The 136,242-nt window shown below is 37.7% G+C and overlaps 2 protein-coding genes across 2 annotated transcripts; one reads left to right on the forward strand and one right to left on the reverse strand.

Annotated features, from left to right (window-relative positions):
* Window positions 1-54,924: 54,924 nt before the first annotated feature.
* LOC140246668 (2-hydroxyacyl-CoA lyase 2-like) lies at window positions 54,925-87,304 on the reverse strand. The gene is made up of 13 exons (XM_072326007.1): window positions 87,188-87,304; window positions 80,574-80,732; window positions 77,135-77,305; window positions 73,578-73,716; window positions 71,521-71,635; window positions 69,251-69,351; window positions 60,099-60,208; window positions 59,391-59,514; window positions 58,213-58,307; window positions 56,466-56,620; window positions 55,943-56,080; window positions 55,340-55,613; window positions 54,925-55,146 (listed from the first exon to the last, which is right to left on the reverse strand). Exons 1-13 carry the CDS (start codon window positions 87,302-87,304, stop codon window positions 54,961-54,963), a joined length of 1,884 nt encoding a protein of 627 aa, XP_072182108.1. The 3' UTR covers window positions 54,925-54,960.
* A 41,704-nt stretch (window positions 87,305-129,008) lies between these two features.
* On the forward strand, window positions 129,009-132,032 carry LOC140226244 (uncharacterized). The gene has a single exon (XM_072306728.1). The coding sequence runs from the start codon at window positions 129,186-129,188 to the stop codon at window positions 132,030-132,032; it is 2,847 nt and encodes a 948-aa protein (XP_072162829.1). The 5' UTR covers window positions 129,009-129,185.
* The last annotated feature ends 4,210 nt before the right edge of the window (window positions 132,033-136,242 follow it).

The following is a 136,242-nucleotide window of genomic DNA, read 5'->3' on the forward strand; positions in this document are numbered from 1 at the left end:
GAAATACTCAAATAATGTCTATGGCATTTATTTCTTTAGTGTACATGCATTTCTTCTTAAGCTTTCATTTTAGTTGTGAATAAGCATTCGTGCAGACCAAGTCTCGTAAACTATAAAGCAAGGCATGGACAATATGATGACTGGAATGTCTATGCTGTGTTTAAATGTGATTGTTGTCAAAGTGTGGAGGCTGAAGGGATAAACTGCAAACGGGGCTGTCAGAGTAGTAATGCAAAATATTCCCTACTCTTTCCCCGGAGTAAAATTTCCGATATCAGGACTTACGAACTTTTCCGCCTAGGTTGGCCAAGTTGGCCTTCTTCAAGATATTAGCCAAGGTTCTTGGTTGGTCTACGGTATTGCTCTGCCTCCGTTGCCATGCCAACAGCACCTTCAGCTGTGCCTCTGTGATGTCATTTGGGCAATCGACTCGCTTTTTCATTATTTCGGTAAACCGCAGTCCCAGAAGTAGCCCGACGGGAATGAATTTGTCTGGCGGTATAGCGGCTGCGATATCCATGAGCTCCTGTTCAGTGAGCATGCGAGCCGTGGGTGACTTTGCAATTAAGTGTGATGACCGACCGGATGTTTCTAAGTTGGGTGCACATGCAAGAAAAAAAAAAATATTATCAATTCCTTGAATTGCACTCACGCGTGAATACTTTCCTTAATGTAGTAATACTTTTGTCGAATACGAAGAAATGGTATTCATTTATTTATTTATTTATTTATTCATGTTTTCTTTAAAAAAAAAAGGTAGGCACATTCAGTTTGCTAAGTGCTTTACAATGGCTCCCTGTATATACACAAAATAAAACAACAAATACATTTGAAGTAACATGATTCACACAATTACAGATCAATGACATAAACAAACAAAAGAAATACACTTAACTACACTTCTGTAACAATTACTGTACACATCAAAAGTAGGGCCTTAACATCAAAAGTAGAACCTTAACATTAAAAGTATAGGGCCTGATTAGACTGTTAAGAAATGGTATTTAAGAAAGACATTTGTATGGGACTTTTTGTGATCTCCCGAGCGTCCCCCCCCCCCCACCCAAATCTCTCTCTCTCTCTCTCTCTCTCTCTCCCTTCCTCTATCTGTTTCCTTCTCCTTTTTTCTTTCTCTCCCTCTTTTTTTTTCTTACACCAGGTTGTATCTCTATTTTCTCCGTGAAATTTGCCTCTACCCTCCTATACGTGGCTAATGACGTTTTTATTTTTGTTTTGATATGACATCAATATAATTATTGGATTACAATATGATTACGAAAGTAATCATATTGTAATCCTGTCACCTAAAGGCATTTGACATTCAGGTCTACTTGTGTCAGCATGCAACAGGATTACAATAGAACAATAGACCGAAGCAGGGAGGTGCCACCTCCGTGATCGTAGCAACATAAACGTATCAGGGTTAATTACCCTTGGATAAAATGAAGGATTAGGATTAGGGTTACGGTCAAAGGAAGGGTTTGGGGTAATTTTCCAGGGGTAGTTGCCCCAGAAACCCCCAAAAGATAAGTTTCGAATTACCACGAAGTGAACAGTGCTCCTGTGGTAAGCCGCAGATGTGTAGGATCGTCGAGAGGCGCGTGTTTCGGCTTCGACTGCTCCTCAAGTCGCCCGCTGGTTGGTCGTCAAACCACGCACGTAACATCCGGAACGTGGCTTCAGTGAAGAAGGCGTGATCTATGCGAAACGACTCGAGTTTTGACGACTGGAACCCAAGTCTCAAGCCAATGGCGTAATAGAGATCTGGCGGTATCGCCTCGCTTATATTCCATAAATCTACCTCCGGTGTAACACATGTATCTACAATAATCAGAACAGATATGCTTGTTTGTTTCAAGGTGAGATATATATATATATAATTATATACATAATATATATATAATTATATAATGATAATATACATATATATATATATATATATATATATATATATATATATATATATTCGCTATTTTCAAATGTCACATTTCTGTATTTAAAGTTTTATCCGATAGACTTTAGAAGGACAAATCTTCCCTCTTCACTTTTAAGACAGAAGGAGAAAAAAAAAATAGCTTGTAATAGATCAACTTCGAGGTTAGGGAGCAATCAGGTGTGGATGAGATCAGCAGTAACGCTTAATTTAACACACCACAGTACTTTGAAAACCACAAGTTGTGAATTTCAAAGAACCGGTTATTCCTGGACACATGGAATTCTATTTTTTTTTTCATTTAAGTTTGCTTAACAGACCTCTGGTTTTTAATCAAAACGCAAAATTCATATAATATATGTGCTCCAGCATATAGCATGGCAACAAGCGATATGCAACTAGTGTCACCACATTCTTTGGAATATCATGTGTATCATTATTTTTTCCTTGCATTTTATGTTGAAATGCCAAAATTCTAATAATTTTATGTTGAAATGCCAAAATTCTAATAATGATTAGACATGTTAGAAATAAAAATACGTGTGGGTATTATACCAATATTTCTCGACTCTTACACTCTCTATGTTAATATCAGTGTTGGTTATACCAGAACGCGGACGTACGGTACGGCAATCCCCAGATGGTTAGTTACTTAGTTTATATGCTTCTGTTGGATTCAGGTTCGGGCTAATCTGACATTTAATTGGCCCTGGTATGGTGGGAATAAATTACGTAAGAACAAAGCTTATTAAAAAAAAAGTTGTTCTTCCTCTGTGACAGACGGAAATGGACAGACAATAACGACAACGACAGTCTTTAGGAAACAAAACTGGGTAGACGATAAATGAGAAAAAATGTGGGAATGCTGCAGTAATATGCATATTAAAACGCCAGCATTTTGCATAACCACTAAGACATTGATGTATAATCCAACCTTAACATTCACCATTGACTTATAAAAATGATTAATTCATTATACATTCGTTGATATCATATCCGTTTGTTAGAGAGTATGGCAAATCAATTACAATTACGACTGATGTTTGTACGGTTAAGTAGGGCCTATAGTTTTATAGAATTTATAGAATTTGAATATATTTCTTGAATTTTCACAAAGAACCATGCATGGGAAAGATAGAAAGATAATATTTGATGATGTCAGTCAAAAAAAAAACCCCATAAAATGAAAGAGCTACAATATAGACCTTCCACGTTAAACTGAATTAAAACGTACTTCTCCAGTAACGAGAATTTGAGATGACGCTTTTGTCCAACTCAATGTCCTCCACCTCATCTGCAGTATTGGAGAAGATTGAATTTCGGGGACTAGGTGTAACGTCGACCATGGTGAGATCAGAATTGTCATTTTGGTCCAATGAACTAGAGAAAGATGGTCATTTACAAATAATACGTAAGACTCAATTCTTCTTTTCTTTCTTTTTTTTTTTTTGGTCATGCAATTCTTCAAATTGTTTGTCTAACTGAAAACTATTAGACTGGTGTTAGGAAATGTATTTCATATTGTCATGTTCCTTATCTTTATCTTTCACTACTTTTTCAATAAGTAGGCCTACTTCTCTGGACTGAGTTTTTTTTTCAAGCATTATTTCATTAATATGCAAAGCATCTATAGGCCTACATAAAGATTGTTTTCATCCAAATAATACATCTTTAATCTGGAAAATAATCCTCTTAAGAGGAATGTCTGTTCTGCATTTCTCTCAGAAGCTTTGCGAGCAATATCACCATTACGGAACAAACTCCCCTCACAATTCTAGCTTAAATAATTCACAATTTTGTTAAAAACATTTTTTTTTTTTTGCTAACATTGCTGACTTTGTTGGTGAAAATTACTCTAAACATTTATCTAAAATATATATATATATTTGCATATTCTACCATAGAGACTCAAATTATGGTATTGTACGATTCTAGAAACCGAATATCATCACTACCATCATTTACTAGTTTTGTCATCTTTCGATGATAAATTAGCCATTTCATCTTCACCAATAAAATTGAGAATCACTATTGAAATCATTGTAGACAAGTGTTAAGCTAAGATCAGAGTAGAAGGCAACGTTATGTTCGCTATGTTTAGCTTCAAATGATGACCAAAATCATTCTGCATTTTCAAAAAAACAACAACAAAACAAATGCATTTTCTTTTGCTTCTATACTTCAGTAGTTCCCAAGAGTCATCAGGATTTGTCGGTCTACGCATTTTCTCAGTCTCGTTCTCATAGAACACGTGCAGGTGTTCACCAACTTGCACCACTATGCTCCCTGCAGTAGTCAACGCACTTCGAATCGGGGAATCTTCGGCTGAGTTTGACGTCACTTGTGCGCTGCAAATTTCGTCATGGTTCTCGTCGAAAACTGTCAATAGGGTGACCAGAATCAGTAAGGAATAAAAGTAAAATGGAAATAGTGTATAAAGCCTACACCTTTTGGATGCAACCTGGGAATAGAATTCAAGTCAATTTAAATAATTCAAATCAGTTTATTCACCATCACTTCAGAAATTGGCCTACAATGAATAGACACAACGCAATTACATACACATTGTAGTCCTATACAAAGTAAACTTAGCACAGTAAAATTGGCACAAAGCAAAAAGAGTGTTGTACTTGATAGTGAGAACCCCATGGCCAAGAGGGCTTGTGCCGAAAGGGTGGGTTGGGTGGTGGCGCGTCGCGTTAATGGGAACCACAGAACTCTTACACATAGAAGAAGGGTCTAGGACTTGTCCCCCGGAGGACAACTCCCCCGGAGACTACTCCCACCTGACAAATCCCCCGGAGGACGTCTCCCCCGGAGGACTACTCCCCCGGAGGATGTCTCCCCCGGAGGACGACTCCCCCGGAGGACGACTTCCCCGGGGGACAACTGCCCCAGGGGACAACTCCCCCGGAGGACAACTCCCCCGGGGGACAACTCCCCCGGAGGACAACTCCCCCGGGGGACCACTCCCCCGGAGGACCACTCCCCCGGGGGACAACTCCCCCGGAGGACAACTCCCCCGGGGGACAACTCCCCCGGAGAACAACTCCCCCGGAGGACAACTCCCCCGGAGGACAACTGCCCCGGGGACGTCTCCTGGGGGACAATCCCATACTGAACAGAGATTTTGTGTGTGTGTGTGTGTGTCCTAGAAATTAGAATTAAATTCATCTGTGTAAAAACAGTATTCTTTTTTAATAAAATTTAAATTAAAGTTGGCGTTACCTAAGACACGTTCATCTTTATAACAAAGTTTTTGAAATCTCAGCAAGTTTTTACCATTGTACACGCTACATGTAATGTCGAAAAAAGTAGAAACGCAGGTCCATTTATCACTGAAAATTGGTCAAGAGATAAACACATTGACGGATACACGCTTTTGAGGGGAGAGTTCATTCCTTAGCATGTACCTGTTATTCTTCATTATTTTATAATATTTTAAGAAGTCCATTCTTTGATGATTTTCTTTTTCTCTTTGCAATTCATGATTATGATAAGGAATATGTTAAATGAAAGAAAGATATCATTCAGAGAGGTGAAGGCTCAAGATTTTGAGTTTCTTCAGTTTGTCTCCCTCTACAAAGGAATATGTTGTTAGAAATACCCTTTTAATGGGGTTATGATTTTTATCTTAGATTCTTATGATAGTTACTATCCTGTATGTCACTGTCAGTAATTTCATTGTGCAATTTTCGTTTGTTATGTTGACTGTGAATTTATCTGAACATCATTACAATTCTTAATGTCGGAGAAATAATTGACAGAAAAAATATGAATATTCTGTTCCTGAAAAGACTTGAACGTGTAAAAAGGTAATATCTTCCAACCGGCATTAGGCACTATAATGCAGAAACAGAATTAGCACTGGTTGCACAGTTACCATGCATCCTGAAAGCACCAGCCACATACCGGTATCTGCATGACACACGTATAACATAACCCTTGCTGTACTATTGTTGGTAGAAAACACCAGATTGATAGCTAGAACTTGTTATTAAGAGTATGGTAGTCAATACTACTTGAAAAAATACAGAAAAAATTGCGAAAAATGGCAGTTGGGGTAGGGGTAAAAGGCAAGGAAATTTTATGCCTAAATATGGGCAAAAGGTTAGTATCATGTGGAAGATTAGGTTTTACACTAAAATTATCATTATAATCCATTTGCTTGACCCCCCAAACATGGGGTTAGACACCAAAACCATCACAATTGACCAGAAATGTCTTTTTAAAGCCGAAACGGCGACCAGCTTTTCGGCCGGGGCACCCTGGATTTCGCAATTTTCGTTCTTTTTTTTTTTTTCAAAAATGGTGTCAGTAGGCACAAAGTCATCAAACTAAGGTGTGATGAGCATGTTCTGAAAATGTCATCCTCTTTAGCCCATCTCTAAGAGATATCAAGGGATGACGACTGTAATATTTAGCCTGTTATTTAGAGAGTTCCTTAGTTGTTTCTTTAATCAGTCAGAATAAGCACACGATCTTGGCAGTAATTTGTTGTATTACAATCATGACGAGTTTGAACAATGCAAATGCTTTAGCGATATCGATTGCATCGGATGCCCAAGGGAAGAAACGGACACTGGTCAAAAAGTATATGTGCACATTTTGTTACTACGCAGGTGATAGATTGATATGTTTTTATTCTTCTAGGTCTTGGGTGCAAGTAAGGAAGTTTGCTGAGGTAGTACATCTACCTCCGGGGTTTCTCGAGAGGGGTAACTATAGAGCATAGCAACAGCATCATCTCTGTGGGGATTGGTTGGTGCTGCATAGCTAGGCACTAGTCTCTGCGTTCAAACTGTACTAATTTCAAACATTTGGCATCTCCCTTTTTTTTTAAAGAAAAGTAAAGTTTCTCTTTTTCACACAGATTTTTTCATTTATCAACTACCACTGAAACTTAATTAATAAGCCATTGTCTTTTTAGGATTATCATGGCAATTATTTGATACGTTGTTCACACAATATACTTGTCCTATTTGAGTAATAATGGAAATACGTCTTGTATGGGCGTGTTTGACTTGCCATATCTTATATCTTACATTCAACTTTACTACATGTGTAATCATAGCAACACATCTTATAAACACAAACATTACTGATACTTGTAAAGTGAATAACACTTCACTTCAATATTGAGATATCACGGCTTTGTATGACACATTACAACGCACTCTTATAACGACATAAGTTCAATCTCGCTCTTCACACTTGGAGGAATACTTGTGATTGTTTTGTAAACTGTACTTTTGTTCACTTCTAGAAATGTGTTATTTTTGTCTTTGAAGAAACGTTAATCATTGTTTCTCTTATAATAATCGACAAAGCTGTTACTTTTGATAAGTTAGATGAAACACTTTTATTGCACTCAAAATGTAACCAACTCTACTCTCCAGATGAATAGTTCAACATCTAAACATTATCACAATCCCGTGATCATTGTCATTTCATTTCCCGTCAAATTCCGGTATCTATCCTATAAAATAGATAAGTTTTACACTGGTCCATATTTTTGACCTGATCTTGTGATACGATATTATGTTGAGTCATCTAGTTTTGTTGCATTAAGGATTGTTTTCCGCTGTACCTCTTCTGATGTCAATTCTGTTTTGACAGGAGCATTTTTCCTTCACATTCCACTATGCAACTTCTTGGAAACTTTGTCTTTGAAACAACAACGCTTTTCGCTTCGATCAAAGTAATTTTACTGCACTTTTGTTTCTTGGTCAGCTTTGTTTGCACATTCTTTATTACTTTTGGTTTCAGCAGCTGACTAGCTGTTGGCAGGGTGGTCCTTGTCCTCCTCTGCATCAACAATTGTGCAGGACTAGCATCTAGCCCATCGATCGGTGTGTTCCGATAGTCAAGAAATGCCAAATCTGGATCTGTTCCATCTCTCATTGCCTTTTTCATTAGACATTGCGATTTGTACTGTCTTTTCAACTTTCCCATTGCTATGTAGAAAGTGATGAAGACGTGACATGCTTGAATTGGTACTGACAAGCAAACTCTTTGAACTGGTCACTTGTAAACTGTGTACCATTATCTGATACCACAATCTCCGGTATACCATTACGTGCAAAAGTGTTGTTTGCATACTAACTTCAATTACTCTTACGCTAGACATTTTTTGTTTTGTTTTCCATGTTCAAACGTTATCAAATAAAACTGTGTGAAACAAAATTCCATTTCCAATTAATTGAAACTCGAATCATCCCATCTTTGTGGTTGAGAGATTTGTGTTGGTCGTGCGGGTGTGCTTTCCCAGGGCTGTTGGAAGATAATACCTTTTTACACGTTCAAGTCTTTTCAGGCACAGAATATTCATATTTTTTTCTGTCAATTATTTCTCCGACATTAAGAATTGTAATGATGTTGTTCAGATAAATTCACAGTCAACATAACAAACGAAAATTGCACAATTAAGTATTACTGACAGTGACATATAGGATAATAACTATCATAAGAATCTAAGATGAAAATCATAACCCCATTAGAAGGGTATTTCTAACAATATATTCCTTTGTAGAGGGAGACAAACTGAAGAAACTCAAAAATTTGAGCCTTCACCCCTCTGAATAATATCTTTCTTTCATTTAACATATTCCTTATCATAATCATGAATTGCAAAAAGAAAAGGAAAATCATCAAAGAATGGACTTCTTAAAATATTATAAAATAATGAAGAATAACAGGTACATGCTAAGGAATGAACTCTCCCCTCAAAAGCGTGTTTCCGTCAATGTGTTTATCTCTTGACCAACTTTCAGTGATAAAATGGACCTGCGTTTCTACTTTTTTCGACATTACATGTAGCGTGTACAAAAGTAAAAACTTTGTGCTGAGATTTCAAAAACATTGTTATAAAGATGGACGTGTCTTAGGTAACGTTAACTTTAATTTAAATTCTGTATATAAAGAATTCTGTTTTTACACAGATGAATTCAATTTTAATTTCTAGGACACGAATAAGAAACATCTCTGTTCAGTTATGGGATTGTCCCCCAGGAGACGTCCCCGGGGCAGTTGTCAGGTGGGAGTGGTCCTCCGGGAGAGTGGTCCTCCGGGGGAGTGGTCCCTCGGGGGAGTTGTCCCCCGGGGGACTGAGTTGTCCTCCGGGGGAGTTGTCCCCCGGGGGAGACGTCCTCCGGGGGAGTTGTCCTCCGGGGGAGACGTCCTCCGAGGGAGTGGTCCTCCGGGGGAGCTGTCAGGTGGGAGTAGTCCCCGGGGGACTAGTCCTCCGGGGGAGTTGTCCTGATACGTTATTATTATTATTATTATTATTATTATTATTATTATCATCATCATCATCATCATTTAAATAAACATGACGATTGCTTAACAAGTTTTAACAAAAAAGTAATTGATAAGAGCTCAATTTGACACCTACAAATAGGCTTTATGAATATTTCTGGTATTTTCCCTTTCTTTGCTAGTAAGTGTTAAAAAAAGCAGCTTTCACTAATGAGAGAACTCTGCTCTAGAGTGTGACCAAGTAATAAACTGCACAGCTGCATAAAGTATACCATCTACTGGGGTTTCTCTTTTATTATAGGAATGGGGGTGACTTGTTGGAGAGACTGAAATTTGAAATAGTCGCGGGCGCATTACCAAAAGAGAGGTTTATCACCCCTGAAATGTCATAATCATGGCACTAAACGTAAAACATTTAATCTACATCTTATTTTGAATAACAACCCTAAATCCAGCACATCTTAAATGTCTTTACCCTAGATTTAATATTACTGGGCAAAGATTTAGTAGGGAAAGACTAAGATCGTCATTATTGATGATTTCTTTTTTTTTTTCTTGTTATCTATTATAGACTCGGGCATATATATGTAAACCTGGACTCCATTATTTTAGCTGTTCATGTTTACACTATTATTTATCAGTTTTGTTATTGTTATAACATCATAACATCACAAATAATGTTGTTGCTTTCATTACTGATGAAAAGCCACGATCATAAGGTATGTTTATTCCATTTCCCCATTTCACTATTAGCATGTAATTTTTTTGCAATCTCATTAAATGCGTACATAATTATCATATCACGGAGGTTGTCTTACCGGGGTCATCCCACTAGACCGACACCCACGAGTCATACAGCCCACGAGTTCGACATTGAAAACAGGTCCATGAGTCATACAGCTCACGAGTCATACAGTCCATGAGTTCGACACTAGGCAAATAAAGCCCATGAGTTCGACACTAGGTAAAAACAGCCCACGAGTTCGACAGATACAACACGGCGCGTAATGTGTCGGTCTCGTGGGCCTTGTTGGCTTAGTGTCGAACTCATGGGCTGTATGACTTGTGAGCTGTATAACTCATGGGCTGTATAACTTGTGGGCTGTATGAATCGTGGGTGTCGGTCTCGTGACGTGCACCCGTCTCACCTCCCCAGTCGTCAGACCTACGTTATTTCCAGCGGCAAACAGCGAAACATAATCTATCTTACAATGCACCGCTCGGGTGAGACATTCCCGCAGATCGGCAAGCACTGCGCATGCGCACTGAGTGTTATGTAATCTCATGAAAAGGGCGGTTGGTTTAAAGTCTTTCACCAGGGATGGTTAAAACGCGGAGCATGGAGCTCCAAGGTTCAAACCTCAACCTAGGATGACGGTCCCTGTAGTTCTATCAATATGTCCTTTGATCATGAATACGCATACAGTACCGATGCCTTATATTTGTTTTAGAGATGATGTTGTTTCGAAATTGACAATAAATGTTCCTGTGTTTCTTTACATGTTTTGCGCTGTCTCTCTTTTTTTAAAACTCTCTCTCTCTCTCTCTCTCTCTCTCTCTCATTTGGTTTTGATTTGACATCGTACTGGAAGAAAGAAGCAGAAATAAAACCAAATGAAACAAAACAAAATCTAATGACACTATCCCAGTATTTGCTCCTGCTTGTTTAACTTCCTGATGGCATAATGCCCTTCTTGAACTCAATTTTCATGTAGATATCTTGAGAAGGATTATTTTTATGTATTACATGTTAAATGAAAATGAAATTTTACTGCAGGTCCTACGTGTATTACCTTTTAGCACAAGAGCGTTCTGATTCTCGTTGCAGGTCACATAATACATTCCATTCGATCCCTTGACATATGATATCAATTTTCCAGGCTTTTTGTTTTGCACAGTCGACAGTCCGTAATACGTGCAAGATGAGACAGACAGTCGTTCTTGTGATTGCACCATCAGCGACCTTGAGGATAGTGTCCCAAAGTTCTTGACCTCTAAGGAAACGTAAAAGGTGCCAGCTGATTTTCCGGTCCGTTCATTGAGGACGTGTACAGTTTTCCCATCTCGCACGAACATTTTCCCAGCCTCTACAGCAATCATGGACGACATGTTCCCCTCCTGAAATCGGATATTTCGCACGAGTCTCCCAGACAAGTCGTACACTACAAGTTTGCGAAACATAGACGAGGGTACCTCCGATACAATACAAACTAGGGAGTTATCCGTAAGTAAAGCGCAGTCATGGATGAACATGCTGCCGGGCTGGAGGAACGTCACTGTTTCCTCGGTGAGCAAGTCCAACTTGTGATAGCAGTAACTCCCCCTCTCACCGCACTGGACTAGAACCGTATCGCCACTTAGCCCAGAGAGAAGGGTCCCCTCCACCCGCAGCACTTTGTGTTGCCAGTTAGGAACCCCCATTATCGGCTTTGACCGAAACCCGTATATAGGGCAGGACATCTGTAGAAAAATGTAAACGAAACTTTAGAGTTCACAGGGTTATTTTTTACACCTCAAAAAGACAAACTGTTACAGTATATCAATGATCATCGCAACTGAGTTTTGTGTGTTTCTTATTTTAGCAAACACGATGTAGTAGAAATGAATTAAAATTAAAGCAAATGAAATTATAATCACCAAGTTAATTTTGAAATTTCGACAATTGCAATGTCTGCAGTAAAATAAATGAATACAATTGCATATTTTTCAGTTTAAGTTGAGAAAGTCTAAAAATGTCTGTTGACACTATTGCCAACACAGCAGGAGCGGAATTAAAGGTCACTGTCTATGAAAATCTGAGATTTTCCAACTTGGACAACCAAAGATTCCCACCTCCCTGCATGATACAACAGGAATTACAAATGTAGGTCATTGTCATGTCTCTTCATACGCCTTCATACGCCTAGCAGCCTTCATACGCCAACAGATAGAAGTGTACAATATCATAAGCATTATAAGCAATACATGCACGTACACTGCAAAAAGTCCGGTGTAAAATATGAAACACCGAGCTGGTGTTAAATTTCCGGTGCTCATTCATGGTGTTAGATTAACACTCCCGGGTGTCATTTCAAAATTAAAAATTGTTTTTTGAATAGTTTCTAAGTTACTGCACTTCTTGTTAATTTTGAACTTCAACAAGACGATAAAGAATTTTCCGATAAAGTACTTGATTTTTGAAAAAAATGTGTAAACACATTTACACCACAGTAACGTCAGTTGGTGTGGTCCCCTATTGAAGCTGGACGGGTGTTATACCATTGAAATTAACACCACAAATATCAAATCAACACCATAGGGTGTCATTATCGAATTAACTCTAGCGCAGTGTCAAAAAAATCACCAGCCACAGTGTCAAATTAACAACACAAAGTGCCAGGTGAACACTTTTTAACACCGTCACAATACATTTCCTACACCTGTGGGTGTGGTCCTCTATTGAAGTTTGATCGGTGTTAGATTTAACACCCATGTTGTTAAATCTAACACCGATGTTTTTACAGTGTATCTTACTTTGTAGTGTGCTGCATATTATAGAACCTTTGTTTACTATAAACGTAATCTAAACATAAAGTTTTATGGATTTCCATTTCTACTTGTCAAATTCATAAATATATATATATATATGTATATATATATATATATATATATATATATATAGATAGATATATATATACATTTTTTTTTTTTTGGGGGGGGGGGCAAAATCAATAGTGCAATATGGCCGGTTACTTTAAGTAAAATATCATGCCCACTGTTGAAGCTGTCTGTGAGAGGTTGTGCATATATACTCTCGAAACGCCCGTAAAATTTTCATGTGTCTAGTTATCATTATATTTCGAGGCCAATTTCTGAATTCTTGTCACTCAAACCTAAAATGGTGTCATTCAAATGCCTTATATAAAAGGCACTCCAACTTCTAGGAGCGGTATTTAAAGTTTGCGAGACACGAGAATGCGATCGCGCTGTGCCACTTTTCCAGCATTTAAATTCGATTCGGAGGTTTCTATTTAACATTTCGAACAATCAAACTATAGCACGTCAGTATTCTTGTCTTATCAATAATCACGTTCTTTTTTTTTTATGTACAGGCATAAGTTTTGCACACATAATCGTCATAATTGCATAACCTATTTTCGGGGTTTTTTTTTTTCATACTCTGAAATTTGCCGTCTTGAAAATCAATCAAAACTCTTCATGCTTCTTTATATTTTAAAGCAATTTTGAAATTGCTCAGCGTAACATTTTCTCCATCTATAACGAAAACATTTCTCAAAATATTCTTATATCTAACTTAAGAATATTAAGTAGAAACACGAGGAAACTTTTTTTTATATAGTAACTATTGTTTCTGTTCATACATTTCGACAAAGACTTATTTCACGATGACTGCCTTATTATTCAATTTCTTTAAAATATCTCATCAAAAGCAGTCATCATAAACGGCGTTATTTGGCACGATAAAAAAAAACCAAACAAACAACGATTTATCTTGATTTAGAACAACATTCCAATCCACAGACCATAACTCAGCTTTAAACAAAACTATATCTAAATGTTTATAATCATTTTTATTCCTAAACTGTTCACTTACTGATTGATCAAAAAATTACAGCGTTTTAAATACATGTGAAAAGTATCGGTTTCACATTGTAGGTCACAATATTTGGAAACAAAAATATTAACGATGAAAGTAAAAAGAAAAGTGATCATTCCGTCTTGTCGGTTTTGTAACAAACGGGAGCAAAGAATGAGTGGACTCTAAAGGTCTCAAAATTCATGAACTGAATTGTTGTCCCAGTACAAAAGATTGACGTCAAAATTTCCAAAATATTGAATTTCTTTTTTATTGAAGTTCTGCACATTATAAAACAAGACAGTGCGTAAGGAATGAGGAGGTTTGTAGTCCGCTCCTATTATTATATTTTTGCTCATTAGGAACAATAATTTCGACGAATGTAGCTTCTAAAGAATGTATGATCATATCTAAATAGATTGTACATTTATATTGATATTGATATTTTGAGAGAAATAAAAGGCAAACTCATCTCCTTTCATTTTATTTTTATTATTTGAAGTAAAATCAAACTCGGCTATGAATCGTATTATCATAAAAAAGCGAAACGTGAGTATTGCTAAGGTATGTTTCGGTTAAACTAATTACTGGGCAATGAAATTTGCATTTCTCCAGAAATGGTGACAATACATCATTCATTCTTTTCTTTTTTTGCCACAATATTTTTTTTTGTTTTTGTTTTTGATTTTTCGGGGGGGGGGGGTTGGGTAGTGGCACAAAAGTCACAACATAAATCGTCAAAGATATGCAGACCTTCAGAGTACAAGTCAACCATGACACGCTAGCAGAATACAGTGCGTAAATAAATCAAATTGGACAAATCATGTATTCAGTCTGCATGATGACGAATTGGAAAATGTACACATCGTACACTATTTCAAGGCATATTTCGTTTATAAAATGAATGTAAATTGTCATTATATGTAACGATATATCATAACATAGGCTAACAATCTGGAATATGCGCAATAGCAATAAGTGTCAGATATAGTAAACTTGCCGTGCTAAACACTATGGCAAAGAGTGCACTACCTACCAGAGCTGTGCACGCAGATGCTGAACATGCATAAATCAGTTTCGAAGATAAATGGTCTATACCATATACCGTGTCGCAGTAGCTTTATAGTTCCACGATGTAAACCATATGTAACATTATGGCCCCGGTAGAGAGTTCATCCACCTATCAAATCGTTACCTTTACCAGGCAATTTTATATATATATATATATAGTATCACAGAAACAAAATAAGTGTTACGTTGAGTTGATGGAGACTCGTAACCAAACTGTCGGAACATAGCGCTCCAAAATTCTGGCAGCTATCAAAAGGGAAAATCCCCTGATTTTCCGATGCTGCGGTTTTTAATCCCTTTTTTTTTTTTTTTACGCCCATGGGTGTTTGTTATGCAATCTTTGTTGAAATTGCGTGTATTGTTGCCCAGGAAACTATGAGTAATAAAACGTCGCGCATGCAAATACAAACACCATTATCGGGGCTTTGTGATTATGTTATGTTTTATTTTGATACAACATGCCATAAAATGTCTTGTTAGAGATGTCGCGGAAACATAAAGTTTGGTTAGATCGGGCACGAAGAGTTTATCTGGAGTCGACTTTACTTTAATATCATTCTTCTGCATGAAATAGTGTCACTGACTGTTTGTGGTTACCGTGAAGCATGCTTCTCTTCAATGAATGTTTACGCAATGGACCCATTGGATCAAACAGAACTGCTTTAAACAAAACAAGCTTTTACTTGCAGTTTGCAATTGTACTTTATCTATAGAATAACGGCAATTCCCGATCATTGCAGATGTCGTTGATTACTTTAGCGATGAAAATAAATGATTCAAAATGTCCTTTAATTCAAAGATAACTTAATTTCTATACAGCTTATAACAGAGATTTGTGTCTAATAATCTATGAGGTATGTTATAATCACGCGGGCGATTGACTTTTATGTCTTATTGTCGGGGATTGGATATAATTTGAAATGTGATAAAATTGAAGTAAAATTTTGATATGTATTGTAATCACCTCATACTGCACCAAGTTGATACAGACCAACACATGCTAACACATGAGATATGCCACTTCCTGATTTGATCATGCAGACATTTTGTACTTAAAGGTCCTATTTACATTTGGGAAAAGTGATTTAAAAAATTTAAATGTATCACTTTTGATGCATATGCGTAGGTCAGTTGAACCACAAAACATCCTGCTGTATAAATTTTTGTAATAAAGCCTAAGATATATTGAGATATCACTATTTTTTCTCTTTAAGCCTTAACTGTAGACGGTTTAGTCCCGAATCACTTTTATCATAACTATTGTTCACATTTTGTATATTCAACAATACTTCACAAATTTTTACATTGGTTGTTTCTTACACTATTAAAGTCACGTTTTAAAGCTATTTTGAAGCACTAACGCTGGGTTTTTGTTTCATCTGCAAATATTAAATTATGCCTTTAAGCATGGCTCGACACTAACTTTTTTGTTTGGTGGCCCGATGGGGCCACCAAAATCATAAATTTCAAATTTTTGGTGGCCTGAGAGAAAAATTTGGTGTCCCGGAAAAAAAAAACCAAACAATAAAAACATTAACAGTCCTTTTTTTTAATGAGTCAAAAAATAAGATTCTTGATAGTAAGAATTAGAAGTTGGACATATCTACTCATAAAACTTGCAACATTCACTCTCAGGCATTCATTCAGTCCTTTTCATCCATCCTTTGAACAAATTTAACTGCTAATTTTCGGCGCAAAAAGTTACGAATTTATTGACATACTTTTCAAAAAATTTTGGTGGCCCGAGGCGGGCCACCAAATTTGCCCTTTTTTGAAATTTGGTGGCCCGATTTTCATTCTTGGTGGCCCCGGGCCACCGGGCCACCGTTAGTGTCGAGCCCTGCTTTAAGATTCAGTTAAGGACACGTTTCACGTCGAAATAATGCTGACTTGAATGAAAATACCCTCGAGGATTTAAACGTATGCATAATACATTTCAAAATATTCATATTCCTCCGTCATACATACGCAAATGGAGACGCAATACACTGACACTGGACATAGAAATAAACAGTGAACAACAACCAGATGTAAAGCATAATTGAGTGCGAGTGTGTGCTTGTAAACAAAGGATAGGACGGTATTTTTGCCAAGAAAAAAAAATCCACTTATATAGAGGAGATGTACAAAATAGAACGCTCTCCAGGCTTTATTTTTGGTGTTTGGTATAATTAAGGAAATTCAAATCAGAAAAGCAGCTGTTTTGTAGTCAGTATATAAGTCGATATTAATGTGGGTCGAACATTGTTGAAGGATTTTCTGCGCCTTTTTTGGATCACACTTTGATTAGAGAGGTTGAGTGTCTTTGACACTGACGTATATGACATTTACATATATTTCTTTTCTCCTGTGAGTGTGTATGAGAAGAATCTTTTAGACCATCGAAAATTCATGTTCTTTTCTTCTTTTGTTCTGTTGTATACTATATCCGTAATCTTTACCTTTGATATTTTTCTCACAAGACTTTTGTTGGAACTCAGGAATACCACGTTGCACCAAACGCCACTTACACGTGGTATTACACTGGTCCACAAACTCCCTTTAAAAAAAAAAAAGAAAAAAAAAAGATAAGACAGCACGCAGTAGTTGGAAAATTATATGTTACCGTAATAAACTCGGAATATAATGATTTTTTTTTTTTAATGAGCAAACCAGCGACTGTTAAAAACTTGCACGTCATTGATGAAATGTGCTGCAATCTTTTTGCTGATTTGGCACGTTATGTAATGTCAATAGTAAAAGACTATTAGTAATTCTATGACTGAATATGGCGTGTGCAAACATATCCGCGGGCACAAAGCCAGCGGAAGCAGTCAAATTGAACTTTGGACTTGTTTGCAGTAAGCCAGTAAAATAGTGATTAGTTGATTTGATTTTTATTCTTGATTTATGGATGTTATTGAAGTTCATAGTTGTTGTTGTTGTTGTTGTTGTCGTTTCTTTTACATATTAGCAATATCTTCATTGATCATTCACTTCAATAATACAGTATGCCCCCCCCTCAAAAAAAAAAAAGATCACAATCGAACTTTCTGCAACAATAACTAGTGAGCTAGTGAATCAATCAAAATACAATTTCAAGGTATACAACTATAACTTATTGCCTACACATTACACAACACCCCATCCAATATGCTTCAGTGGTCAAAGAGAAATGAAGATCTGTGTAGAGCATGTCAAGTATCCTTCCCTCCAAGTTGTGTCCATTGCATCCACATAGTACTTGGGTACCTAAGGGGGGGGGGTCACCGTGCATCCCCCCCAGGACTCCTCGAAACTTACATTTTCAGGATCCTCATGACATACTAAAACATAATCAAGATGTTAACAGGAACGAAAAGTGGCTGTTCTAGGTGAAATTTAATGTATTCTACTGTTTTTCATAATTTCTTATGTATTTCTTTGTTTTTCAACTTTTTCAACTTTTGTTTTTTCTTTGTTTTTCTATTGGAAATTGTCACTGACCACTTTTCTACCATAATTAGCACAAAACTAATCAATGAAAGTGATTAATTGTAAAAATAATCAATTTTTCATGACTTTCATGACAGAGCACTGTTTTCCATAGGAAATGTGCACAAAAGCACAAAATTGTGCCCGTTTTGGGACGACATTCCGTTACAAAAATGGGCGTGACTTCGCAAAAGTATACGCGGATGTTGCAAATTTGGTCTCAAAAGTTGTGCGAGACTTGACCAAACAAAGTCAAGAAGCCTCGCGACAGATTTATAGCGCGAAACTTCGAGGGGGGGGGGGCGGATCCCCCCACCCCCCGTCCTTATGTATGTATGTAATATATAATATGTGCTTACATGTAGGGCCTACATAGTAGGGTACCTAAGGGGAGGAGGGGGTCACCATGCACCCCCCAGGACTCCTCAAAACTTACTTGACTTTGTTTTGTTCAAGTCTCACGCAACTTTTGAGACCATATTTGCAACTTCCCCGCATACTTTTGTGAAGTCACGCCCATTTTTGTAACGGAATGTCGTCCCAAAACGGGCACAATTTTGTGCTTTTGTGTACATTTCCTATGGAAAACAGTGCTCTGCCATGAAAGTCATGAAAAATTGATTATTTTTACAATTAATCACTTTCATTGATTAGTTTTGTGCTAATTATGGTAGAAAAGTGGTCAGTGACAATTTCCAATAGAAAAACAAAGAAAAAACAAAAGTTGAAAAAGTTGAAAAACAAAGAAATACATAAGAAATTATGAAAAACAATAGAATACATTAAATTTCACCTAGAACAGCCACTTTTCGCTCCTGTTAACATCTTGATTATGTTTTAGTATGTCATGAGGATCCTGAAAATGTAAGTTTCGAGGAGTCCTGGGGGGGATGCACGGTGACCCCCTCTTAGGTACCCGACTATAGTGCACCTTAGTGCACATTTCCAAGACCGTTCAAGAGCTGTTGGAACAACAACAACTAGGAACTAGACTCGGAATTTGTCAACACTGACAAATTAGGTGATCCGATCTATTGGGAAATCAATGATTTGAGTCCTGATCCCAATAGGCATGACCATACAGGTTTCATCTGTGTTGAGGGGACATTGGCCATGTGATGTTTGGAGTCTCATTTAGAAAAGGGAGTCAGACCTGCCATATTTGGTACCGAAATTCGTAGGCACTAACGAAGATACATAATGAAGTATATTTGACCTTTGACCCCATTTTGCACACCAAAGATGGCATCTGAGCAAAAAGTAGTTATTTTGTAAATTATTCTTGTAACATGGTCTTTGCGTGTGCAAAATATGGGAAAGATCGATAGGACAAGTATTCACCAAGATACAGGATGAAACATTTATGACCTTTGACCCTAATTTACATACCCAAGATGGTGTCCGATCAAGTAGTTGTTATATTATGAAATAATGTACGTGACATGAACTAAACATGTGCAAAATATGGGGTGATAGAGGCTGTTTTTCTTGAGTTATTACAAAGAAAGTTGCAAAACGAAAGAAATATCTCAATACATCGAAGATAAGCTTTAATTTCAACCAATTTTTTTAGCATTATCCCGACATCGTATGAAAAAACAAAAGGCACATTCACGATAGCGCAAAGTCTCAGCTACAACATATGAAAATCTGGGAGAAATTCACTGAAGGGTAACTGAGCTAGTGCTCGATAAAGACAATCATGTCAACTTTCACATCTAGAAAAATTCCCTCCCATAGACATAACACGTCATAACGAAGGTACAGAAAAAAGTACATATGACCTTTGACCCCACTTTGCACAGACAAGATGGCATCTGAGCAAAAAGTAGTTATTTTGTGAAATGATTCTTGTAACATGGTCTTTACGTGTGCAAAATATGGGAAAGATAGGACATGTATTTACTAAGATACAGGATGAAATATATATGACCTTTGACCCTAATTTACATACCCAAGATGTCGTCCGATCAAGTTGTTGTTATATTATGAAATAATGTACGTAACATGAACTAAACATGTGCAAAATATGGGGGTGATAGGGGCTGTCTTTCTTGAGTTATTGCAAAGAAAGTTGCAGAAAGAAAGAAATATCTCAATACATCGAAGATAAGCTTTAATTTCAACCAATTTTTTTTACGTGATGCCGACGTCGTGTGAAAAAACAAAGGGCACACTTACGATAGCCCAAAGTCTCAGCTACAACATATTAAAATTTAGGAGAAATTCACCGAAGCATAAGTGAGCTAGTGCTCGAGAAAGATAGTCATGTCAAATTTCATTTCCAGAAAAACTGCACTCCCATAGAGATAACACGTAAACTGGTTAAATTTGACAAGATTACTTTCAATCCATTTTTACAAGGTGATGCCGTCATCCAATCAAAATGCTGTTATTATGTTAATGAAAGAACATTCAATAAGCTACAACATACTGAAATTTGTGTGAAAATCAGCTAAGGATAAGTGAAATACGCTCGAGTGAACTTGAATTTTGATGACGTCATTTTGAAAATTTACTTTTTTTACTTTATTAAGAAATTTGATATCTTTTAATCATTTTTTCAGCATTGCCAACCCATGAAATGACATGTACAACTCATCAGCTTTCAGAATATGTAAAGAAAATGGGGGGTCACCGTCCATCCTGACGAGTAAAATCGGATTTAAAATTGGCGGTTTTTTTGCATAGTTGCACTGTATATCGCCATTGACGCGCGCGCGGAATTTCAACTTTGACGGGCCCGTATGACGTCATATTGAGTCGGATTGACTTGAAACTTGGTAGAAATATTCCTTGACTTTTCAGGTATCCGATCAAAGTGAAAAAACGGGAAATTTCTATTGCATATGAGCTGTGCGTGCGTATATGCGCGCGCGCGTACGCGTCCGTCCAATTTTTTCAATTTTTCAAAAAATGCTCCAAATGGTCTGAAACGTGTGCAAAAAAAATTTGAGCTCGATTGGAGCATACAAATATTTCAACGCGCGCTTTTTAATGATAAATATGAATTTTGATAATATGAGTAGAATGCGCTTGACGTGAAATATATGTGACGTAAATTTCATTGAAAAATTCCATTCCAATAATGAGATATGAATGAAAATGTGTTTTCATATAATGACGTCATAGTGACGTCACGGTCGACTGATCACTATGATTTTACTTGCGCTGTCGTCTTTGGGACATGATACATATATGGTATAATTTTGAAATTGATAGGAAGAACACTTTCTGAGCTAACCGATACACAACTTTTGCGGAGAAAGAAGAAGAAAAAGAAGAAGAAGAAGGACAAAGAATCAGTACAGATACAGAAGGTGATCCGAGAGGATACTCGGATCACCTAAAAAACGGATCGATGACATGCTTTAAAACGATCCACAATTATCTGTGACCACTTAACCAAGTTGAATGGGGTCGCTGGAAAATGTTGGTAAAACGTTATAGTTACATACCCTAAAATAAAATTCTTATTTGTTTCATAATTTTGAAAGTTATCGTGGGGGGGGGGGGGGGAGCGGGAGAGAGGACACACTGAACAATATACTTTGAATTAGGGTTTCACTATATGAAGTAATGTAAACATATAGATGTAGAACTGAAGAAATCTTATTCAAATTCATGAAATTCTTCCGTCGAGATGTTTTCATTGCAACTGATTGACAAATTGCCCAACATCGACGTATATCGACGTATATAAGCACTGAATTAATCAGTGATTTAGTAGTAGCCATGATAAAAAATCATGGGCGTACATACTCGAGCAGGATTCGAACCTACGACCTCCTGATCACCGGACAGGCGTCATTTCCACTAGACCATCGAGCTTTCGCCCGACAGCAAGTGTTGGTTCTAATCCTTACAGCATGCAGCGGATGCAGCCTAATTATTCAAATTCATGAAATTCTTCCCTCGAGATGTTTTCATGGGAACTGATTGACAAATTGTCCTACATCGATGTAAACAAGCACTGAATTGATCAGTGTTTTAATTTTAGAACCAACACTTGCTGTCGGGCGAAAGCTAGGTGGTCTAGTGGAAATGATGCCTGTCCGGTGATCAAGAGGTCGTAGATTCGAATCCTGCCCGAGTATGTACGCCCATGATTTTTTATTTATTTTTTTTTTTTTACTACTTAAACACTGATCAAATCAGTCCGGTCTACTGATCACCGGACAGGCATCATTTGCACTAGACCACCGAACTTTCGCCCGATAGCGAGTGTTGGTTTACCACGCTTCAGTATGAAATGGAGCCGAGATCCCGTTTGCTTTAAATTAATCCTTATAGCATGCAGCGGGCACCACGTAACGCCAAACGCAATGTCACTTGCACGTGGTATTACACTGGTCCAGAAACCAAGACTCCAACACCAGCAATAACAATGACAACAGCAACAAAAACTCTTTAATATTAAAGAATTTATGTCATATATACAGAACGATGTCACCGTAATGAAACTGGCATACACTCTAGATGTTATGTTATCGTATTTTATTTCATCACGAGCACACGAGCGACTATAAAAAATCGCACACCATAAAGGTGATATGCTGCCATATTTTTATTTTTTTTTTTGGAACCATATATCCCCGGCTATTCATATTTCATGTCATTTTTTTTTCATGTTATTGTCGAATATAGGACACTCTTTCATTGATATTCATACCAATTATTCTAACGTATACTCATAATACAGTTAACAATTTTATATAATGACAAAGAGGAACAAAAGATTTAAGAAAACGTGAAGTCCGTGTTTTCAATGACCTGTAACATTTTCCTGATCACATTAAAGTCTATCATCGATAAAGAGAGTGATCAAAGTCGGACGATCGTCACCCCTAATGGTACGACCTGTACGTTATTGTGTAACTCTTCCGAACGACCGAAGTTTGAGCATGCAATTGCGCAATGCCACACTGCAGTGCTATCCATAAACGTGTGACAGTGCTGCCACTGAGACACGTGTGCGTTTGTGTGTGTGTGTGTGTGTGTGTGTGTGTACGCAACATAAACAAACATTGTGACCGCGAGCTGCTGTGATTGGAGGAGAGAGGCCAGAAGACGCGTGGCTGTTTTGGCCTCTCTTCATGCGCATGCGCACTGAGAGTGTGCGTCCATTCGGCACTTACCGGAAGCTCTCGTGGCTCGGTCAGCTACTTTTGGTCTGGTGATTTAGACTCCAGCGTGTGTTCGCTGACCCATTGAGCCAGCGCTTTTCTCATTCGGTGTCACAACATTTAATACAGAATGGGGGGAGGCAGCGTGTTGCGTTCGTCTCCGTGCCGCAAAAACCACTCGCCACGATTGTAAGGCTTTAACATTTCCTTAAATTGCCGTATACAGGTTGGTTAGGCCTATGGGTATTAGTGACTATTAAGCTGAAAGATATTCTGTGTTTTCGTGCCTTGATAATTAACCTTTTATTGGTGTTGTGTATACACATTTTGCTGCTTGGATATCACATGAAGAAAAACAAAACAGAAATAAAAAAGGGTATGAGAGTGAAACAGAATGTATATAGGGTATGGAATACACTGCATGCGTGAGATTCTGAAAGTAAGATTTATATTTGAAAAAAAAAAAGTTCCTTATCCCTAGCGTTCCTTGTGACTATAGATTAAAGGGTGTAGTATGTTGTGACTTTCATCATTGGTTCCTAAGTTGCCATAGTAATATTTTCTATCAAACAAAAGACGGCCAGCGGCCATGTTGGCTCTAGTTTTTACTGCAAAGAAAATCGTTGATGCTAGTGTGTCTGTTTGTGTTCGTTTCGTTTTGCATTTGCATTTGCCTTTCCAGCAATTAAAAAAGAATATCTTATGAAAGGCATGTGTTTAATGTCTGGTTAGATTATTCATGAAGACGTCATCGGGATATGTATCTGTTAATGATTATCATTCAACTGCAAGATAGCTATGAAATATATATATATATATATCATAAATATATATATATCATAAATATATATATATATATATATATATATATATATATATATATATATATATATATATATATATATGAACCCTGGGTGTTTCATCAACAAGGCACGAACAGCAAGAGTTCAACCAGAACAGGACAAGGAGGAATACAAGTCCACGGTTGTCCTCCCATATGTGGAGTCAATTGCTCCCGTTCTTAGACGCCGGCTGGCGAAACACAATATCCGAGTCGTCTACAAAGCCGACGCCACTATCAGAAATCACCTGGTTCGAGCCAAAGACCCGGTACCTCCCCTCAGGAAAGACGGAGTGATCTACCGTATACCCTGCAGAGACTGTGGGATGAGCTACATCGGAGAAACCGGCAGACCGGTAGGGGAAAGGTTATCTGAACACCGCCGAGACGTCACTAACTGCAAAACAGAGGCATCTGCAGTAGCAGAACATGCATGGAATGCCCAACATCAACCAGACTGGGAAGGCGTGAAGTGCATGGACACAGCACGACACTGGTACACTCGTAGAGTGAAAGAAGCCATCCATATACGACTCAGTAAGGACAACCTAAACAGGGACGTCGGCATAGAGTTACCCGAGTCATGGATGCGTTGCATTCGCATGCACCACCACACTATGCACAAACCAAAGCCGCCGAATCGTGAAGGCAGTCAACGGACGCAGGATGACACACTACCCGACCCGCCCCGGGGGACGACGTGCTGCCAACTAGGTCCGCATAGACGCTGTAAACAGCGGCCACAGGATGGCGCACTGCCCGCCCCGCTGGGGGAGGCAACGTGCTGCCAACTAGGTCCGCATGAACGCAGCAAACAGCGGACACGGTGTGGCGCACTGCCCGACCCGGCTCCGGCGGCCGCGTGCCCACTACCACGTCCGCATACACGCTATAACTTGCGTGCACGCACCAACGTGTCTTATTGTACCTGACGAAGCTCAGCAGTAGCGAGCGAAACGTCGTACACCTTTCTACGATCTTCTTCGCGAGACAAGTGAATAATTGTTTCCCTATCGTCATTATATATATATATATATATATATATATATATATATATATATATATATATATATAATAAATATATATTGTATACATAATATATTTAAAGTATCATATGAAGAGTTTGTTTGCAAAAACCGATAAGTCCATATTTGTCAAATGGAGATATTTGCAATTAAAGGTCAAGAAAAATAAAGAGAAAAATAAGAAAATTTTTGCTTCTTTTGACCATAACTTCAAAAATATACCTTTATAAGTATTGACCAATATATCATTTAAAAGGTATTATTTTGTACTTTATGACAGAGACCGTACTTCAAAATCTTCAAAAATGGACTTATCGGTTTTTGCAAACAAACTCTTCATATATATAATATATGTAAACAATGTATACTTGCAGCGAATATTGCATGTTATATATTATCGATGGTATGCATACACGAACGTAATACTTGCTCATATGAAGACTGACGCTCTGAAATTATTAAATGTGTTGGGTGCATGAGATGGACAATAAACAGAGCTAGCCTATATGTTATAGAGGTCTGACAGTGAAGCTTTTGCTTACAGCTTAAAGCTGGACTCATTTGTGATTCATAAATCTAGTCTCTACAGTTGTGTCTAAACAAGAGTTAACAAACTAAAACATTACTCGCTTAAATTATTATTTGTTCACTGTGCAGGATAGGATATTATGATCTCTGTGTGTAATGATTATAGTTCATTGATATATATTTGTTCTGTAAACACCTCCTGTACCCTGTGCCAACTGATAAGCTGAAACAGTATTCTACAAATGTTCAGACTCTGATTTATCAAAATGTGTTCATTCCCCATTATCCTTTCTAACCATTATTTTATTAATAATTTGAAACACGCACACACACATACACGCACACAGGGCATACACGCACACAGGGCGCACACATACAATCAAAGATTCACACAGCTCAACAGCATACACCAAACTTTACCATTTATGATGCATTATTAGATTAAAATTTTTCCTTTTTAATCAAACTAAAGAATGAATAAATATAAAAAAAGAATGCAAATTGCCACTTTACAGTTAAAGTCAATTTTACCTAAATGATTCGCCCTCGCACAAGTCCAATGGCACTGTATTTTACAAAGAGTCTACAATAATTGTTTAACAGCAATTTTACTACATGCTGCTGAGTATTATAATCATGTCTACGCAATATATTCACAAGCACATGAGAAACTGTCAGAAAAAAAGTTGGAATACACATATTGAGGGCATTTTAAAAAAAAAAGATGCAACTGAAAACTGTATAATATTTTTAGAGGGTGAATAAGTATTACTTTCCTATCTTACACAAAATTCATTAATGTTGGTTATATTTTCCTAATTTTGGAATATTGTGAATCAAATTTCATAATGAAATTGTCTATAAACTTCTTATACGATGTGAATTAGAATCTTTAGAAACTGGACAAAAGAAAAAAATAATTTGCGTTTGCTAGATTTTAATCAAATAATTGAGAATGTAAGGATTGGTTCCCTAAAATAAAAAGAACATTTGAGTTGTTAATAAAAGAATGTGAACATTTTTACACGATAACTTTGCAAAACTGATCGATTCAAGTGTAATACCATTATTCATATCAAAATTTACTCGATTCCCAGTCATTTTTGTGACTTTTTTTTAAAACTACAGAAATTGCATTAATATTGTTTTAATCATCTTTTCAGTTCGATCTACGTTCCTTATGTTTCCACTGATAATCATTGTTTGTATTTACTTTTTATATATATATTCTCACTCATATTGCAAAGCGCAGTAAGTTTAATATTAACACTGATTACTTTTTTGCTAACCAACTTTCAGATTGCCAGCATGATAATTTCAGTCCTTGGAATGGACATCGTACATTGTTCTTTTTCATGGGAAATAAACCATCACTTGACTTTACTTGAGAATATGTATTTTCAATCTAAGATTTTACCAACGCTTGACAATGAAACCCTGTCTGCCTTGTGGTCAATAAATTCATTCACTTTCTTCTTTTCTTCTCAAAACGGATGTCCTTTGCGCTTGCGTAGTGAAGGCAGTATTAATTCCAAATACAGTGAAAGGTGCCCCTTTCCTCTCTTTTACGCCTAATCTTTTCAAAGAAACTGTGTTGTTTGTACACTAATCCTGACGTCGCATGGACTCTCCATACATTACGTTGGTACTCCTCGACCTATGTACCTCCATTAGGGAGTTTTCGCAAGCACGACGCGGCCGGGGGGCGATTTTTTTTTCCGTAACCCTAACGCGTCGAAATTGCCAATTGTGGCACTTGAGCAAAGACTATCAGTGTACTAGTTGGTTGCGATACTTGTGTTGCTTTCTTGTATACAGTACCATGGTCGTCTGCTAACCACAGAATCAGATTAGAATGTGAGAATGGCACGCCGCCTTGTGAACTGTCATAACAACGGCTTTGTGTGTGTGCGTGTGTGTGTGTGTGTGTGTGCGTGTGTGTGTGTGTGTGTGTGTGTGTTTCCACTTCGCCATCGGCATCGCGTTCTGCTTTGCCGTCTGCTTACACTACTGGTATTCCTGTGGTTTTGTTCGCCGTCTGCTGACACTTTTTTTGTCTCGCAAGACTTGCGTTGTTAATGATAATAATAAATATCATTTATAAAGCGCTTATTACAATGTTTCTAAGCGCTGAGCGTCTCGATGAAAACATTAGAAAAGAGAAATTCAGTCATGGAGTACAAATTGTTGTTAAGATGCAAACTCGAAGTTTTCATCAATATCTTGCAAAAGTAAATTGGAAATCTAAGCTTGGAATGAATTATGATATAGGCCTATATAGGCGTACAACTGCAGCAATTGCTATTGTTAACATTGATCATGTTTATTAAGCCACGCAGAATCAGATTCGAAGTGGGCATTAGGTCTAATTGGGTAACATGAATACACTACTTGGTTAATTTGGGTTTATACTTCTCCAACCTCACGATGATTGTGCTTTAAAAAAAAATGATTCAGAAAGGCGTAGTAGGCTCCTTTTTAGTTCAGGTTCATGTAGATCAAGATATATATGATTAAATTCTCATGCACTAACATCCAAGATGAAGATGGGGAGGGAAGAGAAGCTGGGGGAGAGTAATCATCGATTTCGATATCTCTATATTAATATATTAATTCAATCAGCTTTATAAAGGCATTTTGAAACAGGATTTATAAAGCAAACAGCAACTCATTTTCATTCTAATATCACGTACGGTTTGAATTGATCTATCAATATAGATGATAGGTCTATATTTTTTTTTATGTTCACTCTATCATTGCCAACCCAATAGATCTCCTCATCAAGTGCCTCGTTACCTCTACCAAAACGACCATCAGTGAAGGAAACCCAAACCCAAATGTGGATTGAGTGACAGCAGCAACATTAGTAAAACACATCAGTGACAGTTAAAGGAAAATCGCACAATTGTAAAAGATGCAAAAGTTATGCATTTTTAACGTTTTGATGTTGGTACAACTGGATAAGGGGATACTATAAAAACCGCTTTCAGAAAGTAGGGGGAATGATTACTGCCTTTAACATAACTTATGTCAGTATCAATTAAGTTGATGGAATGTGTAATTTTCATGAAAAATGATTTCTTTGTCGAATTCTCTTCATGTTTTCTTTACATTGTTGTCCACACATGACGTCATGGACTCTAGTAGTCTCCTTATCCAGTGATTACAACACCAAAACTATAAAAATGAATAATTTTTGCATCGATTGTCGGATTTTCCTCAAACTTTCACTAATGTTGCTGCGTTCACTCAATCCATATTGCTCTTTTGGGTTTTGGTTTCCTTTAATATCAAGCAATCATCACTACCGTTATTGCTTCAATTAGATTATAAAACTGAGGGATCGATCACAGAAAAGAGTTCTGTGGGATCGACCATAAACACCATTACTATCATTTCACAACTGGATATCATCTTATCATCATCATCATCACCATAATTGCTACTCGTATTACCATCGTATACAAATTACCACAAGCAATCTTCCTCCACCATATTGCACTTATCAATACTTTTTTTTTTTCATGTCACCATACAATCCATCAACAACTTCACGAAATCTCTTAGATATTTTCAGCTTCATCATTTTCATCAGTCTAAATAAGCATCGCGATTATCAATATATTCCTACTCGATCCCTCCCTTCAATGCCCACATGGCCTAGCATCCTTATTGTAAGTCGATTCAATGAAATGATGAAGATAAATGATTGAATATTAAAACACTGATTTGTTTGTTTGTTTGTTTATAAGAACACTAGCCGCATTCACACGTGTTAGCTGGTTACCGAGCGCGCTCCAAAACTCGAGTTCTTGTTATACTCGTAATTTTTTATGAAACTTCATGATCGATATATTAGATATAGATACAATCACCTGGCATAAACTGGTATCAGATTTCCAGGTGGGTTCATGAGTTTATGAGTAATACACATTTGTGGAAGCGATTTGAAACGATCGTTATATAATGTGTTGTTATTTGGCACAAATTAATTTCATTTATTCTAATGGTGAAGGATAACCAAAAGAAAATTAATCTACCCGATATTAGCCAAATTTAAGGTCTTTTCATTAAGTTGGAACATCAAGCATCTGTGCAGAGTCACAGATGCTACTTACGCATTTTTATAATATGCATTTATAGGAAACTGATATACGTTTAAACGATGTTAGCCATCATAATGGTGTCCTATATAGCTCCATACCAAGCCTGGACAAAAGTACGGAATCTATCAGCAATGTTGCAATGTGTGTGTGTGTGTGTTTTTTTTTTTTTTCTTTCTTTTCTTTGCACCGAAAACTCGACGGCGGGCGCCTGAAAACCTTCCATGCACTTTGTGTATGTGTCTTTGTGTGTATGTGCGAGTGCGTGCAATGTGTGTTGTGTGTTTGTGTGTTTATGTGTTTGTGTGGGTGTGGTAGGTGTGCAGTATATCGTTACTTGCAAAGTTTCGTGTATGCTAACGTAAAAATCGTAATCAAGAGTTATTCTGAAAGAAAATGAAAGCGAGGTCACAGCTGGTCGTTGTTCACGTCTGAAAAAGTAAACATTCTGGTTATAATCATAAAAGTGTCAGAAATTGTGCACTCTATTGTTAAAAAAATGTTTGTTATTCAAACTTCAGCGTGTTTTATGAACACATATTTATATATTTCAAGATTGAGCTGCTGTGACCTAGTTTAGCAACCATGTCATAAAGCAGTACAAATTTTTCCCCTTAAACGTGATACAACAATGCTAGCAACTATATATGAATAGGTGGTAGACGTAGATATAAGGCTTAGGACATTTGCAGGAGTAGGGTAGGTTAGATTTTTATCATGATTTGTACCTTGAGGTGCTCACAAGCGCTTTATTAGATCTTAAACTGAAATACTGATAAACCAACTGGCCACGACTTCAAAATGACGTCAAAATCACGTCCATTTCCCTTGTTCTTGAAGAAAAGGCGTCTTTCAGATGTATTCCTTGTTTTCTTTTCCAATATACGTTAAAAAGTCATGAATTGACGTGTAAACGACGTGCTCATGACGTTCTGACGTACATCTTGTCTTTAGAATTATTTATACGTCATTGAGAAGACTTTTATATAACCACCAATGACGTCTTTTGGACAACTTCCATTTGAGCAAAAATACGACATATTGACGTCAGTTTGAAACGTTAATATGACGTCCAGTATCTTTGTTTATTTTCGTCTAAAAGATTTTTTTGACGTCAGTCTCGTCTTTAAATTAGTAATTTACACGTCTTTATGACGTCTTTGTATAACAACCCAGACGTCAGAAAGACGTCACAAATATGTCGTCTTTTAGACGTCATCCATTTGAGCAGAAATACGACTTTCTGGCGTCAGTTTAAGACGCCTAAATGATGTCTGCTTTCTTGGCTTATAAACGTTAAACAAACGACAATTATTGCGCCTTTCTGAAGTCTAAATAATGACGTCATTTTTATATCTTCCATTTGAACAAAAATTCGTCTTATTGTTGACAGTTTCGACGTCTTTCTGACGACAGTAATGACGTGATAATGTCATTCTGACGACAGTATGTCACAAAGCAAACTGATATAACTCTATAAAACTCTATAATTAGTAGGCCTTATTATAATATGACGTTATAAAGACGTCGAAAAACTTGGTTAATATGTCGCAAAACAACGTAAATTTAACGTCATAATACGTCATTGATATGACGTGATAAATACGTTGCAAAACAAACTGATATAACTCTACAAAACTATAATTCGTAGGCTTAATTATATGACGTCATGAAGACGTCGCAAAACTGACGTGAACATAACGTTCATATGTCGTTAATATAACGTCATAATACGTCGCAAAACAACGTAAATTTAACGTTATAATGCGTCATTAATATGACGTGATGAACACGTTGCAAAGCAAACTAATATAACTCTATAAAACTATTCGTAGGCCTAATGAAATGACGTCATAAAGACGTCGCAAAATTGACGTGGACATAATGTTAATACGTCGCTAATGCAACGTTATAGATACGTCGCAAAACAACGTAAATTGAACGTTAAACACGTTGCAAAGCAAACTGATATAACTATAACACTCTATATTCGTAGGCCTAATTATATGACGTCACAAGGACGTCGCAAAACTGACGTGAACATAACGTTCATATGTCACTAATATAACGTCATAAATACGTCCCAAAACAATGTAGCCTAAATTTCACGCTATAATACGTCATTAATATGACGTGATAAATACGTTGCAAAACAAGCTGATATAACTCTACAAAACTATAATTTGTAGGCCTAATTATATGACGTCATAAAGACGTCACAAAACTGACGTGAACATAACGTTCACATGTCGTTAATATAACGTCATAAATACATCCAAAATCAACGTAAATTTAACGTCATGATACGTCATTAATATGCGGTAATAAACACGTTGCCAAAAACTGATATAACTATAAAACTATAATTCGTAGGCCTAATTATATGACGTCACAAAGACGTTGCAAAACTGACGGGAACATAACGTTTACATGTCGCTAATATAACGTCATAAATACGTCCCAAAACAATGTAGCCTAAATTTCACGTTATAATACGTCATTAATATGACGTGAGAAATGCATTGCAAAGCAACGTAAATTTTACTTCACTTATGCGTCGTAAATACGACATGAATAATACGTCACAAAATTGACTTGAATTTTACGTCTTTAGTTCGTCGCTAATATGACGTCATAAATACGTCGCAAAACTGAAGAAAATTTCACGTTAATACGTCACTGATATGACGTCATAAATGCGTTGTAAAACAAAGTATATATTATGGTATTAAGACGTCATTTAAATAACGCTATGAATACGTTGCAAACCAACGTAGATTGCGTCATTAATACGTGTTTATGACGTAAAAATTACGTCGCAAAATTGACGTTAATTTTACGTCATCAATATGTCACCAATATTAGGTAATAAATACGTCGCAAAACTGACATAACACAGCAAGAGGTCCATAACATGACGTGATAAATTCGTTTCAAAGAGACGTTGAAATCACGTCATTTTCTGGTCATTTTCAGACTTGCGACAACTTTGACCATGTAGTTGCGACCAAATTGAGACGTCTTTTTGACCTCCGTCTGCTAGCTGGGATGTTCATAAAGTTTGTTCCATCCCTTTCTGCCAATTCAACCGTTCATATGACTACTTTAGTATTAGTGATATATGTTTTTCCTAACCAATTTCTGTGCATTTTCTGCACGCATCCTAATGCATCCAGGCTGTAGAAATCGACAACTTTTGCTGATCTGAGATACAACGTCAAACGTTGAAATAGATGAATTTACAGGTCTGTATTTGAAACCTAAAGTAAGGGGAAGTCCAAACTAAAGATAACTTCTTAAAAAAAAAAAAAAAAACCCTCAAGTGGCAAATAAGAAAATATTATTGGTTAAAGATTGAGGAAAACTTTCTTAAGAAAGGTATCATTCTAATTTTCAACAAAGTATAATCGATCAAGAAAATCAGGCAATCTATGACGTTTCCAGCGACTTCCTATACAAGAGAATAGAAAAGAAAGTACATGTATGCAAAATGTCATACTCTAACGTAAAGGCATCATTTACCTTTTGCATATGAAACAAAAACCCAGCATTGGTGCTTCAAAGTAGTTCTTAAATGTGCGTTAGGGATAGAAACAACCAATGTAAATATTTGAACCATTATCATCGATGTTATGTATTTTTAGATATACAAAATGTGTACAATAGTTATAATAAAAATGTTTCCAGATTAAACCGTCTACAGTTATGGTTTAGTAAGAAAAATAGTGATCTCTCCTTATATTTCATGCTTTATTGAAAACGTTTTATATGGTGGGATGTGGAATGACCTACACATGCATCAAAAGTGTTATCTTGAACATTACTTTTTAAATCACTGTTCTCAACGGTAAACAGGACCTTTAAAATACATGTTTGTATTAAATTCATCCTCTTTAGTAATCACTCCAAATATTTTATAAATAACCTCTGTGACATCAGTTCTATTACTTCATCAAAACATCATGGAAAATACATTTCAAATAAATTTCTCAATATCTTTACAAATGCCTACGAAGGAGAAAATTATCAAAATACTCTTCATAAATTAAGTGACGAGCACATCAAAACACCACTTTTCTGCGGGGGGGGGGGGGGGCAGAATGAATTTTTGAACACTGTGTAGGTGATTAATTCCTAGTGGAGTCAACATCTTGGTTTCGAACCAATGTTGGCTCAACCTTATACATGCACGTAGTTATGTCGTGCCACGCTGGACTAACCATTCATGTAAACGTCACATGGATGTTGACACAATGTTTCATTGAATACTGTCATTGCTTTTAACATCTTTAAACCGTAGATTTTTTATGTTATACAAATGCGATCCTATACACTAACCCTTCACAGATAGCTGTTAACGCCATCCTAACAGTTGACTAGCAAATTACTATTATCTCAGCTGTTGTAAAAAAAAAAAGAACAATCGTATGGATGTAATTTATACGGTTTTGTCAAAAAACATAGACTTACATTTTTGTACGTTCACACACGTATACACATATACACGCACACACACGCACGTAAATAGCCTTCGAGATATATACAATCACTTATTTAGACGTAAAGATGTATGTTTAAAAGTTTTATATAGTTATTATAAATCTGATACATATTTACACACTTGTGTATGTTAATGCACACCACACCCAACACAACGTTGATTTATACAGATTAATTTTTCTTTAATGTCATATATTTCTGACAATGACATTGACATAGTATTGCTGTATATCTCTTGTGTTTTTATCATGTTTATGTATCCATGTTAAACGTGTGCTCTGTATATATTGTATGTATCGATGTAACTTGTGTGCATGCTAACAAAACAAATTTCCAGAAACGGACAATAAAATCGAATTGAATTGAATTGAAATGAAATTTCTTTTACCTCACGGCCTATGTACACATCATTATATCAAGCAGCACTATTATCCTACCCCCCCCCCCAAAAAAAAAAAAAAATCATTCGTGGCTTGTCAACGGACACCACCTGACGCTCACTCCGCTGCCGCGTAAGGCAGCCCATAAATAATCTGAACACAAGTGATCGCTGTCAGTCAAAGTGACCACTGATTTGTAACTTTGATTGAAAAAGGCACCCTCCCGTGTACCAGGGAGGTGAGAGAATTAATACCAGCAAGGTGAGTCACCTCCCTGCTTATGTTGTACACGATATACTGAGTGCTCAGTTTTGTAAAATGATATACTTGCTGAATGGTTTGCTCATGTGAAACGTCTTCGAATAAAGCTCCAACTTACCATGTACGACTTGTGTCCTCACTTCTCATTTTCCTCTGGAACTTCGATTAATGAGAACGTGTTACTGTTGAGTGTATACTTGCAGTGCGAACAGAATAATACAGAAATGATATTCTTCATTAGAATTTCATCGATATTTCAGGCCCATGTTTACAATGAAATTAATTTGAACAAAAATAAGCAGCTGAATTCTTATCTCTTGTGCTTCTAAATCATATTTTTCTTACACACAGTACAATATAGGCCTATATTTATATACACATTATACCATGCGTAGCGTATTACTTGACATAGAATTCTGCATGAATATCTCAGAAAAGGCTTTCTGATTACTTAGTAACTTCAAGCCAATCCATATCTGCCTTACGCACACACTTGTGCTGCTGAATCACCTTCTTTTTTAAACACACACACACACACACACACACACATACGCACACACACATACACACACACGCACACACACACACACACACACATACACACAAACCCGTTGTTATGTTTGAAGGGTGTGCCATTCACATTCGAATCTGATTCTGTGTTAGCAGACGACCATGCCACTGGTATATGTGTACATACTGTACAGTGAGAAGTCCAAGCGCATGCGTACAAAACCAGCCAAGTACACCGATAGTCTTTGCTCAAGTGACACAATTGGCAATTTCGACGCGTTAGGGTTACGGAAAAAAAAATCGCGGCCGGGGGTTGAGCTTGCCGTGTGTAAAATTTGCTTCTGCGCATGATCAAATCCGAGAAACGTCCCGTCCTGGGATGGGGAAAACTAGTACGGTACTCCGCCAAAATAGCGTTCGGTTCCGATGCTGGGCAGGAGCATTGTAGGTCCATGGCAGGAGTGAGTCAGCCAGCCAGCCAGCCATCCAATCAGCGATCTTGTCCTTACGCCTTCGTCCTGTTCAGGAAAGCGAAACGACTAATAGATATGGGGACGGGAGTCCGAGTACGGGGACTGTCACAGCTGATTGCTTCCGCGTGTCTTCCCGTCGTGTAGCGAAAACGTATAATCGTCAATTCGGACCCAAGAACTGCGTCGCAAGTCTTGTCAAGTGCGCCCTCACGAGTGCTTCACGAAGCTGTCGGCGCACGTTGCCCCTCACTTGCTGCCTCCACCTTTTTAGCACCGTCAGGGTGGCGGCTGCAAAGTCTTGTTCTGCGTCCTCTACGACCTCGTTCAGGTATCTTTTGGTAAAGCGTAATATGATGCCCAGTTTGAAGTAACTGCCTTTCGATGTCTCCCTCGCAATGTCGGTGAGTATACAGTCTGGTACGTTCATAAACTGTTCGCTAAAAGGGAAAGGGAGCGGGGATTGAAGACGACATCTTGTCAGTATGATTATTAAGTGATCATAATTTTATATATTGTGTGAAATAACGTAGCTAGTAATAATGGCTTACCAATAAATTATATATTAAAATGTTGTGTGGAGTTCATGCAGTCGCTGGTTACTCTGGTTGGGGATGTACGCAGGTCTGAAGGAAAGCTGTCAAGTTTTGCATTACGAGTATGTTGCAAGATAATTATATTCAGAGCTAGCCACCTAAGGATGATCGAGGCTCATAATTATTAAAGATAATGCTTGTACAAACTGGATAATACTTAGAGTTGAGACCCATAGGGCAATGATCCTATGTTTCTTTTGCATACTCATACCTTTCCCTTGACAAAACGATAGATAATTTAAGGCCAAAAGTCTAAAGCACAACAGATAAGAATTGATTAATTTTGCTTTGTTTCTCTCCCTTTTAATTGTGGAGTATGACTGAGGCAATTTTCATTTCATTTCATTTCATTTATTTGTTTCCATATCCAAATGATACAAAATAATCGCAAAGTAGCATGAACAGTTATAGCAAGTAGCATAATAATCAATTATGTACAATTCTGGGAAGATATTGGGTATAATAACAAGTGAAATGATTATGACGAATGTACCAACAGAATTGAAGTGGTCCTTGAAATCGTCTTTATTGAGAAGAGTTTATGTTTCTATGGAAACCACTTACTCTTCCACGTCTTCCCACTCATCGTCGACGTCAGCTGAATGGTGGTAGAGTGTCTGAATAGATCCTGGTAAAAGAAGAGGGTAAAGTAGCAACTATTTAAAGAATAATTAGAAAAAAATACAAACAAAATCCCCCTCTTCCAGAGTCTTCATGTCTAATGTTGAACAAAAAAAAAAAAAAAAAAAACTATTTGTGTTGTCACAATTGTAATTTTTGTCCCCGAACTTCACTTTATCGTGGTCTTAGTATTGGTCAGTCGTCTCATATGGAGAACTTTCCGTAATATTCTTGATGTGAATCGAATTACATTATTTTCCCCTTTTTTTGTATTTCGCACAAAGATACAATACAGGGACAAAAGTAGAGACAGTGATGCATTGATAGGTAAATTACACAATGCCCATTTTTAAACGAATGGTTGAACCAAAGCCTCGGTATATAATACATCTACAGAAGATGTGAAAGTTGACGCATGAAGAATTCCAAAAGCAATGTTTTTAAGTGCGAATAATTAAAACAAAACTGGAAAAGTAAAGATTGAAGCCGTTTTAATTAATTACTCATAGGTCATCAGAAAATGCATGGAAGTGATGCTGCTTTCGTTACACAACACGAAATAGTTTGTTCTGAAGATATTATTAGAATTTTGACAAATATTCCAATTCATTTCTTTGTCCTTTAGCATGAATCTCAAGTATCTCAAATTGATTCAAATTGATAAATCTTTTTTTTTTTTTTTTTTTAAGATAGAAACACTTTGTATCACGGGCAGTTGGTTTCTATGGTGGAGTGTGTCCTTAACGTTCATGATAAGAAGACAACTTAGTACTAAAACAAACAGAAACAATATCTCAGAGATGTATTATAATATGTAGGCCTACATGCATTTGTTTTAAGTTTACAGTTTACGTTCTACCACTTCCACTAGTCATAAACAAGGCTGTCAAAATTCTTGTTTTCGATTTTGTCGAGACGTCTTAAGAAATGTCGCACTTACGAACTTTCCCTGCAAGGTTGGTCAGTCGCGCGTCCTCCAAGATGTTGGCCAGGGTGCTTGGCTGGTCCACGAACTCACTCTGCCTCCGTTGCCATGCCAACAACACCTTCCGCTGGGCCTCGCTGATGTTCCTCCGACAGTTGTGGCGCTCTACCTCGATTTCGGTGAACCGCAACCCGAGGCGAAGCCCGACGGGAACGAACTTGTCGGTCGGGATAGCTTCGGCGATCTCGATGATCTGAGAGCCGGTGAGCTCGCGAGCCGTGAGGGACCTCATAGTTAAGTGTGAAAACCCGACGGACGTTTCTGAGTTGAGTAAAGATCCAGGAAAGAAAAGACACCATTAGGCAACACTACAACATCACGGGTGAATATCTTATACAATACATGTAGTCACTTTTTGGCGTCGCTGTGTACCAGTCAACTATCCCTGGTTCTTATTATATAAGATAAAGCAATGAAAGTGAGTAGTGTTTTTGCGAGCCTCTAGCCTTTTTCTCACCCTGCTCATATTATTTATTCCTCTCCCTCTTTTTTGACATCTATCTTCCACGCATTCTTTCCCTTTCTTTCTCCATACCTCTGTTCTTAGTCTCTCTCACAACTCTTTTTGTTTTCTTTCGTATAATAACATCTCAGCATTAACTTGCAACGTTCCCTCGCCATGTCTTTTGTTAGTCACATTAATATGACAGAAACTTGCAAGTTATGCTGAGTCGAGAGGCAGGTGCATTCCAATGTCTTTTGTTAAACATTTCAATACTTTAGCAATGATTGACAGATGAGGTCATCTCAAGAATATTAATATTGATTGCTTGGAAGGATTTTGTTTGTGGGCGTTTCCAAGTAATCTGAAGAAAAATAGAAGAAAAAAAATCTAGATATTTGTTTTACGGGAAAAGTGATGTTGAGGGTATCATAAATCAACACTAATCAACATGCATTTGGATTTCAGGGCCCCTTTAAGATATGATAGGAAGGGACAGAAGTGGGGGAATTTGAAACACATTTTATACCGGGAAGCGAACATCGGTTTTCTCGAACACCACACTCGCGAAGGATCGCCGACAGCTGCATGCCTCGATCGCCCCTCCCACAGCCCGAAGGTTGCTCGTCAAACCAGCTACGTAACATCCGGAATGTGGCCTCCGTGCAGTAGGCGTGGTCTTCGCGAAACGAATCGAGTGTTGGTGACTGGAACCCAAGTCTCTGACCAATGACGTTGTAGAGGCGGGGCGGTATCGCCTCGCTTATGTGCCATAAGTCTACCTCGGGTGTCACACACGTATCTATCCACAATGAAATATGAAGAGAATTTGTTAGTTTTGCTTCGTTTGTATCAATTTGTATTTGTGTTTTCTTTTCTTTTTTGTGAAACGTTATCAATCTTTGATTAAAAAAAAACAACTCTTAGAAATATCACCAAATGTAGCTACTTAATTGTAGTAAATATTTGTCACTAAACCTTCCAAAAATTTTATAAATTGGCGCACCTTTCGTTTGAAAACGCCACTGGAGAGTTTTCAATCTGTATATGATCGGCTTGAAGTACGCGACCAATCGTTGAAGATTGTAACTATTTCCTTAATTGCTTTGTTCTCTTTTACTTACCGTAATCGATTAAAGTCGACAAGTTGCGAATTTCAAATTCTTCTTGAGCATTGGAATTCAAACAGGTATACGCTAGTATGAAAAAAAAAATCAATATTGAATAGAAAGTCTAGATTGTTAACATAAATGTTAGCCCAGTCAACGCACATTGTATTTTCTAATACTTTTCAGCTTAAGGATCACATGTTATCAGGGCTGAGTGTTCAATGCGTCACAAAAATGATTGTCCGTATAGTTTGATTCATTCATTAATTCAGTAATTCATTCTTCCGTTTTATGCCATCACTATTGCAATTACTTTATTTTCGGTTGTATCATCAAACATTGGAAAAATATACATATGTGTGTAACTATGATATGGAATTCTTTGTCAGTTACAAGAGTGCAGATATGGCAACTACCTCTGATAAATCATATAAGGACGAGGCTAATCTAAAATCCTTCGCCTTCCGTAATGAACTGAAATTGGGTGAGTCTACCTGTGAGGACGACAGTAGAGTAAACAAACCTGGGAGATTATAAATCGAAACGCGGTGTGAAGATAGTTGCAGTGTTGGTGTGATGTGCAGCAGTGAGGTTCATCACAATGACAATGTTTCATAAATCTTGAATTCATGGAATTACAAAGTGACTTTCCTCACGATTTTCGTTGATTCCGGTGAGAAATATGATAAAAATGAGCGTACTTCTATGAAATTGAATGTGTCTGTTCTTGTCCAATCGAGTTAAAATGTATTTTTGCAAGCCTGAGCAATGGCACAAATGGCAAAATTAAATCAACTGATCATAAACGAAAGCAACTTTGATTGTTGATAATATTTGATGACTCAAATTGATGAATTCCTGAGTAGTTTTCATTGCAACTGATTGACAAATTGCCCTGCATCGTGGTAGATAAACACAGATATTTTGGATTTGAACCAATGAACTCCTAATTACCGTAGTATACACTGGCATGACTGGACCACCGAGCTTTCGCCCAACAGCCAATGCTGGTTCTAATCCTTGTAACATTTTTATCATCATCATCTTCGGTCGACGTCGGGCAATGTGTCAGTTGCCATATTCGATAACTTCACAGTAAGGAATGTGGTAAAAAATCCACGATACGACTTCATGTTTCGTAAATTGAAACTTACTTCTGTGTTTGTGAGACTTTGAGACGACGCCCTTGTCGAACTCGATGTCTTCCACTTCGTCTACGATGTCCGAGGAGATCGAACTACGGGGACCGGGCTCCAGGTCGACCATGGAGGGGTCTACATTGTCATTTTCGTCTACAGACCTATGGGGTGTTGCAAGAAAGTTGCAATCAATTGCAAATAATTGCTAAGTTTGAAACAACCATTCTGATTGGCTCAGTGTCTGCCCTATTAAGAAGACATGCATGCAACAATGATTTTGATTGGCCAGTGACAATCAGTTGCAAGTTGCAATTGATTGCAACTTTCTTGCAAAGACTTACTAGAGTGGGAGATGAACATCAACAAATACTTTGTTTGTTTGTCTGTTTGTTTGTTTGTTTGTTTTTTTTTTTTGGTTTCTCATTTCAGTCTGTATAGGATCGTTAATGCATTTGAACGCGTTTTAGAAAGTTGTAAAAAGAAAAGTAAAATAACTTTTAATTCGCTCTTTTTTTTAAAGAAATTATGCACTAGATTTCAATTTTCTTGAGTATATAGATAACAATAACATTTTTATGTTTCTATATTACAGACATTTTCGATTTACCTAGATATGACATGTCAGATCTATTATAAGGGCGGTATCTTTATAGAATTCCAGGTTGAATGTTCAGCTCTAGAAGAATAAAAATCCCTAAAGTATTGTCTTTCTATTGTCATATCTATTTTCTTACAGCTACACATCGGTGTCTTTAAAATTTGAATATTTCAGCTTCATCATGAATTATTTTGGAAATGATTACAGAAATCAGTTTGAACAGGTGATAAAAAAAACCACTTGGCTTACCTTTTATCGGTGTCTTTTATTAAGTCAGAGTCTGATAAAAATTTGAATATTTTCAGCTTCATCATGAATTATTTGGAAATAATTACAGAAATCAGTTTGATGCCTGATCAGAGGGAAAGGTTAGATTTTGTCCATTATAAGCTTCAAATCTCGACCAAAGTCGGTCCGAGTTCAAAAAATACCAATTTACGCGTTTTCTCACTCCAGTAAGCCAGCGGTGTCGTCAGGCTTTGTCGGTCTACGTATTTCCGGTGTCTTCTTCTCCTCAAAGAACACGTGCAGGTGTTTACCTACTTGCACGACCAGGCTCCCTGCAGGGGTGAACGCACTTCTGATCAGCGAAACTTCGGCTGAGTATGATGTCACGTGCGTGCTATAAAGTTCCGAGAGATTCTCGTCGAAAACTGTTGTATGGGTGGAGGAGAGTAGGGAAAGAAAAACAAACAATATTTGAAATACTGGTAGTCATTTTGTGGATGGTAATTGTACGCTCTGTTGTTACGGCAAATTTGTAAACGTTAAACAGACACGCAGAAATTGATTCTTCTCGATTGAAACGTAGCTTCTATTATTATCAGTTCTGCATGGTATACATTCATTATTGAATTGTTTATTTTCCATCATTTCAAAAGCTACCCTGGGAGTGCCCTGGGACGGGGAGTGCCCTGGTAGTGCCCTAGAATGCCCTCTAAGTTAAAATCATGGTACCCTCTTCTGCATGTGTCTTCAATGTTTTTTCTACCTTCAAAATGAAAGTGAAACTTTTGGAGACTGTTATGTGCAACCATTAATGTACAAGAGGATATAAGGGAGAATACATTGTTTGTTTTTTCCGTGAATTTTTATAGCAGTTTATTCTATAAACATTCTTGAACATTGAACTGAAAGCAAGTTCCGCTAATTTTAACGAAACTGTTCTACACTGTCAATACGAAAATCAAACAGTGAATTGATGAGTCACCTCCTCACAACATTTTGTCATACAGAATATACACAAAGTTATTAATTTTCCATTAAGTTGTTTTCATTACATGCATTTATGACTGAGTCTGAGATCTTGACAATCATATCTGACTGCACGATTTTTGAAGCTATTTAACCAGGAATAGCATTGGGTTTTACACTTTACGACATTTCCTCGCATTTTTTTTTTCCTGATCATCAGCTCACTAATTTCCATATTTATATCTAGTGTTAAAAATCTGTGGTACAAAGATTATCAAATCTTTTAAATTTCATTACTTTTCCGCTTTTAATCTGGTTTTAATAGTATTTTCACCGTTTTGTTTGCCATATTCAACTTTTTTTTTCCAGAGTATTTTTTTTTTTACTCGTCTGGAGTTCCTCTTTGAGTTGGTCGTGAAATATCTGTGGTCTTTAAGACCATCTTTATGCCAGTGATCAACAACATAGCTAAGTCCACGAGCAATTATCGGGTTTCACCTTTAAGCACAAGAGAGTTGCTATTCTCTACGCAGGTTACGTAGATTCTCCCGTCTGATCCCTGCACACAGGTCCGCAAAGCTCGAATCACTTTCCTTCGCTGCTTGGTCACTCCGCTCGCAGAGACAGATACGACTACAAGCCGTTCCCTTGCCTGCAGGAGCAAGGCCCCCGTGGACAATGCACCGACGTACATGACCCGGAAGCCAATGGTGGCGGTGCGTTGTACGCTTCCGGTGTGTGCATCAAGGAGGTGCATGTCTCCCTGATTACACGTAACGAACTTTTCCTCGCTTGCAGCAATTACCGAAGCGGATTTTCCCGGCGGAAGATTGATGTTTCGCATGTGTTTTCCGGACGAGTGGTACACGACCAGCTTGCGATACATCGATGAGTTTTTCTCCGATACGATGCAAACCAGAGAGTTGTCCGACAACAGAGCGCAGCCATGTATGTGCGTCTTGCATCGCGGAAGGAACTCTGTGGTTTTCTCGGTGAGCACGTGTAATTTTTGATAGGAGTACTTCCCCCTGTCTACACGTCGGATTAGCACAGAATTATCGCTGACACCCACGAGGAGGGTACCCCTCGTTCTGAGTTTCTTGCGTTGCACGTTAGTCAGATCCATCAAGTATGGCACGTTGGTATCATGTATACTCGAATCATCTCGACCGGTGTCCGAATATATTTGTCCCCTGTTGAAGTACAGATCATGAAATCATCGATCACTAGATATTTTTGAGATTTCATTTTCAAAGCATCAAAAATGTTCGTGCAACATCAATACAAATATATGTATATATATATATATATATATATATATATATATATATGTATATGTACATTTATACATATATACTTCTATTACTTCATTATTTTCTTGCAGTTCTACTTTCGTTTCTGGCTTTGCTTTCGTTTATTTCAGTTTTTGTGTTTTCGATTATCGCTCTTTTTCTTAATGATAATTCGCCATTCTTATTAATCGTTATGTTTCGTATCTGTATTTTGTATGAAGAAATAGGAATCTAACATGATAGTCCCTCCTGTAAAAGGCAATTCAGGAAACGGCGAGCAATGTTATTGTCAGAGATTCTAATACCAACACACAGAAGTCTACATAGATTTGAGATGCATTTGTGCGTACATTAAATATTGAACAATAGACCTAAGCCGAAGTATAATCGCAGCTGTTGTCGACAAAATAAACTGAAGATATATTGTAATTGGCATACTCTCTAACTACTTCAATGACTTTGCACTAGTACAGAAAATATACAACTGGATAAAACAGTGCTATGATGAAATGCAAGACCCTAAAGAAATGGCACACCTGTTTCCCTGTTCGTATGACGAAATAATAGCCTATCATCATACCCAACGTAGAGTCGGTCTCAATACTAGAGTATCGGAATAATAATTGCTATAACATGTCTGCGGTCCTAATAGAACCTCTTTTTTGAGCACATTTCACAATGAAATATCAAACATATAACATAGAAGTATGGATTGATAGTGAAAACTTACCCCTGATGTCAGAACGTGTGTAAAATAGCAAAGCGTTGGTAAATGAAATGGAGGCGACGGTACAGATGCACACAATCATGCATCAAACAATGCCGAAGTTCTTTAAGCTGCCTATTGCAACATTTTCTTCCCTGTAACCTTATCTTCCAAACTTATTTTGTTATAGTGTTCTCCTCAAAGAGTTTCTCGCACCAAAATGGAGGCCCAGGCGCGCTTAAAGAATCTTTGCCACTTTAATCACATTTGCTCGCACTGTTATGCAAAGAAATACAAAGTTCAAACTTTTCCATTGAGCTGTTGATGTTAAGAGGAAATTGGAAATGCTTTTCCAACGTTAGAACATAAAGACTACGTAGTTCAAAAGACCCCGGCCGATCGATTGATGGGTGATCGATACAAGCCACTGCTACATGTAAACTCCTTTGGATCTCCAGACCGACATAATAATACTTGGCCCGTGTACCACGCTAGGTCGCTACGTACAACAGAAGCAAGATTTATAATTGCCATTGTAACCATCATGTTGGGCCTACTTCGGTAGAAACGCGCTGTCAGATTCACAACTGGATTGAAGTACGCAGTACCCTTGCAATTGTAATGTAATTACTATGCAATACCAATTTCAGTACTCCCCGCAAGTTTGGCACTAAAATGAATAAAAAGTTCACTGAGAAGAGGAGAACTAAATCATTTAATGTTAGGGCAAATGCATAACATCTCGCATGAATTTTCTTTTCTAGCCATGAATTTTGTCATGGCTGTAATGGTCGACTATAAAGATTTTTTTTTATTTCCTTTTAAGAAAGAAAAAAAAATACAGCAAACATTTTCACAAGAGCGGTAATTATGCAAAATCAGTAAAGATATTTGTGAACTACAGAAAAGATAGATTAGTCAATTAGGTTTTCTGTTTGGTGATTAAAAAAAAAAAATCATTATGTAATACATAACAACATAAAAACATTTACTTGTACATTAATCGTATACAGTATGTACATTATATACACATAAGCCTTATACATAGACAAATTATACATGCACATAGATGCACATACATTATATAGAGTTCCTCATACATGCACACATACTCAGTGATGGCACTCACACATCAGCAATGATACAAAATCAGCGCAGTTGACGAGTTTGACTTCTGTCTCACAACTTATTCCACCTCTTTTATCGCATCTTCTTCATTGAGAAAGAGTGTCACCTCTAAACCGTGTTTTTTTTTTTCTCTCCCTCTCTCTGCCTCTCACCATCGGCCAGTAGAATATACAGACTTTCAACCTATACGCTGTCGTAGACTACGTGCGCTGGAAATGAGAAAAAAAAAATAGTGAGCTTTAGATTTTCGCGACGCGGACGTTCAAAGGGGAAAAACCCTGTTCTGAGCATGCGCAAAAATCGCTTATCAACATCAATCCATCAATGTCTTGCGTCGTCTTGAGTTTTCACTACGCCTTCTGGGCTTATTTTTACGTCCTCTCAGTTCACGACGCAGAGAGCTTCTTGAAGCACCAATTATATGGGAGCGCCATTTTATTTTTATAGGTTGCGTCCTAGCGTAATCTGAAGCTACTTTTCAACACGACGCAGGGAGAGGAGAGAACGTCCAAAGCAGTTGTCGTATACTCACTAAATATTGAGTTATACAATGCCTACTCTGGAGAAAAAGATTATTCATGCAGTGGGGATCGTAGGATGTGCAGGGACAGATTTTTGTTGAAATGACAAACACACAATAATATTGTGTGTTTGTTATTCTAAGACCGCTTCTCTTGATCTATAACAGCGAGCTTCAGATCTGCGATGCGAACGCTTTAAAGACCACGTTATTTCTAAAGCTACAAATAGTGTTCTGCACAAGCGCGAAGCAGCTGTTTCCATTGTCTAACCCGGGAGGTAGCGTCGTCTTAGCGTTCGCGTCGCAGATCTGAAGTTGCTGTTTCTAACAACGCACATGTCGGGGAAATGAAAACAAAAAGTAAAACTAAACTGAAAACTTTTGGTATGAAACACTCGTGTTTACTGAATTTAGAGATCAGCAGTAGCGATCTTAAGATAACGAGGGCTGGGGGGGGGGGGGATATGCTACAGCAGATACAAAACTTGCTCAGTAACACACACGGAATACTTTCGTAAGTAAAGACAAATTGAGCAGTGCAAATCTACTTCCAATTTGGTGAATCACTTGACAATATTTTATTAACAGTTACTAGCAAATTATAATACAGTGTATTTGGTCGCCCTGTGGTACGAGCCACTTGCACATAATTTTACATTAAAATCTCAGTATGACAAGTCTTACGATAAAATTAGAGACACGCAGGACATGTTGCAGAAATTTTTCATGTATTAACTTACCATATGTTATATCCAACACATTAAAGGATTCCCCAAAACGTGCCACACAGCACTTACATGCTTCCAAGTCATCAGAAATACTACTTTATCCTTTTACTTCCACTGCTGGTAAGCTTCTCATACACATAATTCATTTGTTACAATTATCATTCTATTCCTTTAAATATCATAATCAAATAATCAATGGCACAAGTGTACATTTACAAAATAATCATCCCTGCTAGTTATCGATATTACTTGGTTTTACACCTGCATACACTTACAACTTTAGATTCACACAAATAGCACGCAATGATTTTGGGAGTTTCACACACTTGACAACATATTTCTACAACAGGCATCATGTATTTCACGCATTTACAATGAAAACGAAGGTCATGTTTGGTATCAAGTCCTAAGTCTTTTAATTCACAATATCACGCAAGATAAAACTCTGTTATTTTTTGTGCTCAATCTGTGAAGGTTAAATCACCCTGTGAGAATAAAACTGCAGCTTCCACATATTCAATGGTAATGACGTGCCATTACATCCTATTTCAAGAGGAATGTATTTTTTCTCACAAATGGAGAAAGTTTGACTGCAAAGATGACCACAGTTTCACTGAAGTCTAACAAAGTACCGACACAGTACGAGAAGATCCTGAGATCTCAAGCTTGTTGTGGTTTTACTCTATTCATTAAAAGCTACATTACCATGAGTATAGCGCTGAATCGTACATTGATTTCTACAGCTCAAAACATGTGCCATATTTCCAGCATGGAAACACAAAACACATACACACACACACACACACACACACACACACACACACACACACACAACAAACAAACACATCCCTACCAATTCCTTAATTGATCTTCTGAGAAAGGCATGTAGCATAAATCATGGTTTCGAATCTGTTCACAAAAGACAGCCATAACATTATGTTGAATGGAGTTCTAACCATTAATGTGTCATGCTTTCTATACAACACCCTCAGTGTTCAAACCTGTAACATTCCTATCCAATACAACTCATCTTAACCCTATAAAGCCCAAGGGGGGGGGGGGCACAATTGTGCCCCCCCCACTGTATTTTCGTTTGCCACTCCTACACTCTTTACCCGATTTCAACCAAATTTGGTGACTTTTCCTAAAATCTTATTGCGAACATTTTGGTATATAATTTAGCTACGTTTGATATTGCTGGTTGCCATGGCAACCATAAAATGACAACCCTGTTCGTCAGATTTTGCATGTTTTTCTGTTCCTATTTCAATCAACAATATAATAATGGATAAAAAGTGGGTTTTCTTGGCTGTAATTTGCTGAAGAACCAAAATGTGGAGTAATTATGGTTGTGAATTACCCTGAAATGGTTTTCTTATTATTTCCTTTATTTCTAGATGATGTAGGCATCAAACAATAGATAAATTTAATAGAAATAATAAAAAATACAGCATTTTCCAAAGACTACCCGTTTATTTTGTGTTACTTTCACACAAGCTTTGCCTGTAATATCATTTGTTGATCATATTATCAATCTGCAAACTCAAATTTTTAATATTATGGAAATATTAAATGTGATACAAATCCGAGCAATGCATCAGAGGTTCAATATATTTATATAATATTGGATGCATTTGAGTGGTATATCAGATATAATGCATTCTTCAACCTGAATATTGCACGAGTCGAAGACGAGTGCAATATTCATGTTGATGAATGCAATATATCCGATATACCACGAAAGAAATCCATTATTATTATTATTATTATTATTATTATTATCATTATTATTATTATTATTATACATACAAACCACTTTCCACAACACCACATTCAATTCCCCCCCCAAAAAAAAAAAAAAATGAAAAAGGGTTTCACTCACCATTATATTGTTTACAAAATGTAACCTTTCAACTTGTATACGGACGTGTATCTACGCACAGTACAGTACAGTACAGTACAGAGCATATCAGCGAGCGACTGCCGCAGACAGCACAGACGATTTACGTGTACTCCTATGGCATTTCTCAACCTCATCGCGCAATGCCACTGCACTTTGCTTTCTTTGCAAGCGATACTGCGCATGCGTATAAAGAAACATTTGAGTGCGATAATGACTGCAGAGTACAATATTGGAAACAATATTGTACTCTTTTTCTCCATTGATACGGGTAATGTAAAATGCATAGGACAGGTATTATGCTAACAATATTGTATGTCATTAAGCAAACCCCTTGCAGGAATATTGATACATGGTTTTATTGTATCGAAAAAGTGGCTTGTATGTACTGTATAATAATTCTATATATTGTAATGAATAGCGCCCCCATATGCTGACCTTGAGAAATTTCAACCATAACAAATAGTGAATGTTGACCTTCTCTTCCTTTGAGGCAAATATGAAATATATTTTGGTAAATAACGCCCTCAATAGGTGACCTTGAGAAATTTCAAATGTTGGGTTATGTAGAGTATGAGTTGCTCTATCCATGTGCTAAATATGACGGTAATATATCATATAATAAAAAAAGTTATATAGGGGCACAATGTGCCCCCCCCCCCCCCCCTTGGGCCTGGAAGGGGTCAAAATAACTTTGGCTTTATAGGGTTAATACTAGGAGAATATCAAGTTTATTGCGTGTATGTGTGTGTGTGTGTGCGTGTGTGTGTGTGTGTTTCAACAGACATGTACTTCATTTTTGCTGGCTTTTCATCAAAACTAGCTTTATACTATTGTTGCAATCAGACCTTCGCTTAGATCATGCATGCTAACGTCCAAGGTGTTTTATAAAACAAATGGTGACTGGTTCTTCTGGGAGCAATGGACAAAAATTAATGTGTCATGAAGGAGAAGGTACTCCGGTAAAGACAAACTGTATACAATGTACGATTTTCCATTTCATGAGCAATCTAGTATCATGGCCCGCGTAACCCGTCAAGCAGCGATACAATTGTAGTGTATCTTAGTTTCTCCTTTTTTGTGTATCTGTGTGTGGGTGTACACATTGTATCTCTACCCTATCTAGTCAGATGAAGCCCAACTGATAGTGACTTGAACAAAGAACAAATCCTATTGACAATAGAACAAAGAAAGACTAGCTTTTGCATTTTAGTCAAGTGTCTTTGATTTTAGTCTTCATTAAGCCCCTTATCATTATTTGTTAAGGGGAAAGGGAAAGAGAAGTAGACTGCTGCAAGGAAACACAAAACATATTAAAGATATGATGAAAAGTCTATTTCACCATGCACATATTTTCTTTTTTTAAATGACACAGAACACAGTGAACCTTAGGGTAGGAATCACTGAACACAATCAAATCTCAGTTATTCCATCTCATAGAAGCTGTCTATTCACATCATCACGATCAGTCAGCAGAAATATGCAAAATACTGCAAATATTTGAGCATTCAAACGGCAACAACATCCACCCAGTTCTCATTGTTTTGTTGAAAATCTATTCTTCCATGCTAACCCACCAAATCCTGTGATATAAACAATGTTATTGTTGTCTCTTAAGTCACTGCATAGTTCAACAAACATCACTCCCTGCTTTTAATGTTACTAGCACTTCCAATTTAAAAGTAAACACAATCAAAATCCCATCGCTTGATATCCAACATCAAATATGAACATCCATGCAGCAAGAGCTTCGCCATGCACACACATAGTATTGCACCATTCATATTCCTGAGCTCTGCTGCTACAAAATGTTGTGACAATCGTAACTACTGACTTTCCCCGCTAACTTAGAATACTGGTTATAAACCATTCAGTGTTTCTGTCCAAGAGAGAACAAAGAGTGGCTCGCTTCACAAATACATCGCCTGCCATGATACTGCAACACCTCAAGAAAGTTACCCTATAAAAACTTTGACCCATTGAGCCTCTCAATTCAATGTGTTCCAATCAGTACCACTAGCCATCTGCCTTCATACACAGTCAAAGGTATGTAAAGGCACACAAAAACCGGACTCCAGAGGGCGCTGTTGGCATGATGACCACCGCCATCTTAATTATGAAGATCATTGTCAAGCTGGTTAAACTGTCATTTTATCCGATGACTACTGCCTAGATTTATTTCATTTCATTTCATTTCATCTATCATAGATGTATTATCCATTTTTTTATTCCAGCTAGACAGCAAGCAAACTCTGTCTACGAAGGATATAATGTATAGACAGAACCAGCTGGGAAATATGGCCAAATCAAGAGACAAACTACGTAAGATTAACAAAAATTTTGACCACTTCCGCTATACTCCCCAAGCGAATCGTTTTATTCAGACACAGCATCCTCTCGAATCGTGGGTCGGTTTCCCTTTAAGATGGTGGTCTTCAGAGTGGTATTATGCATAGACATCATGAGTCATCTAGCAAAAGCATACTTGGGGGCTGAACTCGGAAATAATACTGCTCAATGTGCACTTTCTTTAACATTTGACAGAATCTGTTCACATGTGAGGCAATATGCCCACCCATGAACGCTGTTTCATGGTCTCATCTTTGATATACTGAAAAGAACACTAATCTTAGATAACTCTTTTATACATTATCATTTTTATTATTTTTTTTTAGCATGAAAGATATTCCCTATCCTTCTTATGCATAATTGTGTGTGGACATCTTGATTTGGAGGTCTAGCTCTGAAAAAAAAAAAACCCTAAAAAAACGAAACAAAAGGGAGAAAATATAATAGCACACTTTTCAACAAAGTGAAAAGGATAAGACTCTAACAGAGATTGTAGTCTTCTTTCTTTACCATCTTCATGAGACTAACATCATGACAAGCACATTTCAGTTGATGGGAGGATTTAAGAAAATTTCTGGACAATTTCAAAAGCGTTTGTTTGTCTCCCCACCCCCCCCCCCCTTCCCTCTCACCAAATCTGCAAATATTTTCCACTCTACAGTGTTTTCTCCCACACTTTGTTTGGCATGTGAGCTGGGTTATGAGCCAAACTTACACATTGGAGAATATGTATGTGATTACAGACTTCAGAGATTTCAGATATACAAAAACTAAAAATAAAGGTTGTGGCTACACCTTTTCATACTGTGTGTTCAAAAAAAGCTTCAATATGAAGTTTAATGCTCAAACTGCATAATACCATACAGAGAATTGTGTTACATAGCTACAATAAGTGAGACAGTACTATTGGTCACCCTGTTTTTGGAAAACATCATCTTTTTTTTTCTTTACTTGTAGACTTTTAGGTTTAATATAAAATGAAGGTAAATCCTAGTATAACTTTGAAAACTTTGCATTTCATCTGTTTGATATCTATTTGTAAGAATGTAAGAATGATAGTGCACGAACAGCGACACACTGCAACTGACTTGGCTACTACTCTAAAAGTGAAAATTTTCGCAGTGCAGGAATTTTCATGGATTTCGTGTGCCTTGCCCAAAAATAAACACCATTTTTTTTTTTTTTTTTTTTTTGCCGATTACTTTGCTCTTTTTACCATGTGTAATTTTCTTCATGTTTGTTAGTACTGTGATCGCTGTTACCTCACCTGTGTTACAAGTTACCTTTTGCCATGGAATGTGCTACCAAACCCTTAACCCTAATCAGGCTGGGCTTTTTTGGCCATGCTATATCTGGGGGGGGGGGGGGGGGGGCGGATTCCGCCCCCCTTCAGATCTCGCCTATGGAACGCGCGATTGCGCCGAAAATCGGCACACGCGACGCCCGCGACGTATTCTATCAAAATGTATGGTTGCTTTCTCCGAAAAATTTTTCTTATATTTTATATTAATTAATTATTGTAATTTATGCATAAAATCAGTTTTGGGCTCTAAATCACTTATTAATGCTCCAGTTAAGCTAATTTCTTTTTTAAAATGTTTCTTGTATCATTCTTCTGAGACATAGGATAAAAAAAAATCTGTATCGAAATTAATTTCTTATGTATTTCATTGTTTTTTGAATTTCTTATGTATTTCTTTGTTTTTTGACCTTTTGTTTTTGTTTGTTTTTTGGCCAGAATTTGTCACAGACATTTTTCGAAGCATTGTTATGCTAAAATAAATTAATTTCGGCCATTCTAAGTGAAGATATGAATTTTTATGTGAATTAATTGAAAAAACACAATTTGCATTGGATTTGTACACAAAATCACGTTTTGGAGCAATTTTGGGGTTGACAAATTTTTTTCGAACGGGCGTCGCATCAAAACGGTACGCGCGGGCACAACAATTTGGGTCTCAAAAGTTGCGCGATACTTGAAAGAAAAAAGTCATGAAACATCGCGGCGGGAGCTTATCGCGTTGCGAAGATATTGCGCGAAGCGTCAAGGGGGGGGGGGCGGATTCCGCCCCCCCCCCCCCCCCCCCCCCCCAGCCTGATTAGGGTTAACTGCCATGAAAGCAGTGAGCTGTTTTTAGTGCTCGCTTAATTGTTATGACTGTCTACGAAAAAAACAACAACAAAAAAACACACACAAAAAAAAAATCATCTTATTTGGCCCAGCATGATTGATTAACTTTTACCACAAAAATTTTCAATGTAACAGTAAACTTTAAAGAATGTCAGGGATAAATACCGATTGTGTATTTTAAAAATATGCACACACTGATCCCATGATGAAACAATGGATTAGTCATAACATAAGTAGGAAGTACAGTCTGACTTCGATATACGGCCATCACATAGGCCTATCCAGACTTCTCTATCATCTTGACGTGTTAACACAGCACAGTGAAGACAAAAACAAAGTGATTTCAAACTCAATTAAGGAACTTACTGACCAATAACATTCCTTACAAACACATGCTACAAATCTTACACTAAAATGCTTCAATTTCTTAAAAATAAAAAAAAATAAATGAAGTACAACTGTATAATCAATATGCTGACATATACAATGTATTGATATTACTGCTGCTGTGTACATTACCTACTCAGGTATGTATCATGCACGTGCCTCTGAATTGGGAGCTGCATGTACATGCATATCAACATTGTTTCTCCTATTTCCAGCCAGACCATTTAACCCGTTGGAGACTAGTCCCGATTATAGTTGGGCAGTGTCTATGGGAAATGTGTGTCGTAGCAAAATCAGCCTGTCCTCAACGGATTAACCTGAAGTGTGCCGGTCCCGACATGGCCAAATAACAGAGGTCAGACAGTACATGGAAGCGGAATGTGTTGCCCTGATGTTATAATACTGGTTGAAAGTTCATTTTGTCACAATCAGTTGCAAATTTAATACCTTTGCCTGATGAGACTTTTGCCTACTGGATCTGTAGGCTTCTTCAGATCAAACCCTGTGAGAGAAACTTCCCACTAGCCGACTGATTGTGACAAAATGAACTTTCAACCAGTTGATATTCCAATCAGATGAATCTTTTCAGCGACGTGATGTTATAATACCTTGTACAGGTGTGCCCTCCAGCAACATACTTACTCCTACAAAGTTTCAAACACTTTGCATCACACTGGTTTCTTTGATTTTCGGTGCACTGAAGCTCAAAAATGAACACACACAAACACACACACACACTGGCAGACAAAGTAAGCTGGCCGGCAAACAAACAAACAAACAAACAAGCAAATAAACAAACAAAACAAAAAGTGAAGAGTTTGTTTGCAAAAACCGATAAGTCCATTTTTGAAGATTTTGAAGTGCTGTCTCTGTCATAAAGTACAAAATATTGCCTTTTAAATGATATATTGGTCACTACAAATAAAGGTACATTTTTGAAGTTATGGTCAAACGAAGCAAAAAAATTCTTATTATTCTCTTTATTTTTCTTGACCTTTAATCGCAAATATCTCCATTTGGCAAATATGGACTTATCGGTTTTTGCAAACAAACTCTTCAAGTGATGACGGTTGGCCCCGGACCACCACGGCCAGCTTGCCCTCAGACTGATATGGATCCGTTCCTGAAGTCGGTCCTGCCGATGAGGCAGTTGACCAGGACCGACTTGCCGCTCTGACTCAACTTCTGGGCCTCTCGGAGCTTGGCTTGGATCTCTTCTTTGCTCTCCTCGCTTAGCTTCATCCCGACTCCACCGATGCCTTCCACGGCTGAGTGGTAGTCACAAAACTACAGAGAAAGACAAAACAAGGAGAAAAGGAAGAAATGAAAAGGGGATGAGAAAGAGACCTTTCACTATACTGGGCTGTCTCCACCTTTGTATATAATCACTTCATATATCATGTACAGGTAGATTAATGAAATATCTGTTTTCATATATCACAAACAAAGAAAAGAATAATACAACTCAGGAAAAACTTACTGCTAGTTCACAGCTAACCCTTGACCCCAGGAGTGGTTCCTGTTCGCGGGCTATCTGGGTCCAGCAAGCATCGTTTCCGATGACGGCGATGACCGGCGTGTTGTGTCGTGTGTAGGTGTCAAACTCCATGAAGCTGTAGCCTAGTGAGCCGTCACCATACACAATCCAGACATTAGCATCTGGGCAGCAGAGTTTGGCCCCCAGGGCGAAACCGCCTCCAACGCCGAGGGTACCAAAGGCACCAGGATCCAGCCACTTGAGTGGGCCTCTCGGTCTTCAGGGATTGGACAGGGTGAAGGAAAAATAAATTGGATCAGACAAGCAGCTCAAACATATTTGACAAATAATCGACAGAACAGAGTTGCCTACGTGTACCATGGAGTTTGTCATTTACCAGTAAACATTTTAATATACATCATCATTTATTTATCTATTTATTCATTCATTCATATGTTCTGTTTTATTTATACAAAGTGGCCCCGGAAAATAGAGTACTGTTTTTCTGAGGGCCAGAGGGCCCATCATTATCAAAGATGCTGTTCTATCAAGTCAAAATTATACCAACATTTCACTACATCTATGCAAATACACAGCTAACCCTACCTCAGGATATAGGATGCGCTCCCAACAAAGTCTCCTCCGTCGGCAACGATGATGCTGTTTTCTTCCATCACCTCCTCCAGCTGGTAGAGAACGCTCAGTGGATTAAGGTAGCGGTCCGCCTTCTCCCCAGCTTTTACACTGTGTGGTAGGAATGATAGGAACCAATCACAAATGAGACATACTTCAGAGATTATCATCTTCTTCAGAAGCATCTCCATCGTAACTGCTCTCACATAAAAAGAAATTTATCCCAGTCATATGTACTGGTATGCAGAAATACACTTGGAAGAAATCGGTGAAGTTTGATGAAAATAAATAATCTTCCTCTAACTTCTTGTTTTTTCTTCGTGCTATCTTCTTCATTTTCTTCCTCTTTTTCTTCTTATTCCTCCTTCTCCTCTCTATTTCTCCTTCTTCTTCTTTTCCATCTTCCTCTTCCTCCTCCTCTTCCTCTTCTTCTTCTTCATCATCACCATCACTACCTTCATCGCTCCTGTGATTACATCGCCATAGCAACACTTACATGTTTGCTGCCTCCTTCTCCTCATCCCGCGCCCTCAGTGTCTTCAGCCACTCCTCATCGCACTTGTAGCCCTGCAGTCCCTTCTGGAGCTCCACAAGAAAGCTTGCCGGGTCGCCCTCCACTGCCAGCGTGGGCTTCCAAAACATGTCTGAGTTCTACGAGACAGTTGTTGACCGTAATAGATAGGAACAGAATGTAAGCTCAAGATAACATGTCACAGCAAAGACCACATGCCAAAGCAGAACAGAAAGAGTGGTTGCAAATTAGCATCGCAATGTAAAATATTCTGCTAGACAAGTAAAGAGTGAAATACATCTATACCGACTTCCATCGAAGAGTCAAGAGTCATACGATATCAAAAAAGCAAGTTTGAGAGGTTTCATCAGTATCCTAGGAGTGAGACAATTTAGGTATTACAACATGTCATGTTATAACATATCAGTCAATATAGGTCTAAATCCCATGTGCATATCGGATGATGATGATGACATTACCTCACAACTTCCCTTGTTGCCTTACACCACAACAGACCTATCCTCAAAATTTAAGCAAAATATATTTGTGACTTTTGAGAAATGTTGCAAAGAGATATCCAACAGAAAAAAAATGAAAAAATAATAAAATAAAATATCAAATAAATGAAATCATAAGTTTAGTAACATTGAAATACAAACTGTTTACACAATTTCTGCACTTGGAAAGGAGGAAATTGAATAGTGCATGCATGAACTGTTTTTGTGACTTCTTATGAAATTTGAGAGGAGAGGAGAGGCATTTAGTATTAAAAAAAAAAAAAAATCTCATCTTTTATACTGTAAATTTCCGTGTATAAGACGCATCTGTGTATAAGACGCACCCCTACTTTCGGACCTAAAATTTTAAAAAAAAAAAAAAAAAACACACGCAAATTTCCATGCAAATATTGTGTGTCATCAGCTCAAAATTTCCCTAGAATGCAGCATGTATTTGCTAAATTTTTCGTTTCCTTTTAAACTTTCTTTTCACGGTATTCATCAGACATCGGCAAAATATGGAAGACGCAAAATGTGAGACTTGTCTCAGTACTCCCTTGCTATTGTTTTGCCTTTCTATCGTGGGGTACAAGGGTACACGGTATCATACAAAGATCGTACTCAGAGTGTACGGTACGATCTTTGCTATCATAGACATACTCGCATATTGGCGCCTGTCAGACAGGAAGCACAATGTTAGAGGGATCATACGCCGAGACGTACAGTGTGTACGGTACACTCATTGTTGTTTCGCCTCGGATTAGCAGTAACACATGTGTCTCTTGTACCATGCTTGTATATAGTGCTAGCCTTTTGCAATAAGGCAGCTCGCAGCTCGCTATCAGCACACGCACACAGATAGCAATGTAATGGACTTGCACACACAGCGCGCAACGGGCAAGATTGATACATCGTTACTACACAAGGCCGATGTAAGTTTATCCCGTATTTACAGCTGTTGCGTGCAGAACAGATTGATACATCGCTCGTTTAACCGTACGTTTTAATGATTGCTTACCCTCCGGATGTCGATGGGCGTAAATGACCCCAAGATGACCTTATAAAATAAGGTGTACGTGACAGATTTTTTTCTGTGATTTGACTGTACCCATGTATAAGATGCACCCCCGATTGTTCATATTTTCCGACGGAAAAAAAGTGCATCTTATATACGGAACTTTACGGTAGATTTCAAATGACATAAAGAACCCAATCACACAATATACTACTCTCACCTTGTAGAGTTGGCTTGGATTGCGATTCACTGCGATGATCTTTGACCTCCTGCTCAGGGAGCGACCGTAATTGAGACGGAAGTCACACACCGCACCTGCAATATTGAACAATGGAGAACATTACACACAAACTAGCTAATTCCTTCACATTTATTGCTTGGCTGCTTTTCCTGACGAACTTAAACTCGATGCACACTAAATGTGGTTACCACTATGGAACATCATTATACTAAACTGCCTCTGCACATAACACTGTGCAAAATTTTATCATTCTAATACCTCATCATCACAGTACATCTTAATGGCATAACTTATAAATGCACGAATGAAGAAGATGCTAAAGAATTCATGAGTCTTTCCTTTAATAAGCCCACTGCGAGGACAACATTTACCTTTTGAACAAATCTTCATTTCTGAACAATTGGCCATAAAAGCATTAAAGGTAGGGGATACCTTTTACAGACCTCCCAAAATGCAGCAAAACATTAAATATGAACCTCAGGGGACTTGCTTAGGCCACTGCTTAGAAATTTGGAAGTCAACAGTTATCTAAAATTTGAATAATGCACAAAACTCAACTACTCAGTAGTTCTGTGTGTCAGCCACACTTAAGCCTTTTTGTTGCATTCTTCTGTATTTGTGATCTATAAACACAAATCTAAAAGTACAAGAGCTGATGTAATAACATATAGAGTGTGTGGCAAGAATGTATATAGAAATGTTTGTTAGTGTTGATGAACCTTCTTCACAAAATATACATGATGGACACACATGCAGTACATTGGTCTGCAATGGTAGCCTAGTAATGTACTGGAATTTACGGTGAGCCCTGAAAACAATTCAATTCAAAATCTAACGGTCAAAAAAATGTACTAAATGTTACCTTCCACTTTCAATACTTTATGGGAGTTTCTAAAATGATACTCTCTTCAACATACCACTGTATTCATACAACTCTTCATTTAAGGCGTGCAAATGGGATTCCCTACCTTTAAATCTGGTCATTGGTCTTTATGGATATTGAGGATGATAATATAAAAAGTTCACAGATAATGGAAGGATGATGGACAAGATAATATGTCTGGTCACGAGATCAGTGGTTTTAGGCGAGCTAAAAAAAAAAAAAAGAGGACACGTGCAAAGGAATGCATACATCACCATGGCGACAACAAACCCACCTGCCAGGATGACCACATCCGCTTCCTTGAGGGCGTCCCGTCTCCTCTGTCGGATGTGCAGCGGACTCTTCCTACCCAGAAGGCCTCTGGCCATGCCGCCGAGGAAGCATGGTACCCCTATCGCCTAGCAGCATGAAAATACAAGTTATGATGACCATCATAAAAATGAAACAGTAGAAGTAGTGGTAGTAGACATAATGATAATGGTAAAACTACATGTACTACTACTATCACAGAATAACTATCATTACTTCCAATAATCATTATCACTATAATTCCTAGGGTGTGACAGTACAAGTAGACAAAAAATCTGAGAAAAAAAAAAAACCTTGAAACTTATGAAAAAACAGTCTGAAGTGAACTAATCTGTCCGCATGTTAATGCGTTTAAATTGCCCAAAAGTTTGAAAAGTGGATTTCGGAAATCGGTTGAGTAAATAAGAAGCGGAAGTCTGATTAAACTCTCACACCCCTATATTTACGATAATGGAGACCTTATTTTTTGTTATTACACGTATCATCAAGATCGTTATGGTCAACAACATCATATTAATTATCGCTAAATTAACTACTTCATTTACGACAATTATTCGGCACATCACATCACTTCTGGAACATCATAACCTTGGTCACTGGAATCACACACACTTGCAGACATAATATTATTGATTGTTGGTGGGCGTGGCCATAATGGGGTGCATGGTATTACCTCTAGAGACTCCCTAAGCTTCTGTGCAGGAACAGGTGGCAGGGTGGCTTGGCTTCCCAGGAGGATGACTGGCTTCTTTGCCCGGCTCAAGAGCTCTACACCCTGCTGGACTGAAAAAGAAGAAAGAAAGAAAACAAACCAAGGCAAATGAATCAATTGTTTAACCATTAGTCAGGTTCCTCATGTAGATTTACTAGATTCTTTTGGAGACTATCAAAATTATACCTTTTTTTTTTGGAAAGCTGGGAATAAAAGGGTTGAAGAAACTGTCCTGCCAAATAAAAGGGTCTACACTGAGCTGGGAATAAAATGGTGTAATATAGAAACTGTCCTGCCAAATGAAAGGGTCAGAACTGAGCTGGGAATAAAAGGGTTATAAAAACTGTCCTGCAAAATGAAAGGGTCTACACTGAACTGGGAATAAAAGGGTTATAGAAACTGTCCTGCAAAACGAAAGGGTCAGAACTGAGTTGGGAATAAAAGGGTTAAAGAAACCATCCTGCCAAATGAAAGGGTCAAAACTCAGTTGGGAATAAAAGGGTTATAGAAACTGTCCTGCCAAATGAAAGGGTCTACACTGAGCTGGGAATAAAAGGGATATAGAAACTGTCCTGCCAAATGAGAGGGTCTACACTGAGCTGGGAATAAAAGGGCTATTAGTAGAGCAGATAAGCCCTCAAAATCACGTGAATTGTGCAAAATTTGACTAAAGCATGAAACTTTCACCAGTGTTAGTACATACCATAAGATTTATTTTAAGATCGGGAGGTAAGTCTGATTTGACCTCTGATGACCTCCAGAGGTCAATGTACTTTAGATATCAGAAAATCGATGTTTTTAGACATTTGCAAATGATATATGTGGTTATGTTGCACTAAACATGCATTTATACCACAGAGAAATCATTTCCAGATTCAACAGAGCACTGACAGGTTCTTACCTTTGACCTCTGATGACCTCCAGAGGTCAATGAACTTTAAATATCAAAATATCGATGTTTTTAGACATTTGTGAATGATATATGTGGTTATGATTCACTAAACAGACATCTATACTTCAGGGAAACCATTTTCTGATTCCACAGAGCATTGACAGGTTTTAATCTTTGACCTCTGATGACCTTTGGAGGTCAATGACCTCAAAATATTATATTGATCTGTGATGTCATTGGTTAATGCTAACCATTGTTAAGATGTACAAAACAAGCATATCTGTCTTACAATGAAATTGTCTTCATATTCTAAAGAGCAGACAGGTTTCTACCTTTGACCTCTGATGACCTTGAGAGGTCAATGACCTCAGAATATCAGAATATTGAAGTATGACATCATTGGTGAAAGGTCAAACATGGTAAAGATGTACAAAACAAGCTATCTGTGTACAATGACATCGTCTTCATATTCCAAGGCACACAGACGAGTTTCTGCCTTTGACCTCTGATGATCTCGAGAGGTCAATGACCTCAAAGTATCAGAATAGTTTGGCATCATCAATGGTAAACATGATGATGTTTTAGAGAGCACTCATAGGCCCTGTTTATTAACGAGCCATTACCGTTCACCTATGCAAATCACACAAGGTCAAATACCTCGAATGAAATGTGAGGATGTTAATATTGATATTGCGATAGTTAATAGTTAATAATTGTTTATAATGTAGGGCTTACAAACCATGCATTTCTGTTACCAAAAAAGTGGCTACTCATTCCGCAGAACTTTTCAGGTAATTATCTAAGTTGGGTATGTGCACAGAGCAAGGGATGTCGATCTGTTTTCACGTGGGGGGGGGGGGGAACTTGGAAAATATGTAAAAGCATAAGTTCATGGTGCAAAGGAATGAAGCGGAGGGGGAGGGGGAGGATGTGGGTGGGGGATTGGATTTTTGCAGGTTTAGACCTGAAATCAGTGATTCAGTGTAGCTCTTGTTTAATGTGTGCGTCATCACTTATACGGAAGTTGATGGGGTGTGGGCGCATCTCACCTACCCTCCTCCCAAAGACGAAGTTTTTTTTTTTTTTTTTTTTTTTTTTTTTTTAAGAATCTGATGCATACGTTTTGGGGAATATTTGGAAAATTATGGATCACCAAGGTGTACCAAGTCTATATGGATGGGAACCCAGCAAGCGCAGCGTTGGCGAGGGTAGGGTATTCCACTCCCATTCGACAGAGCTCTTGTATTTTGAGAAATGAGATTCAACGACCTGGCACACAGGCACTTTTGAAGGAATACCTCGAAATTCTATCAAAAAGGTGTAGTAAGTCAGCCATCTATGGAGGAAGACCAATCGACGGAAGGATGTGGGTGGAGGTATCCCCCTCCCACATTATGGAGCTTTTGCATTCTTTTGTTTGCAATTCAATGATCTCGTGCCACTCTTGGTTGAACTACCATTTTGAAAAAAAAAAGTCCATACCCAAATGTGTAGCCATAATCAATGCATGGAGGAGAGGTTGATACAGCGAGAGGAGGGTATGAAAGGGGCTGTCCCCCAATCCTTCCCATGCGAGGGAGCCTTTGCAGTAAGAATAGAAATGTAAAAAAAAAAATCTAGTATACACATTTATGATGGAATATTTGGGAAATTATCAGTAAAAGGAGTGTACCAAATCTAAGGGTAGAAACCGAGGAGGGATTGTTAATTGAAAGATACACTACCCCCTCCAACAAGAGGGATTTTCTTTAATATGTCGGAACTGAAATTAAAGATCTAGTACATACTTTGTGATGATATAGAACAAAAAATGGGACAAAAGCACTGAGCGTATATGGAAGGGGACATAACGAAAGATAGTGTGGGGGAGGGAGTATGCAAAGGAGATTCTGCCTTTTAATCTGGTGCATACTATAGCTGAAATGTTCAGTGACAATTCATTTTCTGTCAAAAAAAGTGAAGAAAAAAAAATCTCAATCTCAGGAAATACTTGCAGGCAAAGTTTTATGTCCCCACCATTCCCCCTGCCATATTTTCTCGGGAGGCGGGGCAAATGCCTCTTGCCCTCCAAAATGAACAATCGTGCATATATAGGAAAGCCTTTTCATCTTTGGAATTCAAATAAAAATATCTCTTAAAAATATTTTTCATGAGAATAAGGGAAATTATCATTCCCCAAAGTATGTTATATCTGTGGAAGGAACCAAGCAGGGGGAAGGAGTCTATCGAAAGGAGATATCCCCTCTCACAGAAGGGAGATTCTGCATTTCAGAATTAAATCTTAACAATCCGATGCACACTTAAAGTGAAAAACTTGGGCAGTTTTCTGTCTAAAAAGCAAAAAACAAAAAACAACAAAAACTAACAACAACAAAACACAGTCCACATCTCAGAATTTAATGGGGTGGGGGTCAACTATCCCTGCCACCACCCCACCCCTCCTCCAAACTGATGCCCCGGTATGTGCATGTGTTTTATTCCACTTGTTGAAAAGAAGAGAGAGTTTTAAGAAACAATATTGTTCAGTGCACGGGTCGCTATCCCAGTCAAGTTAATTGTTTATCAATAAGGTGATTTCCTTCACCTGTATACCTTAAGATGATGTAGGCCTGGTATTTGCCTTGCACGTTATTACATCTATTTCTTTTTTAGTATTCTTGTTTATATTTTGATGTGAAAGTTGTTTACTTTGCCACGATTTTATTTGTACATAGAAAAAATAATCCAAGACTGAAAATGAAACTGATACAATATTTAATGATTGACATGATGCACATATTGTGTATTTCTATAGCAATAAAAGTGAGCAATTCAAAAGGCGTGTACTCATTTCACATGAACATTAGCGATGATCCTCTGACCCCTGGAGGATATTGAAAGATATGCATCAAAATGTAAGAATATTGATGTCTGGTCTCATTGGTTTGTAATGGCCAGCTGCTTATGAAATAATAATTATATTTTAAAAAATGCATTTTGTGTGTGTGTGTGTGTGTGTGTGTGTGTGTCCAAAATTGTATGCAGAGTATTCCACACACAGTTCAATTTTGACTTCCATCTAGGACAATGAGCGGTTACTTTTTTCTCAACTACACTGTAATATAAAAATCTATTGAAAAAACACGGTGGCGGCTGGGTCTAACACATTATCATTCCTTTTCGTTGGAGATCCATGCGGGATGGTCAAAACAAACATAAAAAATAGATATCTCAGACCTAATTGTTATAACAAAGCATCATATCCTCATATACCCAACCCAACCCTCTATGCCCAGACAATGTAAACCACCCCATGGACTTACTTGGAGCTTTAGAATATCCTTTGTCAACAGAGAGAGACATCCAAACCTTTGCAGTGCCGACTAAGATCTGCCATGGAACTGATTGGTATTGGCCCTGCATCATTGACAGCAGATCTCGTTTCCTATTCTCCTCCTTCTTCTTCTTCTTCTTCTTCTTCTTCTTCTTCTTCTTCTTCTTCTTCATTATACTGTGTAATCTTGTAATATACTGCCATGGAGCCTTTTCTTAATTGGTTAAAGAAGGTATCCAAAGAGCTATATGAAGCAAAAAACAACAAACAAATATGCAAAAACAAAAAGAGAGACATATGTATCTTTAATAACAGAGCTGAATATTGAGTATCTCTCTCCTGAAGTGTTTCAAAGAGATACAAGAGACAGTGGCCGAGAGTTGCCGCCACCTTTTTTGGGAGTAGGCCTACTTTGTGTTCTTGCAAATGATGCCTGACATTTTCGGTCATTTGCCCTTTTTGAAGAATGCAGAGTGCGGAGTGAATATTGTGGGGTTCTTGATGCAGAACATCATCGCTGAATTTGCCTGAGCTGTACTTTATTACAGGGATTGCCATTGTAGTTTTGTTTTATTTTGCTTTGTTTTGTTTTTCAAGTGTGGCTGTAACACTGCTTGTTTTGCATATGATGGTCATTGCAGCTAAAGAGTGCATATCTTCTCTGGATCATTCCAAACTTCATGATGTTTCACCTGGGTGAATGGATCCCAGATGATGCATGCATATTCCATGACAGTCCTGAACGGCATGGAGTAGCAAAACACCTGAACTTTATGATACTCGTATCTTCGTCTGGAGAGAGTCTTTGGTTGAAGTATAACCTTTTTAAGCTGCTGTGGCGATTTGATTCCAGCTGAGCCTCCTATTGGAACTCCAAAATATTTTGCACAATCCGCTTTCTCCATGGTTTGCCATGAATGCTTATCTGTTCCCTGGGTAGGTCTCGGATGGCAATAGCTAGTTGCAATACACAGGATTGCTTCATGTGGAATGCATGTTGGGCCTCACAGTATGTTGAAGTTTTCAAGATGGTCCATGATGTCGCAGCTGTGGACTGTATACTCCAGGACCATGAGTCATTCATCGCAGTCATACTGTAACAACCCACCAGCTTCACACTGGCCAATACAGGCCCACCAGCTGGAAACTATGCAAATATTGCCCATGAGCTTGACACTTAGGCAAACCAGTCCCATAATGAGTCCGACAAATGGGGGAAAAGATCTATGAGACTTACACTGAATAGATTAAACACTCTGTATATCAGTCTCGTGGGCCTTGTTTTCCTCGAGTGTCGAGATAATGGCCATATTTGCCTATATTTGCTAGTCTACATAACTAACCCAAACATAACAGTTGTATTTGAGGTCACTGCCATCACTCAAGAAACTTAAGCTTATTTCTGAAGTAATTGACCTCTCACATTTCAGAGACCTGTTACTATAAACCAATGCTCTGTGGAATATGCATACATACTTTGATCAAAACATCAGTGCGTGATTTGTACATGATTAAGCATTTACGATTACACCAATGAAGCCAAACATCAATACAGGTAAGCCTACACGTGTGACCTCAGTGACCTCTCATTGTCCTGAGAGGTCAAAGTTGGATATAATGCACAGGCTAATGACCAATGTTCCATGGAATGACAAGATTCTTCTATTATAGCATAAATGATTGTACATCGGGTATTACAAAGTTGACCATTGACTATACATAGAATATCAATATTCTGATATTTTGAGGTCATTGACCTGTCACCTTCCTCAGAGGTCAAAGGTAGAGACACGTGAGTAATTTCTCTTGCTCTGTGGAATAGGAAAACAATTCAATTGTAATACAAATGAATATAACATCTAAATCATGTTTGTCATCAACCAATTGCACCAAATATCAATGTTCTGACATTTTGAGGTCATTGGCCTCATCATAGGTCATCTGAGGTCATCAGAGGTCAAAGGCAGAAATCTGACTCGAAAGGCTCAGTGGAACATTGAGGCAATTCCTCTTACAAAAATTAATTTTTAGTACATAATTATCGTGTTTCAATTATGAGTGACGCATTAAAATATCAATTTTCTGACATTTTGAGGTCATTGACCTCTAAAGGTCATCAGAGGTCAAAGATAGAAACCTGTCAGGGCTCTGTGGAACATAAAGACAATTTCACTGTGACAAAAATTAAGTTTTAGTACATCATTACTGTGTTTTATCATTAACCAATGATGCAAAATATCAACTTTCTGACATTTTGAGGTCATTGACCTCTGGAGGTCATCAGAGGTCAAGGGTAGAAACCTGTCAGGGCTCTGTGGAACATAAAGACAATTTCACTGTGACAAATATTAAGTTTCAGTACATCATTACTGTGTTTATCATTAACCAATGACGCAAAATATCAATTTTCTTAGATTTTGAGGTCATTGACCTCTAGAGGTCATCAGAGGTCAATTCAGACTTACCTCCCGATCTTAAAATTAATCTTATAGCATGTACTAACAATGGTGAAAGTTTCATGCTTTAGTCAAATTTTGCACAATTCTTCGGCTTATCTGCTCTACTAATAGAAATTCCATTTTCTAGCATAATGAAAGAGCACTTGACTAACCGCTTTCAATAAGTAGGGGGAATAATTGCATATCATATGTCAGTATCAAGTTGATGGATTGTGTAATTTTCATGAAAAATGAATTTTTGTGGAATTCCCTTTATATTTTGTTGTCCACTCATATGTCATAACCTCTAGTAGTCCCCTCATCCAGCAGTTCCAACACCAGAACTTTGAAAATTCATAACTTTTGCGTTAATTGTCCAATTTTCCTCAAACTTTCAGAGATGTGTTCTACCAATGTTGCTGCTCTCTCTCAATCCACATTGCTCTATGGGTTTGGGTTCCCTTTAAAGGCAACCTTTAACCCTATTCTAACTGGGGGGGGGGGGTCAAGTTGACCCCCCCCCTCGACGTTTCGCGCCACGATTCCGCAACGCGCAAAGATTTTGCCGCGTCGTTTCATGACTTTTTTCATTGAAGTCTCCCGCATATTTTGAGACCAAATTTGCGACGTCCGGGTACACCGTTCTGAAGTTATGCAATGTTTTGCGTATGCATGTCAACCCGAAAACTGCTCAAATTCATGATTTCGTGTGCAAATCCAATGCAAACTGTGTTTTTTTTTTTGTTTAATTGATATTAATTAGATTATTTCAACTTTTAACCATTGAAATAAATTAATTCTAATGTAGATATGCTTGAAAAAGTGCCTCCAACAAATTTTGGCAAAAAAATAATCGAAAACAAAAGATCGAAAAAACAGTAAAATACATAAGAAATTACCAAAACAATAAAAAACAAAAGAAAATGATTCTGATTGCGCCATTTTTTTACAAGAAAATTGTTTGATGTGTCTTGAGGAACTCTGACACAAAAATTTAATAATCCTTCAGTCTTTTTGATGGAGTTGTAGGTGAAAATATGATTTCATGCATTAATTTGCATAATTAATTTATTAAAAAATATGAAATCAACATTTTTCTATTGTATGACCTTGTAATCTTGTAGTTGACATCCGGCTCTATGTTCAGGCAAAATTTTGCGGCAATCGCGAGATCGGCGGCCGAGATCTGAAGGGGGGGGGGGGTCCAGTTAGAATAGGGTTAAAGGCAAAAGTTTGACAGCGAGAAAGTGCCTTTTGGCACACTCCAGTGTAACAATGAAACCATCCCAACACTTTGGAGAAACTGAAGGGATTATTACAGGACAGTTAATAGTTTAACAGTATCACCCTCAACCTGTGAAAGCATGACTGCAATTTTTAATGGTAGTTTTATCCCTCTGGCAAACTTCACAAAATTCTACATGGTTTTAATATAAACTAAAGATTATTTTTAACTCCAATCATTGTGTATGAAATCTTATGGTATTATCTCAGACTTTACTTTATTTGTTTGGAAAGAAATGACAAACTAAACCCATGTCACACAAAAGTATGTTCCCCTTTTGTACCGGGAATAATGGTTACAATTTTTCATAATTTGCATAAATTTCACTGGAAACTATATGTCTTTTATTTCCCCCTCCATCATAAAGAATTTCCCATTCTCACTATCCCGTGAAGGCCCGGTCACACTGCCCAAAAGTTGCGTAAACGCATGAATCACGCAAAGAAATTTGGTTGTGCGTGCTTGTCCATTGAGAATTTTCGCTGATTTACCCGATGAAAATCACCGATGAAATGCGCAAGAACTACGGAAAGATCGCGCAAAAATCACTAAAAAACCACACACTTTCAGCACATAGGCATGCAAAGGCCCCAAATAGGGCGATTTCGTGGTTGTGCGCGACAACCGAGGTCCACAGAAAACCATGCATAATCTGCCCATTATCACTAATGAACTGCCTATGAATCGCATATTATTCGCGCATGAACACGATAGCGGCAACATTTTTGCGAAAGATTACTGAACCAGATATTCCACGCATATTTCGCGTATTGTTCGCGTAAGAACTATGCAAACTATGCAAAAATGATGTAAAACAGAGCAATACTGCGTAAACTTTTATGCAAATTCCAGTTTTGAGCTGCTCAAAACCTGGAATCGCGTAAAGCGCCGATCCGGCGCACATCGGTGGACAACTACGAAGGTTTCACGTCAGACAAAGTCATTAAATGCGCAAATCGCGCATGTTTCGCGTAAGGCTCGAATTTCTTACGTGATTCATACGTTTACACGACTTTTGGGCAGTGTGACCAAGCCTTAAGGAAAGGTTCATAATTACCTGTAAACCCGTAACAACATACCAGCTTATGATAGGAATCTAATTTTCTGGGTTACAAAAGGGATGCACAAACTTTAGAAGCAACAAAAAGACTAGTGAAAGGCCTTATATTACAAACTGTACTGTACCTTGAACTTTGGTGGCAAGAGGTTGCTGGACTGGCAGAGGGGTCACATCTCTCTTCTCAAATGCTCCAGAGAAGATGTTATTCATGAAAGTCATGATGTACCTGCACAAGCAGATGACAAGGACAAAAAACATAGCACATATTATCATCACTGTCATACATGTGCCCACTTTAGTACTTTGGGTGGCTTCATTTATATTGGAAAGGAGGAAATTCCCATGTACGTACATGTGAGGTAATTGTCATGTTCTCTTTGTAGGTGAGATGAAATTGGCTTGTTCTTTATTTCACCGACAGTCACAACAATTGAGCGAGCTTTTCGAACAGCTCTAGCTAATGTGAAGAAAACTACAAATAACAAAAACAATCTATATGCCTACAAATATACCTACCTTGAGATAAAAATATAATCGATAAACAAGCAAAAAAAAAAGTTTAATGTCACGTGAAATGCTTAAAAAACTAGAAATGTCGCTATGGCGACTGGTATGCCTCCACCATAATGCATGATTCTCCTAATAGTTTTATAGTACATGTACAAGTGGAGAATGTCTGATGACAGTTTCACATAATTGGCAAAATATCAAAATGACATGTTTGTCACAAATGTGTTGAATATTCACCTTCCTTGACCTACAATGTAGGTTTAATTGGATGAATGGGAGAGCATGTATTTGAGGATTTGAGGACTTCTACTTGACTTTGACCCTTTTATATTAGTTTATGCATTGAGTAATTTTTAAGGTCTGGAGAAAAAGTGCAAGTTCTGTATTGAATAGTAAATTGTTACTATTTTCACATGGCCCTTGACCCTTGACCTTTGACCATAAGACCCTAAAATTCATAAGAAAGTCACTGTCAGGCAGAATATGCATACAGATGTACAAAGTTGCAAGACAACTTGAGCCACTTCCGAGATATCGAGGGAGAAGAAAAGTTCAGCGCTTTCACTTGATCTTTGACCTTTGACCTTTTTGGCAAAAAGACTTCCCAGAGAATCTCCATTTAAATAGGTAATACATGTATACACCAAAACAACAACAAAAAAAAATCCTGCAGGTATTGTATAAATATGAGGGAATAGTCAAATTTGGAAGAGTTGATCTTGACCTTTGACCCCCCTGACCTTTGACCTAATGACCCCCAAATTCCCTGTATAATCACTGCCAGTCAGTACATGCATATATATACATTATATTCCATGAAGATACCTTAACAATTTCCAAGATATGGAGAAAAAAAGGAAAATTTCAACATTTTCACTTGACCTTTGACCTTTGATCTCATGACCTGAAACTCTCACCAAAGAATCTTAATATGGTAGTACATATACAAACTAAGTTTCAAGAAAATATCTTCAGGCATTGCACAGATATGGGGGAAATAGTGAAACTTTGAGCATTTGACCTTGACCTTTTGACCTTTGACCTTGAGCATGTAAGCCCAAAAGTTGACAGGCACAACTTCACTCCATTATACACATGTATGCCAAGTTTCATTAGGATACCTCAAAAAGTTTTTTAGTTACGCTATCCACAAAATTGATTATGGACGGACGGAAGGACAGACGGACGGACGGACGGACAACCCGAAAACATAATGCCTCGGCACCACTACGTGGTGGAGGCATAAAAAAAAAAAAAAAAAAAAAAACACTCTTAGAGTAGTCAGTTTTTTTAGTAAAACTTTGTCGCATACAAAAAATATTCACAGTGCTGAATAGTAAGAGAACAATTGAGTAACAAATCATTCTTTGAACATAAATTGCAGCACATGGAAACCAAAATCAACATATTCACATTACCATTACTCTGCCAGCTCAGGTATATAAAGAGTATAATGATTGGAATGATAATCATAATCTTCACACAGGGATGCCTATCAGCCTTGGCATTGCTCATTTTTAAATAGCCACATATTACTTTTGTATACATCATAAATGTATATTTTATGGATACAATTTATTCATCTTGTAGGACAATTTCTCCTATTGTAGAAATAGATGAAATGAAAATCCCTTTTCATTTGTTTTTGTTCTTTTTTTTTGCAGATACTTTCTACATTTATTTCAAAATAAATGTTCACAATACATAAATGTCAAAATAATCCAGTGATAAACTAACAGATTAGGCAGTGTACATGCTTCATATTCTATACAAAAACTTGGTCGATATACTCAATACAATTTATTTTTTATTTTTCAAAATTAATACATTAAACAAAAACACATTTTTGTTGACTCTCAACAAGAGTCGGACTGATCCCACCTACCAGTTAACAATCTTGGCGACGAATCCTCCTTTCCCACCTGTTGTCCCCACCAAACTCTTCATGACCAGCTCATAGCTGTACATGATGTCTATTGGCAGCTCAACAAATACTGGACCTGTGGGGGAAAAGAGAAGAAGAAGAAAGATTAAGGAAAAATTTAGACAAGAAGATTTGTACAGATTCCTTTATTTGGGGAAATACAAATTGAAGTGCCCAGTTGCACAACTTGAGATCCTATCCCCCTAGAAACACTACCCACCAAGTTTGGTGAAAATCCATCATGGAGTTTTCAAGATGAAGCTGAAAATGTATAAAAAAAGTTCACGCACGACGGATGACATACAATGTGATGGATGCCCCGGGATGAAAGATCACAATGGCTCACTTGAGCCTTTTGCTCGGGTGAGCCAAAAACAGGATGAATATGATCCTCCCTTTACAGGCCAGAGCTTTGAGATACAAATATGTGTATGATAGCTCTCTTGTTAAGAAAATCTGATGCTCTTTCTTGAGTATGTTTTGGCATCTGCGTCACGGCCTTTCCTTCTATCAATATTGATCCGTCACTATTTCCACCCTTGTTGTCATCACTTCCATGTACTGTGCATCTTTGGCAGCATAATAATTCAGCCTCTTATCACCAAAGTATACTCCATTAACCCGTTTAAGGACGGACTGATTTTGCTACAACATGCATTTCCCATAGACACCTGCCCGAGTGTACTTGGGAATCGTCCTAAACGGGTTAAAACCTGCTTCACCTTCTTTATCATCTTTACATCATCAAATATCACTTTTTGGTTGTTCTTTAAATACTTTGATGTCACATTCCCCTATTTACATCACCAGTGCCAGTTATCAACATCTACCACTGGTAGCCACTAATTTACCCCTACCCTTGCAATCATCACCAAAATTACATCCTCTTCATTATCGACATTTTATTTCCATCATCAGTGTTGATTTAATAATCATCACTTCATTCTTGTTTTTAACCTACAGTGTGTAAGTGTAAATCATCATCATTATTGCTCCTTTATTGCATGGATATCAGCGACACTCACTTTAAATCCTTTCAACATCATCATCTTCATTATCCTCCCTCCTTCCTCTCCTCCTCCTCCCTCCTCACTTTCCTCCTCCTCCTTATCATCATCATCAACATCACCTTCACCATCGTCATTGCTATCATCATCATCATCATCATCATCATCATCATAGGCCTCATTTATATCGCGCCATTTATCTGCAAAGCAGTCAAAGGTGCCCGGATTCCACAATAAGTCACCTGTTATTTACATCATCATCATTATCATCATCACCATCACCATCATTGTCAATTTTTATCATTTGCATCTTCATGATCACTGTAAAAATCTTCACCAACATTACTCCTTCTGTCAATACAAGACCAGGCTGGAAACCTGTAACATTATCATCACAAAAAATTTACCATTATACTGCCAGCTCAGAAACATTACTCCAACTATCACTACAAAGTTAGAGCAATTTCCTTCACTATCATCATCCTCACCATCATCAATTTCCATCGATATTATTATTTTTTTGTTACTTCATCAACCCCAACATCAACTTCCACCAACATTAACCTCATTATAATTCAAGGTCATCACAGTACTCTTGCATCACTGTCACTGCTGTCAATTTTGGGTTCATCGTCACTACATTACTTCCACCTTTTTCAACATTACTCTCACTACCAATACGAGGTAACCATGTAGCAACTAGCAGTCATCATCATTATCATCATCATCATTCATCATCATCACCATGGGGGCACTGTGGCATAGCGGATAAGACTCCCGACTCCCGATCAGAGGACCCAAGTTTACGTCCTTGGACAAGATGTTTTTACCCACTACGTCCCTCTTGACCCAGGTGTATAAATGGGTACCTGGCAATGTTAGGGTAATAATAATAGCAGGGCCCTTTGGTAGAGCAGTGGCAACACTGAAGAGGCTACCCTGGGTAAATAAGACCTCATTATTATCATGATACCATCACCACGCCTAGAGAATGTCCTCTCCAATACTCACCTGGAGTTCCAGACTGGGCCACGGCCAAAGCCCTTCGGAGGGATGGGACGATGTCGCGTATCTTGGTAACAGAGATGCAGATTTTGCAGAGAGGTTTGAAGAGGACCATTTGGTCGATATCTTGCAGTGCTCCCCTGCCCTGCAAAGACACAAGATGAAAGCATAATAAACAGTTAGAAATGAAAACACAAGCAGCAAAGGTTGGCATTGGTGCACTTTCTTCTTTGTACAGACATACAAAACAAAGAACATCAGTCCCAAAATTGACTTGCAATGAGAGAGCATCATTATAGAAAGATTTGATGCAGAAGGAGAAGAAAGACAATTGTGTAGTACACATAATAGTAGTACCTTAGTAACTCAGTAGTAGTAGTATAGTAGTAGTAATAGTAGTCGTACAGTAGTACAATTTGTAGTAGTTGTAGTTGTAGTAGTAGTAGTAGTAGCAGTAGTAGTAGTTAGGTAGTAGTAGTAGTAGTAGTAGTAGCAGCAGCAGCAGCAGCAGCAGCAGCAGCAGTAGTAGTAGTAGTAGTAGTTATTACATGTAGATGATTTAGAATTTCCATACAGTGGTAAACTCTTCAGGTAACAATTCTATTCATCAGTAGCAGCCTGTAGTTCTGCTGGTATCAAAATTTGATTATCCATGATTACCAACAGAGGGCTACTTGGAGTATAAGTTTTGAATGTTATGAAAAGGAGTAGCCCACAAGGCAAAATAATGTGGTAATTGTATGACACAATTTGGGTGCAAAACCCTGTAGGTATGGCAATGATCAGGCAATGATCAAATCATATTCTGAGCACAAAAACTCAACATCGTGCTCTGCAAAACCTTCTGGCCACTACAGTTGTATGTTTATTAAGAAAAATCTTATTTTGGGAATGAAAAAGGTTATTTTTGTTGATGATTTCCTGTTCAGTGATTGGTCTACATAGCATCATGTGACCAAGCATACTACGTGTAATTGCCATGATGTTGAAGACAAAATGCTAGTGGAGAATAATATGCTTTACAGTGAGGTAATATTCATGGTATAGTGCACTAATCCAAGAAAACTAAGTCATTACGTGTTTACATGCATACTTTCTACATTCTACGCAATCAATCAATGTTCATCTATTGTGTGTGAAGTGCTACTGGTATAGACTGTTGTAGACTACTGTGTAAACCACATCCATTCTGACGTACGTTGTACATTATTTTAAGATACGTTGGAGGGACACAATGCCTTGTTTTGAGCTATTTGTGAAAATATGGACTCCTTGATGACAAAAGTAAAACAATTTTCTTCAGGGCTGGCTCCCTCAGAAAATAAAGCTATTCACACCACCTCAGAATCCATACTTTCAAATGGAGCCTCAGATTACAGAGTACATTTTTTTTTTCCCCTCTATCGGTAATACTAGCAGTTAGCAGAGGAACAATGGTCTCACTGCTGGAAATTTTGCTGGTACCGGAAGCTGACTCTGGTTTAATCAGGGCTGCAGGAACATCCATCACCAGTCATGTGACTTACATATGGTGCAAACTTTGGAGGTCAATGAACTATATACAATGTATAATCCACACTCCTGCATTGTCCGGACTAAAATCTGGAGACATAATGGGCATATGGCACTATGAATGAATGGCAATGAATGCTGGCTGAGTCAAATACACTCTGTAGGATGGTTTCACTGAGGGATTGAAACTACAGTGAATGGTGGTAGAAGTGCACAGCATTGAATACAATGTATCAATGTCACCATTCCATGTATTAAAAGCTCAGCTGCACATCAAAGATTTCAAGAATACAGAACAGCATCTTGACTGAAAGATTTCACAGTGTGGAAAGTTACACAAAAGTTTGTGCTCCACAGACTACTGTAAAGTTGTATTGCAAAAATACTAGAACAGAGATACAGGATTGCACCACTTTATGTTCCTCAAATATCTGAATGGTGAGCAAAAAATAATTTCATCTGCAAATCTAATATCTAAAAGCTCACTTAGAATTGCCCAGCATACCAATAAATTGCCAAAGTTCAGCTTTCACATTAAGAAATTATCAATTGTGAGTCATGCGCATATTCCAACAAGCACACATTACAATACACAGCATACAATGTATTTAAATGTGTTTTAATGACCTCTGCCAAGGAGGTATGTTTTGCAGGCCTTGGTTTGTTTACTAAGTCTGTTTGTTTGTAATATTTAATAACTTTAAAAATTATGAACAGATAAGGGTGAAATTTTAAGGAAAAGTCGATAACAACACAAGAAACACAGCATAATTTCAGAAATTTGGTTGTGACCATGAAGATCAACATAATTTGGATCCAGGATTTTTTTTTTTTTTTTTTTTGGGGGGGGGGGAAGGGGTGGAAATCACAATATGGGTGGAAATAAGCTGCTGGTGCAGACCTAGTTTGATCTTAAGTTATCTTTTTAAGGGGGGGGCTGTTTGTTTATTAAATGGAAAATTGATAATCACGCAATTTGTATCTATTTGTTCAATGGAGAAAAAAAAAAAACAAGAGCTCCTGATAAAATACACATAATGGCTTCTGTCAGTGGGTGTCTGTTAATTAGTGCTGACTCAATAAAATCTTATAGATTTTTCTTGTCTTCTTGTCTACTGATATCATGTTTGCATCAAGTGCAATATGAACTCATAGTGTAGCAGAAAACACAGAGTTTGCACTTTACAAGGTTTGAAGGATATACTTAACCCTCTTGAACTTTGTCTACTTTTATTTGGACATTTTCAAGTCCCGAGCGTTGATTGAATTTCTTGTTTGCACATTTTGATAACCAAGCAGGAGGACTACTGGGTTTAATGGTCTATTATTAGAGCAATATTCTCATTTACACATACATATTGAATACACATCACGCTCAACAATAACAGTGAGAGGTTTTATCATGATTACAACCATACCTGATTTCATTTTGATTACCGGTATTTCAGCTCTATATGCCTCCACAGAGATGCAATGATAGAAATCAGTGATACAAACCATTGTATTCAAATTAATTTGAAAAAAAAAAATACAGTACAACAAATTCTTTGTTGTGACTTACCAAATCCATCTCAGTATGGGGGGGGGGGGGGGGGGGGGTCTACAAAATGCACTAAACTGCTTTTGTACATCGACACATGACTCACACACAAAGTACAATGTACATTGCATTCATTATTTACAAATTATTAATCTATATCCTTTTTATTATTATCATCATTATTATCATCAACATCATTTGTACAGTTGTACATTGTGTATGATTATTTCAAAGTGGTTGCAAAAAAAATTCCCCCTAAATCCTTTCTCTAATAAAATCTGTACAATCCAGACTGCGGTGCATTAAATCATTATTACACTGCAAAGTAAAATTATGTGACCTACCTTCTAAATTATTTACTTCAAAAATTTTCCTGCGATCTGTTTTCAGTTTCATTTGCTGACATCATCTTCGGTTGCTTTTTCATAAGATTCAGATCCCAGATTTTTTCCCCACTTTCCCATCCCTATTTGCACATGCGAATGGCTCATTCCAAAAGTTTTCAACACACCTTCAGTAGTGTTCCAGCAGCACCTCCCATTAGTAGAACGGGGGACTCTGCCATCTGTGCGTTCTTGACTGCCGTGATGGTGTTGGTAAGGCCTGGACCGGCTGTGACGATGGCAGCCCCGACCACACCTGAGAGGCGGGCCACAGCATCAGCTGCAAACACCGCTGTGGCCTTTGAGGGACAGAAACAACAACAACAACATGATAATAATAATAATAATAAAACAATAACCATTGACCTCTGTTTATAACAACAACATAATAATACTATTAAATCAAAGCAACAACCTTTCATCTTTGTTTTTATGACTCTTCTCTCTCAGTTGACATCTTTATGTACACATACAGATCTGTACAATGTACATGCGGTGCACATATTGTACAGTGATGTACAGTTGTACAGTACCGGAGTAGGGCAAGTCCAAGCTATTTGATCACACAAGACTGAAAATTCAAAATGGGTCAATCTACATAAACTTGGTATCATTTTAAAACTAAGAAGTTAAAATACATGAATTTCAAGAAGAAAAAGTAAAAATCCTTCCGCATAACCAGCAATAAATTAATTAATCTGCATAAATTAAAATTTAGAGTAACGCGTGGGACATTCAAAAATTCTGCATTTTAAAATATATCTTTTAATTTTTACAAGTTTTTACGAAAATAAGTATGGTGACCTTAAGTCTGACTAACAAGTTATCATGACTGTGATTTTCAGTTTCTCAACTGATTAAATATGCAAATGAGGGATGGGCCAAAATTAGCATGTCCCACGCGTTACTTTTTTAGGTCATTATTTCTCATTTGCATAAAAGTTAATGATTTAATTGACCTGAAACTTTCAAAAGACCAAATTCACAATGGACCTAATCATATCCAAGAGATGAAAAGTTAGTCTGATAAATCTCATACTTGCAATTTTCAATTAGATTTAGTAACGCGTGGGACATTTTAGTAACGCGTGGGACGATTTGTGTACAAGTCAATGGAAGTGTACTAAATCTTTGTCTTCTATGGGAAATGTGTAAATTATTGAGGGATTTTTTGTAATTTTCTGAATTCTGACTTGAAATTTGGTGAAAAACTCCACTTTGGATAAATAATTCACAAAAGATCATTTCATGCTATTTTCAAGGTCACATTCAAAGTCAAGTGTTAAAAAATAAAGGATAACACAGGCATTTCATATTTTTTATTATATCTATTGTTTTGGTGGGTCTAAATCATTTGAATTTGCAAGAATTTATTAGAAATACATCTATTTAGATAATTAGTACCCCATATTAAAGTTTCTCTGAGCAAATGTGCAATTCACATCACAATATTCATAGTGACAAAAATGTCCCACGCGTTACTTGTCCCACGCGTTACTATAAGTCTATCTTTCTATAATTGACCTTGAGAGAAAACAGTTTCATGATTTTTTCTGAAATGTTTTGTTTCAGGTACAGTAATTGTTGTACGAAAAGATGTTTGTAATGATTTTATAGTATACCAAGTATTTTCACAATAATTGAGATAAAAGTAAAAGAAGAAAAAAAGGACAATTTTTGTGGTCCCACGCGTTACTGGAGAATAAATTTGCATAAATTAAATACTGAACGCGTGATTCTCATTATTTCTATTGTTTTGAATGAAGATACCTACTAGCTATCAAAAGCAACCCAACATATGAAGTTTCAATCTTAACAGTGCAATATAGGGCTAAATCTTCTTGTGATGTCCCACGCGTTACTGGTGCAAAATAGCTTGGACTTGCCCAGTACTGCCACCTTCATTCTCATCGAGTTAAAGAGCTATAATACCAAGAGTTTGGCAAGAAAGTAATCGCACACCGTTACAGACCGCTTCCTCCAAGTATCTCATATCAACATGTAGCAGACAGCACACTGTGTGTACATCACTACCCTACATGTATTGTATGCATGTACAATCCTCATGAGAAAGTTCATAGCATCTTGAGACGTTCATACATACAAGTTGATAGAAGCATCCATCATACACCTCAGCCTTTTAATAGGCATACAACAAATGCACTTGATATATATTTTTAAAAAAAAATCCTCCCTTTTAACTTGAGTCCTGGGGGGTGTTTCATCAATGTTTGTCAGCGCTGACAATTGTCAGCGCTGACCAATTTCAACAAATTCCTTGTTTTTGATTGGCTGAGATGCTCTGGTCACTGACTGTTACTATGGTGATTCAAGTTGTCAGCGCTGACAAACGTTGATGAAACACCCCCCCCTGGAGGACACTTGCATTGTATGTGTACATTGTATAGCTTCACTTACAGCGTACAATTTGATCCCTCTATATTGTAAGACTGTTTCATGCCTTTGACAACCATACTTGTACGTACAATTTACTGCAAAATGCACAGCTGCATGATACAGTGTACGTAAACCTCATGCTCAGGATTCGAACGCTATGCCATGTACTGAGTACATTGTAAAAGCACTGCAATAATGGTCAATTAGCTGCACGAGAGCCAAGGACAGACGAGTGTAATTCATAATACACACATTCACAATAGGTCTGCGAGTGTTTTCCCCCTATCGGAAACATCACAACTATGTGTACAGATGTACACTTGTAACATACAGAAGTTTGTACATTATCAGCTTTATTTATTCTGTTTGAGCAAAACACTTTCCTAGCACTATTAAAATGAGAGAACTTGCCCACACATGGAATGCATAGTTTACATGTACATTGCTCTGGGTATTAATGCTCTGTTTGGCATAGTATTCAAGTTTGAGCAAGCAAATGCAATGTTGTGTGAAATGTTCATGATTGATTACATTTCATGTTCCCAGAGAAATCACTCCAATCAAGGGTTTCATTGATGTGGATAAACCCTCCACTTTGTATACAATGTAACTCCTATGAAATGTTGTGTATTTCTTTCTCTTTTGTATTCCATCAATGGCAAGTAACCATTTACAATGTACCTTAACAGTGAATGTGATTTTGTCTAATGCTGCCTACAACATTTCACTGTTTTGATTAGATTCTTCTTTCATCTTAAAAAGAAGGCTTGATATAAATAGAATTACAATGTAGGCCTGTAACTGAAAATCATTTTTGGTATAATACACTGGAATACTATAACTTGAGCTGATTTGAAAGAGGATGGGGAAAAAATAGTTTGCAGGGAAATATTGAAAATATGCAACCAAGAAGATTTAACATTGAGCGAAAAATCTGCATTCTAAACTTTCAAACCTTCAAATGTAACAGCATGGTTTGCACATGGTATCTACATACCATAAGGCAGCAACTGCTCATACAGACTAGTTGTTCATCTACAATCCATGAAAGATACAATTGTAGGAATTCACTGTCCAATTTACAATTAAACAAATTATTACAAAAAACAAACAAACAAAAACAAAACAAAACAAAACAAAAGAAAGAAAAAAACACTGCAGATACTGTACCTCATGCCTGGTGTCCACAACACGGATGCCCAATTTGTCAGCGGCAACGTTGACAGGGGAAATGTGTCCACCACATAGCGTGAATAGGAATTTGATGCCATGTGACTTCAGTACTTCTGCGACCAACTCTCCGCCATTCCGTTTGCTGTCCTTGTCAACCTGTTAGGACACAATTTAATAGCAGGCCTCTTTGAAATTGTGATAATAATATAATGTGCGCCATAATGTGTCAAAAATATACATGTAACCGCGTAGACTGACCGAGTAACTGTGGGTACCTGACCTGCATCATTCTTATCCAGACTGAAGCCCTGGGGGGTGTTTCATCAACGCTTGTCAGCACCGACAACTGTCGGCGCTGACCAATTTCAGTAAAATCCTTAGTTTTGATTGGCTGAGATGCTCTGGTCACCGACTGTTACTATGGTGATTCAAGTTGTCAGTGCCGACAAACGTTGATGAAACACCCCCCTGATTTACAATGTACGTATTTATACGTAAAACAGAATACCCCGACAACGTTGGGACAATGTCCGGAGAAGAAAATTCCTCACCTTGGGCAATAAAACCACAGGAGAGAGGAAGGGTATTAACATTTTAACAGAAACACACCGAAAACCTTCTCCAGGTACATGTGGGGGATGTGTCCACTGGCGTGACTACCCCGCCCACCCGCCTGCACCGCTTTTTGTTCTAGTTTGTGCACATCTACAATGTACAACTGTACTTGTACAATGTACATCTGTAGGTACAGCAATTGTAGGTAATTGTGCTAGTAAACAAAACATGGTTACCATTAATACTGATCTCAACTACTTTAAGTGAGATCGGTGGTTACAATCCAAGCATGTGATTAGCACATGGGGTGTTAATCACTCTCTGTCTGCAATGCTGTGCATGCGTGTCAATGCATCAAAAGAATGATATCGCTGTTGTGTTCTAATAGAAAGGTTGTTCGGGTAAAGTGTTGGGGTAATATCAGTGCATTATTAACTTCCCTCGCTGGCTAGGAGAGAATTTGGCAAAAGTTACAGCGACAATGTCCACGCAGCATTTTGAGGGGATCATTTTAACAGGCAGGGTAAAAGAAGATTACCCAGACTAACGTCTGGACATTTTTGCGGTAACTCTAGTTTGATAGACTTTGTTTAATAATGGATTGTAATAACAGAGGGGAATTCAGACTTTAACTGTTTGCAAGATAAACATTTATTGGTATAAAAGAAACACTTCTAAAAGATGAACTCAAAGTTTATTTGATGAAAATTGGTTCTGAAATGGCAGAGATTCAAAAACAAAGTAAAACAAAGTGGTCCTCATTAAAGGTGGGTCCAACCTTTTATTACACACTATGTACAATGTACTGTAGGTCCTGTGTCTTTAATACCAAAAAAATAAAAAAAGCACCATAACGGATTAAACAAATGAAATCTAGTGACTTTGTTGGAGCCGTTACTCTAAATTCGATGACCTTACAGCAGCTCAATGCCTATTGAACAAACTACTCCCAACACAATTCCTCATATAACCTCAAAAATACCTTGGAAACTGAAATTCTTGACTACAGTGGATAGAACAATTTGTAAACCAGTTGACCGCACACGCGGATCTTATACCAGTAGGCCTATACACTATCCAGCTGCAGTATACATTATCAAACTGTTCGTACACTCTGTGATACATGTACATAATCACAGCTCTCTACACATGTAGTTCACTAATTAGCATACAGTTATACGTTATTGTATTGTTGAAAGAAATCTTTTCGTCATGCCCTCGGCCTCTTCAAATCTGGAATCCCTCAGTTATTTTGGGGTCTTGAGCGATCAAATCTGAATCAACACCAGTTGACAATCAGAGGTAGGTCTCAAAGTCCACTCCTGATTTCTACCTCACTTGGGATTTATCAGTGGAGGTCAACCTTCTGTATCAACAATTCTAATTGTGATCACAAAAATTCTTCTGGGCCTGCAACTACCGTAGTGTGACATGTACACGTGGAACAAGTGTAAAGCATGTACTAAACTACACTTGTATGGGAGCTGTTATCCTTCCTGTCATTAGGAAAGAGTCTGTTCTGATTCTGAAGCTGGGGCACTGTACTATTAAACAGGTTGTACGAGTGTAGGCCTACTGTAAAAGAAAGTATAAAATCTACTTTACAATGTACAGCTGCACTGCTAATACAACTGGTGAACAACACAATTTTTTCATTTGTTTTAAAGTTCTTCACTGTTTTTGAACTCCAGTTGTAGCGAACCTAGCCAGGCAAACGTATGGAATGGATGATTCATCAACGAAGAAAAATAGTTTACATAAGCCTGTATCAGGGAGCCAACACAAGGCAAAGTTTGTGTGGCAATGATGCATTTATTAATTGTACGTTTTTCAGATAGAACTCAACCTACATGTACAGTGTACACTTGTAAAACGTCAATTGCATTGATAACTTGGTATTCAAATATTTGCATCTTAGAATGTTGATAACATTAATCAATCAAGATGATAAATCCTTGACAATGGCCACAATCACACCGACAAAAGATTGCGAAGTTTAAGATCGCAAATCTGACAGATCTCAAAGTTTTGTCAGTATGACCGCAAACTTTTCACAGAACATCTCACAAAACTTCCCATTCAAGCTACAACCAATCTTCTCAACCTTTGGGCAATGTGAATGCTAGCAACTTTGCAAAATTTTGTCACATGCTGACCAGTCCAACATCTGTTTGCAAACGGCGCCCTCGAAGCTCTGGGTTATTGTGATCATGCAAGTGCATGCATCGTTACACACAATCACAATCACTAGCTGTCTGATTCAATGACTTCTTTTTTTGCACACTGCAATGTGCACACCACTGACCCAACTTTGAGAACTTCAAGATTGACAAGTTTGGCTGCCAGTGTGGATGGACAAGCAAACTTCATGAAGACTTTGCGACAACTTTGCGACAATGGCTATCGTTCTCTGACACAAAACTGTGATATAATATATAAGGCCCTATCAATATTGATTGCGCTGCTGGATGAGAAGACTTCTACAGCGGATGATGTCACATGCGTACAACAGTACAAAGAAAATGGTTTAGAGAATTTCACAAAATGTTACTTTTTGAAAAAAAAAAGTGCCCATTTCCTTGACTTGTCACTGACGTATGTTAAGGGTAATATTATTCCCCTTGCCATCTGAAAGAGGGAAGTCAAGCATTCTCTTATTATGCAAGAAAAGTGAAAATATGTTGAATTTTCTTTACATTTTCTTTATATCGTTGTACGCATGTGACATCATCAGCTGTAGTAGTCTTCTCATCCAGCAGTGACTGAGCAAAAACTTCAAAAATTCATAACTTTTCAACGGATTGTCCGATTTTCCTCAAACTCTCACTGCTAAATGTGTTCTACTAATATTGCTGCATTCATTCAATCCACATATCTATGAAGGTGAACTTGTCCTTTAAGGACAGATTCTGAAAGAGCAGACTCTAAGCTTTAAAATGATATATAGCTCAATTGAAATGGACTCTCCTAACCTATCTAAATATTGGAAAAGAAAGCGCACATTCTGGAAAAGTGTGAACCGAGAAAAGAGGCTCTGAAGTACAGGGTCTATATCTGTCTATTCAAGCGTTTAATCTTTACCAAACCATGCTGGCTGTGTGATGAATGGGACAAAAAAACAGGATGTAAACCACTGGAGTAACAACAATGAAGGGATTATCAGATTGAGTTAAAATTGAGCATGCTCTATTAACACATTCTGTCCATGATTAATGCCAACTTTCAAAGCAGTAGCATTAACCCTTCAAAAGTTTCACATCACACTGGAAAGTAAAGAGTGTGCAAAGGGTTATCAAGGAATTAAAAGGGGCCTCTATTAAATACATACCTCATCTCACTACTCTTCAAAAAAGGGTTGTAGAAGAACTGCTGAAAATGCACTTTCCCATTCATTTTCTGATCCCAAACTTAAGAAAAATGTAGAAGGGCAATTCCGCAGTTAGGTGGACATGACATGGATAAAAGAAATGTGCCTCTTTATCTTACTCTTTAATCTAGGTATCAACTAATGCCATGGATGTTCATCAATCATTAAGGTCTTTCAAATTCAGTAGATTTTAATTTCGTATTTATTGATTTTGCAAGATCTAAAACCATCTGTTAAAATGTACATGTGGGACTGGGGATGCTGAAGACTACGTAAATGTAAATTACAGTGGGTTCCTTTGAAATTTTTTTCCTCCAAGTTTTGCTAAAGGGTAAAAGATTAATACTTTTAAATACTCCAGAAGTCATGTGATATTTTGTCAATTACAAAAGGGTGAAATGACCTGCGGAATTACTCCGGACAAATGTAACGTTACTAACTGTAACGTTACTAACCATGCTTTTGGGGGTCTAGCTCAAAAATCATTTGTCGAACTGCTAAAAAGATTTGCGTGAACATTTGTCATGATGCAACAATTGAAATTAATGCAACACTTTGTTTGAAGTAACTTGAATTTTTGCACACTTTTTGTTAAAAGACATTGATTTTTTTTTGTCATATGTCCTTTTTTCGTAACGTTACTAACCAGCCCTTTAAGTTGCCATAGCAATTCTAATATTTCTTGGATTATATGATCATTCTTTTTTGTATCATAAACCTGGGAAGGATGAACATGTTTTTGACATAATTTTGACTTGAAATGAACAAATGGTAATTTAGTAGTAAAAACAAATACAGCTGTAAAATTTATCTAATTTTTTTTAAATGTAACGTTACTAACCGCGGAATTGCCCAGAAGGGTAGGTCTTTCAGAAAATATGAAAAACTTAATATTAATTAGGTTGACCCGTTTCACCTTTTTTGAGTCCTCACGTAAAATAAAGGGGTGCGACTTTTTGTTCGTTTTGTGATGCACGGTCACAAATACAGCCTACAGACAGGTGACTGTAACAACACGTTTTAATAACATGTACGTAGGGGTCTAGGACCTATTCGGTATTCCTGCTCTGAAATCATGCTACCTATCCTGCTCAGAACTCACAGGTTTAGAATAGCATGATATAGAAAGTCTAGATCTAGTACAATGTATTGCAGATCCACATCCTGGCAGGTGTGTATGGTTGGGCCTAGGCGGCTCTATAGATATAACGTTACTACTTTTACTTTACTAGTATGGTTGGGTGTCCATAATATCGGACACCTAACGTTTTTCTATCAATAGAAACGTGAAAAATCTCACAATTTGCCTGAAATTTTACTCACGTGTGGAGAAAATACTCCGGATTCACAAGCGCGCACTGAAAATGCGATCTGAGGTACGCGCTCTAGATGGCGGCTTCGAACGCGTGGGGTGTCATTTTTTCCGCACTCAGTTGCCCGGCTCATATCGACCGACCACCCCGCCCTCTATTGACAATACGTATAAAGCGTACTTAAACGCGTTTTTTCGACAAGCTGCTGTTTTTTTCTAGTCGTAATTTTTTCCCCAATAATATTTGAATATATTTTGAATCCTTCGATATTACTTTTGAAGGACTGTTTGATGAATTTGACTTGATTTTCATTAGGAAACTTTTCATCGTAATTGAAATAAATTAGACGAGTCGGTTTGTTTTTTCACGATATTCATTTCTCGTTTCTGCATCAACTCGTACGGTCGTAGCGCAAGCGGGCGACAAAATGTTTATGTCATGTGTATGTGTAACGTACTGTGCACGATCGTACAAGCGGCGGTGACAATTTTGCGGTCAAAATCGTCAAATTTATTACGGAAGGATACGCCTCTACATCTAACAACGAGTCAGCAAAGGTAGGCCTAGTTATATGTAGTTACACGATAAACCTTATTCGATTTTGCTAAATTTCGGTAATTTAGAGGGAATACTTAGTTGTTTTCGCCACATTTTACTCGGTAGCGTAGCCCAGTGAAGAATCGAACACCGTTGCGCGTAGTCCCATGCGTACATTTTCTTTCTGTACGCGCAATGCCATTATAATGCGCGGCCGGTCGTTATGGACCCGGTCGGTGGGTTGGACCCCTACCATACTACTCATCGACCGCCTTCTGATTCATTTTGTTTATGGCCTAGGCTAGAATAGAATAGGAGGTCTATTTTCATTATTCCTGGGCCAGTGTCAGTGACCATGGTGACTGTAAGCGTAACACTAACAGTTATCCTAACATCTGTCAATAGACAACGAACAGACGAATAGTGTAATAAATGCTACACCACTGCACTGGCTATGGCACTAAATGGCACTATGTTCTATAACCTTAAAAAGACTTCGAAGTTCAGCTCTAAACTTCCAGATTTCTCATATTCTTGAATCTTGTCCGACCTTTATACAAAACTGCAATTGGTTGTGATCAATCATTTTCAAAGAAATATAGTTTCTTCAGCCGGTACAATCGCCCGGCACAGTGCAGGATGCTGCAGGACCACCGACATTTTACCGACACGGTGACATGGCTTGAGCGAGAAACCTCCGGGCTACAGAATAGGAGACGACCTACCTCGCTCGCGAATGTGTCAAGTACAGCTACAGCTCTAGGAAGTAGGGCCTAGCTAGAGGTCTACTGATTTGCAATGCACGAAAGCAAAGCACAAAGAAAACGCCGACAACTTACCGGGTGTAAGTACTGATAGATTAGATTATACTTCCATGCGATGAACAGAATAGCTGCAACGAGAACTGACAGAAATATACCACCAACAACCCACACGGCAAGCAGTATAGAAGCCATTTTAGAAGCTATTACAGTCTTCTGGATAGAACAACCGAAGCATCCAGCTAGTGGCCGTGTCTCAGGTTTGACCGCCGCATCTATCGCACCGTAGCATGCATGCACTACGTTTATCGCGAGATCGAGTCAGCTGAGTACCCTATGGGGCGCCAAGTGTCGCGTGGTCTATTTCGTTACGAAATTTGTCATTTCGTCAATGAACCCGCACCCAAAGAGCAATCATATTGATTAAGTGAAAGCAGCAAAATTATTAAAACATATCAGTGAAAGTTTACGAAAATCGGACAATCGATGCAAAAGTTATTAATTTTTAAAGTTTTGGGGTTGGAACCGCAGGATGAGGAGACTACTAGAGGTTATGACGTATGTATGGACAACAATAATATAAAGAAAACATAAAAGAAATTCCACAAAAATTCACTTTTCTAGCATAATGAAAGAGCGCTTGATTAACCGCTTTCAGAAAGTTTAATGTTCATTCCGTAATGGAAGAAAAATCATTTTGTAACGAAAATGATCACATAAAGTCATTTCACCCGAAATCCTGGGAGTTTTAGATCCAATTCCTACCATTTTAGTGAAAGATTGTGCCACAGTTTTTGCACCTATAATGGCCAGCATTGTTGATTTGACTGAGTCTTCAGCAGGCATCAGTCCCAGCCTCGTTGAAGCTAGCATACATCCACCTTTTGCTGAAGAAACCATTCCTCGATTCTGAGGCCCTGCATAATAACTGGCCTGTATCAAATCTTCCATTTCAGTCCAAGATCTTTGCGCGGGGTGCATTGTCTCTTCAACACTATAAGACTACCTTGTGAAGAATAATATCTTGGATAACCATCAGTCAGCATATCGGATGCATAGTGTTGAGACCTTACTATAACTTATCCAATGATATTTTGAGAGATATGAATGATGGGAGTAGCTGCTACTCCTTGATTTATCCTCAGTATACTGTTAATCATATTATTCTGCATGGTGAATACTCTGAAGTCTTCGACTATGTGTTGATGATTAAAGGACAAGTTCACCTTGAGAGAATGTAGCAATATATTTGTAGAACACATCATTGAAAGTTTGAGGAAAATCGGACAATCCGTTCAAAAGTTATGAATTTTTGAAGTTTTTGTGCAGTCACCGCTGGATGAGAAGACTACTGCAGTGTATGATGTCACATGCGGACAACAATGTAATTATAAGGAAAATATAAAAAAGAATTTCACAAAATTTCATCTTTTGAAAAAAGTACACAATATCCCTTGACTCGTTACTGGCATATGTTATGGGTAATATTATTCCAATTGCCTTCAGAAAGAGGCAAGTCAAGTGCTCTTTTATTATGTGAAAAAAGTGAAAATATGTTGAATTTTCTTTATATTTTCTTTATACTGTTGTACTCATATGACATCACGAGCCCTAGTAGTCTCCTCATCCAGCCGTTCCAACACAAAAATTTTTTAAATTCATAACTTTTGCATCGATTGTCCAATTTTCCTCAAACTTTCACCAATGTGTTCTGCTAATATTGCTGCATTCTCTCAATCATTATGTTTATGAAGGTGAACTTGTTCTTCAAGCTCTTGAGTGATTTAAGTCATAATCATTTATCGAAAAGGTTTCAGTCTTTGTGTGTGTGTGTGTGTGTGTGTATTTATTAATCAAGCAAGATCCTGCTACATTAGAATGTGGTATCCCACAAGGATGTGTGGGGCCCTACCCTTTTCTCAATTTATCTGACTGGTTTGAAAGATATTTTACATTGTTACTCTTTTAACTAACAAACCAATGCCATTGATATAATTCTGAAACTGGAGGCCTGTATCCATGATGTCAAAAGTGGACGAGCTCTCATTCGTTGAAGTAAAATCAAGAAAATTCACAGTTGTAATTTATTGGCCCTAAAGTTATCCTTGACAAGGTCAGTCTTCCTCCTCTTACGATTGACAATGATGTGGTTATCATTCCCATGGCTGGCGGAAATGGGGGGGGGGGGCAGGGGGGCTCGCCCCCTCCCCCACTTTTTGTGCACCATACAAAGGAATACATAAGGTGTGATCACTTTGCGCCCCCCCCCCCCCACTTTCTTAACCAAGAAGTACGTAAGTGGGACCAAAAAGAAATACTAGTAGATAGAAATCTTGAAGTTTGAGCGCGGTAAGCTTATGTTTTCCGTTGAAAAACCTTTTTGTTATTATTATTATTATTATCATTATTATTATTATTATTATTATTATTGCTTGGCAGCTGAAGAAATCCGGAAGTGGAAGGAGAAAGATGAGCTGAAGACCTTTTTTTTTTTCTTTCTTTTTTAGCTCATGAAACCCAGAAGTGGGCCCCCACTTTTGAAAACGCTCCGCCGGCCCCGATTCCATCTAAATCGTAGAAATCTTGGAGTATTTTGATTTCACAATGCCCTTGTCTGTTCAGATCTTTGCTATTTGTAAATCCGTGAGGTATCAGTTACGCAATTCAAGCATTATTGGTAGTATTTAACTCGTTCAGCTACAGAAAAAAAAAACAGTTCATGCCCATAGCTCATTCTGACTTGACTTTGGTAATGCACTACCACAATCTCAACATTCACGGTCACAAACATTGCAAATTTTGGCAGCTCGCATTGTTACCCTTACCAGGAGAATATTCACATTACTCCTGTTTATCCCCACTGTACTGGTTACTCTTCGAATTTCGCACTGTATTTAAATCATTACTGTTTGTTTTTCATTGCTACACGGGTCTGCCCCAGAGTACACTGTGAATTTGCTGACAATCCCCCACATGTTTAAGATTACCCAATTATAGATTATTCGCTCCAAAAACGAAGAAATCATTGGGGATCGGTCATTTGGACGTGCTGGACCTTTCCTGTGTAATTAGTTGCCTCAAGCTATCCGTTTATACATTTCAAATGTTGACATGCAGCTTTAAAGTTGCACTCAAGACTCATTTGTTTGTAACTGCTTTCCATAATTGAACATTACATAACTTCTTATTTTTCATCTTTATTATTCCATTTACTTTCATGTGTATGTGTGTGTAATGATTTTTGTATTTCATAATTCACTTTTTGTCACTGCATGCGCCTTGGGCACATAAGTCATGTGAAATTGGGGCATAAGTACCCTATATTATTATTATCACATCATCATCATCATTATTATAACTTCTTTATAATTCCATAACGAAATTATCATTTCGTTACAATATATAGTTATATCGTCAACAAAATGTACAATTGGTTCCGATAATGATTATATAGTCATTTGTTGTGAAATGATCATTTCGTAATATGAAAAAGATTTTCTTTCATTAGCCCTTACGAAATTTTCGTCGATGAATGTTCATTTCGTTATGAAATGACTATATTTCGTTTAAAAAAAATCAATCACTTCGTCGAGAAAATGTTCATTTTGTAATGAAATGTAGCCATTTTGTTACAAAATGAAAATTTCTTTGACGAAACAATCACTAATATTCCAAAATAAAATGTAGCCATTTCGTTGTGATATTAGCATTTCGTCGAAAAAAAATGATCATTTCGTAATAAAAAAAAAGTCATATCATAATAGAGTTATTTCGTAACGAAATGAACATTTAGTTGACGAAATGACTATACATTTCATAACAAAATGAACACTTTGTTGACGGAAATACCGTCATTATTTTCGTAACGAAATGACTAATTTCGTAACAAAATGTGACACTTGGCGGCCCATACAAGTCTGCCGCGGCGGCTTGCTGTGCGGATCCAGGGAGGTACTCCCTGCTGTGTCGCACTGTTTACACTGTAAAATTATTTACAGAGTGACGCTCTGTATAGCTTCGTTTCACCTCCCTGACCCTGTTCACACAAGAATACGCATTCCTGAGTGTTTACTGGGCAGTGACTGAGTCGACTCAATAGCCGGGTTCACACGTACAAAATAGCGGGATGACGATCGCGATCCACATCTCGAGTTTTTTTTGCGAGCGTCCACACGTACCAAATTAGCGGGATAGCGATCGCGATCGGTATCCCGCTAATTTGGCGAGCGTCCACACGTACCGAATTATCCCGCTAATTGCCGATAGAGATAACAGCAAAGCCTGCAAACTGGGTCACACAGTGCCCTTCTCGAAAGGGCTTTTTACACTTGTAAATTTTTGCTTAGCCCCGGACTATCGGTGGGGCTAAGGGGGGGCCTTAGCCCCACCGATAGTACGGGACTATCCTTAGCCCACTTTCTGTTTACACTCGTTTTTGCCAAAGTGGGCTAGCCCCACCGATAGTACGGTACTATCTGGCCCTGCAAAATAGCAGGGGTTAGCACCGCAATTGCGGTGCTAGCACCGCAATTGCGGTGCCAAGCAAGTGAGTGTAAACAGAACGAAAAAATAATCCTGGGCTAAGCGACGGAGACGAAGTGCGACCCTCACTGACCAATCAGAAACGAGGTAATCAAGTGCTGCCGGTGCGTGCGTGTACGTGTACAGTACACAGCGTAATTATGAATATTCATGTGGTTTGGAAAGTCCGGGGCTAAGAAAGACGAGTGTAAAAAGGTCAGTTTTCTCCTTAGCCCCGGACAAGAGATAGTACGGGACTAATTGGCGAGTGTAAAAAGCTGAAAAAATTGGTACGGGACTAACGATAGTCCTGGGTCAGAGAAAGTCCGGGGTTAAGAAACACAAGTGTAAAAAGCCCTTAACACTACCTACCTGCGCGCACTTCCCTTTGTCCTTCGCAGAGGCCTCGCTGTTGTGATGTGCGCATTGCATGATGGGATATAAAAACTCGAGATTCTAATCCCGACCGTTCACACGTACCAGCGCGGGGCCAATTATCCCACTAATTGATGAACCAGCGCAAGATTTCTTAGGATTAGCATCGCGATGCTTATCCCGCTAATTTTCGGGTTTTTTTCTGTCCACACGTGCAAAAAAACTCGGGATGACGATCGCGATGCAAATCTCGAGATTTGTATCCCGCTAATTGGTGTACGTGTGAACCCGGCTATTGTCATGTCAGTGGTCTAACCACCAGTCCTATTGTTTAAAAGTCAAGAACGTTTGTGAGTAGTCAACACAAGGTCACATAGTTCAACAGCGGAATCTGCGGTGAACCGATGTGGGAGTCGGTCGGGGTCCCAGTTTACAGCGAAATTTGCAGAACTGATGTAGAGGGCTCACATGGGTAAATATTTCTCCTTAGAGACGTGTGTTAAAATTCAAAATTTAATAAATTCTGTGAAACAGCTGGGAGAAATATGAGGTGTTTCATCTTCACTAACCTGAAAAAAGTGAGATAATCATATCGATGCTTTTTTCCATCAAATTTCTAAGGGGGGGGGGGGGGTTCTAGCTCAAACACTGTCCAAGGGTTCGCATAACCAGACTATGAGTTCTTTTTACTTAAATAAAAAGATAAAAAAAGAAATATATATATATATATATATATATATATATATATATATATATATATATATATATTGTTATGGATACATGTGCATTGTATTATCATTTCTGGGCACTTTATTGTTCCGCGGAGGAATATGAAAATAAAGGAGTTCGACAAGATGACCGAGATCGACCAAACACCTTGTTTGAGAGTCTGGGTATTTTTGGTGGTTATGATGGTTCGTTAGGCCAAAGTTAACCTCCCGTAACAATATATATATAAAATATAACTATATATATATATATATATATATATATATATATATATATATACAATCTTGTATACAACAGTATATATATTCTGCGGTAGGCCCTATGCACCCAATCAAGGGTTCCTTCAAATTCCAACCAAAATGCAGTTTGTAGAGAAAATTCATACTCAATATCTGCAGCTATTCAGTTTTGTTTTGTTTGTTTTTTTGCGAAAACTGCATTTCTGATGTTTGATCATTATTTTTTTTTCTTCATTTATTTTAGTATCTTTTTATTTAGAGGTGTGAGCCCAATATCTAGAAGATGAAGATCGAAGAAGAGGTTGTATATAAGAGGAAACAAAAGATGGCGCTCGAGTTGTAATGTCACAGTGCACACCGGTGCAAGCTTCTTCTCGGTCCCTAACCTGTCATAGGGCAGTATCTTTTCTTCTCTTTTTTTTTTGGGGGGGGGGGGTATAAACAGACAAGTTTTCTCTTTCCCAGAAAACTCCTCATCAAGTTCTTCACTCTCAAGCCACAAGAGATTTTCAAATATGATGAATATTGATCGGGGCAAGACATTGCTCTCGCCTTCACAGAATGCGAAACTCAGCGTCAGCGAAAGAGCGTCTGAAATTAATGACTTCTTAAGTTTAATGTGAAGAGCGCCCGCTGTAGTCTTCGTCCCAAATTCGTTTTGTTCCGGATGCTATTCCTGAAATCAGGTACATTTTGTACTTTAATAATCTCTTCAAACTCTTCAAATAGAAGAGGAGCCTTTGCACCCTGCATGCGTGGATGTATAGGAAAAACCTCATTGATTGTAAGCTTGAAATTAATGTCCAATCTCCATACACATATACTTCACACAAGGAGGTAGGGAAAGACTAAATCCATCTTCCTGCTCCAAAGTAGCAGTCGACCGGAAGTCTTGATAATAACGGAACCATTTCATTAGCTGCTGATCCTATCTGGGTTGACTTGGACAATCAGGGCATAATTAAAGGGACTGTTTACCATTGGGAGGAGTGATTTTTTTTTTTTTTTTAAGTGCATGTTATCATATTTGATGCAAAGTCAGTTCTGTCACACACACACACACACACACACACACACACAAATACTACCATGATATTATAAGCATTTCGCAATAAACGGATAAAGCCTAAAATGTAAGTAGATATCACTATTTTTCTTCAGTAAGCCATTACTGTACACGGTTTATTCTAGAAACAATTTTATTATAACAGTTACTATTTTTCACATTTCTTATATCTAACAATACTCAACACTGTTCTGTTTTTACTGATTCATGTATTTACATTCGTTGCTTCTATCCCTAACTCACATTTTAGAACTATTATGAAACACTAAACCTGGGTTTTTCATTCATCTGCAAATGGCAGATAATGCCTTTAAGGCAACGAAAAAGTGAAACACAGATCACTGGCACTCGCTCGTCACTTTTCTGGCAGAGGAATGGCTTGCGGTCATTTTGGCAGTTTCGGCCGTCTAGCATGGCCCGTCATCGCCCCGCTTGGCTGGCTAGGGGTCCTCGAGCTGCAGCTGCTGTTGTCAAAACGGGTCTTATGCTAAAGACATGCAGCACGACGTGTCGTCAACCTCTCTCGTCCTAAGCGCCAAGCTATTCTGCCATTAAAAGGGAATGATGCCGATCACATTAGACTACGTTTGTTTAGTTTCTCCAACATTACTAAGAACTTTATTATGGTTTAACATACTCGGCCTGTGTACGACCAGGGAGGCGAGTGTCTCAACTCCCTGGTATAACGCTTAGATATTACTTTATGCCTGGAATAAGGAATGCTATTCAGTCTGTCTAAATATCAAAAGATGATGACCTACACTGCAAAAAGTCCGGTGTTAAATAGTGAACACCGAGCTGGTGTTAAATTTTCGGTGCTCGTTTATGGTGTTAAATTAACACCCCCGGGTGTCATTTCCAAATTTTAAACTGTTTTTTGAAGAGTTTCTTAGTAACTGCACTTCTTGTTGATTTTTTATTTAAACAAGACGATCAAGAATTTTACATTAAAATACTAGATTTTTGAAAAAATGTGAAAATAAATTTACACCAAAGTAACACCAGCTGGTGTGGTCCCTTATTGAAGCTGGACGGGTGTTAAACCATTGATATTAACACCAACAAATATCAAATCAACACCATGTGGTGTCATTTTTGAATTAACACCAGTACAGTGTCAAAATAACACCAGGTACAGTGTCAAATTAACACCACGAAGTGTCAGGTGAACACTTTTCAACACCATCACAGTGCATTTTTAACACCTGTGGGTGTGGTCCTTTATTGAAGTTTGATCGGTGTTAGATTTAACACCCGTGGTGTTAAATCTAACACCCATGTTTTTACAGTGTACCTACACATCTCTAAGAATCATGGGTTACGATGATTACCACAACATGAGAGGCTTGTGTGTACATCTTATGAAAGCTATTTTAGTAAAAATGTTTATTTATCAAATGCCTTCCATGGCTACTATCAAGTAACGTCAGGAAATGTTGTGCGGTTTCCATGGAGAGAGGACAGTACAAATGGAAAGGTGTAAAATTCATAGATATGGAAGATATCTAATTTTTTTAATTTGTTTCCATTCAATCCAATTTACTTCAATATATATCTACATCAAACAAAGTAATAGATAGGATCCGATTATACAAGGTATGATTTTTTGATTCATATTGTTAAAACAATAATTTTGCAAAAATGAAAATACAAGGGGTTAGTCATGAAATATAATGCAAGAGGGCCCAATAATGTACGGGCAATTATGAAAAAAAAAATAATGCATACTTTGAAATAAAAGTAATCTACTAAAAAAGCTAAGCCTGTGAAGCGCACATCACTCAAAAGAACAATAAAACAAGACAGTGTGTAATTCTAACAAAGTGAAAGTAACTTTCACACCTCAGCTATAATGGTGTGCCTGTTGGCTATAAAACGAAGAAAGGTAATCGCTATAAAGCGAAGAAAGGGATCTGCACGGATAGATCTGTGTTAATTCACTCATAAAATATGTGCTAATTCCACTGTATATTAAAGTCGAAATTCACGTACGTCAAGGAATATCTCCGGTCCCTTTCGATTCGATTTAGAAGAGCTAGAATTCCTCAGGACTGTATTTGCATTTAGATAACGAAGGCTGCAGATCCCTTCAAACAAAGCTAATAGAAATCGATTGACTGATTTCTTTAGCGAATTGTCCATTTTTCGAATTTCAATCAAGTATTTTGCTAATCTTTTACGTATTACATCTGGTGAATTCAGCGCATTAACTTTGGGGGACAAATGTTGATGCAATAACAGTACTCTGGAAGAAAAAAAGAAAAGCGAGCAAATTTTAGAGAAAAGGGCAATTAAAATGTCTAATTGCTCTTAGCTGTAGTGTCTTTCAATAAGCTTGCTCACATCGCAAGCTGTATTCCGAAATTCGTGTAAACATGAATATCCAATATTATTGTCTCTTTCTCTTCGACTCAACATAATGATTATGATATTCTGTTGTTGGCTCTGAATTAATTTCTTTCCCCGAGATGTTTGCATGATTTGTGCAAACAGCAAACTATCTTAAAGAAAGGTGAGGAGCAAGATTATAAACATAACAACAAAGCATACCATAGACCCCAACACTTATATGAGAGATTCCGAACTTTGCTGACACTTTTTTTTTCGTTCGTAAGTGTTTTAGCCCACGCACTCCTCAGCACAGATCAATCACTATCCCAAAACTCTATGGTCCGAATTCACGTAGGTGGTACAAACTGAAACCATGGTTTAAACCATGGGCAATTTGTATGGAGCGCCAAGGTGTCGCTTCATCATTCGTCGACGAAATGTTGTCATTTCGTGACGAAATGGCTGATTTCGTCACGAAATAGGCCATGCGACTCTTGGCGCTCCATACAAATTGTCCATGGTTTAAACCATGGTTTCAGTTTGTACCACCTTCGTGAATTCGGGCCCCTATGTTTGTTTGTTTTCTTTTCTTCATTTTCTTTGTAATCAAACTTAACTGTTACGTGCATACCACAAACCTCGTCTTATCATTTTTACGTAGTGATGAGAACACAGTATTATAGGTTTCAGTTTGACTCACAGACTCGCCGCCCATATCCTGGTACGATACATGACACAACTTTTTTGTGTACTGGCCTTGGCTACAGTCAGGGCCTGGTACATCTGCCAATCCTTAGGATTTGTGCATCGCCGAGCTTAGCCTGAGTTCCAGATATATTTGAACTTTTTACCTACTATATGATCGTAGAAGGGACGTAGAGGATGGACCATTAGCTTACAAAATAGATCGAGATTTCAATCACATATGATTTCTTATAATACGAGATGTGGGTGGTTTCCTCCCATGGCTATACATACGTATAACCAAAAGGTATATAAGTGGCAGTATGTTTTAACTACAACCCAAAACACCCTCACACACCGTGATAACCTTACACTTACACCCATCTACACACATTTAAAGATGATTTTCAAATCTGCTGAATAATGTTTGATCAATTTCTGGATGCGTCTTGACTTTTATCAGGCTTCGCTTTTTCGCGTTCTGATACTCACACCGATGTCCTTTTCGTTCTATAACTCACGAATTTCAGCCCTTATCAACTCACGCTCATTTGAATACAACAATATAGTGGTAGTATAGAGTGACCCAAACATCTTTCTCTTGAAGTTACTACACTATTCTGAATAATGCTTCCATAATAATACAGGAATAGGAACTAAATATCTATGAGTCTGTTTTGTGTCGATTTAGCTTTGATTTTGAACTGTTTATGACTATAACTATTTCAACCAAAGTATAATGTCCAGATTAAACGGGTATATAATGGCAGGGCTCGTCATTATCTGTGGCGCGGTGGAGCGGAGCCACTAAAATAATGTCGGGCTACTAATACATTTCCACAGAGGCTACATATCTTTTGGTGGCCCGATCGGGCACTTGCTTACGATTAAAGAAAAAGAAAAATGGTTGCTATATTTTCTTTTATTTCGGGCCGCTACATTTCTTTCTCGGGCAACAATAATTTGATTTAAAGATTGTAGTGGCCCGAACAGGCCACCAGAGAAAAACCGTGTCAAACCATGTTGATAGAAAGATAAATAGATAGATAGATAGATAGATAGATAGATAGATAGATAGATAGATACATACATACATACATACATACATACAGACAGACAGACAGACATACATATACATAGATAGATAGATGAGAGAGAGAGAGAGAAAGAGAGAAAGAGAATTATAAATAAGGGCGAATATAATTGCAAGTTCACTTCAGTTCAGTTCAAAAGCACAATATTTCCACTTTCTCAATGAAATTACAAAATAATTGACAGTAATACAACAAGTAAGAATACAAAATACATTGTATATACAACCGTGTCTTTTGATTAAAGAAAAAAAAACAGAACATACTGAACGCAAATATATGGTCATATTATGAAATAAAGGTGTCACAAGGAAATAAAAGAAATATGATGGGGCCTATTAAAGCTATAACGCTTGTAAAACTGTAGGTCTCCAAATTCGTAGGCTTGGAAATATACGGGGAACGGATATGTTTATCTTGACCAACTAAGTAACCAACATGTCTATTTTCCTTATTTCTATTTATTAGTTCCTTTTTCCTTCAATGCGCATAGAGACATTAATCTATTTTTGTAATATGCGCCATATAAATATGGTTTATTATTATTATTAAGTAATTATTCCAGTACAAAAATCAATATAAAGAAATGAACTAATAGACCACATGTATGTTGCTCCAACCAGATTGTACAGATTTCGCCATGACCGAAAAAAAAGTGTTATAATACCGTTACCATTAAATAACTTAATGCTTATGATGCATTAAAAAAAAAAAAAAAAAAAAAAAGCTGGGAGTATCAAAAGAAAGTTGCTAAAAGCCTGGTAGGGTGTATCCACTAAGTAATACGCTAGGGAGAATATTCTTATCTGTATTAATGGTTGTGGTTTTTGTGTGAAGTTTGTAACAGGTGTTAAGTTTTATCTCAACGGACTGTCCTGGATTGCTTTGATCTGGTTTCAGAACGTGCAGGAAGCAAGTTTCCACAACATGATTTAGGCGCGGTCAACACCGATGACGTCATAATAGGAATCCTGGAAACCAAACGATTGCAAGCTTTTATCCACCTTAATCTGAGATTGATATTTCAATGTAGGGATCATTAGTTTTTTGTTTGTACGTCTGTTAGACGAATAAAAAAAAAAGTAAGATTCTCTCCTTTGGCAAACATGCATTCTATATAAGCAAGTGCAAAATCAGATTGGCTGATAGACAGAAGTCTATTTGATATGATTATTGAAAAGTTGCTCTGATATCGCCAACTTTGTTTTGCAATGAAAAGGTGACAAACGTATTACTTCATTAAACATAAATAATATCGTCGGTCGCATTACGAACCGGCGAATGTTTGAATTTGCGCGGAAACACGATTTCGAGATAATCGCGTTTAAAGAATCGGGACTTCTTTAAACGTATAAAAACGTGTCTTATAACAGCACATTGATGATGATATTAAGAAGGTGATGAAAGCGGAATTTTCTGCTTTGTCTGATACTAAATATTATTTTGTAGCTGCACCTGGGGCTCTGTGGTAGTGATGCAAAGTGCGTTTGCCGGTTCGTAAAACCCCCCATTTCAGCGTTTTACGTACATCGCGTACTAAAGAGAGGGCATTACGAACCGGCAAATGTATACATTTGCCGGTTCGTAAAGCCCATGCTCAATACGTGTGGACGTAGCGAGTGCGCATTACGAACCGGCAAATGTAACATAAAATGGCGCGTATCATCACACATTCCACACGCTTAGGTGGTACGCGCACAGTGTAATGTATACATTCGCCGCTCTAGGTAGTGGGATTGTGATTCATTCATGTTCATTCATGTTCATTCATGTTAGTTGTATCATAATCATGGATATTAGGAAAGTGTAACAAACACCACAGTTATTTTCTCAAACTATACAACCTACCATTTGTACCTGTACTTTTACACATTAATTGTTGATGCGAGTAATGTTATCAAACTGTGCAATGGGTTTTTGATTGGATGAGTACCATTCTATTTAAGTGTGCCTGGTAGTCACTATCTATAAATATTACAAGTGTTAAGTCATTATCAGTATTGAGAGAATATAATTACACCCATACAAACACAAACATACACAAACACACATACACGCACATATACCAGTAAACACACTCGAACCCACACACACAACCTACTTTCTGACACATTAATTGTTGATGCCAGTAATGTTATCAAACTGTGCAATGGGTTTTTATTGACTACTGGATGAGTACTAAAAGTGCGCCTGGTAGTCACTGTCTATAAAAAAGTGTAAATTCATTATTGAGAGAATATAATTACACCCATGCAAACACAAACATACACAAACACACACTATACATGCACATACCAGTACACACACTCGAACAAACACACACACACACACATACCCTCTTACAAAGCAGTCATAATCACCTTGTTTTCCCAATTCTAGGTATCTATGTCTCTCTCACTCCTCTTTTTTTTTTCTTTTGTTCTTTTTTTTTCTATTCACCAGTCCCCAAGTTTGTGAAGAATTCTGCATTTTATTAATTCAAAATGCACCATTCCACATGTGTGTTCATAATTACATACAGTAACTACAAAACAAAGCATTCTCCTCAAACTTCCAGATATAACCTGTAAATTCAGAGAGTGATTTTTTTTTTTTTTTTTTTGCATTTTCGACAGCTCACAATAATATTGCACACTATTATTACAATACATTAAATTATAATTGATACAAAATAAATGTGACATTCTCCATGATACTTCACTATGGAATCTCACTTGGAATGAGAAGTTAGGCATTTGTTGCATTTCAGAATTGTGTTCTGACCACTATAAAAGTGGTGCAATAACATGTACAAAATACAAAATTCTCCCAACACTTCACGAGGTTTAGCTGACCTGTAAATTGGTGAGAAGTTCTGCATTTCCTTGACTTTAATGTATTACAGTAGTACGCGTGCAATAACATGATCAAGTGTATCATTCTCCTCACACTTCACAAGGTAATTTTGCCCAGGGTTGAATTAATGAAAGTGATACCCAATGTGTTTATAAACACGAGTCTACAAACTTTAACAGTCTGCCAACTACTGGACTGCTGGGAGGAGAGTAGTGTACGTCATTTGTCTCTTTTTGCTGTCCTTAGGATGGGGGACAACATGACAACATGTTAATAACATGTCTGGCTAGCCATTCTCTTTCTAGGACCAGAATTTTCAAGGCATGATAATATTGTCTGATAGACATTCTGCCATTTTCACTGAGGCAATCATAGCCAAAAGATTGATATGGTTACGTGTTAAATCACATCTTTGATGGTTAAAATGTGTTCTACCATCTACAAATATTTCTGACTTTTTGTAGGCTTCCCCACTGTTCAGCTTTTTTTGGACAATTCTGTTTTAGATTCCATGAATTTTTTCATGACAACTGAAGATCTATCAGGAATAGAACTGATGTCAGTACCTACATATTCTTCCACATGAAAATCTTCTGGCTTTGCACTGACATCTATCTTCCACTCCCTCAAAAGCCTCAATGGCAGTAGTTTCCAAATTTGCAATGAAGAGACAATAAATGGAATACATACTGGAACACTACACTTTATTTCTATTGTTTCTTTTATATTTGAATAAGGTCCTCCCGAAGTGATAAAAATTGGTCGATTTGTGTGAAACTGTGTTGAAATTATTGAAAGCATGTAGCAAATATGTAACACTGAAGATAAAATAATTACCAGAAAGTATTACAAACTTGATCATGCATCAAGTCTATATTTGTACAAGGCACTATGAGCAAGAAATTCACCAATAATTCCCTTTCCTTTCCTTACAAGAAACATGTACAATAGTTTGCCTAAATGGTCTTTATTTCAGGAAAGTTGGTCAACAGTTAGTGCACTACATATAATAATGTAAATACAACCAGATGTATACCAACAAGACTAGATAGAGGGCAGTATAGAATACATACAGCATAATATGAATATGCTGTACTTCCATTACACTTCACAAACAGTTTTCTATTGCTTTCCTGTGTTCGGTTCTTCAATGTCTGACAGGGACATTGCTTTCTCGAGATTTAACAGTTTTCCATCATCCAGCAAGGTTCAGTATTCTTTGTAATCTGAAATAAGAGTAGAGGACTTAGTCTGCTTTCAAATTGAAATCAGGTACACCTAATGCAAGGAAAACAAATACATAATTTGATGAAACTGCCAAGTCTGGTTGAATAATTGTTACTTCATTTACTGTTTTTTTTTTAAACTATTCTTTGCAGAAGACAAACTATTTTCTTTAAATTTTACAGGTTGCCTGCCACAAACTTTGTCTTACAAGAGTGAAGGATAAAAGAAAAAAAAAAAGATAATCAAAGTATTTATCACATGTTTAAATTATTTTACATTTGTTATTGGAAAATTAAGTTTTGGCTCATAATTGCTTTTTTTAGGAATTTGCACCACACAGACAGGTTGCGAATGCAAGAAATACAAACAACAGTTATACAATGCCCTGAACTTCTCAACTCCAGTTGAATTACCTTCAGTTTCAAAGGTAACATTGCTGCGTTGTTTCTTAGAATGCGGACACCACAGTTGTTTGTAGAGGCTCTGCTTCTGTTGCTGCTGCTGCTTCTAGCAGTGTTGCTAATGTTCCTGGAAGTGCAGATGCTAAAGTTGCAAGTAGAGACTCTGCTGCTACAGTGGTAAGTAGAGGCTCAGTTGCTACAGTTGTAAGTAGAGGCTCTACCACTGTTGTCGTACTTAGAGGCTCAGCTGCTAGGGCTGTACGTACAGGCTCCGCTGCTGCTGCTGCTGCTGCTTCAAGCGGTGCTGCTGATGTTTCTGGGGATTCAGCTGTCACATATCGACGTTGAGGCTCTGCTACTGCAGTCGCAAGTAACGATACTGCTGGGGAAGTTGTAAACAATGCATCAATGAAAAAAATTATGTGACCATCCTGAGGGTAGAATCAACAAGATTTATACTAGATATACTTGCAAACATCTATCATGGACACTAGAATCTACAGTGTATTACATGCACATAAAGCAAATTATCAGTAATTGATTTTGTTTTGGGACTGAGAAGAGACGTTGACATAATAAATTGTAAGTAATAATCAATATCAGACTTTTAAAGAAAGGAAGTGGAAAGCTAACAGTCTTCAGCATCCTACAGTCATTACAAACTGCAATTACGACATTTGTTTTATTCATTACACAGAATTGAACATTTATATTGAAATGGCAATGCAATGAAAGTACATTGTACCTACATGATACTATGCATAAAAATCTCTACATCATTTTAAAATGAAAAAAGACATAATATATCTTGATAAACTTATTGATGTATTCAAATTACCTCAGGCAGAAAGAGGAATGCCCTCGTCATCTGACATCCTACGTCCATCCATGGGCATGTTGAAGACTTGAAGCATCCTCCCTTTCCACCAGCCATTTTCACTTCTCATATGTAGGCCCTACGCAGGAACCTTGTTTCGGTTTGGTCCGTTGAGCATGATAGAGGTCACTTGAGATGACAGGATTCATAGAACCATCCCTCTTCCACTTGACAAGAACATCTATGCCTACGGTGGTTCAAAAACACAAAAAATTGTATGGACAATTTCAGTGAGAAATTTGACAGTTGTGTCATACACTATGTGATAAAACATTACAAGTACCTGCAGGTTTGAAAAATGTGAAGAAGAGTATTTCTTAGAGCTAAAGCACAATTTCAGAAGAAAAAACAAAGTAACATAAGGAAATTCTTTACAGGCAATCACCTACGACATTTTGTGAGACAAAATGAAAATAGCTACAGCCAGCATACCTATTTGAAATGCAAAAAAAAAAAAAATGTCATCAAAGTCTGTTGATCTCTGAAGGGCATAGTAATTCAGGTGCTATTGGTCGAGCTTTTACACCTTGGGGTTGGCAAAGGTAAATAATGATAACTGCTACACATTCTTTGATTAGAAATGTGATGTCTTTCACATAAAAACCTAACAATCTTATACACAGAAGTGTTAGTGCTTGCTTTTTTTCTCTTTTAATACATTGAGTAGCAGTCAACATTGATATACATGTATGAAATAATTACAGTAAGGCCATTAGAAACTTCCCCCAAGTATGCTCAAGCAGGTGCCTATAGGGAAGAGCTTGTAATATCAACATGAGCCTGTCCTCACCAGGTTAATATCTGCATAAGATACTTGACAGTAGAGTTAGATAAGATCGACATTACAGAAAAGGTATGACTACATTACAGTCCAGATATCAAAACAGTGATTTCTGTCAAATGACATGGTATTGTTCAATCATCTATTCCACTGAAAGTAATAAATGACCTATTCCATTCACCGTAAACTGAGAAATGTTTGTGAATACCTGGTTCCCGGTACAATTTATGGTCCACAAGCACCGGTACCTATGATACCATAATCACTTGTTACGAATCAAACTTACCATTATAGGCAGAAGGAAAAACATCCTCATCACCACTACTCTCTGCGGTTGTACGTAGAGGCTCTGCTGCTACAGTCTGAAAGGCTCAGCTGCTACAGTTGAAAGTTAGGATCATGCTGCTACAAATGTAGAGTTTTACGGTAGCATACGTAGATGCTCTGTTGCAATAGTACTGTCGGTAGGCCTACTGTAGTACATAGAGGCTTCGCGACTACAATTGTATGGAGAAGTTCAGCTGCTACAGTTGCACTTTACAGGCTCTGCTAATGCTGCTCCTGCGCCGAGAGGTGCTGCTGATGTTCCTGGGATGCTAGCTGCTACAGTTGTAATGATAGCGGTGCTGCCTTTGTTTGTGGGGACTCGGCTCCTGCTTGTAGTGGCCTGCTGCTCCTAGAATTATCCCCAAGATATAAATAAGGAAAATCATGTCAGTGTTATCAGGGCACAAATAGGATACCGCGGTAACTTATATAGAATAAAAATCCCTGGATATAGGCTTATACTTGTACCGGTACATGAGTGTTAAAAAAAACTGTGAGTACCGGTACCGGTAATCAACTTCGTTTAATTTTTCTGAAAGTTCATTGATATCTGTCCCGGTAATCAAAATAAGTAACATACCGGTGAATACAACCTCGATCTAGCCTATAAATTTACTGTTTATGCAGGATTTTAGTTAGACAGTAAAGGCCAGAGCAGCTATTCTTGCATGCTTAAGGAAGCTATATGTAACTATAACTGACTTAACACTGACGCTAAACAGTCTCATCATGCAATTTCATTCTTACTTAGGGCCTAAATACTATTTTTTTTTTTAATGAAACAACATGAATCTTTGAAAACAATGATAATCATTTATTACTTTGGGCCTATTTTCACTCAGTTCTACCTGGGTATTTGCAATTGCTACACGATATTTTTTTTTTCAGTTTATAGATTCTACTATGCTTTAGTTTAAAAAAAACCATGCATCCGGGTTGTATGGGAGGATTGCTTTATCTCTGACCAAGAATAATCAAGGACCCCCTTCGACAAAAATGGTGGCTAGGTGTACGACTGTGTAGGATCTACAAGGAAATGAAATACACAGGAAAGCTACTTTTACATGATAATGTCGAGCAATTCTACTTCTCTGATGTAATATTTTATGATTACACATTAACCTGCCCCGATTATCATTACTTTTGTTTTTAAACAGAAGATTAAATAACAAATGAGCAACAAAATGCACCTAGTAGTTACATACCAGCACAATTCCGAGTGCATGGGACTGATGGTGATGACGAGCCCTCGCTCGCGGCCTCGCAAGCTCCTCGATTCGCCCCACATACCTCACGTGTGTTCCGTCTGAACAGGGATTTTACGAACCGGCGAATACGAACATTTGCCGGTTCGTAATGTCACAAATTGCAGCATTTGGACATTTTGAAAATTCGTCACTACCAAAAATACATGTTTTCGTGAATTTTGCGATTTGATATTTTGGGGATAGATAGAGTTTGGTATGGACATTCAAAAAATGGAAAAAAGTGAATTTTGAAAAATTGACCCAAATTCGAACATTCGCCGGTTCGTAATGCGACCGACGATATGAGACAATTGATTGATAGATGGATAGATTGCTTGCTTGCTTGCTTGCTTGATTATTGATTGATTGATTGATTGATTGATTGATTGATTGATTGATTGATTGTTTGATTGATCGATTGATTGATTACTTTATATTGAGCACAATGGAAATTCTCTGTACACGGATATCACAACAAAATGAACATCATACATCACAGGTACACCACACACATATCGCAGAATGCGACTGAAACTAACTCATAACATACAATATCACATACACCATAACGACGTGCATGTAGATACATTAACCCGACTTTTACGATACAAAAACTATCAACATATCTCACTTTTATACAATGATTCAACTCATAAATGTATCCATTGATATTCTTTCCTGCATCATCATTATACACCAAACAATACCTCACCTATTATTATATCCCACCTATTATTATATCCCAATTTTATCGATATTTTCCAATATATGAAATTAATTATCCTAATAACTTTTAATCTTATCTGAGTTATCAATGAGCAATAACTGTCTTCAGTGGAAAGATGTTGCAACTATACTGTCTGAAATACCATAACTTCTCATTTCTTTTTATTTTTTACGATAATTAGTTAGCCGAAAATGACTTGAAGTTTCACTTTAAGTGAGGAAACGCAATGGTACGTGTATGACATGAATGTCGTCTGCGCTGTCGCGGTTCAATTGACCTTTTTTTTCTTTTTCTTGTGGTGTGTTTTCTTTCTTTTTTTTTTAATAAAAAAAGAGAGATAACAAGACGAAGCATCCATGGTTCGCCCGCCAAGCAGGAAGCAAGTTAGCATCTGTGTTTGCGATTTCGATATCTGTGTGGGGTCACGTGATCACAATATTAGTCACAAGGCTGAGTAGACGATAACTCCCGAAACAAAAGTTGATTTCTCTGTAAATCCCGGGCGTTCACAATTAACATATAGTACACTTCAGTCTACCCTTATAGAGATAATATGTGAGTGTCTTGAGTCTAATATTTTCTTCGTTTTTGTAAACGATTTGATAATATCCGACACTATCTTTTTTACGACGACACGCTCATTACGGCAATGCTAAATTCTAGGGCTTCATGACATAATATTTTCATGAGAACTAAGATTAAAAACCTAAAACTAAAACCATAAACAAATAAATAGTGATAGAAAAAATAATACATAAGAGGAAAGAAGTCGCTCAATATTGGATCGTCGTCACGTGGTGGCGTACCTTACTCCATGGTACCACACAAATAACTGAACTTCAAGGCATAATATACCATTATATGTATTTGTAGCCCGCAGGTGAAACAAAAACCCAGCATTAGTTCCCAAATGTGAGTTTGGGATAGAAACAACCACTGTAAAAATTTACAGTCAATGTTTAGTATTGTTAAATGGACAAAATGTGAACAATTAGTACAATAAAAATATTGCCAGACTATTAAACCGTATTGTATAGTCATGGTTTAACGAGAAATATACTGTTGTCTCCTTTTATTTTAGACTTTGTTGCGAAAATTTTATATGGTAGGATGTTTTATGATACAACTTACAGACCTACACATATGCATCAAAATAATGTGATATCTTGAACATATATATATATATATATATATCGCATTATCTGGATCATAAGTCTGCTGGGTCAAGTTATGAACAGATCTATGCTTTGACATGTTGTCGAGGGTCCAAAAAGTGAGCCAACACATGCCCTTGTGGTAAACACCGAGAAATCCACTAATGATAAAAGCAGCTGCATTCTCGATTGATACCAAATTTCTGTACAGAGCCTTTCATACAAATTATCACACTCATCGGTCACATTCTAGACTGCTCCCGCTATAACCATAGCCTTTTATTCCAGCCGTTCCTTTTGACATTGTCCTACTATTGAGAGTAAAATAACATGAACTCCTCATTATTACCTATCAACAGAGACATCAAACACTGTTAGCATGTTAAGGTTCGAACAAGTCATATGGAGCCACATTACATAATTGTTGGCAGAGATGAATGTGAAAGACTAAGTACTAAAGTACTCTTATCCCCAGCTGTTCTTACACCTGGCTATGCCTGGCAGTCACAGGGCGACCAGTTCAGCACAATCGCTGTGGACAGCGCCCCCAATGCCGATGCCAATCAGGCCTAGAACACTGTTCAGAGCACTGAGAGGAAAGAGGGTCGCTACGAACCTGTCTTCTGGTGTACATACAACAACGAACTGTGACTGTTCCCAGACTCCAGGAACCTGCCTGCGATATTAATGCATTTTCGATGGTGCTGCGCTGCAAAAAGTTTCTTCAGGTAAGCACTATTAATTATCCTGAGGTAGGCGTTGACATGCCAATCTTATGATTACCAGTTACAGCCGCATGATTATTGGAATACCATTTTGAGATGTTGTTTCTCAAAGGTTTAAAGTGGAATTGTTACATCGTTGTATTTTCTTGAAATGATGATATGGGTCACGTCATCCAGTATGCAAATTAGGTGAGAAGCACTAACTTCATCTCACAATTTTCCCGCTTTATGTGTTTGCCGTGACGTAAAAAAAATGTGGTATGGTGATATTCAGTTAGCAGCTACTCCAACATTGGTGTCACAGAATTGTTTTTGTCCTCTTCTTCTTTCTTTCTGTGAAATAATGTAATTATTTGGAACTGCGTTTAACAGATATTAACGACGGGGGGGGGGGAGGAGGCATTAGATTTTCAAAATAGAAACACTTCTTTAGTTAACGTTCTGCACGCACCCTTTGGAATATTCCTAGATTTGGGTCATGAGCAGTTCGATACACACGACACCAAAGCTTGAACACATTCACGTTTCTTTAACTGAAGAAAAAAGGAATCCCTAACATTTTTCGAATTATATCACTGAGAGGCAAAACAAAATATGAAAAATAACAAACGTCGGCGGTCACATGACCTCTTTTGAGGTCACGCTCCTTGACAGTCAAGAGTTGCAAAAGATAGCTTTCATCCTCTGCATGCGTGGTTAATCTCCTGTCCACAGGCATGCATGTGAAATTTGTGCACGTTTGACTCACTGGCACAATAAGGGTTACCAATGAAACAACACGTTTGAAACTTCTTGACATCAAGAGCAAGAAAAATAAGACTAAATTAAGGACACTATTTGTGATCACAATCATAAATGGGTTTTCTCTGATCGGCCGGCAAAACCAGTATTGAGATGTATTTAGGCGAAATGCAGCTAAAACACCGCCCTCGGCCAAGAGGCGTGGTTATCACAGACAAATTCAGGTCCATGTGTAGGCTACCTACAGTATGAGAGAGAAGAATATTTTCCCCTGTCTTTGAGCGGTCAACTGAAGTTCGTGGATGTGGAATCTGTATTAACCACAACACCATACTTAAATACTAAGTAGTCGTAAGTGCTGTGTACAAAAATACGAGGGGCATGGTGCATATGGGTCTCAATATACGAGTGTGTGATTATGTGCGTGTGATTGTGTGTATATGTTCGTCTGTGTGTGTTTGTGGGGGGGGGGGGTTAGTCAGCGAACATATGTCACATCTGGCTATGTTATGAAGCACATTCCGCAAGTAATCAACTCATCTCGTGATTAGAAGAGCCGAACGTCGTCGGGACCGGGTCGCAATGCCATCTACGCATCCACTCCTCATCTTTTCCGTATACCACCAACGCAAAAGCAGGTCTACTTTACCTCGACCCGTCAGTTTTTCCCTTCCTCTAGATCTACTTCCTATGAATTTAACCCACTGACTATAATGATGAAATAATCAATGCTAAGAAATCCATTGCAGAGAACATCCGGTTTCCAACAAAACACGCCGTCCTCGTAAGGTTGAATAATTCTCATTCTGACACCTCCCTTTAAACAATGGACCTCTCTGACGTCAAATGATGATAACAACAATAATAATAATATTAGCAGTGGTAGTTGAGGTAGTAGTAGTAGCAGTAGTAGGCCTAGTGGCATGAGCGTATTGAAAATAGAAATAATAATGATAATGACAAGGGTAATAATAATAGTAAACTTAACATAATCATAATTAGTACGAGCGGAGACAACAACAACAACAACTACGAAATAACAATCATGAAAAAACAAACAAAACAAAACAAATGGTGAAAGTGTGTTTCAGGTACCAACATGCCGCGGTGTCCTTAGGTTATGTCTGTTCCGATATCCAAAGAATATATCGCTCATCAATTGAATTACTTGATAATGAAAATACCCACCTAAAACAACAACAACAAAAACAAACAAACAAATAAATAAAGCAGAAGAGCAAACGTGTTGTAAAGGAGACATAATAGATAATGTACATGAAGACACTGCCATTATTGTCTTCGAGGACTCGAGTACAACGAGCGCTGTACAACTCACGATTTATTATTTTGTTTAACTAGACAACTTTTTAAAAATATGTTATTATCTAACTGGCTAACAGGTAACAACCAGCTTATGGTCAAACAACGCGTAGAGTACAAATAACAAAGCGAAAACAAACTACTCTAGTATAACAACACAACTTCAATCATGCAATGACAGCATATAGGTTTGCTCAAAGCTGTAATATGGATATCATGTATGTTTATATACATGGTTCAAATTTCCTGAAAAGTCAATGTTGTTTTCCATCCATATATGATTGATTAATTAATTAATTTTATTTCTGCATTTCTATTAAAAACAAAGACTAATTTAGTACAATATCATTTGAATCTAACATTTGATACAGGTATGGTGATTACTTAAAGTACATGTACTTCATCTGAATCTGCATTTTTCTCTTATTTAGTCATCATTTTTATTTCATTACATGATTGATCTGGGGTTACTTCTTAAAGAGAGAGAGGAAAAAAAAGAGGAGGAGGGGAGAGACTCAACTTTGCTGTATAATAGTAAATGGTTGTGTTTCTTTTTTCGGGAGTCGAACTCTGACCAGACATTATTATAGTCAACCTCATCACGGACCATGCCCACAAACAAAGTGATGGTGTATAGCTTTAACATCTTTGTATAGTCTCAGTGAATCATATTGCCGCAGGAAATGCCCTGCAGAAAATTGCTTTTCGTTCTAAATACCATCATGTTTATGATCGAGGGCATTGAATATCTGGTGGACGGGCACAATGGAAAAGCGATGTAGGTGCACTGATTCTTGTGCATTTCAGACATGACCTCTCCTTAACGGGGTCAAATCTACCTGCCGTTTCCGGTAACGTTTCCTGTTAAGTGATCCTGTATTCACAGGGTGAAGCATTCGAGAACAATGGGTACATATATTAACAGTAGAAGTGATGGTAATATTTGGTAGAGAAGTATACTAAAATACATAAAACGAACACAATCATACTTTTTATTAAAAGAGTTTCGAGAAAAAAAACAGTCAACCTTCTTGTTCAACTTTTACGACTAATTCCCCCCCCCCCCCTTCCCGGAAGGGAAAAGATAACGAAGAGATGAAAGCCTATAGCAACGTATGCTCTATAAGGCAAAACTATTACATCCCAAGTTCCAAGAAAGTACCTTCCTTCTCCATTCTATGTTTTAGTTGAATCGGACTCGGAATCCTTATATGGTATTTTTCCTTTTATTTTTCTCTCTCTTGCTACTTACTTATCTCTTTAAGGGTGAGGTCATTGGGGTTTGTGAGGATCCATTATGATTTTGTTTTGTTTGTATAAGGCGGTAACAGTCCTTCCCAGTTCATGATAGCCCTATCTGACGTCAAGGTTTAACTGCTAATATACGATTGTCCCGCAAGCTTTAACGTCAATGCCAAGCCTTTTGTATGGAAAGTTCTTCAAACAAGGAGCGGCCAACCAACGACTATTAGGCCCTAATTTTGTGTCAAGGTTGTTGTGCTGTAGCCATAACGGCGGTAAAAATAAATGTTGACAACAAGCATGATTCTGTTGGTAAATGCAACTACTACAGAAAATATTGCTTGAAAATGATTTAAAATAATAGCTATATAAATATTCTGGATGCAACGTCTACAGTTATAATAATATGGATATTGGATTTTGAAACTGAAGTCTTATAAGAATTTTTTGGTAAAGTCACATAATGATACAGTGGTAATTTGGATCATTATGAACAGCTACAACGCCTTTACCCAGGCCTCATTACAATTAACTCATAACTGTTGCGCTACTTCACATCCACGTTTCCCTCTTTGTAGCTTGGATATCTTCCTGTAAGATGTATGGTCATCATTCTCGTTTCTAAACCACTGTCCGCTAACTTTGACAGTATAACTAATAGTGTCAATTCAATTGTGCTTTCTGTCCAAAAACAAAGGTAATGCTCATGCAAAGTATAGGTATTTGATAAATCATAGTTAAAGGGGAAATCCAGTCTAAATCTAAGTTAGTCTGATAAGAAAGAGTAAAATATTACGAGTTCAACGGTATAATTCTGATCGAAATTGGGTGAAAAGAAAGGAAGTTATGAGATCTATAAGTTTCACAAATTTTTCTGGAAACAGCTCTTGAACGGTTAATATGAATGTGCAAATAGCAAAGTGAGCATGTCATCCCCTCACAACTTGCCATATAGTTTATACATAAAATTGTGAAAGTTCCAGATTTTCATTCAAACTTAATTATGCCCAAGGCTCGAATCGTGGTATATCTAATTGATCACAATTCTTAAGTTATTGAACCAGGAATAACATCATGTTTCAGACTTCAATGACAGAAACATTGAATTTTCATCATTTTTTTTTTGTACACGATCTATGGAAAATTGTGAGGTTATGACATGGTTAACTCACTCATTTGCATATTCATATCCACTGTACAAGAACTGTTTTGCAGAAAATAACAAAACTTCAAAATGTCATAACTTCCTTATTTTTCATCCCATTTCAGTCAAATTTCTACCGTAGAACTCGTAAGATTTTATTCTTTTTTTTTTATCAGACTAACTTTTATTAGGACTGGATTTCCCCTTTAACAGTTTGTAAGAAATAAGAATCATAATGTTCAATACATTATAAACGAATAGTAGAAACAGTGAATATTTGCAATAGTGACAAAATCTAAATAAAGCGAGGGGAAGGGTGATTTACTGAATAGCAGAGATAGTAAAACGTGCATGTATCAGTCAAAAACACCTCAAACAAAAATGTATGTATTTACAATTAGAGCTTTTTATTACTGATATTATGCTGCAGTTGATATCAAAATATTAAAGAAAGCACTTATTTCAAAGCATAAAACATAGAGAATATACCAACTTAAAATGAGGTAAATGTTACGCCACACTTCAGTTTTTGTCTAAATGTAATGTGAACTTTTATATAAGCTATTCCAGAATCTGGGTCCAGTTTGAACACATGCGTTTTGGGTATTTACTGTATTCATAAGTTAAGGGGAGATGGACTCATTGGATCATCGCGTGGTTCTTCTTGCGTGTACCACATTTTTCTCGATGAAATAAACCGTGAAATTTTTTTGAGTAAATTATTGCAGCTACACTTAGACATAATCATTTTATGTCCTAATAGGTATACTGGCTATTCTCCAAGAGAATCTAGAAAGATTGAGCGGATGTTAATAAGTTATGAATGTGTCTATTTCGATGAGGTAAATCGTGAAATATTTTAGGTAAATTATTGTAGCTATAATAAAACACAATGTGTCTCAATACACCAATATAGTACTGGCTATTCTCCAAGAGAATCTAAGAATATGGAGAGGATGTTCATAAGTCAAAATGTTCTGCGGTCTTTTATGGACGAAGAGAGATCAAAATTGTAATTAAGAACATTCGTTTACGTTAGCCTGACTAGGGAACATCCAAATTAATTTCCAGCAGTCTTTACAAGCATAAAAATCTGTATGACTTAACCCGTTTCCTACGGGAACCTGGTGGCCTATGCATTAAGTCTATGGGGACTTCAAAATTCAATATGGAACAGGTTAATACTGAAGATATCGAATGATTTCCCCATGTACAGACTAGCACAAACCTCGTTAAACATAACTCTCCAAATATGAAATTTTATATATAAATTTGGAGAGGAAAACGTAAATACATAGGTTCGATTGCCGATGAATGAAATTTATTTTTCGATTGTCAATCTAATGACGGAGAGATACCTGAGCTTATTATAGTAGCTTATTTCAGTGCATTGGAATAAAGAAGCTATGAAAGGGGGCTGAAAGACTATGTCGTGTTTTGAGAATGCTTTGAAATTGAAAAGTAAGAGGTTTTGCCTACATTTGTTTCCTTTTCCATCAAGTTATCCATGATAGGTGACAGTTTGTTAATTCACTGTGACGTCAATTTGACGTTCGATGTGCAAAAACAAAACCAGACACACATACAAACCTTGACCTGCGGTCGGTGCCGATACAGATTGCATGGAAATTCGCAAGACTTGCTCCAGACATTTGCATAAGTTTATATAACGGAAAGAAGGAACCACACACACCCGGCACAGACACCCCGGGCAGCTCAAAAACGTAACACACGAACGACGACAACGACAACAAAACAAGATACAGGATTCTTTATTGCCTTCAATTTTAAACAGTTTTTGTCCTGAAGCTCTCTCGACACAGTTCCACATTTTGGAAGGAAAGTGATACTATAATAGTTAGGTAAAGTAAAAGTTAAAGGGATGGTATAATTTTGGCTGAGGTGAGGATTCAGCCTTTAACTGTTTGCAAGATATACTTGGAAGCAACTCTATGAAATGTTAAAGAGTGGAAAAATGAGCAAAGAAAATGGGATTCTATCGGGATTCGAATCCGAGCCCTCCGGACGCTAGCCCTGTGCTCTACCGACTGAGCTATATAAAGCCCTAGTTCAACATTCGTCCCAGAAACCCTAAATTCTCAATGTTCGGATGGTCAGAAGCTATAGCAGTGTGTTTGTGTGTGACACACACGTACACACACAGACCTGGCATAAACCCGAAGGATAGCTCAATTGGGGATAAATGCGAGGGATCACAGAAGTGATGCAGTTTTTGAGTATGTAATGTACGCAAACAGAAGAAAACTGACCAGAAATGAATATAATATATTGGTGGAAAAATGAGCACAGAAATGGGATTCCATCGGGAAATGTTCAAGAGCTTACAATTCTAAAAGGAATTAACAGTTCATTTGATGAATATCGGTTTTGAAATGGCTCAGATATTCAGAAACAAAGTAAAACAAAGCGATCGCATTAAAAGGTGGGTCCCACCTTTTATTAGGATCGCTTTGTTTTGGGTATCTCAGCAACTTCAAATCCAATTGTCATCAAATAAACTTTAAATTCTTCTTAGAATTAATTATGCTCTTACATTTCTCATAACAGATTTCTCAATGCCCCCCCCCCCCAAAAAAAAAATGATAAAAAAAAACCGTTGAAAACCTGAAGCAACATCTCAACCGATATATACCATCCCTTTAAGTAATAGTTAAGTTAAGGAATATGAAAAATGGAACCTTGCACAGCTAACTGAGCTGTCTACAGGCTACTAATGTTCAAAAGGATGAAAAAGTCAAGAACGCACAAATGTTAAAAAAACAAACAAACACACAAACACACTCACAGAAAAATGTAAAACAAAACACACACACACACACACACACACACACAATACTGTTGTAATCAAGGTATTTATGATCAAGAATCATTACATGCTCACAGACCGACCGAAACGGCTTGTTGTAATACTATATTGTTTACAGTAAAGCATTGCTACATGTATGTTTGGATCCAATGTCCGAAATTATAATTAGTTGTTGTATATCTTATGTATGTGTATTGTCCATATGGAGGGCCTCTACGAACAACAGTGTTCAACGCACTGAAGGAGCCACCCTGTGAAAACAAAACGAATAAATGAATGAATAAATGAATGAATTGAATGAATGAATGAATGAATGAATGAATAAATAAATGAATAAATAAATAAATAAATAAATAGATAAATAAATAAATAAATAAACAAATAGATAAATAAATAAACAAATATATAAATAAATCTTGATACTTATGTAAATTTCTGAATGTAGCTTCTTTGTTACTCCTTTATCATGGGTTTAAACGTAGTATAAACTATTAAACAGTTTCAAATCGGAAATATCATCAATCGCAGATTTCGTCAAACAAATTTTAGTTTCATCTGTTTGCGTGCAAATAAATCCATTTGAAGAGAAATATGCGTTAGAGGTTTGAATGTGGAGTGAAAAATGGTGGATTCCTGGTTTAGTCCACTATGAAAATGGTAAGCTAGTTCTCCTGAATTCATGGGACTGTTTAAAATTCAGAAGTGGTGATGATACAATTATATACTTACATGGCAAAGAGTATAGTCACCATTATCATTGTTACGTGAAGTGCCAACATAGGCTGTATGTTTTTAATTTCCCTGATTGCAAAATGCCACCACGCCGCGAAATAGCGAAAGTGGCACCGACAATGCCATTATGCTGGGAAAATTTTAGCAAAATACCATGTGAGAAGGGGGAAGAAAACAACAACAACAACAACAACAACAACAACAACAACAACAACAACAAATCATCTTACAATACCCTTGATTCTGCCGTCCATACAGAGTAAAACCAAGTTAATGAAAAGATGATTTTTGTGTGTATTATATGCTTGTTGTTGTTGATATTGTTTTTGTCATTGTTGTTATTAATCACACAGGTCAGCCCCAAAACACACATGATAAAGAGAAATTCATCTCTGGCAAAACTAATCCCATTTCTTTGCCTATATACGTATTATATGAAAGTGTTCTGGGCGAGTATGCAGATTTTCCTTTTCGATGCCTCTCATAAATCGGTTGGTTTTGTGAATCATAGCAACTGTTCTCTGTTCAATTCTTTCGCATCCCCTTACCTAATATTACGTAACGCATTCGGAATCTGAAAGCTAAAATGAGCACTTATATGATATGAACTTTTCCCTAATTACATTTCGCAATTTTCTCACATGCTCTGTGTTTCGTGTGGTCATCCTTACCTGGGAAAAGAAAACGGCACCTGCAAAAGTAAATGAAAAAAAAAAAAAAAAGATCGAAGATCAAATCGCACCAAAGTAACTAGGTCATTTTCCTTTACCTCGTTGTGTCTGCGCACGAGCATCCGATGCTGGTTATGTTTGGATTATAAGAAGGATTTGGTTGTCTGCAAAACAAAGCAAACAGTATTTCCGCACGATTTTAACACTGTCAATACGAAGCTAATGCTGCCATCTGAACAGAACACATGTCTTTCTCTTCTTGGTTTTATTGCATTTTATTCAAAAAGAAAAGTGAAAGCTCATTCTCCAGATGGGAAAAATTTCCTTCCAGATTTTTTTTTTTTCTTTTTTGTTAAGAATAAGAAAAATATTCAGCATTCTCTCACAAACAATATATGTTAAAGGCAAATACACTCCATGTTAAAAACAAACAAACAGAATAATAAAATTATCATTAAGATCGGACTGGTGAAATCTTTATGTTATGGCATTTACAAATTTAACATGATTTCACGACATATATGTCGTATTTCAAAACACTCAAATACATTTAAATCAAAATGAACATAGAATGTCATCGGTTACAGCTCGTTATTCCGAAGGTTCGTTATTCCGAAGGCTCTTTATTCCTAAGATTCGTTATTCCGAAGGTTCATTGTTCCGAATTTCATTTTCGGATTAACCAATCTTCGGAGTAACGAACCTTCGGAATAACGCCACAAATTTTCGGATTACGAATCCTTTTTCATTTTCGGATTAACGAGCCTCTAGATATAGAAAATTTGCGTGTTTCGGATTAACGACCCTTCGGAACAACGAACCTTCGGAATAGCGAACCTTCGGAATAACGAACAGCACCCATGTCATCACCCTATGTAGTGACTTCTATTGTTTCAAACATTGTGATGTTGAAATTAAATCTGGGGGTCCAAACTTTAGCAATTGCTACTGTCTCCCCTTTAACAATCCATCAAAAAAATACACAATGTTACAAGGGGGTGGTTGTTATTCCCAAGGTTTGTTAGCACTCACTTTCATATTTTTGGATCAACAAACATCTAGAATAACGAATCTTATTTCGTTTTCGGATTAACGAACCTTCGGAAAAACGAATCCTCGAAATAACGAACTGCAACCGCACAGAATTTAAACACTTTCAAAATGAAAGTAGTGCTGCCATCATTTTGTATATACATCATACATGTCTTTCGTGAAACTATATCCTCCTGATGGTGGATTTTTTTTTTTCAGACTGTGTGTGTGTGTTGTTGTTGTTTTTTTAAGAATAAGAACATTATTCAGCATTCTCTAACAAACATGTCCAAGTCAAATTCACTCCATGTTAAATCTCACAAACAGAATAATAAAATTGTCACTAAGATATGACTGCATGGTTAAATTTTTTTTTTCATAGTTATGGCATTTACAAATTTGACATGATTTCATAAAATCATTATGTCATATTTCAATACTGCACATTTGAATTGAATGAAGATGCAATATCATTACCCCATGTAGTAACTTTGTTATTTGTACGTTACAATGTTGGAATCAGGTTTTGGGGTCAAAAGTTAAGAACCCGCTACCACTTCGTTGCATTTCAGCATCTCCACTGTTCAAAATACAGTCACTTGAACTTGAACATGTAGTGGATTTGTGCTTTAATGAACAGACATTACTATGACGCAGGAAGTCAGGTTCGGTGTATCCTTCCCATTGCTGCACAAACTGTCGATGGGTTGGCTTGCTCATCCTCGTCTATACACTACATTAGCCAACCGTGGCGGGGATGGCAGATGAGGCGCTGTAGCCTTTATCAAGCCGTTTGATAGATGCGATGATGTAGATGACTTGTTCAGAAATGCATTATAATATCTTAACAAATAACATTGTGGAATTCTGCCGAAATACTTTACTGTCGTGTGTGTTTTCCGATGAAGTACATTGAATGTACTTCATCGGAAAACACACACACACACACACACAATCAACAAGCATCATGTGATTTAGCATATATTATTGTTTTATTCAACTATTCATTATTGTTTTGTGCTTTTCTATATCACATCGTGTATCGGAAGAATTCGATAAAGTCGAAGAGATAAAAAGAGAGAGTTAGCACTGTTATTATTATTATTATTATTATCATTATCATTATCATCATCATCATCTTCATCATTATCATTATCATTATTGGTACTTTTTATCAATATCATCATCATTATCATTATTATCATTATTGGTACTTTTTATCAATATCATCATCATTTAGAGAGACAGAGAGAAAAGAAAAAAAGAGGGAGAGAATTAGGCCTATAAGCAATCATCGCGGAAAGTAGTAGGTTTCGGGGGTAAACCTTCATAACCGCATTGGATTATAGACGCTTCCGTGACCTTCGCCAACACAATCTTATCAATTACCATTACACGTGCTCAGGAGTGACATCTCATGATTGTAAGCGGTGAAAACTGTAATGAATATAAAATTTATATACTTATATAAAAATGGTGCAATAAATATTGTGTCAAGAGCGGGCCAGCATTCTGTTAAAGGCTTGAAAGAAGCCTATTAGTTGTCCAAGGATAACAGACTAGATAGTGAGACCTAGATAACGTCATCCGAACGACTAATGATATAATCAGATCCAATGTCTGACGCTGCTTTTGGAAGCTGTACATGCAAATAAAAGAAGAAGGAGAAGAGGCAATCACTGAATCCGTATTAGATATATTATATATGCATATACATTGAAATCATTGCACGTTTTCTAGAATGACAATTATACGATTTATGTAAGTAGGCCCTACTCTTTAAAAAAATACTTCAGATACCATGAACACATATCTATTTGTGTGCTTCTGTGTGTATGGATATTATTTTTTAATAAAAAACACACATTTCATGAACACTGGGCTGACTTTAGTTTCTTGTCAAAACAAAGTGAGGGAAATATTATAGAGACTCAGATTAATAGAAAGCAGTTGAGGGGCGGCGTAACTTTTTGTTCTTAAAGTGAGGGGGCCGACTTTATGGGAGCAGGGACGTCGATTCGTTTTTTATGATGGGGGGGCATTTTGCTGCCACTAGCCTACCAAAATGAGCTGACAAAGCAAAAACAAAAACAAAAACAAAACAAAACAAAGAAAGAAAACAAAAGTCTTTATATTTTTGTGTGACACTTCTTCTTTGCTGACATCGCCTGAAAAACAGCAAAAAAAAAAAAAATAAATCTTAATTTATTCTAAATAGGGCAAACACTCCCCCCCCCCCCCCCGCTTGCGCCAGCTCTAGATAAAGTACATAAGTACATAGATATGTGGATGCACAAATACATTATACAATGGTAGATATTATATATATATATATATATATATATATATATATATATATATATATATATATATATATATATATAATAATAAAATACATAGACAGAGAAACAGAGAGGGAGGGAGGGGAATGAGACAGTTGGTAAAAGGGCGAGGGGAAGTAGTCGCAGCAAGACGGTTCCACCTCCCCGGTCCCAGCAACCAAGGTTTGAGCGGTAGTGGAACCGGATTAGTCAAATCCGAGTCTTGGTGAATAGTCGCATAGACAGTCGTTTCTTTGAGTAATTTACATCCCATTGCCACGTAATCGCATGAAGCAATCTAGATTTCCACGTCGCTTCTTGCTTCGACGAATACTATCATCAGCTTGGAGAAATTCATCCGCCATTCATCAGTTACTCTTTTTCGCTGCAATCATAGACAATATTGTACGTCACAAAGACAAAGACAGAGTAGATAATATTTCATTTCCAATTATAGCGAAACCAACGTTGGGGCCAAAAGTTCAAACTTGGACCCAATCCATCACCACTCGAGCGCGCTGGCCAGTAGACCGATACGCCCATCGAGGGACATCTGCGTATAGAAACAGGACAAGCGCAGGTCTGAGTAATACTAAACGTTTGTATGACTGATAAATGAGGAAACCCTGGCTGGCTCTGGTTTGTTTGGCTATTTTCCTTTTAATGGACCAACGATCTTATGATTGCATTGGCACCTGTTTTGTGTTTGCTGTTATTGCCGTTTTGTCGAAATAAAAACACATTCTACTGCCATGCTTGCGCATGTATTTCATCGATGTAAACACCAGTAGTCGTGGGTGAGGGTTTTATGTACGTACTTCCGAAAAGAAGAAGGGTTGAAAAATCGTATAGTAAAGTGTACTAGTCGACAATATTGGAAACTATTTTCTTTCTTGCTTGCTCTTTTTTTTTCTTTTTGCTCTAGGGCAAACAGACAGAGAAATAAAAAAAAAAGTAGTGAGCGACAAAGTCAACTCCTCCTGTAGGAAACAACTTCCACATCTAATCTTTTTGGATTGACACTTTTATTTCTATACGCCGTATGTATAGGTGTGCCCATGTTTTATACCAGAACCACCGGATCATCGATTATGGAAGCAAACCAAATTGTGAAGATGAGCGAAGATTGTACTGAAATGTTCTATAGAATTACGAGATATCTATTCACGACAGCATATTGTGTCTTTTTCTCTCACACACTTCCATGTAACTGGGACAAACTTGGACTGCATCTGGAATGTTTCCGCCTTTTGTTAGAAGATCCTTTGACCCGCTTTAAAGGGATTGTACAGTAGTGGTTGAGGTGGGGATTCATGTTTTGCACATTCCTAAGTGAGATAGTGAGAAATCTCTTATGAGATATGAAAGAGCATGTAATTTTAAGAAGGGTTCAACGTTTATTTGATGAAAATCGGCTTTCAAATGGCTGAGATATCAAAATAAGTGATAATAATAAAAGGCGACATGCCACAACTTTATTAGGATCTCTTTGTTTTACCTTGTTTTTGGATATCTCAGCCTTTTCAAAACCGATTTTCATCAGATAAACTTTTGATACCCCATGGAATTGCATGCTCTTTGACATCTCATAGAGTGGTTTCTGAATATCTTGCAAAACGTTTAAAGCTAAATCCTCACCTCAACCAAAACTGTACACACCCTTTAACGTCTGTACCACTTTGTTTTTATAGGTGTCTTTGTGCGTCTGTGTGTGTGTGTGTCTGTGTGTGAAAAGTGCTCTTCGTAGGTAACGGAAGATGATTTCAGCGTCATATTGTTAGAGCTCTCTCATCATAGTTTTGTTTGGGGTGGCGAAAAAAAGTACTGCAGTCGAATATTAAAGGCATAATTCACCATTTCCAGATGAAACAAAAACCCAGCATTAGTGCTTCCAGTAAAATAGTTATAAAATGTGAGTTAGGGATAGAAACAACCGCTGTAAAAATTTGAACCCGTATAATCGATGTTAAGTATTGTTAAATACACAAAATGTGAACAATAGTATTGTAATGATAAACATGTTTCCAGACTAAACCGTATACAGTTATGGTTTATTGAGAAAAATACTGACATCTCCTTACGTTTCAGGCTTTATTGCAAAAATTGTTTATGGTAGGATGTCTTGTGATACAACAGACCTATACATATGCATCAAATGTGATATCTTGACAATCTTTTTTTTTTTTTAATCACTGCTCCCAAAGGTAAGAGTAGGACCTTTAAACTCTTCAACAACAAAGTGGAAAAGATTGGTTTGCAATGATTTATAATAACATTTGTATAGACAGGATTACAATAATCATACATGATGTAATGTGACTTCTTCTGGGGTCACAGGGACCTCATGACTTCGCGATTTTGTTTTCTGAAAGTGATGGGGAAACGACTGAGGTATGCTATGTCATCCAAAAGAGGATTAATGCCTTTTGATTTAGAAAGATAATTATATATAGGGGAACCAATCTGCGTATTTTGTAATGCCGCTTCCTCTCCCGGGGAGACGGCTCCCGTAAAAGGAAATCATTCCAGTATATTACTGTTACATGTAAATCGTATTACATCTGGCGTCTCATCACAAGTTGACGAAATGGAAGTTCCTCTCCATTGTGGTTCAATTTGATTCAGCATTAAAATGTTTAACAGTGGAGGTTTCTTGGGATTCATAGAAAACATACGGAAGTTCTAGAATGATATCACGTCTTTTTTTGCCACAATGATCTCAGTCACAGACATAATTGATGATGCAACCAGATACCCGCGACGAGAGAACTTTTTTATTTCCTTTACCTAGAAGTCTACCATCAACTTACGCATTCATTTTTCACGAATTCCTTTTTTTTTTCACTGATAGATTCAGAAGGAGAAATCAATGTCCTTATCAAGCAAGTTATATCCTGTGGTTTCAATGATCTGCCAATGTCGACATTTAATGGCAGAGTTGGGATTTGTAGCCGAATAACAGGTTACATCGATTCTGTTTACCATGTGCCATCAGAAATCAAGGGACTTTACGTCGGACAATTCAAACTTTCTTGCTCTTCTCGAGTTGTCTATTCAGGAATTATGCTTTTATGACGTCTTCCAGACATCTCGTCAGTGCGTCTTGACGACAAAACAAAACAAAACGACCGGAAAGAAAAACAAAGGGGCAAAATAATAATAATGATAATCCTCGCGATATGAAAGTGCAATGCCCGGCGACGGTTGTCGTTTTTTTTTTTTTTTTTCATTTTTTTTTTCTTCACAACAACTTACGATAACGTTTCATTTGTGGAGCGGCACTGGAAGCGAATGTTCAGCAAGACTAGTCACCAAGGTGAATGGGAAAGCCAGAGTGGAAATGAATCATCGAAATAACAAACAAATGGAAGGTGGTAGTGGTGGTATGAAGGGGGGGGGGGGGGGGACTGGCGGGGCACAATTCTCGGACGTGTGACTGTCATCTTACGCGTCTAGGTTTCTCTCGTCGGGTCCATAGTGGTATCTAGCAGTTCAGGACACCAGATGGCCTGAGGATATAGTCACATTCTGACATTCGTCTCTAATTGGTCCGGGAAAACCAAAAAATCCACTGCGTGACATTCAGCCTCTCTATCTATACGTTAGTTCAAACTTTGATAATTTACCCACTTTCCTACGATTGACTGGAATTACAACGAGGCTGGTGAGTATGATATTTTGGTTCGGTGTACTGGATGATGCCGCTATTCCGGTTTGTCCTCTCGTTCCCTCCTCCCTCGCAAGATATACCTGTCATGGATGTGTGCTTATTAGGGAGGGTGGAGAAGGAGGAGAGGTCTCCATCCAACCAAGGAAGTAGACAGAAGCGTCACTTAATCTACCATTTCACTGGCGTTCCTTACAGGACAAGTTCAATCTGTTCAAAAGTTATGAATTTTTAAAGTTTCACAGCGCCATCTCTGAATGAGAAGACTACAACAGTTTGTGACACCACTGCAAGATAATGATACGAACAAAATTTCTTGCCTTTTGTTTTTGGGTGAAAAGTATATACAGTACATGATACATCCCTGAGTCCCACGATCTGTTACTGACACATGTTAAGGATAGTATTGTTCCTCCTGCCTTCTGAAACAGGTAAGTCACGTGTCTTTCATTTCGGTAGAAACATGGAAATATTTCGAATTCTGATTATATTTATTTATGTTGTTATCCTGCAGTGACGACACACGCTGACGTTATGGGTTATAGTCTTCTCATTCAGCGATAACAGCACTGAAACTTCAAACATTAGTATATTAAATTGTGGAACGGATTGTCGGATTTTCCTCAAACTTTCACTGAAGTGTTCATTTAATGTTGCATTCACTCAATCCATACTTATATGTACATAATGTGGAACCATGGATTGAGATTCCTTTTCGTCTTGCCTTGCAGTGAAATCTATTCTGGAGATTTTCTTTTGTTTTGTTTTGATTTTAAAAAATATGCGAAATCTCTTTTCGGCATATTGTACCGAGGCATAATGGTCACTCGAGCTTGTCCTCACCATGCATGGTACAACACTCTGTACATTTCTGTACACTTCTGTGTGGTTATCATTTGAATGGCATCATCCAGTCACAAGTTGGCCGTAGTTACAGGTGCATGATTCCTTCCCCTTCTCCTCCTCCTCCTCCTCCTCCTCCTCCTCCTTCTCCTCCTCCTAATCCATTTTCTTTACATTCAAAGATTCCGCTTCAATAATTGCGTTCACTGAGGGTGTTGAGCGTACGCGTCCGCCACAGCAAGGATTCATTCTTGAATACTTTTGTGAAGGTTGTGCCGTTTATTATTCATGTCTTTGACCTTTCATTTCGAGTACTTGCCGAATCCTGGAAAAAAAAATGGAAATTGAAAATTGCACTGTTATTCAGCATGATTTTGTATAATTTTGTATAATCTCGTGACGTCTGATTAAGCAATAAAATTGGGTACCATGTGGTTGCAGCGCAGCAGGGGATCATTTTCTTCCCTCTTTGCAACACGTATAAGTTTGAATTTCCACAACTCTCCTATCTTTTGTCCGATTTCTATAGAGAAACTTCTCGTGATGTGTTTGCCTGACTTTCCTCTACAATTATTTTAAAGCCACTCGATGGATGGTGCAATTTCCTTCATGTGAGTTACTTCATCCTGTTGAGTTGGACCATCCACTCTTCAAATGCAAAAGATATCGAAGTTGAAACCCAGTTGTTGACAACCTTGTAAAAATGTAATACAAATGTTGTTACTATGCTTTTTTTAATTACAGAATTGATGATAATAATCAAAGTACTACAATTTTTGATATTCATATACCGTTGTTAATACTTCTGTTATGGCAACATAAATGCAGAAGCCATTTCTGTGAAAAAAATTAATGAATGTCATTATGGAAATTTTGCTGATTTCCAAGTGATTAAACTCTTTGAGCTTCATGGTTTTGTCAGTTTGAAATATTTGTAAACAGTATAAATTATTATATGAATAACGTAGCTGCATAGGTAGCACACTTCTCTGTAGTTTGGGAGACACAGCCACTTGATGGGGCTTCTGCTTGCGCATGCGCTCTCGAGCCACGGCGGTTTCGCCTTGGCTCGACACTCTTGGCAAATTTGGATAGGCACGTATAATGAGTGTTCTCATTTATAAAACTTTGAAATACTGTTGAACAGGAGAGGTTGCTGACCATCAAATCCATTAACCGCAATAGATAAGTGTCATCACCCCACGCGGGGAGAAATTGGAGTGGCAGATTTATAGGTAACTGATCATAACAAGAAAGTAAAAACAATAGTAATGTCCATATTGCATTTTAAACACGCTTTCGAAATCTAGTTCAGATATTTATCTCCTCGCTATTAAATGTTTGTTGTCTGTTGAAACACTCAACGCATTATAACCTGATGGTTAAAATTTATTCACAGTTTATTGGAGAATAGACGGAGGGTTTACTCTTTACATAATCCACTGAATCCGCAGCATTTTTGCCGATAACCTTTGCAAATAATCGTCGCAATCTTTTCCTTCTTTTCCATACGATGCAGTAATATTTTAATTTCATAATACAAACGTTGCGCTGGCGTTAGCAAAAAAACAACAACAAACAAACCAAACCAAAACAAAACAAAACAAAGGAAAAAAAAACACACACAAAAATCAAAACAAAAAGAATCAAAATAAAACAAAACAAAACAAAACAAAAACAAAATTTTGCATTCTAGACGTTTCACCCAAATCGGTCTGAATGTATTGAAATTGGGTAATTTCGACTAATATCGCTTGTTTATGAAAGCGTTTGAAAAATAACCCTTCCTATGCCATGGACTTTGGACAGTGTGTACAAGGTTCGTGGGTTTTCTGTGCCAATCTGCACTCACAGTACACAGACGGTTAAAGAATAGATGATATAATTTTTCTTGATTCAGGCCTGACGGCGATGGGACCTTTACCACTCTGCTGGAGTTTAACATATCTATTAAGGTCAACTTGAATATAGTATAGTATTGCACTTTACGGATATATGTAGATTGATAATTTTGCTACTCTTTTTGTGTTGAAGGGCAGGAACACCTTGCGCCGACGTGAATAAGCTGTAAAGCCATTTTTAGGAAACAGAAAGCAGCCAAAATAAACCAAATTTGTCACCGCCGGAAATTGATAAGCTGGAGTGTGTGATACTGGGAGCCGTGTGTCTCTTTTTTTCGGGTCAGCTACTAAGAACAAACCGCGGAAATATTGTGCCGTGTTTCTGTACCGCATGACTATTGTCTCGTCTGTATCTGCATAGTCAAACCCTCTGCATGCCAGATTAATTTCCTATCCACATGTATGCAAACGTCCAGAATTTGTTCACATTCAATCATTGGCAAAGAAAGGGTTAAAAAAAAGTAACTTCATGTATGATGTTAAAGGTGACTGAAATGAATGGAGTAATAACGGAGAATTAGAAGAAGGTTTCCTTGAAACTGGGTAAAGGATGAGGAAAAATAAAGAGTCATGGAATGACACTTGCTAGTTAAAGGGGGTATCGATTTCCATCACATGTATGCAAATTAAACGAGGAAATATCATGACGTCACAAACCTCGCGTTTGTCTTCGTTTAATTGTTTTGAACCTAAAGTTAATTTACCAAGTGACCAAGGGTATAAGCTTGTAAAAGGTGAGGGAATATGTTTACTGCTTGCATGAAAACGACAATTTCGTGAATTTTCATACACTGATGGTACTAAAACTTTGGAAGTTATGCATGAAACCATGAAATTGCCTAATGTGTGTAATCATTGCGCTGGTAGCCTATAGCGAAACATATTGACACAAACGATTCCGTGAATTTATTACTTTGGTCAAGTTATTGTGAAACCATGATACTTGGTGCAGATTTGAACTTTATAGGTAGAACCATTGAGGTGGAAGAGTAAACGACCTTCCACCTCCCAGGTAGAACAGTAGGATTTTATGCGCTGCTTTTTTTTCTTCTACATTATCGTGTCATCATTAAGTTGGCGATTTTTTTCTTCTTCTTCTTCTTTTAGTAACATGCTTTGGGCATTATGAATGTTTGTCTTTCATTTATCCTGAATCTTTCAGGAAATGCGACACCATTTCATATGTCCTGGATTATTTTCTTAATTGGCGTGCAAGTTTGAATGAGGTTTAGCAGTGCTTAAGTGCTACTGAGTGTTTTTTAGTGACTCCATTAATACGACATCATGAAATGGTGTTGCTATATATATATATATATATATATAATTATATACATATATATATATCTTTTTTTTTTCAATGTGACTTGTATCCTATGACATATAAGAGGTGGCTTAGTTGATTTATTTGGTTTCAGTCACCTAGTATGCAGAAATGAAACAAAGCTAGTCGATTTCCAACTTAAGTACGATTGGAAATGACTCTTATATGGTAAAGATCCAGATTCTGACACTTTCAAACGAAACTTTTAGTGGATGATATGCTCACATCACAGAATCATGATTTCTTGTCCATTTATCACACAGCTGTAGATTCGTTTTGAATCGTGCTCTAATTTGTCATACTTCTGTGTTTTTTGTTGTTGTTTTTTTTTTACTTACCTCCCATGAAACATTGATGTGATATTTTTGGCAATATTTCTGCTTAGAAAAAGAGAAATATTCAAACTAACAGTTTGCGTATTTTCAAAGTTGGTGTACTGCAATCAAGTCGTGATTGACTCTACATTATTTCCTGTGAAGGACAAGAAGATCCAATATGACATCGAACTTAATGAAGACAAGTTTGCCGTAAGAAAATTGCAGCACTTGCTAATATATCATGTTCATCATGAGTTTATTGCTTCGAAATCTACGTGCCCCAATCGGTTTGTTTTTGTGTGTGTGTGTGTGTGTGTGTGTGTGAAATAGATAATATCAACAAGTCTCTATTGTCTCTTGTGTTTTCTGCAGGTAGTGGATAGTGTGTTTACAGCGTGTCTTCAGCCGGGAGATGGAGAGAATCCTACCGTATGACTGGGCAAATCCTACCTGTGTCATCTTCAATTGGCTCTGCCTTTAACTACCATTAAGAAGTTGACATTGTCGTACGATTTGGACTGCATTTTGAATAATTAATCATAACGCGCGCCACATGTGTTTAAAGTTTTGAGATGGCTGACGAGAGAAAGTCTTGAACACAACCTGCTGACCAATCACTGCGTAAAGACACTTTTAAGTCCGGTTTTTCAAAGTGTGAAAATGGCGGGAAGTACTTACAATCGCCGAACTTGCGTCTTTGTGATCCTGGCGTCGTTCGTGGCACAAGTGACAGCACAGTACTTTCTCGAAGAACCACGTGATATTGAGGTGATACAGGGGGGACTTGCGCTTTTTCGATGTACGGTGACGGAATCTCGGGCAGATTTCAACGTTTATTGGCGCTTTGTAGCCGAGGGATCGCTGGTTCCCCTTTCGTTAGACAGAGACGTAAAGAAATATGCTAGTTACCATGGCGACAGAACCCGTCGGCTGTCTATTACTGGCGATGCAAACCATGGGGAATACAATCTGCGCATCAAGAATATATCCATGGTCGATCAGGGACAGTATGTCTGCACTGTTATCACACCGGACAAAGTGGCGCACGATTCTAGAAGAGCAAGCCTCATCTTGCGTCCGCGCCATCCGGTCAATACTGCGCTCCCCGATCCACTCCCGGCGTGTTCGATGGGTGTCCTCTCCTCACCCTATGTGACACAGATCGACGCAGTAATCCGTCTAATATGCGCATCACCGGCTGGGTCTCCTAGTCGAAAATTGGTCTGGAAGCGTCAACCTTCCAACGCCGCGAGCACAGAACTTGTCACCTGTCCAGGGTCACCATGCGAACACAATAGAAAACTCTTGTGGGAAGACGTCGACACGAAATTTGTCTGTGAAATTTTGCCGGAGTTTCGCGTAGGTCCAGCTCGACCTGCCCATCCCGGGTGCAGCCTCACACCCCTGGATATCAAAAACGGAGTTGTAATTGATCCAGTAGTTGCCAACGTGCTTACAGGAGAGCGAGTAGGATTCGTATGTGTGCCAATCAACTCCCGTCCCTCTGAATTGATGTTTCACTGGTACCAGGACTCGCAAATCATTCCCAACGGCACGGACATGTCCGTGCTGAATCTTATGATTGACCGAAACGATGACAACTCAACTATTTCGTGTGTTGTATCGTCACTGGACGGAGCTTTCCTAGGCATTGGTTTCTCGCAAATCAAGATTTTGCATGCCGACGATATCTTCCCTGGCATCGAAGGATCTTCTCCCACCAACTTTCCGACTGAGGAAACCACCGACACTCCTAAAGACACCAAGATCATTGATGGTAGTGCCATATACGCTACCACCGTTTGGTCCGGCCAACATAACCTCAGCCAGCAGCCCATTGCTGAGATTACAAACGACGGTAACGGGTCGAAACATCTGTCCATATCGATTGTTGGGTATGCAATTGCTGCGGCGCTGCTCATCTGTGCAGTTGGACGGGCGGTAGTGCTTTTCGTGCGGAAGAGAAAGAGCAATGGTGATGGAAAAAGTACGGAGAGTGCGCATGAGGGCAAGGGGAGTGGGACAAGCGCTAAATTTGAAATGGATGCCATTCCGGCAAGCGGGTTATATTCTGAAACGGCCAATTACCATGAAACAAATGAACTTAATGAACGTAATGACCCCATTCACAACTTCTGCACGGATGATAATGCCGTTTCTACGGACAAGTATTACGCAATACTCGACCCGGATGTGGAAGAAGAGTACGTCGATAGTGCATTTCTCAGAGAAGAAATCGGGAAAGGAGATTCTAACGAGGAATCTGCGTCTACCATTGCAGTCCCCTGTACGCCCAACGAGTACGCAAGACCAACGAATCGCACACTCGAGTTCGACAGATGGCCAAGGCAGAACGAAGGTCAGGGCACGGAGGAACATCTTGAACGCAACGCTTCTGATTCATCTGCTAGTGCGTATGCTGTCACAGATGTTGTTTCACAGAGGGGTCGCTTTGTCTTCAAAGGGATGACTGGACGCGACGAGGCTGATGTCGGCATTTGCAGAAATCCATCATTCGATAGGTCCGCTTCCATGTCCAAGGCACGTGATCGAAGTCGAAATGCGCCGCCACTCCCTGTGCGAACGCTTCCTAGAACCTTATCCACCCCTGGACGACCCGATGACGTAAGCGAGGCACGCAAAGAAGGGCGTGCTTCAGACTCAGTACAAGGGAAGAATGAGGTTAAATCCAAACGCGGATTTAGCTCTCGTTGGCCGTGGTCAGGGCGAAACAAAAAGGCTTCGGTGTCAACGTCAGTAAAGAACGAGAAGTTACCACAAATTCCCAACAGCCCCGAGGAATCCACTGACCAAGATCGTCGGTTATCCTTAGGTAGCGCAGGAAGCGGCGACTATGCAGAGATCAGTATCCGTAGGGGATCCAGCGCTGGGCCAGTAGAGAATGGGGAATATAACCTAGTTCAGACAAACTTCCCAAAGAGGGAAAGGTTACATAGCATCCCGGAACGACTGGACATAACCAATGGAGACATTCAGCCCTATACAGTACTCCATCGAGGAAGCAGACGTCCTCGAAGTGCTGTACAGGAGTCCTCAGACTCCGACTATGATAGACTGATGCGGCCGAGCAGGGTCCTTTCGGCCGAGCCAAAGAAGTCCGCGAAGATTCCTGTCTACGCCAAAGTGCAAAAATCGAAGAGTTTGGATCATGGACAGGGTCTTCAAAAGAAATCTCTCAGTAATTCTGAAGCAACTTCCGGGTCTCCTCCAAATTCTCTTCGAAAGAGCGAAAAATCGTCCTCGACTCCCTTCACCAGGAGCATGTCAGAGGGGGCAGCACCATGTCGAGGGAAGGTGCCCTCAACGTGTGCTGGATACGAGACGGTCGAAACCATTCAAAGGACTGAAAAGCTGGACAGCATTTTGGTTCAGATTCGGAATAGCTTCCCGGGACAAACGCTGGATGAGCCGGATGAAAACGCCAACGATTCAGAATCAGTGTCAACTGGTAGTAAAGCAGGTGGACATTTTGCAAAAATAGTTTAGGGATTAATGAAAACAAGGGATTAAAAACAGGAAAACAGGGATTAATGAAAACAAGAATACTGTATGAGACTGAAGCGGCTTGCCATATATTGCCATGGAATCAAGTTTGTCAGCGTGCAATAAATTCGTGCATGGGAATGTCACTCTAATGAACAATCGACATCTGTGACATTCGTGCATGGGAATGTCACTCTAATGAACAATCGACATCTGTCAAATTACGTCTACCAGAAGCTGTATACTTTTGTTATCATTAATCTACCCACATAAAAAAGTCATTAATCAGTCCAATTATGTTGGCTTTAAAGTCTCTCAAGTTGTAAATATTTAGGGGAAATGAGAAGTTATAAAAAAGAGATAAATGCATATAGAACGTCTTTTCAATCCTGTAGTCTTGGGGGGGGGGGGGGGAGGGTCCACTGAATATAAGCAGTTACACTACATTTACGATATGCCAAATCTGGAAATGGTGCAGAAAGCCGACAGTTGCTTGAAGGAAACCCTTGGGAGGAGAGTATGCCTTTCAAACAAATTCATTACAAGTAGAGATATACATAGATATAGATACATAGAATACTAACTAGAGAGACAGAGAGAGGAAGGAGTGATCAGAAAAGAAAGAAGAAAGATGGGAGGAAATGAGAATAGAGTACAGGCCGGAGGGCTTTCAGGAAAACAACTGATTGAAATAAATTCTAGATTGGTTTCAAAAACCTGTAGCGTTAGGATTCATTGGAGCGGGAAGACTCCCTGGCCCGACTCAGATTGGAGAATCCCCGTAACGGATTGTGTACAGCTTTATCATTGGTTTCAAAGAAACTTGACTGGAGTTGAGCGTTGCCGATGAGAGTACTCTTCGATGCACATAATTCGCTGTCCGGTGCATGCTATTCGTGGCTTTCGAATTTATCCTGGTGGACAGGGGATGAATAAGCCAGTTTACAGTTCCACTTTGCGGATGAGCAGAAAAAAGGGTCATTGGTACAATCAGGCATGTTTGTTTTTGAATTCACTGAGATAAGCATCCCTGATGTAATGATTATTCATGTACCCTTGGAAATGGTGCTTACCAGCACATCCACCTGACAGCAAGCCTGGTATTTAGCAATATTGGTAGAAAAAATGGTTTCTTTTATGCACTCGAGACAAAACAATGAATTTAATGTCTGGGAAAAAAAAGACATTTTTTTTTTTCAGCTGCTCTGAGCAAGTTCACTCTTTGTGTGAACGTGATTTCCTTAAATTATGGGCATGGTTACGCATCATACTGCTTTGAAAACGAGTGAAGTGCCTAACCAACTGAGAAAAAAAGAAAGGTCATTTATATCAATGTGTCCACGAGCTAACTATGAACTGGCTTTAATATTGGACCACCTCTGATTCCCCACTCTACCGGGTATTTCATATAATCTGACAGAGTCAACATTCCTTTTCATTCCTACATTAGTTGAAGACATGGTCGTAAAATGACATTGGTAGACGTATGATTGTAGTTACAGTTTTAAGCCTTCAACTTTTAATGAAATAGTTGTCGCAGGTTATTGTGAAACAAAACAGTTTTATGAAGAAAAATGAGAAGAAATTTGTGAAAACATGTAGAAAACTGCAAAATAACATGTGACTTTTACAACACATGTAGGAGTCCTGTACTAAAGGAATGCATCGGAATGGAAAATCTCATGTTTATGTTACGGTAAGAGAAGTCATTATCAATGTATTTACTCATTGTGAACGACCAGACTCCTCGATGCTGCTTTGTATGCCTTTATTTCTAGTCAAAACAGCGGCGTCGCATAAAAAACTCATTCATAACGGGGAGTGATATTACATGACTGTGTTGAGCACCCTATATGTTGTACGACACACGCACATTTCCCTATTTTCTATTGTAAAACCCAGACGATGCACTATGGGTGTCAATCAAATTTAATGTCAACACAATTCTTCAACGTTTATCATTATAACTATAATTGTTTCAAAGTGTTTTGTTATACATGGATTGGTTGATGGTTACTAGATACTAAAGTACAGTGGAAACTCGATGTAAAAGAGATCTGATAAAAGAAAAATGATACCTGATATAACAAACTAATTTATCCGGTCCAATGATTTTATTTCATATTTTGTTTTGTTTTGTTTATTGACAACTGATACAAGAAAATACTTGACATTAAGAACAAATTGTCTTGGTCTCAAGGATCTCGTTATACTGAGTTTCAACTGTATGGATGCATTTTAGACCTCCGTTGAAAACTACAGATGCTCCAACAATCAAATACAGAAGTATATAAGTAGCATCAAATTAAAACAAAAGAATGTGCGAATGGAGCCCAAGACGCTTTTTATGAATTTCTGCAGCTGCAAACCAAGCTGCCGATCGATTTGAAGCGTACATGGCCAATGAGCTCGTTGATTATCATTTCATTAAATTGATAATCATTGTGCATTTCGCGATTTAAAACTTGATAAGACAGCCAATGACAAAAATTTCTCAAGCTATACTGTACAAAGATGTCACAATATCGCAATATTAAAACAATTGGGTCACAAAAAAAAAAAGAAACAGCATAGTATTGACTGTAGAATAGGTTGGGTTTTTTTTTTTCATGAAATGAAAACTGTAAATAAACTGTGCAAGTTACTGAAATTATTGAAATAAATCTGCCTTTTCTGGATATTCACCATTGACTCTATCCATGCACACATGCGTTTTGTTGGTCTTTTTCTCTACGTAACCTGTAATCGTATTATTAAGAGTGTTCTTGGAGATTAACTTCTTAAGAGTGTTCTTATCTAGATTGAATAGCCTTGAAATTCTTCTTTATAACACACCCAAACATCATCAACACATACCACATGACTTTAACTCTATAATCAATACATGACAATACAATGACATCTGACTGAAGAAAGTCAGTCATGTAACCCAATTTATACCGCGATCGCATGAGACCGTAGCATGAGCCAGCATTAACGAATCACGGTCGCTCCGATCGTATACCACTGTTGTAGTGAGGCATTCATACGCGTACGAATATCGCAATATGACCGGTTTGATTGTAGAAGCAGGGCGTCTCGTCGGCCTGGGAAAGTACAATAATGAAATGGCAACAACGTCGCTGAGTCGTACTATAATCGTGGCACTATCGCCTTTATCGCAGGTTGAGCGTGGAGAAACCGAAGTGTAATCGCCTTGCAGGCAAAAACAAACAAACAAACAAACAACAACAACAATACACAAAAAAACGGAGATGGAGGGCGATTGTGCCACGATTTGTGAAATCTTCACAGATTGCCACGGTCACCATGATTGCAGTGGAATGGGGATATTAGTGATTACGATATTCAACTCATTCTAACGGTTATTTTGTTATGACCTGAAAGTGTTATAGTGAAGTATATTGGATTGTGTTGAAGAAAATCGTGACCGCGGATATCTACTTGTAATATCCGATACCTCATTATCACCAGCGTTCGTTATATCTTGTTTTCCTGGTATTTAAACATATTATATGTTTAGATTACCAAAACACTAACAAAAGATAACAATAAGAACAGCCTCAAAATGATTAAAATGGTATGCTAATGCTAAAAATAAGAAGAATAACGCACAAAGGCTATGTATCTTTCCATGTTAAAAAAGCCCCTGATAAGCTTAAACAAAAGTGAACAAGTATTGAATGGAAAGATGTGTTTATTCTTAATTTGAATAATGCTGCAGTTGGGGATTCCATGATTCCTAATGATATATAAATTAATCCTCAGTGTGGGAGTTTCACACAGGCCAATGCTCGGATTCTTAATGTCATTTTCTTTTCATGATGGAATTTGTAGAGCAAGAGTATCTTTAGAATCCCGCAGATTATGGTTTTGTTTGGTGTTATGACAATAACGTTACAAAATATGAAATAATTCAATAAGTACACATGTGTATAATTATACATGTATATTTATTGTATAAATTGTAAGAGCAGCTCACTGTACCAACGAGCTGTGCCATAGATATGCGTAGGAATAAAAATATACAGTATACGAACAAAGCCGTTATACAGTAAAATCTCGTATGGGCGTTCGTTATAACCAGGTTCGCCTTTTAAATGAAACAAGGATAACAGACACACTTCGGTAAAGTTCTTGCACAAACTTTGATGTTGCATCATAAACTGTTACTTCTGTGTGGAAAGATCAGGGTCTCTATACACAAGTATTG

This window comes from Diadema setosum, chromosome 3 (genome assembly GCF_964275005.1).
Source record: "Diadema setosum chromosome 3, eeDiaSeto1, whole genome shotgun sequence".
Lineage (NCBI taxonomy): Eukaryota > Metazoa > Echinodermata > Echinoidea > Diadematoida > Diadematidae > Diadema > Diadema setosum.

Coding starts and splice junctions, on each gene's coding strand:
- LOC140246668 (XM_072326007.1), bottom strand. CDS start 87,304: ATGGCTTCTATACTGCTTGCCGTGTGGGTTGTTGGTGGTATATTTCTG. Junction 77,306..80,573: donor TTGTGGACACCAGGCATGAG/GTACAGTATCTG, acceptor TGTCCCTCAAAG/GCCACAGCGGTGTTTGCAGC. Junction 58,308..59,390: donor GGATGTGGTCATCCTGGCAG/GTGGGTTTGTTG, acceptor TCAATATTGCAG/GTGCGGTGTGTGACTTCCGT.
- LOC140226244 (XM_072306728.1), top strand. CDS start 129,186: ATGGCGGGAAGTACTTACAATCGCCGAACTTGCGTCTTTGTGATCCTG.